Raw genomic sequence first — 119,477 nt, forward strand, 5'->3', positions numbered from 1 at the left:
CTTTCTTCTGACCGTGACCCCACTATCCATCTCCTGTATCTCTTCAGCCTCCTCCTCCTCCTCTCTAAGAGAGATCAGATTATAGGCCCATCGGATAATGGTAAACACTGTGGTTAAATGCTGGGCTGGGCTTGTGAGTTCATGTGTGTGTGTTTGTGTGTGTGTGTGTGTGTGTGTATGTGTGTGTGTGTGTGTGTGTGTGTGTGTGTCAGGGGATGAATGGCAGTAGTTGTTGGTGTACAACAAAAGTATCACCATCCCCGGTTTGCTTTTTTCTAGGAGCCATTCTACTTCAAGCACTATGAGACACACTCACACACAAACTCAGATTATAGGCTGTTTTGTTTTCCTCTTCTGCTGAATTCAATTTGCAACCATACAAGTGGTCTGCGCTATGTGTTTAACTCCATCATCCGTTAGGTCATGGTCTGTTCAGCCGTGACATCCAGACTGTTCTGGCCCTGCAATTGTGCCAGTAATCCTATTGATCCAAAACACACCTAACCCCACCATTACATGTTATCTCCCAGATCGACCACAAACAGCGAGGCAGCCTCTAGCTGTATACATCCATGCAGTGATTCATCTCTCTGAGCAGTGCTTGATGATTATCAAAGATGACATCTCTCATCCAAATCAGGCCCCACACTAAAGCCTCCTCCCTTTGGAGTTTGGGCTGGAGCACGAAAAAAAACAAAACAACTGTAGAAACGTTGCTGTGGTTATGTACAGCTATCTACTGCATAGACACACTGGATTTATGTTTACATGCAAGTATGGTAACATGTAAAAGAGCTGGAATTTGGTGGCTGTTAATCAGAAATACTCAAGTATAAAAGAGGTTTGGAAATAATGTTAATCATAGCCTGTCTGAGGTGTTTTTCCGCAAGATTTTAGTTCTGTCTTTATTCTGATGACTTGATGGTCTGGTGTAATGGCAAAATTCTGTATTATCTTACGCACTGTTCGAAAGTGTGTTCACGGACAATTTTTTGCAGTATTTTTAAGAATATATTAATTTTCCTGCCAGTGATGTTCTGAAATGTGAGGATTTCCTCATTAGTTTGTGCTAGTAACAAGTGTTAAATGTCCCAGAGAACCATACAGCATAAAAAGTGGGATGAATAAAACTGTTTAAGGTAGGTTTGCAGGTCCTTACCTTAACTTCGCATAAGGACTGGAAGAAGGGGAAAGAACTAGCCTGGCTGTCCCCAGTGATCAAAAATCCTTTGGCCAGCACTTCTAAAGACTTTTTATATCTTGTTGGTTTAACCTATATACAAACAGAAATCTAAAAAGTCTAAGAGTCTACAGCCAGCGGCTACAGGTAGTGGCTCTGTGAGGCTGTCGTAACAGATAAAGCAATGCTTTCAGATAAGTGCTAACATCAGCAAGCAAACATGCTTGCAAAGACAACGCTAATATGCTGATGTTTAGTAAGTATAATGTTTCCCACCGGCTTAGTTTCACACGTTAGCAAGCTAATAATTAGCTAATCCGCACTAAACAGAATGTACAGTTGAGTTTGACAGGAACGACATTAGTTTTACAGGCATTTGCTCATAAAAGTATTGGACAAAGGAAAATGTTGAACTGAGGATGGCACTTGATGAAAAGACATGGAATCACCAAACCTATTGCAAACTTGTGGGGGACATGAATGTGTGTGCCAAGTCTCAGGGCAATCCATCTAATAGATGTTGAGACATCTTGCTCCTCACAGGAAAATACCAATTTGCTGGTAGTGCTACAGGAAATTTCAGGGGACTACCTAAGTCATTAGGTTTCACTGTCCATAAAACATGAATGTCTATTCAAAATTTTGTGATGGTCTATCTGGTAGATGACCAAAGTGGTGGACGGACATGTTGACGTTGCCATTCAGCCAGCCACACCGTTAGTGTGGCTAATAAAAAGATGAATGAAATTGTTTAATGTAGGTCAGAGATTTCATAAGGTGAGAAGAGGCTGGTTTCACTACTGATCAGTAAAATCCTTCCATACCAATCTGGGGTACATTTTATGAAAATGAAATGTAATGTTCCCTCTAATTGGACTTCTGCTTATTGCTATGGTTAGACCAATAGATCAGCTTGGACAAAGTATTTTCAGGGAGGAACTGCCAACTTTTCAGAAACAGGCAACTGATCAGCTCAAAGTATTATAATGTAAAGTTTTGTTTCGGATTTTGGGTCGTCTTCTTCTGGTCATTTAGTATACAACCCCTTATTTGAATTACCAGATATCAACAGATATCTACATATTAAGTAACTGTACGTTGCTAAAGATAAAAACAAGTCTCAGTAGAAGTAGCAACTAGCTCTATAAAGACATAAACACTGTTTGGTAGCAGTACATGTGCTGAATGTTGAAAGATGGGCCACATACCATTGTGACAGGCCTGTTTCCATAAAACAGAAAAGGAGTCCTGTGATCACCTGCTGCAGAGGGGTGTGACTCTCATCTGCTACAAGAGCGCTGAGAGATGGACAGATTGGAAGATGGGGGGCCGGATTCCACAAACACACACCTGAGATCAGATCATCACCTGCAAAGATAGACAGACACGCATACACACAAATCAGACCCCCTACCTCATCTACCCATACACACACCCTGTGCAAGGAGACAAATGTACAAACATTTGAGTGAAATTAGTATAAATTACTGTGAGATGTTTGCAAAGCATTATTGGGGTTTGTTTCATTCTGCTGATAATACAGGTTATGACAGGTAAGTGGTGATATCACACAAAAGTGTATGCCTTTTGAATACTTTCCAAAAAAAATACTATCCAAAATTTCTGGTAGTCATTCCAAGCAAATATTCTCAAAACAGGCTTATTTCAGATGTCCATCCAGGAGGCCTCTACATCTGTTACTGCTAGCTGGGAGATACCCAAAACACAAGAAAAAGGAGGTACACAATGTACTTTTCATGCTGGTCAAACACACATATATGAACACCATGAAAAAACACACCAGCTCATGGAGTTAAGAGGCAGGCATCCCCTTGTAGGCATTTCTGTGGGCAGCTGGGGCTCTTTAGTGGTCAAGGCAGACGCAGACACAGTCAGAATGAGAGTTGCATGGAAATCTAAGGCCCTCATTAACACAGATGATTCAGCCCCTTTTCACAGGACTATGTGTGTGTGTGTGTGTGTGTGTGTGTGTGTGTGTGTGTGTGTGTGTGTGGGTGTGGGTGTGGGTGGAGGGGTGAGGGGATTGAGAGCAGGCTTGAGAGCATCTTCCACCAAAGTACTGGTTACAGTTGATAGGTTGTGACCCCCAGTATTTGCAAACAGCTCGTACAGTTCATTTCTTTCCTGTGCAGACGCCAGGAACTAATCGTGTTATACCCTCACTGTCACTGGCGTCATGTTTTCCTCATCTGGATCATTCTCCTATAAATACTTGAATGTAAAGAGCTTTAAACACATGCTGAGATTTATGTGCATCTACTGAAGCTCTTGAGGTCAAAGGTCACTGAGGAAGGCTGCAGGTGACCACAGGTGTGTGTGTGTGTGTGTGTGCGTGTATGTGTAATCACAGAGGTGTGTTTTACTGGTTACAAGAGGTCAAAGGTCACCACAGCAACTGCCACACAACACCAACAGCAGTGGCATTCCGTCAGGACATGCAAGGCAAGCAGTGCTTGACCCGTTAAAGCTAAAATAAGAACATCAATTAGAACGATACCGAAGTGGAGGTGGTATCTCGCCTTACATCTCGGAACAGCGTTCTGTCCCATAAAGGATCCAATATTGCCTGTTGCATTCATCTTGTACTTTACTGCCCTCTTGTGGCCACAGTAGGCTATTGTCTCTGGAGCTAGTTATGATATTGCACGCATTACTATACACATGTGCAGATGCGTATGGAAACTGTACTTGCGCATTAGAAAATTACTTCAACAGTCTTCCTAAGCATTCAGAGGTGGCAGTAGCAAGTTATCGAGCAAATTACACTGTGATTTAACATCTAAAATTGATATAAGGGTCGTAATACTTTTTAGTTATCATATTAATATCTTTTCCTTTCTGTTAATCAGGGTGTAGGGTTCTCAGCGGAATCACAGATTGAGATGGTGGTTTGTGGGCGGCGGCGGTGGGGGTGGTGTTGGATCTTGGCTCTGCTTGCCTATCTGTAAAAGTCACCACACACCACTGGCCAACAGTAAACTACTGGCCATGACAGACTAACAGTGATGCAAAGCACAACAATTACAGAGGAAAGGAGCAGCTGTCTAAACTGTCACTCTGAAACCGAATCCCTTCATTTTTCACTTTAAAATACAGTGAGCAGACCTAATAATAATCATTTCTTTTTAAGGGATTCTAAGGGCATAAATAACAGACTGTTTCATTAATGAATCACAGTTTAAATCGTAAAAACCCGGTAAAATTTACAAAATAAGAGTCAACCCTTAATTTATAAGCGCCATAAAATTTTAGTTCAGATTATAATTTAAATTTTTATGCTTTATTAAGGAGATACCTCTTAATTCATTAATGTGTGTTGGGCCGGTACTGTACAGTGAGTTTCATCAGAGCTTTTTTGCTGAAAACATCAACCAGGCACAGTTGAAAACGGGTTGATGAACGCGAAATAAAACAGTAAAGTTGTGTGTGTGTGTGTGGTGGGGGGGGATCTTCTGGGAGTATGCCACTACACAAACTACGCAGCACCTTTCACACTACACATAGTAATTTAATCTATTACTAATTTTAAAAAAAATAGTGATTAAATGGACCTTGTGATGAGCTTGTTTTGTCAACTTCATCTCAATCTTCGGTATGTTTTCACAGGTACGGATGATTAAGTGTATTATAAGGGACTTTTGTTTCAGTTTGACAAATGCAAGAGATAGAATGAAAATGAGACTATATTTTTGTATCAAGGAAACTGTCGAGGTACTTAATCATTATTATCATCCAAGGATAACTGGGCAGGGATAACTGGCAGATGAATGTACTTTTTTTTTTTCTCATAATTGGCAACGGAACTTCAGGGGAAGAACCGTCTTGCCTTTTCTCTGCAGGTGTGGACTGAAGCTTAAGTTGTTGGACTAACTTTTTTAATTAATGCAGCCTCCGCTGCCTCAGGTAACCCAAAGCTAAGTCCACACACACACCCTTCTTGTCTGCCTGCCTGTCTGTCTGCCTGCCTGACCACCTGAAGCATTGTGGGATAATGGAAAGCCGCCCCCATCCTCCCCCATCTCGTTCTCCTACACCCAGCCCCATTAAAAACTCAAGCTCCTGGAGGAAACACCCACTTCCTCCACATTCCAGAAGGATTTTCCATACAGAGAATAGTAAACAAACCTGTGAACAAAGAGCGAGAGGGGGGAGGGAGGGGCGCATGGACAAGTTAATGTTATTTCCTTCGTGTAGTAAATCAAACTAAAGGCCAAGGGGGGGGGTTCTTTTGTGTGTTGGTGGAGGTGTTTACCATCATCAGCGATGGTGGCAGGAGTAGGATAGGGAACAAAGGCCTGGGCGAAGGTCTGCATCACCCTCCTCATCCTCCCACTTACCTTTCCCAGCTCCTTTTTACACACAGGCCCACAAACACACACTGGCTTTCACTGCATGGGAGGAGAGAGGAGTTGGCAGTGGGAGGAAGGCCTCCTTATCAGATTTCAGCATGGGAACCTCTGTGTTGTTCACTGACTCGTGTCAAAACCTCGGCCTGAACTTGACACAGAGGGAGTGCTTTTGTGTGTATATGTGAAAGGAGGAGAGAACCTGGAGAGACAGGAAGAGAAACAGTCTGTCGTTAACTGACAAGTACAACCAGCCAGTCCGACAGTCAGCCCAAGAAACAGAAAAAATAAATGGAGAGATAGACGTTTGGCTTATTCCCAGTGGGACTGATAGACAGGTAAAGGTCTGATCTGTTAACTGGTGTGTATGTGTTTGTGTAAAAGGGAGGGGAAGGACATTTAGCATTTTACCCAACAGAGCAGGTGAGTTTTTGAATTTTCCAGCACTGAGGGGTCATGCTGGCATACAGCTGTTGACTTTTAAAAGTGTTGATTTGTGTAGTTGTCAGACATTTCCTACTGGCACACTAGCGCGCGCACACACACACAGACACACACACACACCCAAACATACAAAACCTTTGCCCACACAAACCTCTGGGCCTCTAAAAAAAAGTCAGCTTCCTTCTTTAAAGGTCACTCCGCTCAGTGTTGACAGTTTCTGAGGTCATGTGAATTCGACATCCACCCAGCGTCCAGAAACAATAAAGCCCCATTCCAACCTTAGACCTCTGCGCTGTAGAAAATAATCTGCTGCACTCATGTAACACAGGAGGCCCATTAAACTGTGTTCCAGTGTCATGGAGCACCGCGCAGGATGTGTGAATGACTCATCTTCTATCCTGCTATCTAGCAAGGGCCTACTAAATGTGAGTCCTGACCTGCTGCTTGTTCTGACGATGTCCTTTCTGCTCAATCCCTCTGGCAGAGGCCGGCCTGTAGCTGTGGATCCTGCCCCGGCTTGCACACAGGAATGTACTATTGAGAAAGCACTGCACCGCAAACCCTCCCAGCCATTCCAACCCGTAATCAGATCCAGCCTGTCATCCCCCATCCCGTCTCCAATCTCTTTCTCTTTCTCTCTCTCTCTCTCTCTCTCTCTTTTTTCTCTTCAATCGCTCTCCCTCTGAATGACATGCACACACACAGAACACAAACACCCACATTCAGAACAAGCACTCAGACACCCACACAGAATCGCAGACACCAATTTGTATACACGTAAGCTTGTGCAAACTAGGGATGGGCATTTCAGGCAAAAATACTATTTGGTAATCTCTTCAACTGTTCGACCGTTCTTCAAAGTCACAGACACACAGGCGTGCGCATGCCCACAAACACACACACACACACACACACACACACACACACACACACACACACACACACACACACACACACACACCTACACAAAGAGAGAGAGACCCATTCACACTTTTCACAACTCTGGCAAAACTAGCAAGGTTGCATAGTTGTGGCTGACTTATGATATGCTAGCTTTACCTGGCAGAGTTTGCACTGCTCCTCATTTTCATTTATTTTTTTGAAGGTGTTCCACACAGACCTCTTCAACGGCTGAAGAAGTCTTTGGCTTTGTGTGTTTCTCCAGATTGTGCAGTAGCATCTAATCTCACAGTGCCACATACCTTTTACTGGCACCTGATAGTAATGCCTTCTTCTTCTTCTTCTTCTTCTTCTTCTTCTTCTTCTTCATCTTCTTCTTCTTCTTCTTCTTCTTTTGTTGTTTAATGGTTAGCTAGCCAACACCTTTCAGGCACATTACCACTACCTTCTGGCGATAGTAACACATTACTTACTACCAGGCACCAGTAAAAACACGAAAAATATATGTTTTTAGGAAATATACTTGCATTAGCTATTCAATTTTTTTATAATTTAATGACTATTTGAAAATTCAAAAATCATGACCAATTGCTAGTGCAAACATGGTGCTAAAGTCACGAAGACTTTCTGCGGCGACTAGATTTACACTACAGAGAGAGAACTCAAGAATAAACTGATACCAAAATTCCATCATACATTTCTACACATTCATTGGATTTCTGTCACATTTACTTGTAACTGGGAAAGATAAACACCCAAAAGGCCTATTAACACCCGAAAGTGGCACAGCAAAATTATCTGCGCGTTCTCTCTAGCTTTTTGTTTGCAGACATTATTTACATTATGTACATTATTTAATTCACAGAAGAGTTATTGATGACAGGAAAAAAAAGCTTACTAAGCTAGAAAGCAGATTAGCTTGTGAAGTTTTCTGTTTTCTCTGTAATTTGCCATTTACTCCCTCTGACCCACCTATCTTTTCTTTCATTAAATAAAGAGTTACTGAAGTGGGAAGAGAGGTTCTCTGAGCTAGCCAGTTTGCTAAGTGTCAGTAAGCTTGTTGTTCAGCAAGTTTTTTCGCTTCGTCGCTTACAGGACAATAAGTTAATTCAGTTTATTCAAAAGACGGATTCCTTTCATCAACCTAGGTCTATGACTATCTGCAAACCATTCCTATTTTTTAGATTATTTTACACTCCGACAGAGGGGGTTAAATAAAACTGGAGGAGGCGACACGGCTAATAACCTACGATAGCTTCTCTCTGTGACGTCAAAGGTCAGTACTTTAAAGACAGATTATCAAAGTTCCTCATAGTTGAACTCAATTACCTTTATTTTGAGCAAGTCCACTGCTCACAACAAACTGTTACAGTTTTAATTGCTGGAGTGACCGAGCCTTTAGAGTCAGTCACACAGAGATCAGTGGGCCTTACACTACACCACTTTACCATATTTTTAGTTTCTGATTCACATCTCAGTCTGGTTCTGACGTTTCATGAATGTTCATGTTTACTTTCCCTACTTTTCATAGCCCATTGGTTGTTCCCTGTATGGAGAGTTTAGGTAAACACATGTCTGTGCATGTTCTTGCTAGTTGAAGATTTATCTTCTTGATGCCATAAGAACTTCGTAAAAACTCGGAATTCTTGCTCATTGTGTTTCATTAGGGGCAAATATTTAAGTTTACATGTCCACTTATAGTCTTAGTCAGTGTTTCAGTTATTTAATCATCCTAACAATGAGCAATTTCTTCCTCCCTCTACCTCTAACCACCAAATCTCCTCATCTCTTTCCACCTGACTGGCTATGATTGCGGCTGATCCTTCCCTCTTCATCTCAAGACCTCCCTCCCACTCCTCTCTCTTTCTGTCTTTTCACTGAGGCGAGATGAGGAATATTTCTTTAAGCTCCCTTTTCTCTCTTCTTCTCTCAGGAAACTCTGACTGTGGGGCTGTTTTGCTGGCTCTCAATAAACTCTTGGATCCTGCGCCTCTCTGAAAAACCACAGCTTCGATTACACAAAATGAAGCACCACACAACCCTGGGCAACCGAAAGGTGTTTTCAATAATTACTTATTATATGTGTTTGGCGAATCAGAAACATCTGCGGCGAATTTGACTGAAAGAGCCCCAAAACATTCCTAAAATAGGAGTGACGCACGCAGGCTCTGAGACACAAACTGTCTTTGAGACACACGCACACACACTGGAGGGCTACACTGCGCCATTGTCAGTATGGGTCTATTTGCGGGCTGTTTTTTTAGCTGGCCACAGCTGCGGAAATGAATATCAAATGTGGTTCTGCTCCCATAAATCAAAACCGTTTGCCGTGTTCTGACTTTCTTTCCCCCGTTTAAAGTCAATTCGCCGGGGCAGTGTGCATTACACTTACACCCCACAGCTTAACTCTTTCCTCTGAAACAGTCACAGAGAAGTGTTCAGGAGGGGTATGAGGGGGGAAGAGGAGGTGGGGGGAGCCCGGTCACACTAGCATTTAAAACAGCAGCATTTTGTGGCAAAATAAAATCACTCCCATAAAAGTAAATCAACACTAATTTTTTGCGTCAAGTACAACTATGTTGAACTTTGAAATGCACATTTGCGCCATTGACCAATTAGCAATTAGTTGTGTTGACAGTTCTGACCTTTGAGGGAACAGAGAGTCAGACTGTCCACAATGAAAGAACCTATGGTAGCTTATTAGCTGTTTTGCACTATCCCCCTAAGTACACTCCTCTGTTGGAATAATAATATGATACAGTAAGAAGAAATGGTTTTCAGACAGTTATGAGACAGTACTCAATGGTACAAAGTATGTTTTTTTGAACTTAGCGACCAAGCCAGTAAGCTTGTTAACTTACTCTGGGTAAGCTAGCTTGGAGTGTTTCTTTTCCCACTTCAGTAAGCCTTTATTTAATGAAATGGTGTATAATCCTGAGAACAAAATGCTAGAGTAGAGTAAATGACAGTCCAAACAGAAAGAAGCTTGAAAACCTGTTTTGACTATACAGACTAGCATGTCACCGGCTGGTTAGCATTTTAACAGTAGGTTCACCAGCTACAGTAGTTCAACCATACAAGTAGTCACTGCGTCACCAAGGTTTCAGAACCACATATTTGTGAAGACTCGTGGTTGCATTTTACTGTGCCACTTTCATGTGCGATCAGGGCTTTTAGGTAACAGAAGACATTATTGCTTATCTTTATGGATCCAATCATAACACTATGTGTGTTTGTCTGTGTGTGCACATTTGTGTGTGTGCAGGTGAAGGAGGGTGTATCGCTGAAAGCGCCGGAGGTCCTGGACTGGGCTTTACCTCTGCTTTTCTGGGATTAGAGGGGATCCAATGCCGTCCAAATCTTATCCTAACCTACCATCCAGGCCAAACCAACACACACACTCCAGATCAAGCTGTGGGACAATAGACCTGGCTCTCTGTTAGTTTAACAGGTCTGGATGCTTGCTAAAGGGGGATTGGGGAGGCCTGCTCTGATGTCCAAAGGCCCGGGACGGTGAGGGAGAGAGGGGGGAGTGAAGCATTGCCAAAGGGGAATGCGTATGTGACTGTGTGTGCATGTGTATGTTCAAGTAGGGTCGCATAAGGCCATGTATGTGAGTGTGTATGTTTGGGACAGTGGAATGTGAGGGAGGAGAGGGGTGACATGCAGCAAGGGACATCCCATTAATACCAGACCTAATCTCCACCCTAGGTACTGAATATATACACACATGCATACACACACAGGGAGACTGACAGACAGACAGCCAGATAGGAGGAAGAAGATGAAGTCAATGTTTTTATTCCAAACTGAAATGAAAAGGACGAGGAAATCTTTTCATTCCATTTGATATGAACAACACCTACACTTACACTGACACACATCATCAGCATAACTTTTCACTTTCAATGAGTTTAACCTCTCATATTTCAACTTCACAACGCAAGTTCAAATGTTACCATGTTTTTGGTACTAAATTTATAATCCTTAACATTTCAGTCCCGGCTCCTGGTCAGTCTTGGGCAGAAGTGACACTACATGTAGCAATTCCACTAGTTTACCTACATTTCCTATTAATGTCCGGATAATGTAACAGCTTTAAAAGTCATGCAATTTTTCTATTAGCGAGCAATTTCTTACACTGAGTAGCAGGGTAAAGCAACCAAATGCTACCAAAAAGTAATGAGTCAGATAGTAACAATATAATAACAAATAATGAATTATATTTATATAGTAATAAATTAACCGACAGAAAAATTGACTATATTACTTGTTTGTTTTCTTTCAATTTAAAAAAGCTTCAGTTTATTCAGCTAATTTTCGTGTAGATTGTTGTGTGTTCTGTTACTTTTAACAAAAGTGTTGTATGTGTTGTTGTGAAAAGTAGCTTGTAGGTAGCTACAAGTAGCTTCCCCAACATAGCTGGTGACAAAACATGTATTTTCCAGACTGCAGTAAACATGCATATAGAAACTGTTATGTCTGAAATGCAACAGGGCAGAAGCTGGCAGTGGATATATCTTGTCAGGTTGGTCAGTTTGTTTGTTGTTTGTTTTATTTTTTTTATAATTTTTTTTAAAATAAAGTGACAAAGGGAGCTCCTTGTCTACAATTTAAATCAAATCCATGTATCAAAAACTGGGTTTGATATAATGAAACTCTCATGGATATAAACTTCAAATTTGGGTCAAACACCAATTTTGGTTTTCTGCATTATTTCAAATAAAATATCCTCTGAATTTCATTGTACTTTTAAGTCCCCTGCAAATTGTTTGAATTTAATATGTTCAGCAGTCAAATCTAAAATTACCCTATGGTTTCCCTTTTGAATTATTGTCAAACTACGTAGGTTACAGTGTTTTTTTAGAGTAAAATGTCTTTACCACTTCTTTTCATACAAGGCCAAAATAAGAATGATAAAGTGCATCAAAGGCCTGTTCATATGTCTAACATTTGTATCCAGTTACTATGACTTAACAAAGTTTTAAAGAAGGGTTATTTCCCATAAGCTATTTCCCAAAGTCAAACTTTTCAGTGCACATGTGAGTATGAATGGTTAAATAAATTCCAGATTGCACCTTTAAACTCCATTCAGTGAAAATGACTGCTTCACCCGCACTGTGCTGTCAGGCTTAATAAATTTACCCTGAAAGCATGTTCTTTGCATGCAGCCTAATGTGTTTAAGCCCTGAGTCTGGGCAACATGTGCAAGCAAGTGCCTAGTGGCAAGCATGCACACACACACACACACAGAGCTGTAATCACCACCCCCCACCCAGCTTTAGCTTATTAAGATGGGCAGATTTACAGCTGATGTTGAGCCGTAATTGGCGGTTTCACCAGGAGTGATAATGCAGCGGTGTCAGTCCTACACTCTGTAATTACACTGGAAATTATCTGCTAGTGTGTGATTGTGTTTTGGTCTTTTTTCATCCTTACGTATGTGTGGGAATGTGCATGCCAGTCGGCATAACTGTATTTTAGCATATCTCCGTCAGTATGTGTATCTGCTTGTGTGTGCATGAATGTATACAGCAGGAAATGACAGAGCTCTTGTGATGTTAAGTCCCATAGAAATCTTTGCTGTAGTTCCAGCTTCTCTAAGCTGAGAATGGCAACAATAACAACACCCTCAGCACTGGAAGGACTGATGTCAGCCTTTCCCCTCCCTTCACACACACACACACACAAACAACTGACCCCCCCCCCGGATCGCTCACATCAGACACTGGCACAACATGCAAGTCTAAATTAGCCAGTCTTTACAAAACACACACAAACACGCGGCTTCTGTCGCTTCACTCTCCAACCTTTTTCTCGCACCCTCTGCTGAATAGCCACATTCATAGCTGTCTGTGGCGAAACATAAAACACTATTAATAAAACAGCAAGGGCCTGCTGAGTGACACCTGCTCGGCCCTGCCAACGTACACTTAAGCCCGCTCCAGCAACAAGTGTTATCGTAGTCAGCCCTAAAGAAGGTATCATAAAAAATATGTTAGAGTTTAAAAATATAGATCCTGGAAGGCAATTTCTGTGTGGCTGGGGGAGGATGGTTGTACTGTAGCTTGGAGGTAGGGCAAGATGGCAGGGCAACAAGCATAACAGTATCTACAGCCGGTTGTGAGTGCGTGGACTGCAGGTTATAAACACCAAGCATGGAGTGTCGGAGGTGATAGCCAGCCTGTATATAGGGCAGAGAAGAATACTACATACGGAGCCAATGGAATATTACCAGTGGGAGCAGTTTAGTGAGCTGTTGCATGGAGCCAATGGAAAATAAAGCTGTGCCATGCTGGTGGACGGGCCAGGTTGAGAGGAGAGGAGAGGAGAGGAGAGGAGAGGCAGAAGTAGAAAAGAAAGATGAAGATGATGTGCAGGAGAACATAGAGACGAGGAAAAGGGGACCTATGGGGGTCAGAGAAAGGTAAGGATGATGAGGAATGGGAGTATGCATTGTATAATACTAAACAGCAGTTGTTCCAAGAGTACTACATCACCCTTGGGTCCATATGGACTGGCTAGGGCTGCTGCCAGATTTGCTCATTAGCAATTTTTCATTGTGCTTTTTTTGTTTTATTACATTTCTGTCACATATTAAAACTTGGATTTTTAACTTCATATTAACAAAATTGATTTCTTACATTTTCAAATGTGTCAAAGGAAAGCAATAAAATGATTCATAGTAGAACCCTGGTTAAACTGCATCGTTACTACACCACACCAAAGCTCCAGGTAAAGAAAACATGGCACAGCAATGCATGGTGGTCCCATACAGTTATGGTGATGACCTGCTGGAAGCTAACAGATCAGGTAACATCACCTCTGCCTTTTTTCTGCTGCGTGCGCGTCAACATCACGAGTTAGCCAGGAGCTTGCACCATTGCAGACATTTTGAAAATGAGCAACCTACAACTGTCTCCAATGACCGACATGATTTTTGTTCCATATAGCAACTGTAATCTCGGAGGCAAGGGACATACAAAAGAGAGAATCCACATAATCATCCATACACTTTTTTCGACATCTAGTCTACACTAAAGTTCAAAGGTCAGTCCTGTATCACCTGAAAGCCCAAAATGCTTTGAGAAGCAGCTCACCCAATTCTCATACTAAACAAAACTGCAATGCAGTCAGTAGGTACTGACTGTTAATGTGGTGGCAATATACATCCCTCTACAAGGCTGTCAGGATTAGCAATTATTAAAAAATACAATGGAAAGATTTATCACTGAATTTTTAAACAAGTTACTATGTTTTGTTTATATGTTGTATTTTGTGGTTCTGTATTTTTATGTTGTAACTGTTTAGTTAGTAACAGTTAGCAGTTTCCACTTTTACACAACAAAAACAAAAGTTAATAATAGTAAGCCAAATTTAGCTGTTCCTCTATTTAAGTAGTATAGTAGAGCACAAATGGACATGTAGTATCTGTAATAGTCAAAGACAAGTAAATGCAGCAGTCTTATTGTCTCAAGCAGTTGGTAAAAGCAGTTTGCACCAGTTTGCACCAGTTTCAACAAGCATGAATCATAAACTCTGATATTGCAGGGATGGAGGTCAGAGGTCATGTGCTGAGGTGGAGTCAGAAGACTTGAGTTTTCAGCCTCTGACAAAAGAGAATAGCATCAGCACTGACTCTGATTGGAAGATCGATATCACTTTTCAACATTTTTAACAGATTGGCTTTTGATATTTTTCATACACTTCACTACAAAACATTACACTAAACATTACACTAAACTCTGACACTTAGCTCTCATTGAAGTACATGGGATATTGTGAGTCTTCTCAACAGATCACAGATTCTGGGATATCACAGAGCCTGAGCACTATGCAGCACCTGTAAGTCCACTTGCTTCCCTGCCCATAACCACAGGCGAGGACGGGGGGCTGCAGAGTTTTCCCAGGCTCAGCCGAGGTGAATATAAAGGCAGCTCTGTTCGCTCACTGCCTGCATCTCCCGCTCCATCTCTTTGATCTAGGCGGCCATGTCAGCAGCTCCCAGGCCCCAGCCACCATACAGCCCTTCATGTGCCCACGGGGAGCGATAGGCTGGTCGCCGACAAATCCACACAACACCCGGACGGAACTAATGCACACACACACACATCCACCTATACATATACATGTGCTTGGTTGTGCCCTGTCTGCCTGCAGGCTTTTCAGTTTATGATTTAATAAGCTGTATCAACTGCTAACCAAAATGTAAAATTAAACTTTTAGCTTTTAACTACAGTAGTAAACGTTATTTTAACAGTGTCTGCAAGCTTGAGCAAAGATTGTTTTTTGCATTAAAGTCCCACTGCAAGTGAACAAATCATGCGACATCACCTCTAGCTCCCTGTGGGTGTATCAATTAGCTTGCAAGCTGGCTAATAGCTTGTTTATTTACAAAAACTCTATGAATAAGAACTCTACAACCATTTATGTGACAAAGTAGGTCTTGATTGTTGAGGAAGATACAATTCAGTACCATTCTGATACTTAAAGTTAGTGAGGACTGTGTCTTTTCGCTGTTCAAAAAGACCAACAGAGCGATGAGCCTGCTGGTCAATAAAAAATCTAGCGTTAGCTGATTGCTATACATTCTAGATAGATAGCATTTGAGTACTTACCGACAGCTAACATTAGCTAAAGCTAGTAAATAAAAGTCCCTCAGTTACACTTATCGCAGTCTGCAGCTACTGATGTTTTGGCCACTTGTGAACACAACATTGACATGTCAATATCAAGTCCCTTAATCCAGCAGTTTAGGAGCAGTATCATTTTTTAAGAGTCATGTCTTTGGCCATCTGATGCATAAGTCCAAAATTCCCTCTCTTTTAGCTCTCTTTTTGGTCTCTACCAACTCTTTAGCTGTTAAATTCACAACTATGCTCACCAGCTGGTCTCTAACTGTGTCTGTCTGCTGTTTCGTACTGAGCAGGTTTTATGCAGTGGGCATTTAGAGGTTTTTCACTTCAAAAATAACACTATGAGAGCAGCAGGAGTGAATAAAAGCAGTAAAGATACAGCCCGGACTGCTAAAACTCGCTATAAAGCTCTGTAGCCAAGGGGAGCTACAAGCAGCCCATTCACATTGTTTTCACATTCACAAGTGTATCTGATATTCTTTTCACTGTTATCATTAAAAATATTTAAGTACATACCACTAACATCCATCATCCATCTTAATTACCTTAATCAAGGTCTCTGGACATTTAAGGCTGAGCAGCAACTTGTTCTGTAAGTCTATGTAACTACAACAGTAGCTAAAATTACTCAGCATCTAATGGGTGACAAGAGTTTTAACAGTTTAGAAGATAGTATTAGAGAGGTATCTGATATTTGCAGCTTTAAAAGACGTGGCTTTACACATTATAATTCAACTATTACAACAGTGATTTTAAGTATTGTAGCTATATATACAAGTAATGTAGCTATCATTAAATCTGAGCTTTAATAAATTCATCTTTTAGTTACAGTTGAACTTTCAATGTGTCGACTTCAAGCAAAATGCTGCACAGTTAGGCCCCAGTCAAACAGAGATGGAGTTACTCAATCATCACACTTTTCAATCATACGATTTTACAAGTCCCTACAAATTCCCATTTGTTTAGTGTGATCAAAAGCAAAACAAGCTATTTAATATGGCTTATATAAATTCTCATATCATTATTTTGTAGCTAAAAGGTTTACAGTTTTCACAGTATTGTTTATTGCACTCCTTGGATAATGTAGTGAACCCTTAGAAAAATACTAATAGGCCCATTGGAGCCTCTTTCAGATAATCCTACCTCAAATACTGCACACATGCGAAGTGGGAAACTTTTTAAAGGGAAATATGCTGTACACAAACGTACAAAAAAACATAAACACTGGAGAAAAGTGGGATTATACATTCATTCATAAAATTGGGTTAAAATATGCTCACACACACACCAAGCATATTTGCCTAGATAAACACATGCACAGATTCCCTCTCACACACACATACAGTAAATTTACAAAAACACACCAATCAGGTGTCCTTCCCTCCTTTTCCAGCTATGGTGACATTAAGCTGGCTGGGTAAGTAGAGTACACAGTGGCACAGGATCAGACAGTTCGCTTCCTCTATCAAAGGTCATCATTCTGTTATTTATACCATCCATATCTGACTCATACTGTGATTGCTACACAGTGAGCAAAGCAGACACAATGGAAGTCTCATAAATCGGAGGATTGTTGAAACACACCTGGCTTATGCCAAAATGAAGATTATGGTGTTTGTCGTAGCAACAAAGTAGTGAATACACAAGTCATGGTGACCTGAGGCAAGTGTGTGTGTGTGTGCGTGTATGTGCGTGTGTGTTTATTTCATAGTCTTTTGTGGCAGAAGCACATGTTTTAAAGAAATTTACAGATCTGAAACTTGCGTGTGGGTTTATCTACAATACATATGCTAACTGTTCACTGGAAAAGACAGAGCAACAGTCAAGCCAAATACATATTGGTATTAAAACATATAAGAACTCTTCTCTCTTTTCTATGATGAGTTCAAGTCAGTCCATACAAGATTGCTGCTTGGGTCAGACTCTCAGGAAAGACCCTTTTAGGGATTCTGCTCCTCCATCAGGTCACACACTCTTCCTCTTCAGGAGGGCTCTGCACACACATAAATCAAACGTACTTCCAGCCCTCTCCTTTATTTGTGAAATATATCTGGATGGGAAGACACGCTGAAGAGGATATGGTTGTTCACCAGGCCCTGTCATACCAGAGTCCGGGGTCAGGGGAGAGACTGGATAAAAAACAAATCTCTGGCTAGGATGATAATACTACTATACCCATGCTGTTATTTCCTTTGACAAATGAAAGCCTCCGACCTTGCTGGGAAGATATAGGAAGCTGCAGAAGTTTCAAGGAGTTTCAAGTCCGGGTTTCCTGGAAGTTATGTGACACTGCAGTAGTTTGTTGTGAAAGTTTAAGCACAGGTTTCGTGGATATAAAACAAGAGAATAAGTATGTTCACATGCACCTATACACTCACAAAAACAGTGATTCATACAACATGTTGCACATCTGACCCAGGAGAGCGTAAATGGAGAGTGAAGTGCGGCAAATCCTTTAAAACCGCTGTCATTTCCAGGAATATTGTGTGCGTGCGTGTGTGTGTGTGTGTGTGTGTGTGTGTGTGTGTGTGTACGTGTACGTATGTGTGTGTGATTGGAGTTGGCAAAAGAGCCAGGCTGTTGGAGGGATGTTTAATTAGGTTAAGGAGGTGCAGCAGGGAAGACAGCCAATTGGTCTCACACACCCTTGTCCTTGAAACACACACACACACACACACACACACACACACACACACACACACACACACACACACTCGTAGACACTCCACTTCTCAAGTGTTTCTGGCTCCTCGGGCTCAGCGCAGTGTTCAGTACACTGTAACTATACAAATTTCCAGCTGCCACCTGCTGCTGCACTCACTTCTCATTACTCCTGAGTGAGTCAGCACAACTTTCAATAACCAGCAACCTTTCATTTATTTTTAGTGTCTGTAGAAATTGGCAAAGCAAATGCGGAAATGTATAATAAGGAATTACCTTTGACCTTTCCCCCAACCATACGGTAATTTAGCATGCACTGTATGCTTGTCTTTATTTTACCATGCTTCTCCACAGTAGAGGTAAACGCAGACAAACCTGGGAACTTCTTTATCGCATGTCTTAGTTAAAAGCTTTGCCTAGAGGCACAATAGCTCCCCACCTCAAAATACAGCCTTGTCATTCATTTCAGTGAGGCTACTGCGCTGGCACAGCAGGATCCAGACAACTGGAGAGCTGCAATCGTGGTGCAATCAAGTTGCACTGTGCTCTGCAGTGGTACACAGACTGTCTCTCCTCAGTACAACCAGGTAGCATTTCCAAACTCTGTCTGGTTGAACCGAACTGCTCTCTCTTATCTCATCTAGTACAGTTGCTCCTGCTGGCCTAGCGTTACTGCAGATACCTGTGCTGTTCACTGCAGAGCAGTGGGTCGGTCAGAAGCTGGATTCGTTCACTTGTTTACCAAAATACCGTTCATCGTCTGGGTTTAGTTTGAGAGGCTATATCGTCAGATAACATCAGTGCTGTGGTCTGTGGAGCACCAACATTAATCCCGGAACTTACTCACTCCTCCTGACAGCAACACTAAACATAGCTGACTGAAAGCGACGTCAGTGCTACCTCCACTTCCACAGCACGTGATCGTTACATTATCCTACCTTTTCATAAATGTCGACGTGCTGCCTGCGTGTTTTTGTAGTTTGTCTCAGCCGTTTTGTTGCCGCTCATTGTGTAGATCTCAGTGGATTGTAGATGAATTTAGTCCATAAATACGTTTCTTCCAAGAATAGGTGACGTCAGATAACATTACTGACGGACACATAACTTTGCAAGGTGTTTCTCATTAAGGGTAGAGCAACAGGTCAAGCAGCTAAATCATATTTTGAACAGCGGAAGAAACTGTTTTACCAATCAGGAGATATAGTGTGTGCTCCCACAGATGCATGCAGGTTGTTGAATACAACCTTGTATTAAAACTTATCCATTTGTCCATCCTTCACATTATTGTTTAGTTTTTATTCGTTGAAATTCTGTCATGGTTCTCGTTTTCAAAGTATACTTTTTATTTAGTTTTAGTCTCATTTTTTGTCGTGAAAAAAAAAAGATTAAAAAAAAAATCAAGGAATGTTTTTAGTTTTTAGTAACGAAATTAACACTGAAATGCATCTACCTCTACAAGACACATAAATATGCTTTACTCCTCTGAAGTGTAACTACATCATAGCCTCTGCAGGGTCTGTCCCCCATGATAATGGAATTAAGGTGACGCTGTAATTAACTGAAATTAGCCTCCCTCTCACTGAGGTGATTCCAGTACATACAGTCACGCAGAGGGTGTAAAGTGCTGTTTTCTTATTGTATTTTGTTTGTATTTTTTATCTGATGTCTGATCAGTGCAACCATGGAATGTTCTGTAAGTGTGAGGGCAGTGATCCGTATTGGTGACTTACAGCCTGTGAAGACAATTCATGGCTTTGTGGTTACAGACAGTTGTTGGCTAGCTTGTGAAACTGCTAAAATGTAAAAAAAAATGTATATCTCTTCTGGTGTTTTTGTAGCAGTTACCAAGATTCAGCAATATTAGCTGCATTACCACCAGTCTCTGGACTGGATTAGGGCAGACCCTGATTTTCAGTAGGCTCATTAAAACTAAGACTGATGCAGTCAGATTTGTGTTGTGCTCAGCTGTTACTCTGAACTTTGCACTACTACTGTCACAGTACAAGTGTGTAGCACCCAGTGAATTACAGTAACAGTGCTGTCATAAGCGCTCTGTCAAAAAACCTCAGGGTAGTTCAGCAAAAAAGAAACAACTACTTGATTTTAGCTCAACTTTTAAATGCATGTGTCACTACACAATCTGAGTCGACCATAGATGTGAGTCGCATATGTGCGAGCACATGGCACATAAGGTCCGGCATCTTGGACAGCTACTTCCGGATTACATCAGTAAATCATTGCATATTGTAGATTATAAAGATAAGTATAGTGGGTTTCAAGTGGATATGCAGATGCTGGAATCCGGCCAAATTTGAAGAAGATTTTGTTAACCGTACTGGGTTATGTAAAAGCATGGACCACCTTCTCACAGTCTGGAGTTTATGGACTTTTCATTTGATTTCTCAAAACAAAGAGGATTTTAAATGTAATATCGTCCGTAATATGTCCTTTGTCACCTTTACAACCCCACACATAAAACATAATATCACTCTCATGATGACCTTGTAACACAAATTAATTCACTCATCTTCATCTCTTATCAGTCATCTACCAATGGCGCATGTGTGACTCACATCTATAGTTGACTCAGATCGTGTAAAATGTACAGTTCCCTGTAGCATTCCCCTTAAATCAACTGGTAACTTTCCAGACTTTAATAATCCTTCGTCAAAGGAGTATAAAAGTTGTTCAGTGTCTTTGTGTCTGATAGTCATTTAATGGACTTCCTGGATTATATTAAGTCGGCTGCCCTTTGCACTGCTTTGCCGTACAGATACTCTTAGTCTAAATTCACACTTACACAATGAACCCCCCCCCCCACGACCCACACACACACACACACACACACACACACACACACACACACACACACACACACACACACACCCTAAACTATTCTGACCGCTTGCTGCTAAAGATGATGATGATGATGAAGTGTGAGGGACGTTCACAGTTTACCTTGTGAAAGTGGAGGTTAAAAAATGTAAATCGCACATCTGGGAATTCTTCACCAGATGTGCCCCCCAAAATTCACAAACTTCCCATGAAGAACAGTCACATAATTGGCTTGTAGGAACAAAACATTATCTCATGTCTTCCTCAAAACTCATTCAGCCCTCCCTGGCCGTAGGTTATATCCAACACACACACATTTCCCCTTCTGAAAAGGCACACCTCTGACCTCAGAGTTTTTCTGGTGTGCGGCCAGGCAAAATGACATCACTTCCTTTTGGCAGCTTGACAAATGCTTCATCAGTGAAGTTGCCCCAGGCTTGAGAGAGAGAAGAGTGGAAGAAAAAAAAAAAACAATAATGATAATAATTATACCTTCACACGTAATGAGCAGAGCCCACGGGCCACAATACATAATAGCTGTGCCTGGGAGCTGTCAGACAGTTAGATAGTGAGTGAACACTCAATGCTAACTAAAGACAGATGTGAATTATAGCTTGTGACACATAATTGTGTGGTTAGTAACCGGTTGGGGGCAGGTTTGGATCTAAATATCTTAATATACCGTTGCGGAACACCTTTCAAAATGTTGAAACGCTGTATTTTAGTAGTTTGGTGTTATGGGTCAACAATTATTGCAATATCTGTGTTTTTGCTCAGTTTCACAGGGATTTCAATGCATGTATATTGTCCCACGATGCTTTTGGCACAAAGTATTCTTGTGGGAGGCAATTATCCTAAAGTTGGTAGTTTTGACAGGTAAATAATGGCTTCGTCATAATGGTGGTTTTGAATTCATGACAAGTGTATTTACCATTTATCAAATAAAAGTATTGTTAATAATGTGAATATTAATGTGATATTTTAATCAGAAAAGATTGCATTGATGTGCAGACTTTTAAGTATTATGTGCACAAACACAACTCTGTGTGTGTGTGTGTGTGTGTGTGTGTGTGTGTGTGTGTGTGTGTGTGTGTGTGTGTGTGTGTGTGTGTGTGTGTGTGTGTGTGTGCATGAAGATGACTGGATAATGAGAGAGGGAGAGTAATGCTGCATCAAAGATCTGAGCACAGGCCTTGCCAAAACACCTACAGACTCACGCTTACACTGCCTTCGGGTTCTGTTTATTCTCAGGTCGCTCCTTCATCACATACTTTTTGTGTGGTTCTCTGTCGTCATCACACACTCTCCCACTCTTCTTTTCCCATCAAACACTTTCTCCAATTTCTCACTTTTAGTTACACTATCATTCGTACTTGTGCGCGCACACCCTCTCCATTAGAATGAAATGGATCCCCAATCTGTATAGTCAAATCATAACAAACCGAAGCTATTGTACAGCCAAAGACAGGATGACCCACATACTGCTCAGACAGACAAAATGTGTCCCAAGTGGAATGTGTTGGTTGATATGAACCGTACAGTATAACAAGTACTAACCCCTGGTCTAGTAATACTGCACAGCTTGTTCTGACATAATGGAAACAAAACAAAAAAGATTTGCAGTGTATGTACACTGGTAGACTGCTGTTAGTACACCGTGCACTGTCAAATTACATTTTATGAGAGGCACCAATTTCGTCAAGACATTGTTTGGGTTTGAGACAAAACATGATTTGGAAAAATTCTTGTCTCGTGAAGGAAACAGCTTTTTTGGTGAGTCGGCCTGTTAAGTAAAGGGAAAGTAGACACAAAAGCATTCACGTAGCTTGCAGTGCTCCAAGATTTAGCGTACACTAAATTGAGAGTTAAGGCCCCATGCTGGAACTTGGGCATACACTGTGTTGATTCAGTTGATGTCATGCTATTATTTCAGCACTATATTGAGAGGCAGTAGGTGCAATGCTAGCACTTTAGCATATGCTATTTTTAGAGACAGTATGCTCTGTGCTCACACTTTTGGACATTGGCAGATTAGACAATAATAGTTTTGCTACACTGAAAGACAACAGACACGGTGCTAACGTTTTAGCACATGCTATGTTGAGATACAGTAGGCAATGTGATAATACTTTAGCATGTGCTATGTTGTGAGCCCATAAACTCCATGCCAATACTTTTGCCTATACTACACTGACATAAAGAAGGCTCCATGCTAAAGACACTATGCTAACACTTTAGCATAGGCATTGAGAAAACAGTAACCTCTGTGCTAACGTTTTGAAAACACCACATTAAAGGACAATAGGCTCCATGCAAAAACTTGCACGGAGGAGGGAGGAGAAAAGACGACGCTCGCAGACTGAAAAGGTTCCTGCAAATGTTGGTACAAGCAAGTACGGTGCGGTGATGATAGGGACTGTGATGGAAATGTACGGGAAAAAATGACAAAGTGTGTTTGCTGGATCAGGTGGGACTTGGTAATGTCTTCAGTAGTTTTGTTGAAATGTTCCCGTCCCATACTTATTATGAATACTCCTTGCTTGAGTGGATAATCAAGTACGCATTGCAACAACACACACACACCCACACACACACACACACACACACACACCAACTTTTTTCGCAAAATGGTGATCTCATGTTCATTGCATCTGGCCGGATCACAACGGAGCAAGTTGAAGTCTCTCGGCGCACCATGTTTTCTACATTAGCCCTGTTCTTGAGCTTGTGACAGTCAATCATACGCATCCACCTCAGGGGGTTAGTGGCCGTGAGTTTTGAATTAAGGTTTTATCATATCCTATCTACCCAATCTATACATCTATCCATTCGTGCATATACAATGCCAATTACATCTCCACAACTTTCCTCTTACACTACTCTTAGTGTACTTTAATGGGCGGCATGGCAAGATGACAAAATGACTACCTTTTTATCTTATATATGCAGGAGCAACCAGATGGCACACTCCAAATTTCACATTTTCATCAGCACACATTAAAAAAACAAGCTATTCAGACATCCGTATGTGCAGGTCGTGCAGCAGTTCCCAATAGATGATAAAGTCAGCTTGTGTGAAATGTGCCGAGAGATGAGAACACACACACAGAATGCATAGAGTGCAAAAGTGGGAAGAGCAAAACTGGACCAACTGTTTTCATTCAAACACAGGACACAGCCAGTCATATTTAAGCGGTTACATCTGCAGCAGGGGAAAAAAACAACGAGCAGCGCGTCCAAACACTGGGCAACACTGATCCCTAGCGGCAGGAAAGTAATCTGTCTGCGTCAACTCACTGATAATTTATTGAGCATAATTAACACCTTTCACTCACACTGACTCAGGATCCGATCCCTTGCGTTAAAATGAATTGTGCATTCCCCCAGGAGCTCTAAAGCACGTTATAATCTATGTAAGAGGAATCTGACCCTATGCCATACTTTTTGTATTGGAATAAACTGTTCCAGAAAATTATATGCGGCCAGAAAAAATAGGAGGTCTGGAATGACTGCACTCTGTCCATATCAGATTTACAACACACAGATAGAAATATCTGACTTGAATATCTATAAGTTGAAGTATTATTTTTCTTCAAAGATTATTTCTGGTCATGATGTGAGCTTTGATATCCTTTCTTAACTATTTGTGAATGTATGTCACATCAAGCAACGGGAGATCTGATATCCATTACAAATTTGATATCCATTCGAAACAGTTTGAAGTCAGCACATAAACTACTGTAAGTGCATGACTCACTTGTTTTCTCACCAGTTTATTTGACTGGACCTTCGAGGAGATGGAGGGATGCTGCCCCCTGTTGACGGCAGAGCTGAAATTGTACTTAAGAGTTTGTACAGTAAAGAATACTATGAGTATCTTGCGTGTTATGTTACTACAATATGATGGGGGGTTTTTTCAGGTTTGTTTCAATTTATAAATAACGAATGAAGTGTCTTTGTTAAAAATATCTGCTTATATTGAAAATATTTATTTGTATTCAAATGGCTCTCTATATATTTAAAATGTCTATGTACTGACTTTGTGTGTCCATAACAAGAGAATGTTAAGGCTTTTTTCAAGACAATAATCCTAAAAACTTGTAATGTATCCGTAGGAGTACCCTTGTGAATTGTAGAACTGCATTTACTTCCGTTAAGGGCTCATTTTTTCACAATGAGACAACACAATCCGCTGTGAACAGGATTTCTAGTATTTGTAATACAGAATAAAGTAGATTCGCTGAACGTTTACCGCGGCTTGGTATCAAAAGGCTGCTCCAGGTGAGGCTCGAACTCACAACCTCGGCATTGCTCTACAGTGTACTGTCATATAAGTACCGCGCGCTAACCGATTGCGCCACTGGAGCTCACTGTTTTTAGGCCGAGGTAGGTTTTATAACCATGTGACAACGGCAGCATTACCCCCTCCCCCACCCCCACTTCGTGTATACGTTTCTATCTCAGATGAAAGTATGACAAGACAATGGAGGACTCACTGAAAGCAGTGAAATGGAAAGTATTTTGTTAAACGTGTAAGCAGGGCTACCGATCAGAAACGCATATCGTAATACGAGCAGTACCATGATCGACGCACAATTCGTTCGATTTACGGCTTGTCATGTCCTCCCAACGTAGACCGCGCATGCCAGTTCTGCTGGTTTTAAATATACATATATAGAGATATGTTATAATTGTTAAACTAATGTTTTGAAAATAATGACGCATGCAGCGTGCTGTCTGTTTCCAATAGTTTCACTGGCCTATCATCTAGTCTCCTGAACAGCAGGGGGGAGGTCTTACGAGGTTTTACGAGGTACAATATAATCAAATAAGCATCGTATTTTTCCGACAAGTAGCCTAATGCAGCCTCATTGGTTACAGGGATGGGGAGAGTTAAACAAACGACAAAAGAACTATGTCATAAAAGTACGCTGACAATGTTCCTGTTACAATAACTGCTCCTGCCCTCTGAGCCCCTCGCTTACCTTTGTCATGCCTGAGGAAAGATGACGTTAAATTAGTCAGTGAAATATTTGTTGAAGATATATCGGTTAATTGAAACTATATTTGAATGCACTGCTGTTTTATAAGAGACAATATTGATTTTTAATAAATTTGCAGTAACCCACTCAAATTCCTCTATTCTATGCAATTTTGCAATGGTTTATGGGACATTCAGAAGTTATGGAAGGACACCAACTCTATCTATCTATCTATCTATCTATCTATCTATAGATCTATCTATCGTCTATATATTTATTTATTCTGTCTTACTGATTTTATTAACCTTTGGTCCATTTCAGGCATTTACACATTCACTATACTGACTGTGCTACCTGAAGTACCATGTCTGATGTATTGTGTATTGCCAGTGTAGACATGGTGTTGTATAGATGTGTCCTGTCTACAGCTGCAACTGCGTGGGACAGAATTTCCTCCAAGAGGAAAATAAACCATCTATTTACCAACTATTCATGTTTAAACACAATACCTTTCCCTCAGTTTACGTAGAAAAATGTCCCCTTTTCGTCAGTGTGATCTTTCATTTTATACATGTTTATCAGATGAGGCCAACAAATCAGCTGGTTTTGTGGTCATATTTGGCATCTGTAAGCCAGTTGCAAAGTCAGTCTATATGGTATACATTCATACACGGCACACAGTCATGCACACTTGCATGTGTACATGTTCTGCCAACGTTAGAGACTGCTATACATTAGGCCAGAATAATAAGATATTAGTAAGAAGAAGCAATAACCGTCACTTTAAAACTAACAGCAGTATTCATTAGGTATAATTACCCATGCTATTGCAATCTACTGAGTTCATTACTGTTATTCCCAGATTCTACTGCAAGACATTGGTCCCTGTTCCAATTTTGTCTGCACATTGTGTTGGCCAACTGAGGAAAGAGGCTGCCATGTCGAGGTGAGACTGAGGTCAGTAAAATTTTACACACCTTCAAATCTTAAAAATCATGCACAGAAATGCTCATGCTTTTCCTGATCATAATGAAACTGAATACATGGGACAGGGCACATTTGAGGAGACTGATTTTAATAAAATTTTCAACAAACAAATAATGGAAAGAAATCACATAGTCCCCACAGTCTTCAAGCCTATTATGACAGAATTTCTAATTAATTCAATGTCAAGGGCTATATATTTGTATTTTACCCCTTTGATAAATACTTTCTGAAAAACTTTGCTTTTTTTGAAGGTGTGAATTTTTGTTATCCCTTAATTATCATAAACTCCTCAGGGAAGAGCATTAGTAGACATTATTTAGAGAGACTTAGATGCAATGAATACCAGCAAACTACCACACACACTCATGTTTTACTGTTTTTATTTATGTTCAAATCCATATTATACAGTATGAGAATGTTGAAGCAATGCAGAAACTACACTGGTCACTGTTTTTTTTTTTTCTCATGGGCTCCAGTGTTATGGCTCAACGTATATGTATAAATACACATAGGTTAAGAGGTGAAATAGCATTTATGAGAGGTTAGCACTTCAAACCTTACTGAGAAACATTTCCTACAAATGAATCAATGAATCATCTCAAATGTATCGTAAGAAACATCTATTAAGGGAAAACAAAGCTGTTTTTTCTGCACTTTTCTGTACTCTGTAGTTAAATCTCTCTCTTTAGTTTACTAGTATCAGCCAGTTTATAACTAATGCATACTGTATAGGGAACTGGGGGGGTGAGGGTTGTACATAACCATTGCTGAGAGGACATTTTGGGAAACTGAGGACATTTTGGCCGGTCCTCACAACTTCAAAGGGCTGCTTGACGGTTAAAACTTGGTTTCAGGGTTCGGGTTAAAATTAGGTTTAGGTTGGGGTTGGGGTTCGGCAACTGTGAGGGGGTAAGAGGCCAGAATGCATGTGAGTGGGTATGTGTTCATAGCATGCCTTGTAGAATGTAGTTAATGTTCTCAATGCAGTTGTTACATGTGCCAATGCAGGTAATATCGTAGGACAAATCTCCAATAATCGCCAATAACATTTCCTGTGAACTGATATTCGGACCACATTAGGGTTATCTGCTCCAGCCCTCACAACGATGTTTGAGTCAGTTACAGTCCAACTTCACGGACTCTCCACTTTTTACACAGAGGCCAGTCTGAATAAATATGAGGGGGGTGTCCGTCCACCTGTTTTTATGAACATAAAAAAACCCCGAGTGGAAGTGATGGAAATTTGAAAAAAATCTTGAAATATCACAAAGAAATTTTTACGCTTTGCTGAGGTGGAAATGTCAGTGTTCAAAAGAGTAAAAGTGCAACAAAGTGCAATGGAAACAGACTTAGCAAATAAATCATGACATACGTGCAGAATGTGACTTAAACGTTCTTTGACACTTCACTGAAAATAGCAGCAGGCGCAAACATATATATGCAGTATGGATATTATACATAATGTTATGTTTGCCTTTTAGCAGTTATTGGCTGTGCTATTGACTGGTCTAACATTCTTCTTCACAAAACCCAGGTGGCTGATGGAGCTCTTGAGGACATCATGAAACACGGAGCTGGAGAATGGGTAGATGACAGGGTAAAAAGTGCTGTTGAGGTAAATGAGGGCAATGCACATCATAAAGCACTTGGTGATCAGGTTGTAGGAGGTCGGATCCTTGGGGCAGAACTGCTTGACGTAGCCTATATCATCCCCAGGCCTGTTATGAAACCAAACTGATCACCCCTACTGCTGTGATGGCGTTTTGTACTTTATTCTGCCTGTCCATCTGCCATTGGCACAGGGAGCAGGTCATAAGGGCTGACCAGAATAGGAACAAGAACTCAACAGGAAGAACTCTGCAATGAAGGCAACATAGTGTACATTTATCACCAAAGGGACTCCCTCATAGAAGTTGAAGCCGCGACACAGGGAGACGTTGCCGTCCTGTTGAGGAGGTTGGTGGTCAATAGCGGAATCCGAGGGGCACAACAGGCCACGTCAAGTCCACGAGCCAACCCGCCTGAGTTAAAGTCATATGGCGTATGCAGTGATGCGGATGGAAAACTTTAAAGTGGTAATCCAATGCCACACTTGTCATGAATGCAATATTGGCAGTGTGACTGACAGCCATCATGAAGAGGTTGATGAGGCACCAGGCCTGTCCAAATACCCAGTATTCCCCTTGCAGGTGGGTGTCGATGCAGAAGGGCATGCTGATGACAAGCAGGAAGTAAGCTGGAACCAGGTTAAAGAGGACAAGAGTGTGGGGTTTCCAGAACTTCATGCGGAAACAGAAAATCCACGACGCTACTGTGTTTCCTGGCAGCCCCAAAATCATCTTAGTGATCATGACAATTGGCAAGAAAAAAGTTCCAGGTTTTGGGATGGATGGGCAATGCATGAAAGTGTTATAATTATTAATGACCTCAGGGGTTCCAGTCACCATATCCATTTTAGCTGTGCATGCAGTCTGATCTCTCAGATTTTTCAATACTCCCTTTTTTCAGCAATTCTTATGTTCCTTAAATTTCCATAGAGTAGAGTAGAGAAAAGTGTTTCAGACCTCAATAAATCATGGATCAAACAGTTAAAGCAAAATTTGACATTTTGATAAATACCAAGTTTTGCATCACTTATTCTTGAAGCCTTCCTCTTGTTCGACTGCGGCTTGGATTGTACCACATTTGTACATTGCTTTGGAAAAAAGCATCTGCCACATGAATATTTGTAAATGTAAATACACTTATTCGCTTTCTTGCCGAGAGTAAGATGAGAAGACTGATACCACTCCCACGTCTGTCTGGTTAATATCTACAGCCAACAGCTGATTAGCTTAGTCTAACAAAAGCCTTGAGACCAGGGTAAACAGCTAGCTTGGCTCTGTCCAAAGGTCCACCAGCATGATAAAGATTGATTTGTCTAAAACTGTTGCCAGCAGAATTTCATCTTTTTCCAATCTATTTATATCAACACACTTTTTAATTCAACTGTCTTCATATTGCAATGCTAGTGATGACATACACCAGTGACAGTAAAAATCCAAGCTATCAGCCTTTTTAAGGGTCTAAACTGTGCACTACAGAATACAGAAAAAAATTCAAATTTCAGTACTCACCAGTAGTCAACAATGTATTCCTTCATTCCCTTAAAAAGACCTGGAATCCCGCATTTTCAGAAGCCAGAGTTGTCTTATCTGAGCATTCAGCAGATGACGACAGTAGTGTGTGCAATCCTCAGAGTGATCCAGTGATACAAAATCCTTGCGGCATTCCCCGTAGAGACAGCTGGTTCCTCATGAGCACTTGTCATAACATGAGGGCCATAATGATTCCAGGGAAAAGAGGCTATGAGGAAATCACGTCTGATTTTTGAAATCACAGTTGAATAAATATTCATAATAGCACATTTGTTACATTTTCTTCTCCTACTTTTTATGCTGAAGTACATTTATGTGACGTACAGTTTGTCAGGGAATGTTGTACTGATAAATGAGAATTCATATCATTAAAAAAAGTATTAGAAAACTATTTTGTATGTCAATGGTGACGCAAATGCACAGACATACTGTGCACGTACACTTACATGAATATAAATATCAAATAACACAATCCTCTACCTTTTTACCTTCATTTAGACATTTCACTTCATTGATACATTTGTATCTACTGTATAATAATTGATCATACACAGTAATTCAATACTTGTATATGTGTAGGAGTAAATCTGTAGACACACCTAGTAGCTACTGCCAATGGTACACTTTCATTGGAGTCATTTCTGCTACTATCTGCATTTCACCTTGATTTATATCACAGCAGCGAAAGTCAACTCCTCTACCCACAATATATCACATCCTCTCATCCCATCACATCTCACCTTGACTCCCCTCAAGTTATCTCATCACACCAGTCAAACTCAACACCTCGACATTTATCCCACCAAACCTATTCTCATCCAAAGTCATCTCATCTTGTCTCATTACCTCCTCTTGACTACCTCCTCTTCATCCCATCTTCCCCATACTCTGATCCTATTTCACTTCAAAGTGTCATCCAAACCCATGCCATGTCATCACCTTGTCTCATTTTGATTAATCTCACTTCATCTCACTTCCTCTCACCTCCTTGCATCTCATCTCATATTGCATCATTGCACTTTATCTCTCCTCACTTTATCTCATTGTATCTTACCTCATTTCATCTAATTTCTCATCTCACTGCATCTCAGCTCAGCTTTAGTTATCTAGCATTCAGTAATTCATCTGGTTTCAAGTGATCTACTCATCTTCTTCTTAATTTATTTAAATTTCTAATTTTGCCTCATTGCATCCAATCCCACTGCATCTCATCTTATTTTACTGCATCTCATCTTGTCACTTTGCATCTCATATTGTGTCACTGCATCTGATCTCATTTTATTGCATCTCACCTTGCCTAAGTTCGACTCAACTCACCTTAACACATTGCCTCTCATCTTGTCTCATTGCATCCATCTCACCATATCACATTCATCCCCTATAGTATCATGTCTTCTCTTTTGATTAATTAAAATTTCCTATCTTATCTCATTTCACCTCACTGTATCTCGTCTCACCTTATTGCATCGCATCGAATATACCTTCACTGTATCACATCTCAATTTCATCTCATCTCATCTTGCCTCATTGCATCTCATTATATTATGCTTATTCCATTTTATTTCCTCTTATTGCATCACGTCTTATCTACATCTCATCTCATTGCATCTTATCATATTGCATCTCACCCTGCCTCATTTTATCTCATCTCACCTCATTGCCTCGAATCTCATCTCGCCTCATTACATCTCACCTTTAACTATGTCCCGTTCACAAACTCATTCCAATTTCATTTAAAATCATCGACTCATCTTCTCTCTCAATTCATTTAAATTAAATTTGTGCATTCAATACAGCATACCAGACCAACTCAAGATTGAAAGTCACTGACTTGCAGAGAGCAACAGATGAAGACGTTCTTTGTTTTCTCAGAGAGAAAATGCTAATTTCCCTAACCAAACTTTCTTTGGTAACAACTCATGACACAATACAATAGACACATGCACGGAGTCAGCCCAGTTCTCCACCTTTTTCAGCTCAATAACTTTATGGTCACTGACTCCCATACAGCAGCATAGTCCCCCTTCACACCCCTAAAGGTGTGTTTGCTAGAACCGCTGGACTCTGATCTAGAGACGCACCATTCATCTAACTGTTTTATTAGAGTACACACAAAACAAACACACAGAAGCCAGGTCTGACATCTGCTCTCAAAGACACTTTATGGTTACACTGTATGCTGTACATGTTTTAAATTGTACTTGCAGAGCTTTCTGAACATGTCTCTCTAAGTCTTGTTGTCAGTGTTTAGTGAGTATACTTATTATTTCTGTAATTAGATATGAATGACTGATAACGATCATCTTTACATAGTATAATTGTCTTTACTGTAGCTATGACATTCATCTGCTGCAATACACTAAATGAACAGACCATGCTTACAAAGAAGAAGATGGAAAATAGACTTCTCTTTATTTCTACCAATTAATAACACATAATTAAATATAAAATAAATGTGCAAATTATTTGGAAAAAAGTATGAATGTAGCCTGTACCTGGACAAAGTCACATATTTTATCAAGAAAACTTACAATTACTTTGCTACTTGAACATATGAATCAGCAATATGATTTGAATCAGCTGTTTCTTATTGAAAGTTTTGCTGGGAATTGTCTTTCTGGGAAAAACCAATGAGACAGTTAAAGGAAAATCCCAAATATTATTTTATAATACATTTGAGTAGTAGAAATATTTTTTGAAGGTGCTTGAGAAAAAGCATAGAGATTTTCAGAGTTCATCCTGAGAGGGAAATGAACGAGTACACGAAATTTCATGGCAAGCTGTCCAGCAGTAGTCAAGAGACTCAAAACCACAAATGTCAACCTCATTGGGCGCTAGATGAAAAGTCAGGGGCTCATCTAGGTCAGTAGAATTTATTCTGAAGAGACCGATGTCTGTACCACGCCCATTTTCATGATTTTTTTTACAAAATTTCATGTCAGTCCATTAAGTAGCCTAGTTTGGTCTGACTGACCAACAGGCCACCATTGCTATCCTTAGAGCTGTACTGCTAGCGTGGCTACAAGCGACCTGGATATCATGTCAATTTTTAAACAGGTCCTGTTGGAATGTATGAGTCCATCCTTCAATCTATCAATGTGTGTATATTTCTGAGCAGGATCTCTGACACAGCCAGCTACCTTGGTTCTCTGATAAGCCCAGGCTGGCCCACAACATGAAATACAGCATTATAGGGAGCTTCTGTGTGATACAGAAACTGCCATGTCTGCGCACATCAGTACACTTATTTGCACACTTATTGTATGCTTAAAGGATAACATTCAGGCAGCCACTGTGGGATCAATACGGGTACTGGTAGTGCACATAGATGCACGCACACATTTTTTCCTTAGGTCATCCAGCTTCGCTTTCTGGGTCTCTCCCTGAGTTCACCACCTTAGCCTGTGACAGAGACATGACTGTCTCAGTCTGATAACATGAAGCAGCTTAATGTTTAGCCCAAGAGCTACACACACACACACACGCACACACACACACACCCACACACATAGGGAAGCGAAGGGATTACAAAGGCGCAGAGACCCATATGCTGCCCAGGGATGGAAACGAGAAAACTAAATGCAAGGAGAACGCAAGGTACTTATTATCAAGGCGAGAATTATTACTTTTTTTTGCATTTTAAAATGATTTTTAATGACTGCAGAAGGACACAATTTGAGGCCTTATGAGTTTTGTCCCTGCATCCTTATCTCATTTGTAATGAGTGAAATGATGGAGTCGGATTCAAAGCTATTGTGAAACTTTTGTTGATTGTATTGTACTTTGAGGAGAAATGAATGACAATGACAGTCACCTAGTTGATAGACTTTGATAAAATGCACTATTTTCTAGTGCAGAATGAAAACCTGTTGAAGATTTTCTGAGCCATTAATTTGCTAAGCTGGGCTATTAGCCTGTTAATCCACATTAAAGCATGTACACTATGCTGTGTGTCCTGTGGAGAAGGGACAAAACGGGACTCTATACACACTGGATAGACAATACAGGGAAGGATATATATAAAAAAAAAGATGGGCTCTTCCAAAAAGATATAATATTACCTGTCAAAAATTAATAAAATGTTAACATATACGATCTTTTTTTAATTTGAACATCATGGTAAAAAGAAATGCTTAAACAGACGTAAGATTCACAGGGGAAACTGTTTTTGCTCTGAAAAAAGAGATTGGTTTAAGAGATGTAAAAGCAGCCTAAAGAAACACTGAAGATTCATTAGACGGGAGAATTTCATGACTGACAGTGAGAAATGATATTTCTAAATAATAATAATTCTAAAGAAGAAATATGTTAGGAAACGATTAAGGTGAAGGTCTATTGAATAAAGGTGGTACCTTTCTCTAAGGAATCACTTTTGAATCACTTTTGAAACTGTTGCAATTATCCTTGTTTTAATTCCTGGGTTTCTAATGAAACCAGTTTTGATCAGTATGCTTCACAGTTATGGGAGAAAAGAAAAGTGGAAGGAACAGCCCATAATCCTAGTGTAAACACACACAAAATTTGAGGCACTGGAGTGCAAGCTGCTACCGCTCCCAAAATCACTGACACATTTTTGAAAACAGTGACTAACAATGGGCCAAAACTAATTTATATCTATGTCATTACTGTTTTCTGAAGCTGTAAAAAATGTACATCAGCCATGTAAACTATAGCCCTGTAGTATGAATTATGGTCAGAGAAACACACACCTTCTATTTTTTATGAATAACTTTTCAGTTATATGATTGTAAATGTATCTCAAATTTATATGGACTTACTGATTGCGCAGCTGCTGTTGTCACTGAAACAGTTCTGAATTTCTTGTAGTAGTCAGTAATTTTACTTTGACTTAAGGGTGTTTAAACTTCAGAAGTTTACGTGTGTTTTAACTTATAGGAATAGTTCAGCATTTTATGAAACACACTTATTTACTTTCTGGTTGAGAGTTAGAAGAGAAGCTCTCTCATGTCTGTAGACTAAATGTGTAGCTGGAGCCAGCAGCTGGTTAGCTTAGCTTAGCATAAAGACTGGAAACAGGGGGAAACAGCTCTGTCCACATGTAAAAAAAAATCCACAACCAGCTCTTCTAAAGGTCTGGAATGTAACCTATAAAACCACAACATGTCGTTTATTATGATATTAGAGAATGGGGACAGGAGTTCACTGTTTGGCTATTTTTCTTTTTTCCCTATAGATTGGGTTTATGTGTTGTATGTGCAACTTGTCACTCTAATATATAAAGAATCTTTGCAAAAATGAATTAAAAGCCAGTTGCTCTACCATGATGTTTGTTTTTGTGAACATGTCACTTTTGCTATGTTTGGGATGGCTTATGAAAGTCTGTGAATGGGACAAAAATGCACATTAATTTCAGTTTCTTTGTGACAGGGACCGGTGTTGAAAGTGAAGGCCCAGCAGAACCACATGGCAGCAGCTCCAGCCGTCCTCTCCCTGCTCTTGTTCGCCTCTATGTGTATGCACTGCACGGCTGCCTATGTGAGGTGGCCTTCACCGCTGTGTGGGACTGGTGCAGCACCCAAGACAGGAGGCTGGCCGGTCACAGCAGCCTGTGGGCGCTGCCCATGTACGCCACCGCAATCTACCTCATGGAGCGCCTGAGAGCGTGGCTCCTGGCTCAACATCAGCCTCTGCCTGTGCGTCTGACGGCCTACACCCTGTTCATCTACTTATGGGAGTTCAGCTGGGGAGCAGGTCTGAGGCTGCTGAGGGCCTGCCCCTGGGACTACTCGGGTTATACGTACAACCTGGGAGGACTGGTGACCCTGGAGTATGCGCTGCCCTGGGCTGTAGCAGCATTTATAGCAGAGCAGCATGTGATCAGGAACACTCTGAGGATAAGACTGCACGACTGAACTGATATCAGTCTGGAATAAAGTGTTTTTCCAAAAACAGCCACAAAACCTTTACGGACAATGTTGTAGGATACCACACTACTGTGAGTTTTTGACATTTTGAAACGGTTCATTTACTGCATCTCCCTGTCATTTTTTCAGTCCAGTCTGTGAGTGTTTTTTTTTTTTCACACAGCCTAAAGTGAAGTAAGACAAAACTACTATGTTAGGAAAGCTGGTTTGGTAGGCTAATGGCTAACTAACTGTATGACAGCGTCAAAGGAATAGTTTGGCACCTTGGGAAATAAGCTCATTTGCTTTCTTGCCAAGAGTTAGATATGAAGATCGACACCACTCTCATATCTGTCTGATCAGTATGAAGCTACAGCCAGGAGACAGTTAGCGTCATTCACCACAAGGACTAGAAAAAGGAGGAAAGAGCTAGCTTGGAAGAAAAACATGGTGTAAAAACACCATGTTGTGGTTTAATGGGGGTTTGTCTTTGACTTTTTTTAGCTGGTTAGTGTCTGCCGGTTGCTTGGCCAAGTCACGGTGATGACGAGATTCCAGGAAGTGGCCAAGAAATAGTTCCAGTACGTAACTCCCTGTGAAACCACACATTCTCATGATATCATTTCTGTTTGCGTATGAATTAAACAAATGACATACATACTATTCAGGCATATTTTTAAACTTTTTTAACCTGCTTCCATACCTTATGCTAAACTAAGCTAATCGCCTCCTGCGTCCAACTCTGTACTTAACGCACAGACTTGAGGGTGGTATTGACCTTCTAATCTAAATCTCAGCAAGGACGTGAATGAGTATATTTCCAAAAATGTCAGACTATTGCTCTAAAAATGAGATTTTTTGAGTCAGCTCAGATTTGGACGGTCTAGTCACGAATTGATATATTTATCAGAAAGTGTAAAGTGAAAGTGTAAAGACAGCCAAACACAGGTTAATGTCAGATTTGAGTGAAAAAGCAACTCTCCATCCAACACTTATCAAAGTCAGATAACAGTGACAGAAAAACCTCTCCACGGATGCTAATGGGAATCTGCTGTTTGCTCTGTGGTTAGTCCTGTAAGTAGCCTGACAATGTAAGTAGTTGTAATTTGCCCAGACTACATGGCCAACATTTTAAAATATCCATTAGCAAATTTCTGATTCCCTTCTGCTCATATTCTTTCTATCAATTCTTTCAAAAATGTTTGTGTTAAATGCAACAAAGCCCCAAAATAAAATGAACAAAAAAGTATTGAAATGCCCATAGAAATTCCTCTCTGCATCAAAATCCACTTTTATGCTGTCCATCAGTACGCTTTTTATGTTCATTGCAATCCATTCATTCATACTGGCTTCCAGAAAGGGGGACACTGCAGCTATAAATGTTACAGTGGGTGAGTATTTAATACTGAAAAGACAGAGTTTTACTGTTTCACCTTAAAGAGGCTTCCCAGTGATGTGAAAGGTGGGAAGCTGGTGAGTGGCTGCACCCATGACTGAAAGACAGTTTTATCAGTGGAAAAATAAGTCTAAGCGTTTCTCACAGCCACAGCTGCTGCGAAATCATGCCCAGTCAGTACTGGGATTCTCTGGGAAAGGCCCAACCCTGTGGAAATCTACACACCTTGTCGCAGTTTACAAGGCAAGTTGGAGTGGGAGGCATTTTAATCCAGTTGTGGGAAAATAAATGAAATGCATAACCACTGCAGTAGAAGAGAAAAGAAGAAATTCTCATCACACTGTTTTATTTCTATAGACATTTATGTCTTTGTTACCATAAAATTATTTGCAACGATAAAATTAATTTAATGTATGTAACTACAACAAAGTGCAATTTACAGTTTCAGTTTCAACAACCTCCTGTGCCCATTAACACTCAAATGGGTCAGAGTTCACTTTCATTAACACATAACAGAAGCTTATAACATATTTGAGGGCATGATTTAAATGATTGCATGTGATGATACACAGTATACTTCTCATTACTGCACTTACATTGACAGATACAGTAGTACCTGTCATGTCATATACTTGTATTTGTGAAGTGCGTTCTCCTCCCCAGATATACAGTATAATGTATATTCAATGTGTCAATGGGCAGGTCATTATCAGGGTCTCTTCCGCTCAGGGTTTTGAACCACAAACAGGGCAACAGTCCTTTCATCTCTCTGCCACTGGTACCTACAGAGGAAGAAGCCGTTTAAGATTTTTTTATTGGCAAAAAATCTTTTAAAATCTTGAAAGCAGTTTTTCAAGTCATTACTGCCAAATCCCCTCTTTTCAAACTACTTCTGAATACTCAGAAGTGGAAATTGCAACACTTATTAGCTAATACTTTGTACCCTGACTGGAAAGATTTTTCAATAATTGTTAATATTAACTCACTGGCTCTGTTCAGGAATAAGTAAACTGTCTCCTGCAGAAAGAGTGAACTCCTGCTCATTCACAGTTACTCTTGAGGATCCCTCCTGAGAGACGGAGTGAGAAGGCGATGAGAAAAGAAAATGAACAGAAAAAGATGGACAAAATGAGAGTTTGGGTATTATACTGTACAGAGGAGTCAGACACAGATCCATGGCACTAATAGACAGCAGCATCTAAGCAGAACTGACAGACTGCTGGGAGATATGAAGCGACACAGTGGTCGGCATTTTTAGAGAGCATACCATCTGCCAAATCCACACGTCACTTTGTTGTACCGTTGTCTCTGTCAGCCCAGGTCCAAACACCATTGCCTGTCGGGGTCATGAGAAAGAGTACTGTAGAATTTTCACTACCATCATCTACAGCACATCGCATCTACTCCAGTCATCCCACTGACAATTCTGCCTTGTTCTTATAAATTTACAGTGAAATACTCAGCGGCATATTTTCACCTCTAATGCAATACAGTCGTAGGGAAATTCCACCGGCAGGAAAATGCCCAAAATTGCCTGTGTTCTACTTAAGTTTCAGTTTGACTTTACCAAACCCTTTGGTTTAAGGATTCCAGTAAATTGGTGCAAACTGTCAGCAGAAGGTCAGTAAGAGGACTTCCAGTAAAACCATAGCAACCAACTGTGCGTATAAATGTTAAGTGAATAAGCACCATATAGACTCTATACATCTCATTAGGAGCCTCTATCACTTTTTGAAACATTTCCATGCTTCCAGGCAAACTTAAGGTCATGGTTTGGAATTTGACACTAGAACACATGAATTGATGACACTCACGAATTACAGTGTAATTTAAATGTATGAAACAAGTACCAATAAAATACTTACCAGGCCTTACTGGTACTTAAATGTAGGCACAATGGAAGAAAACAAGACTACGAGGAACAAAGGAGTAACAAGTGGCCATTTTTAAAGGACAGGAGCAACACATTTTATTTTTGTAAATACAGGGCACTTACTTATGGGGTACAATACGAGGAAACAAAAGGAAAGGCTGGGAAAATGGTGTTAACGGCAATGACGATCTGTAAGCTATAGAGTATTAAGAAAGGGGTTTAAGGAAAATCTCTTGAAACACAGATGGAGGCATTATTGAAGGACGATTTTATATATATATATATATATATATAAAATATAAAATATATGGATTACATTATGCTTGTGGCACAAATCTTAGGATAATGAGGGGCTTGTAAATCGTTTATGGAGTATAGCAACATACTTAAGGGTGACTTAACAGGTTAAACAATAGCCCACTGCGTAGGTGATTTAGCCTCACAGTTTATGCTCTTCGGACTGACTACAGTGTAAGCGCTGTTCCTTGAAGTAATGGATGAAGTACATTAAAAACGAATACTTTTGCCCTTTGCTCATGGCTGTAATTAGGTAAGGTTGCCCCGACAGAAAATCTGGCGTCCATCTGACAACACTGCAATAGAGATATACTAGCTGTTATAGAGGAGAACCCGGGCCAGCTTCTATGTTTGATCACAGTATAGCTACAATAAATTTAAAAAAAATAAAAAAAAATTGAGCAGCCCTCTTTTATATTGACATAAAAGAGGTTTTACAGGTGTGCCCTTGACAGGCAAGCTCCACAATCTAGGGATTTTTATCATTTCTCCTACTTCATTGTATGTTTTGGAATCAGGATAAGTCAAGAAATAAGTCCTAAACCACTGAAAATTTGCATGTTCATCTAGCACAGCCTTGGAAGGCATCTATTATCATCCAAACTATAACATAGCAAAGTAAAGTAATAATATAACATATAGTTGTGGATGCATCAACCATAGAATATTTTTAATGTTTAATGAGGAACCTTGTACTTGTTATTTTAATACTTTCATTTACACAGAAAGAATTGTCTATGTGGGCAGCAATATAAGGTGTTAACTGCCTTTTTACTCTTTTTTTCCCCCCAAACTTCAGTTTTGTTTCCCAGTATTGTTTGAAATGTTTTGCTACTACTGGCAATATAATACCCGAGTTTTGCTCCTGAATATGTTTCTATACCTTACTTAAAGAATTTTGAACATGTTCCTCTACAAAACCCCTTTTTCATTTTCATTGCTCTTAAATGTTAAACATTGCCAAAACAAAGGTAACCATATAAGAGCTTTGCCTGAATGAAATGGTCTAAAGTAGACGAAATTATGATTTAAATCAGTAACTATCTGATCAAATAACAAGTAGACATGTTTAAAACTCAAAGAAAGCATTTGATGCCAGCTCAGTACTTGAGAGTATTTAATACCCTGTGCTACATACACATTTTGGTGGGTACCAAAAATGTAGTGAAGTTGAAACTGATGACTTTTTTTGAAAGCGCTATTACCTCTGTCTCGAACTGAGCTCCGAACAGGTCGACGGGCCTGCCATTGGCCAGCGACGGCCTCTGTTTGTCCAGCCAGTCTCTGAAGGAGAAGGGTGACATCACGTTCATGGTGTTCATCTGGAACGGAGGCTCTCTGAAGACTTCATCTGGTCATCAAAAGACAACAATGACAACAGTGGAAAATGTACAGGAATTAGATTTGATATCTTGACATCTCAGCCGAGTTACAGAAAATTTCAGGACAACTCACTTGGATCAGGTTTTCCTGTTTCGCACTGCTTCGATGCCATGAACCTGCACTTAAGTAAGTAAAGTTTATTTAGAGTAGCACTTGTCACAAAGCAAAGTCACAAAGTGCTTCACAAAGTAAACAAAGTAAAAAGTCAACGAACAACTACTCTAGTCAAACAAATAACCTGATCTGAAGGATACTGTTTGTAAGTGTATAGATAACAGTGAAGGAGGAAGGATGTTTTACTCTTTGATTATTGGCACCAGTTGGGTTCCGAGGTTCTGACAGTAGAACCATTTCTCAAACAGGATATCAGTGGTGTGGTCCACATAGTACCTGTAAGCACCAACACACACTAATCTTGAAATTGCTTTGAACCAGAAAAACCTGCAAGAAGAGAGGAGAGGAGAGGAGAGGAGAGACAGTAGTTAACCTCAGGCAGTCAGTCTCAGTCAACAGCCGTCTCCTCTCCACCACCAGTCCCACAGTGTTGGCCTGTCTCTGTGGGGAGTGGGGAATTCGAGCTGGCAGCAGGAACATCTACAAAAGGGGGGGAAAATGAATGGAATACAGAATGTACATACAGAGAAAAGGTGAGTGTGGCACTGGAGCATTGTATATTTTGACCAGTTTATTTGGATTAGAAGAAAATCCTAAACCCTTGAAAGGAGCAGTGACAGCAGTGATTTATACTGCTTTAAAGTTGGACTCCATATAAAGTGATAATATATTATGACTGAATTATTATGCAGGATATATAACTATGGCAAAGAAGAAAGAATTGTATATAAAAACCTGCTAGAGCTCACCTCTCCCTCTCTGATGTGGACATCCTTGTGTTTGCCATTTTCAATCACTTTCAGACACATGTCTCCCTTCAGCTGGTAGAACAACTATTTAAAATAGGGAGTGGGAGACAGAAGCAAAATACCCATGGGTTAAAGGAGAATGCAGATTTTACAAAACAATGTGTGTTTACAAGTGTTGGAGAAGACTACGAAGACGAATCTGGAAATGAGAGAGGTCTGGGGGTGTGGAGGTAGAAAGAAGTGAGCTTACCAGACCTCCGCTCCTCAACACCGCTCGAGGCTAGTGGCTCAGGGCTACAATAGTTGCTACTATCATAACACACTCACATATCAGACCGAACTGTCGGCGGTTGAGTTGCACTGTGGGTAAGGCAGGCACCAGGTTTTGACAACAAAGAAGAGTGTGTGGAATAAAATTGGTGGAGTACTCTTTTTAAGTAATTGAGTTTCATCATGTTGATTAAAGAAATATTTAAGATAGTGCAGAAAATTATCACAACTCTAAAAATGTTACTCAAGCATTACTAGTGAGTAACAGCTTATTGCATGTAACATATTCCATGCGCTGTCACCTGATCAGCCTCAATACTTTGACACTGTAAACTTCAAAAACCCTGACAGCAAAGGACACCAACAACAACAGGTCACAAAAAAAAAAACCCAGCGGCAGCAAGCCATAATTAGTGGACCAAGCATTGCAACATTGTGGCGGAGTAAGCCATGGTTAGTGGGGGAATAGTATAGTCTTAGGAGGCAGTCATCATGTGGGGAACTGAATGTAGGGAGTTAACTGTGATCGTAGAACGGTTCAATCAAGAAATGAAGGCAAGAAAACAGCAGGAATTTAGTGTCCTGTAGATTCCCAGTGATGTGCTGAATGGAATGGAATTCAACGGGAAGAGTTATGCTCAAGTGATTTGTATTTTTGTTGTTTCACGTAAAAAACGTTTGCATTAAATAGTCAGTGTAATCTCTCCTGGTTTAATTGAGAGCATATCTGTGTTGGAGTTAAGAGTTTATAGAGAGTCAATCAGCACTATTCTCTTACCTCCTCCCCCTCTTCAATGTGATAATCCTTCCTGGTATTTGGACCTCCAACAAACATGATATTCAACTGCATAAAGTGCCTGAAGAATTAAAGACAATCATGTGCTCACCATATGTCCTAACAGTCAGTGAAGTTAGTTGTTCATTTGTCAGTGCACCAAAACTATACATTTATTGTGATTTGAAGAGATTTTCAATCTGCGTTGTTGTAAAATTGCCAAATTACAGATTGCTCATCACATCATGTTATCCATCAGGTCATTGCAAAGAGGAACTCCCAGTAACACACATATGTAACAATGTGGCTAACATGAAAATGTAAAAAGTATTACTCACATGAGCTTGTTGCATACTGGTGGCAGAAAAGCCTTCTGGTTCTCTGCAATCCAGTTTTCCACATTCACCAATAGAGGACTGCTGCTCATTTTTTAAACTGATTGGGCTTTGTGCTCTTGTGTCAACTGTCTGACCAGTCTGCTAGTCTGGCCGGTTTAAACAATGTGTTTGACAACGAAAGTCCAAAATGCAGAAGTGGGTATAGGCCAAGTGGGGAGGAGCTCTGTTTCACCAGATAGGTGAAAGGTTGCTTGCACTGTCTTAACAACTAACATTGTGTTGTCCTGTTGTCTCTATACATATATATTGGAATCCGTTGCAACTCTGAAGTCAAACTGGCATAATGCAGACACTGTGCATATGACTTGGGTCTTTCCTGGAAAGCCAATGCATAATTTGACTCGAAGACCCCTGTGAGGCAACACACTAACACTAAAGCTTCAACACTGGCCAGTAACATAAACACAGAAAAAGGCTTACAATAGCTGAGAATAGGTATGTATCGGAGGTTTAAATCAAGTTTCATTTGTTAAAAACTTTGCCCCAATTGGTGATCATTCACTGTTCACACTTAGGCCTGTCAAGGTTGATGACCAAAACTATTTATTTATGAGTTTACACTAAATGTAATGATTTATACTGTCCACCAGATAGAGCTGTTTAACATGGTGAGATCAGATCAAAGCTGTGTCCCCAGTTGAGAATCCTGAATCCGCAAATGGATTCTGCAGCTGCTCATCTGGCGAGTTCATCAACGAGCCTAAAGGCCAAGCTTGGCCTTCAAATGAGACAAGGAGTTTAAAACCATACAGACACAAATTTCATGAATGAATTTATTAAGTGACCGGTTGTCTGTCTCAGAAGGTAAGCTCTTTTGGGGTGTTCAGTGAGGAAAGTTTTGTTGGATGCCGTGACAAGAATGACCTCCAGGTCAACACAGACACACATTAAGGAGCTGGTGGAGGGAAAAGAGGGAAGATGCCAAAATTGGTTCTATCACGGTAACCCCTTCCATTTTTCTCTATGCCGAAACTGCCATCTATGGACCTACTTTATCTACCACCTCATCACACTGTATCTTTAGAGGACACATAAAGGCCACTTATCACCGTACCAAACTGAAATTGAATGCTCTCATAGTAGCTCACTTCATTTTTTAGATATAGTCATTTGATTTTATTCTGAGGATGCACAAATTATTAGTGGTTGATGTCTTCTCCTCCAATAAATGGCAAAATTAACTCATTGTTTTGATAATAAAATGTCAGATAATTAAATGTCCCAAAATGTGAAGCCTTTTTTTTACAAGTTGCAAATCCTTTTTGACTGTGAGTGAACACTGCATGTATGATATTGTCACAAGCATTTATTTTAATTGCATTGCTGCCTGTTTAACAAAGAATAAAATCAAGATACATGTCATTGAAAATAGCAATTTGTGTTGACTACAATTTGTTTGCAAAGATTTTAGTGACAGTGGGAAAATAAAGTGGTTAAAACGTTAGCCTTTATTGTCCTCCTCGATTTTCACAGTTAAAAAGAGTATCTGTCAGTTGAGATGTCAGTATCAGTTACAACAAACAGACAATTCAATTCAATTCAATTTTATTTATATAGCACCAAATAATAACAGGGGTTATCTCAGGGCACTTTTCATATAAAGCAGGTCTAGAGCGTACTTTTTATGGTTAGATTCACAGAGACCCAACATTCCCACCTGATGTAACAGGTAGAAACCTTGAACTCCTAATTACCTGTTACGGTTTTTGGCCCTAAAATGACATATTGGTCATTTATTCATCTTGTTGCTTTTTAGTTTTATACCTTTATCTTAAGTTTCTTTCCATCTATCTTGTTTTTCTGTCAAGAGGTGCTCCCCAGTGGACACAACAGGACACAACAACAATAAACACAACACAGCAACTTACAGAAATTGAGGTTTTATTTTTCCTACCGAAATACACTATGCACTGATGAAATGCATTTTTAAACTAATTTGTTTGTCTAAACAAACCCAAAATAAAGTGTGTCACTGTGTCACAACTGAAACTGAACAATTTATTGGACACTTTAACAACTGTAACTATTAAATTAACTTACACGTTAACTTGAATTCGTAAATGACCACCTGTAATGATCGGCTTACAACTTAGTTGGTTCTCTAAAAAGCTTTAAGGAAGATAAAAAGTTCTACAGTTTTAAATATGCAGTATACATTTACAGGCTAACAAAAATAGCCAATATTAGCTTATATAAAAATGGCCGACGTAACCTCTCTCCAAAGTATCATACCTTCGTTTTTATGCGACCTCATTTTCAAACTATGAAGTTAAGAATGCGTTGCTGTATATCGCACCGGTCCGGCAGGTGCAGCTATCTGTGCTATATTATGTTGGGCAAAGCGGGATCGGGCCTCTTCGTGGGTCACGTGATTTGTGCCCTCAGGGAGGAGGTGCCTCCTGACGATGGTTGGTGTGCGTGCAGACGTTGTCCCGACAAACGCCGTTACATTTGTAGTTTTGAATAAAAAAAAAAAAAAAAAAAGTCCTCACAGCAGTTAAACGCGTGTTTAGCTGCCAGCATCCAAAAAAGGCCTTGCATTTTCTAAAGGAATTAGATATGCATATTCTTTCAGGGTTACGAATTTATACGTTATCTTATAAGAAGTGATTCCGGTTCAGTGGGAAGGTTTGAACGACTCTCTGGAAAGTGACCATTGTTGTAATCAGGTCGAGGCTGTTATCATTTCCACTTGCTGACTCTCTTAGTTTTTTACGGGTTTACATCTGCAAAACAGGGCAAGCTTTTTAGAGTGTCATGAAAGAAATGTCAAGGTAAGTCGTGTATGTGGCACATTGTCCACTAATGAACATTTTTGTTCGCGTTTGAGAGAGTCCTAAAGAATAGGCTAAAAGCTAACGTTAGCCAACTGTCACAACAACCAAACAAGGCCTGCAGCCGTCGTTTGTTGGCTAGCTCGCTTGTTTGTTGATGGTAACTATAGTGTAAACGTGCCCAACAAAATAAACCGATTTCAAGTGTTGTTTTTTGTTTGAAAATATCTGAACTCTCCAATAGGTCTGACCGGAAAGCGGGTCATTAGTTGAACCAATTCTTCCGTAGCAGACACCTAACGTTTGCTAACTTGCTAAATTAGCTAATTAGTTAGCACTTCCAGCCTGTTTGTAGCATCTCAGCTAATGTTCTTTAGCCACCAGCTGAGGTTTACATAGTGGTACATTTCAAACACGCTTCTGCAATTTTGGTGAATTCGCTTTTCAGATGTGGATTTGCACATAATTATGGAGTCAGTAATGCTCTTGTTAGTTAAGTTGTGTAAATTAAGCATATTGCTCTTGTAGCATGTAGCAAAGTGTTTACACATGGGTTCGCGGTAATTGGAAAGGAGAGGAAATGATATTACCAGTGACAGCTTATACGTTTGATTGGGGCTTATAAATACCTTAGCCTTAACTTAACGAATCATCATTTCATATCTAGTTCGTTGTTTAAGACTGGGTTTGAAAAATCATGACTTGAAACAATGAACGTAGTAGCGTTAAGTGGCGTGCATTAGCTGTCATTTCATGTACTGTGTCGTGTTCCCTCGCAGCACCATGCCTGGTGGGCAGCAGCCTCAGAAACACTATGGCATCACCTCTGCTATTAGCCTTGCACCTCCACGAGAAATAGACCACCAGTACACAAAGAAGCTCTGTGATGCTATGAAACCTTTTGGGGTATTTGAAGATGAAGAGGAATTGAACCACAGGTGAGGAATAGTTAGTATAATTTTATATTTGACATGACACAACTAGTAGGCATCTTGACTGCACATCTTTCATTGCAGCAGTCACAACTATACTTACAAGGGGTGCACACAAAAAACACCAGCATTTCTCTAGTAGTCTCAACAAAATTAAAATGGCTAAGCATCTCAAAGCAGCATGTAATGTAAATAGCGTTTACTGTAAAGCTGTGGTGTTGTATTGCATTTTAGTTTATATATATATATTCATGTCATTGTAACTAAATGTATATGCCTTGCTCCTTTTTAATTCACATTTAAGACAATCGAATGCGTAATTATGTTTAGTGTATTTTTATGCACTATCATTTTCAGTCTCACTGTATGATGAGTTAGAGGGATGGATTTTGAAAGATGCACTTGCTAAAAGCTGTATCTCCTTTCAGACTTGCAGTTCTTGGGAAGTTGAATAACTTTGTTAAAGAATGGATTGCAGAGATCAGTGAATTAAAGGTATGTTCTTTTGTGGCATTGTATGCATTCTAAGTGATATACGGATGGGTAACAAATTAAAGGAAAAACTTGAAAAATGAGTGGAGAGTTTGAGTATGAAAATAAATTGAATCATATGCTATGGCCTTTGCGGTCTCCACCACCATCATCAAAACACCAAATGAGGGAATATCTTTTATCTTTTTTCCATCCCTCCAGTAGAGTGACAGAGACTTGTTGAATGAATGCTAAGGATCATTGAAGCTGTTCTGGCGGCTCTTGGTTGCCCGGCACCTTTTATGAAGACTGTGTTGGTTTTTACTTTAATTTGTCACCAGTCTGTATGATGCATTGTGGAGTCGTTAATGGGGACTACCAAATCAAAGACTAAAGCAATTGAAAGCATTCTACTGTTGTGCCCTAAAGTAGAAAAAGTCATACTGACATCTTCGTTTATGCTTCTCTCCTCCACAGAATCTTCCGCCATCAGCTATTAGCTGTGTTGGGGGCAAGATATTTACATTTGGTTCATACCGTCTTGGAGTGCACACAAAAGGTAATGTGTAGTTTTTATTTTAATATTTGTTCATTCTATGCAATGACATCAATCTAATCACTATTTTATGCTGGTAAATTGTCTGGCTATATTGGCCTTCAAAAGGAGCAAAGAGAGCTAGAGGTAACAGGACATACTGCCACACAGCACTCGACCCTGTCTAAGCAGGCATGCGTCATTGTTTTTGAAAAGCTCAGTTCACCCTGACCAAACTAAAGCACAAGGCTGGCATTGTCATATTCATCTGCTATTGAGAGTGTTTTTGAAAAGACTAGTTTTAGGGTTTGAAAACTGGGTAAACACTGGCTTACTATAGGCTGAACGTGTTGGTATGAATGTGTTCCTGCCTACCTCGTTTTTAAACAACAAACACAACAAGTGAGGTTAAAATGATTTAAAACACATACATGCATAATAGAGAAATACATTGTTTATGTGTTTTACTATTTGTTGTGATACAAAAAATGTTAGGGGTTTTTTTGTAACACTTTACAGTGTTTTCCATTAATTTTAACAAGATAGGATATTCCAAGCTAATCTGTAGAATTGGCAATGTTGATGATTTTATTCATTATTGGTATCAGCTGTATGACCTCTGATGAGTTTATGATGCTTTGTTTATTGTAGCCAGTTGCACTTCTGGATAACTCGGATGTGTGACTGAGTGCTGAAGTTAGACTGTTGGTCAGCAGGCCTATTGTTGGAGTTTTCCTATTGGCCGTTACTGTTTCAAAAAATGGCTTGTGTTGCCAACTTGGTGCCTTTGTCGATAGATTTACCGCCTTTTCACACCCCTTCGGGGACTTTTCTTCAAAAAAGCACCTAGCTACAAATCTAGCGACGTTTTGGACAAACCTTACCTACTTTCTGTAGAAGAGAGTCACCAGTGTTGCCCCACGAGTGAGGTCAGGCTTTCCTTCCGCAGGCACACCTCTCTATGCGTCTCATTCAACTGACCGCATGGCAGTTGCATAGACCTGAACGAGCTTCTGACTTTCTCTCTGAGTCATAATTTTACATGAAAATATAGCTGAAATCGCAGCACAGCTGTTGTTTTTAACCTTTGTGTATGGTGGATCTAATTTTTGTCAGATCACATCGCGGTTATAAAATCAGGATTTCAGCAGTGCAAAGCAGCAGCTTGGAAATGGCTTGGAACTGACTACTGGTTAACATGTAGTCTGAATGGGCCGCGATTCAGTCACCATTTCATACTTGTTCCATTGTCTGACAACAGAAACAGAAAAACATGTAAATGAGAACAGCTTTATTGGGAATGGGCTGAAATAAATTACTGTATATGTGAGCACAGACAGTAGGAGAGAAGCAGAAAGATAAAGGGTGATCCTCCATATAGTAGGATTTGACCTACTCTCGTTAGGGATGTACTGATCAAGGTGAACCTAATCTGACAATTTCCTAAGTGACACAGATGCCAAGTCCAAAATCAAGCTTCAACCTGAAAATGACAAAACATAGAACTTAATTCTCAGTCCTGTCTGATTGTATGATGGTGTTATAGAGTTTCAGCCATCACAAATGATCTTTGGCTGAGTACAAACACTGGCTGTCGGCAGGCACACAACAAACAAGTTTATTTTGGGCCTGTTAGCAAGTTACTCGCATAATTACCAATAATTAACAGTTTACATGTCCAGTTGCCAGCATCACCTGTCATTTTAACTGGTGAAGTGATGGTCGGTGCCAACTAAAAATGTACATTAATGCTTTATACACTGCTATTCTTAGCAAAAAGGTAGAGAGAGAGAGAGAAGTTTTGCCAGATTTCATGAATCCGTGTATTTTGTCAATTGGTGTGTCAGAACTCAGAAAAGTACAGCCACAGTGAGCTGATTAAATCTTTAAATGCATCTTTTCCTCTCCATTTTAGCCTGCCATCCAGATTAAAACTGTGTTCTTGCCCAAATACAGAGCTTTTCCAAAACAGCTTGGTGTTTCAGTGTGTACAAGGTGTACAGAGCTTTTCCAGAACAATCACCTCAGCCAGCCCAGGGAGGGTCAGAAACTGTATGACAGTAAAGTTAAGACAACCTTAACTGCAACTTTCACTTTAATTCATTTTAAATGCCAATATAGCTGAATACACAGCAGAGCTGAAGTCATTAACCTGGATTTATGTTGATCCTGTCAGATGACATCACAATTGTAAAATAGTTATTTTTTTATCAGTGCAGCGCAGCAGTTGAGAATGACTGATGGTTAGTGCTGGATTTCAACACTGACCTCATGATTCCACTCAATTACGATTCATAAAGGCCAGAATCGATTTATTTTGATACTTGATAATTCAGTCATAGCAGATAAAGATAGCGAAGCGCTTCTCGGAATATATCCTGGGAATTAAAATTTCTCGTACATTCAACAAGTGAGCAACACTGTTGTTTCCTTGAATATGAAATTGTGTGCACATTATAGGCCAAATTGTAAACACATTTCTTGGTTGTAAAACTTTGGATCAAGAATTTTTTCTTTGGCAAATGCAAATTGTTTAAAACATGACATCTTTTTTCTTTAGGCCTATATGTGCAAAACAGTTAAGCAAGAATAATAAAAAAAAAAAAAACATGCACCGCTTACAAGGGCATCATCATTATGCATATTTTAAAAAATAAATGTAATCCCATACAGCTAGACATGGACTGTCTAGCAGATGCTTTAAGTACAGCATATCCACGTTAATGATCACTCTGACAGGGCAAAATCTTGAGGTCTGCTTACTAATTCATCTGCATGGTTTGTGTTGACAAGACATCAGCCTGATAGAAAGCCGTCTGTAGACAGCTGTTGGCAGCAGGGACAGATTGAATAAAGTAGAATCCACACACTGTTCAGTCGATGTCTGCGGCTTCACATCTCTTAGCCAGAGATAATATCTCTTCAGCAAACACAAATTGAGAGCTCAGATCAGTGTGCTTTTTTTGGTCTGTCCATCTCGTAGATATGATCTCTAGATTTGCTGCGAGATAGCCACAGTCAGCTCACCATCCTGAGTCACAACAGTCCTGTAAACTGGATGTGAATAAATATAGTCTATGTGGACCTTTCTCAGTTCACAGGACTATTGTGTCTCAGGGCGGCTCATATAGCCAGTCTTCATCTATGTTCCTTTTTTTTGCAGTAAAGTTAAGAGGTTAACCTTCTGTCGTCTATAACAATTTCTGTAATCACACCTTTTTCAAAAGTTGATATAGTGAATCACACCGCACAGCTGTTGCCATTATCCTGTCTTTACTTTGATTTGTTCGACAATGTCCTGACCATGAGATAATGATTTGGTCAGTTGGGCTGTCTGTCCCACTTCTTCCAGATGTTGGCTGTGATGCAGAAGAAACAGTAAAGAAAGAATCATCATTTGATCGAGTATAATAACCCAGATTGGCCCCCCGAGGGTCTCCAGACATCTGTCATAGTTTTGTTTTAAGCCAAAAGTAGGATTACAATAACCTGATCAGTGAATACTGTACCTTAGTAGTACAGTATTTTAAGTAACAAATTGAAACATAAAAATTTGCAAAAGTAATGAGTCACAGAATTTTTTTTTTTTTTTCGAAGTGGAGTCAGACTTTAGTATTGAGCTAAGCATATGGTGTCAGGACAACAAATGAAAGATTTACGCTCACCTCTGGTCTTACAAACTTTCATAACAAATTCTTAAAAGTTTTTCTCTTCCTGCCCTTTACAGAGGTCACCAGAGTCTAGCAAAACCAGGCCTTGTGTGTGGTTTTGTTTGTTAAAAATATCTAAACCTTTTACATTTTATATGCGGATTATGTTCTAAGCAGGGGCAGGATGAATCAGACGGATCATCATCGAAAAAGCTATTCAGAAGTTTCTGCATTTCGCTTTAACTGCTCTATTTGAGCTCAGTGTCAAAGTCGTTTATCCATGTTATTTTTTTATTTTATTTTTTAGACTCTCCTCAACCTTGAATGCGGCAACTCTGTTCAGTGTACTTATTAGATTGTTACTAAAGTTATCAAACCATTAACCTACTGAGCAACACAGATTACACTGATCAAAGTAACTGTTTATTACAGGAGCTGATATTGATGCCTTATGTGTGGCTCCTCGCCACGTAGAGAGAAGTGATTTTTTCCAGTCTTTCTTTGAGAAATTGAAACAGCATGAAGAGATAAAAGACTTGAGGGTAAGTCTCTAATGCATTTCGCAGTATTTGTCATTAAAGCACAGGGCAACAAACAAACGTATATGTAGGCTTCAGTGTCAAAAGTCCCACAAGTCACTTAGAGGGGAACACCCATGTTCGGACATTTCCCAATGAAGGAAACTCTTGTTTAATCCCTGAGCCTTGAAAAGTTATGGTCAAAGGTTTTTCAGTGTAGAAGATACAAGAGCAACAAACCGCTTACATCACTGCTCCAGGGGGAAATGCCACTCTAGGAGAGCAGAGTTCACTGTACTGGCAATGCAGAACTGTATGTAGCACTGGTATTAACTGCTGGATTATATCAGTATGGTTGAGTCTAACTTTGCTTTTGCTAAATAGGTATAGAATTAAGAAAGCACTTCAGCAGAATACTAATGTAATAACTCTCAGGAGATGAGCAATACTCATGAGCATTGCCTATGGTGTTGCTAGGTCTGCTGGAAAGCATTAATTTCCCAAGGCATGTGTATATATTGACACTAATACACATTATGAAAGGTTTGTGTTTGTTGTGACACTAAATGATCCTGAAATAATAAAATCTAATTAGCTGATATTTGTTGAAATGTTTAGCATCACTTTCAGTAGCATGGCTGAGGGCACTGTACCTGTGAATAAACGATAGTGAGAGTACCCCTGTGTTTCTTGGATACTGTAAGAGGAGGATGATCATTTATCTTGTAGTTGAATTTTGAAGCTCCATATTCCAAAGCCATCCAAAAGTGACACTCATATTCTACGTAATTTGAACCTACACTGTACCCCCAAATCTGATGAAGTTCCACTGCAATTTGTTTTTAGCTGTTATGAAAGGGTCTACAGATGATTCCAGACACTATAGGTGAAGTAGTCATATGCTGGAACCAAATTCTGTGTTCTCCCCCTCGATTTACACACCTTTTTCATTTGGCGTAATTTCATTCCATGATGATGTCAGTCAGCCATGTGACTTTGTCTTGCACCAGATTTGTTTTTGATATTGTCTCTGTCTTTTTTTTTTTTCTTTTTTTTTTTCTTCTCAAGGCTGTTGAGGATGCTTTTGTACCCGTGATAAAATTCAAATTTGATGGAATAGAGGTGAGTTACTCTGAAATCCAAGTGATCTGTGTTGTCTACATCATAAATTCCCCTTTACTGAGGCCTGACCTAGTCCGCTGGATTGTTGGCTAGTGGACCATTTTGTTACATAACTAAACACAGACTACTCATTATTGATGTAACTGTCGTTTTGACTTGGGTTTTTATAGGCACTGTGTTTGTATTACATTGAATAGTTAGGACTGTGATTCTAAAGATTTTGATTCAATTCTTATTTTTCAATAAAATAGTTTTGCAAAGCACAAGGGTTTAGATCTCTAGTTTGGTCAGACTTGAACAAAAATGAACAGGTTTTTCCAGATATATGTACAAACTTCATGAAATGGGTTGGTTGCCCAACCTGTAGTTGAGGCCTATGAAAACCTCTAGCAGAGAGCAGAGGTGCAGATATTAAATAATGTGACAGAGATGAGCATCATATAACTGCTGTTCCAATATCTACCTACATTTGAAACCTGTGTGCATGTTGTAGTTGGCATTTAAAGTCTTGCACCGTCCCTCTATGAAATCTGTAAATAAAGGCATCTAAAGATACTTATTTAAAAGTTCATAGCTGTTGAAAACAGTAATTGCCAATGATTTGTATGGCATTGGGACATTTCATAGTTGATGTGCACTCCCCATCTTCCAACTATGCCATATTGATTTGGACTTTTTTGCTATTCCTGGAAGAAAAGGGATTTTAAGCAGCCCTCGTCTACCTTTCTATGACTTAAAAAAGGAGTATTTTCTTGTGTCTTAAGTAGAAAACCTTTAAGTACTAAAATACTTTTTTTTCTATTATTTTTTCTACTTTAGCTGTTTAACCTCAGTCCCTTATGTATTTGATCCTGAGAACCACCAAGTTCAGAAATTTGTGCCCCCAGCAAAACTGACAGGATTAAGGGGTGTAGAAGATGGATAATGTGTTCTCTTTTTAATATTTACTATCTTTCTTGTCTGTCTCTGTCTGAGCAGATTGACCTGCTTTTTGCCAGACTGGCCTTACAGTCCATTCCAGACAACCTGGACCTGAGGGGAGACTCCATCCTGAGAAACTTGGACATTCGGTGTATCCGTAGCCTAAATGGTACACTTCATGGCTTGTATTGGATTGTGTAGATGCAGTAGAGCATTCAGTATTGACTTGACTTGACCTGACCTGAGGCCTGATGCTGTTGCTTGTGCTCTTTTCCTGAGTGACATTTAATATTATATTGTATTCATCTGAAACACAAATCTTCTCTTTTTGTGAATTTACAAACACACTGTTTGAGTGAGATGCTTGTCTGACAGTGTTTGAGATCCATGATATTTTGTCTTATTACAGGCTGTCGAGTCACTGATGAAATTCTGTACCTGGTGCCAAACAAAGAAAACTTCAGGCTAACATTGAGAGCCATCAAACTGTGGGCGAAACGTAGGTGGATTCAAAAGATTCTGGAATTTTGGATACATTTTTACATCTACTTTTTGTATGTCTGCTTTTCTTTTTTTCTTTTTTTTTTCTCCCCCCCCCCCCCTTACATCCATGTGTCATATTCAGTGTACCATGGGCATACAAACACTTTAGCCCTTTAGTAAAAGTGAAAAATTAATGTGTAGAATTAAAGATATGTTTACTTCCTACAGGTGTCCTCTAAGTTCAGTGTATTTTTGACAAAGCATTATTGGGCTCAAATTTTGGGTAACACCAATATTTTTAAGATGTCACTGACTTGTAATGTGTCTTGTGACTGTAGGTCGTGGGATCTATTCCAATATGCTGGGGTTTCTGGGTGGAGTGTCGTGGGCCATGCTGGTGGCCAGGACCTGCCAGCTCTACCCTAACGCTGTAGCTGCCACACTCGTCCACAAGTTCTTCTTGGTTTTCTCTAAATGGTGAGAATCTGGCTCTTGGCAACTATTACTTCATTTGTGTCCTTTTCCACTTGATGGCAGTATTTCACAGCCTTGCACAATGACAGTTATTGTGTTAAGGTGCTCACATATTTATTTACCACCTTTTTTTTTTTTTTTTTTCATTTCAATTCTGCAGGGAGTGGCCAAATCCTGTGTTACTGAAACAGCCTGAGGACAGTAATCTGAATTTACCTGTGTGGGATCCTAGAGTGAGTATGAAACCAGTGTTGTATTTTCATATCTTTTATAATGTTGTTGTGCCCCCATTTATAATGTGTATTGCTATGCAGACACAGGAAACACTACCTGGACAGAGTTAATCTGCAGAGTTGTGAAAAGTTTGTATGGTATTTTAAAGTTAGCTGAACAGATAGCGTACAGGTACATTTATTGTCTCTTATTTCATCTCTCCTCGCTCCTCTGTCCTCATGTGACCACGACATTGATCGGGTCCCCCATCATGAGTTCCAATGCTCTTAACTCTGCTCGGAGGAGGCTTCCCAGAGCAGCTTGGAGCAAGGAAGACTTCCTACGTGGACGTCTTTTATCAGACAGACACATCCCTGCAGTAAAAATGCATTAGCAATTGAATAGCACGACAGATCTGAGATTTGTGTTGAAATCACATCAGCAGAAAACTGCAGTCAAAAACCTGTATGGACAGATAAATAACAGTACTGTGTGCAGTGCAGTAAATATTTGTTAAGGGCACACTCTTCTTGTGTCTTCATTTGACCAAAAACTTCTATATGTCATTAACTCTTATTTGCCTTGTAATGTGCTTATAGTCAAAGAGTAGGAGAGACTATCCATTTGACTGTTTTTTTTGTTTTTTTCCTAGGCCAGGCTGTCGATTTATTTATTTTTGACTTCAGCTTTGTTTTTACTGTTTTCCATAATAATATCATGAATTTACCTCCCAAACTAATTTGTCTATTGCATTAATTGAAAAAATTCTAGCCATTGAAATTTCTGTGTCATGTTTGTTGTGTCCCTTCAGCAATAAACACATTTTAATTGTCTATTGTTGTTGTTTCCGTTTAGTCAAAGTAGGGCCAACTATTACTGTGCATTGGGCAGAAAGTATGGTTTATGATATAATTTTATAATTTCCCGAATGTTTAGTTTACATAATTATTTCTTTTTACTATGAAAAATTGTCATCATAAAATAGATTATTTAAAAAATTGAAATTAAGTACAAATTTAATTGTGGTTGGACACATCTGTATACAGGTTTGTATACATGTGTTGAAGCTTGTCAGTCAGATGATATTAATATTCACATGTAATATTGCAAATTATGTTGGAGAACATTAAAATGAAATAGCTAAAACTAATAGCACCAACACTGGAGATTGTGGCACTTATTGTTTGGGTAGTACGTCACATTATCTAAATACAAACTATAAGGGATACTAAAGATCAGTTACAGCCTACAAATAGGTGATTCAGTGGTGCAGCCTTCATCAGTTACTGACAAACTTCAGATGACTTTTGAGAGGGAAGCACGTCCTATTGGCAAAATCCCTCCTTCCACATGTCACTTAAGGAAAAAATACAGACGAGGGAAACATTAGGAAAATAAAGTGAATTGGGATGTGCTGTGTGTGTGTGTGTGTGTGTGTGTGTGTGTGCGCGCGCGCGCACTTGGTGTCATGGTGCCTCTTAGTTTGTGGGTGTGAAGTTTCGCTGCTAATTCAGTTAGTGGGTGGAGATGGTCAGATGTATTGGTGAAGGCTCATTCCTGCTGTGAAACCAATCTTGGTCCCCTGTGCCGTGTTTTTAGGTGAACCCATCTGACAGATACCACTTGATGCCCATCATCACACCTGCCTATCCCCAGCAGAACTCCACGTACAACGTCTCCACGTCAACACGCACCATCATGAGCGAGGAGTTCAAATACGGTAATACAGAGTGCATGAGTGAGACATCACTGTAAAACACTGCAAAGCAAAGCAAAAGTCATACATAACAAGCATATTTTTCTGCTTTCTGTTAACCTCTGGTTGCCAAGCTCTTAAAAACATTGTCCAGCTTTGTCAAAGGCAGTGGTTATGGGACATTTTTGTTCCTTTTAGTAATGCATGCGTCACTTTGAATGTTGAATTGTCAAACCTTGCATATCTTTGTTTCTCTCTGTCTGTCATGAACAGGCCTCAGCATCACAGATGAGATTCTTCAGGGAAAAGCAGAATGGTCCAAACTCTTTGAGCCACCCAACTTTTTCCAGAAGTACAAGTAGGTATTGAATTTGTCAGATAAAGGATTGATGGGTGGAACATTTTATTGACCAAAGCAAGACAAACATAAGATGCAGAGATGCATGTTTCTCTTGTATTTACTTATTTAGTAAATCACTAAGTATCATGTAAGGGTATGTGGAAACGAGCTGTTGGTGTGACATTAACAGCTTTGGCAGGCCACAGGCTGTATTTGCGCAGTTGAAATTAAAACTGGATGATGCCAGTTTGTTTTTTTTCCCGACCAACTTATTGTTTTCATTTTTTGAAGATTGGGCAGATTTGACTCATCCTAACTGTGGTCAGTAGAGTTGGGTCAACTCATTTTGTTTATGAAAGTTCCTCCCACACAGTTCAATTACCACAACTGATTTTTCCTCCAGGCTCTGCTGGTGCTCATGCTCCTGCTCCACTGTTGGAGTTACGTTAGTCACCTGAGCTCTGGTGTGATGGGATATGATTAATGTTCCACCAGGTAGCACAACAAAGCCAAGAGTTTTCATTGAAAAATGCTTCAGAATCACCCCATTTAATGATTAATATTGCATGTACACTAGAATCGAGATTGATGAATCATACAGCCCAGCACAGTCTCACAATAAATACTGATTGTATTGAGGGAGGTTTTCACTCAAGGGAATGGCCTTGAGGCTGTTTGTCACTGTACATACACCTGGGTAGGATACAGCAAACGTTGCCTTAGTGCTGCCAGTCTGTTTAGTTTAGTCATGTTACATCTTGGCTGATTTGGCTGATCTGTTTGTTTTGGTGCAGGCATTACATAGTTTTGACTGCCAGTGCATCCACAGAAGAAAACCACTTAGAATGGTGAGTGTCAAAGGACTGGATTTCTAGTATGTCTATAGGGTGAAACCACCTTCATTCTTCATTGTGTTTAAATTGCATTGGTACATTTCCACTGAGCCCGCATGCTGATGTTTTCCCTCAGGATCGGTCTGGTGGAGTCAAAGATCCGCGTTCTGGTCGGAAACCTGGAGAGGAATGAGTACATCACTCTGGCTCACGTCAACCCCCAGTCCTTCCCCGGGTCCAAAGAGAACCGCAATGAGTGAGTCTAATTTTTTATCCATGCATACAAACTGCTCCCTGAGAAAGTTCAGGAATAATAAACACAATTGTTAATCAAAATTTTTCTAAGGTCATTCAGACGATTGTGGTTTTTGTTTGGTCGTCATTTGAGCAAGTTACCGGTTGACGTGTGTGTGTACTGCTGGCGCAAGTCAGCAAGTCATGAAATCCATTGTTGGCAAAGGTCTTAATGATTAGGCAGACACATGGAATTGGTTGACTGCAGCTTTGAGAGTACTGTAAGTGTACTGTATGCATTTCTTCTTCACTTGCCTGAATATCACCAGCATGTTGAATAGCTTTGGTCTGCAGTCAGCATAAATCAAACATGAGTTGATTATTTTCATTTTGAATCTTGTTTGTTTTTTGCAACAGGAACGACTTTGTGTCCATGTGGTTCATTGGGATTATCTTTAAGAAAGTGGAGAATGCAGAGAGTGTAAACATTGACCTGACGTACGACATCCAGTCCTTCACAGACACTGGTAAGTCCTGTCATATCACTTAGCATTTTCTGTGGGTGGTTGTGGAAAAACTTAGTCAAACACTGCAAGGGTATAAAATTGCTAAAAGGTAGCCTAAGTAGTGGGATAAACATGCATTTAAAATAAATGCAGTAAATGCATCCTGTTCTGGGATAATTTCTGCCTTTTGGTTTCTTGACACTCACAAAATGAGTCATACTTATTCCACGCTCTTTTTCTAATAACATGCATTAGATCAAGTTAAAGGAGCCCAAGAAGGAGAAATGGCCAGCACACACTCAGGCTACGCTATAAAGAAAGCCTAACATACAAATATTCAGGCCGGAAGTCATTGAACCTTAACACGACATGTTGTTCTCTGCAGTGTACAGACAAGCCAACAACATCAACATGCTAAAGGACGGGATGAAGATTGAAGCAACACATGTAAAGAAGAAACAGCTCCATCAGTATCTTCCTCCCGAACTGGTGCAGAAGAAGAAGAGGGTAAGATATCTTCCTCTGCATGTTGGGTGGAATCATTTATCGTTTTTTTGTTTTGTTTGTTTGTTTGTTTTTGATGCAGTGGTTATTAATAGTTTGCCTCTTTGTCAATTGTTTCTGTTTATTTTCCCCCTTTCTTCTTTCTGCAGAGCATAGCAGAGTTGAACCGCAGCTCTAATGGCGGGAGCTCTAAGCGGATCTCTCTGGACAGCAGTCATCTGGACAGCTCCAGAGACACAGACTCGGGGACTCCCTTTAGCTCCCCAACCAGCAAACCCTCCAAGCCTGCATCTGACACAGATGACGGGTATGATATACTTGTGATTCATGCTTTTCTCTAATGCTGTTATTCTGCATTCAAGCATCCATGTTTTAACTGTTGTACTTTCATTTTTTTTTCCATTTTTTTATGTTTCTACCTCACACCTACTACTTTTTCATTTGATTTTTGTATCCCCAGGTGTTCTGTTCTATATACTGCTTTTCTTTGCCATATCTTATGAGTCTTTACAATGACAAGGCTCAAATCTACGATACGATGCTGAGTAAATGTGTTCATTCTTCTCTGTATTTCTCAGTGCCAGCCCTCCCAAGCAGCTTTTTGTGGAAGGCTCTCCAGCACCCAGTGCAGCACCCGCTGCTAAAGACCAGGGCATGTCTATCCCTGTCATTGGCTCAAGTGAGTTTTCCAGTGACTAATACACAGATATTATTTTAAGTATGGCAAAGATATAGATATATAGATATATAGATAGAGATCTAGAGATAGATATAGATAGATAGAGATATAGATATATATAAATAAATCCAACCAAAATCTTCAAATCTATAGAACAATATTGATCAACAAAGGGTATGTTGATATTGGAAAGCATGTCCTTAAATGGATATCAAAGATTTGGATAACACATCCTGATCTAATTTTTTCACACGTCTCTTTCTCATTCTGAAGAGCCTCCTGTGAAAGCAAAGCCTCCTTCCCCACCAGCCAGCAGCTCCATCACCACAGCGCTGAGCGGCAGTGTGAAGCCCAATGCCACCAGTAGCCCCAGAGAGGAGCCAAACGGCCTGGAAGACTCCATCAATGGAGCTCCTGCCAAGAGACCACACTCGCCCACACAAGAGGACCTGGCCAAGAGGCACAAAGAAGCAGAGGTAAGGAGGGTCTTCTCAGTTCTGTGCAGGAGTTACTGTGTTGATGTGTTTTTAGTAAACAGATTTAAACTTAAGGGCATATTTAATGAAATTTACTGTAATTTACTATCATGCAGAGTAGAATTTGTGATATGGAACTGTTTTCGCTGCAGGTGGTGTCCAATGATGACTCTACATTTAAAGAGCCATATCCACCATCCTCTGACTCCTATAACCATGGAGAAGGACCCAATAGTGTAGGTGTTATCTACTCTGTCTGCTTTTATGACTTATTAACTTTTTATGTTGAGCCAGACAGAAAAAACAGACCTACATTTTCACATTTTGTATCTTCACCATTAGAACCCTCTTTCTGGATCAAAGGCTAAGCCCATTCCAACCATCGATACCTCAAGAACACAGGTAATGTGTTCTTTGTAAATCATTCGCTCAACGTTAGGTAATTACTTACTCTATGTGGTGGAATTTAAATCAAGAGTATGTGTGGTGATTAATGTCCTTTTTCTTACCTCAGAGACTTCCCAGCATGGAGCTGCCAGACGCCTCCTCGCCTCTCCCAGCCAGCAACAGTTGTCGTGTAGTGAAAAATTCCATTAAACTGGCCCTCAACCGTCACAAGTGAGCTTCAGCTTTTATTCCAGCGGCATCAGGGCAACTGAAACTGTTGGTATTACCTAATTGTCTTTCTAAGGTGTTTACTTTGTTTAATTCAAGTGTATGTTTCCGATGTCATGCAGCATCACACCTCCCAAGCCCCCAGTGTTTGAGGGCACCCTCACCACTGACGCTCCTGCTGCCGGCGAAGAGAAGGGCATGTCCATTCCTGTCATTGGCTCAAGTGAGTATCTGCTTTTTGACCATCAGCTCTTGTAATTGGAGTCATCAAGGTGCTCATTGCTATTTTTTTATTTTTTATTTATTTATTTATTTATTTTTTCCCAATCCTAATTTTGTCAGGGAATTCTTGTGACGTCAAGCAATATTCGTTGACGACCTTTTTCCAAGACAAAAACAAGACTGAAAAACTGTAACAATAAGTATTGGTTGACAACCTTCTTTTCAAAATGGAAATGACACTAAAACTAAATAAAATGTAACCACTGATAACGAAAGCTATGGTGAAATATAGTAGTTTTCATCAACAAATAATAACTGATTGTGTGAAAGATGGATAAATGGACAAGTAAACTATAATACAAAAAAATGAAGCTTCTCAATAATGTCATGTCTCTGCCAGTAAAGTCAGCTGACAGATTCATGGACTAAATGTATCCACAATCCAGCTAAACTGGAACAAACCACGACAAATGCTGGTCACAGCAGGCCAACGTTTATTTTACATGTGTATGCATGAATTTACCTTACAATATCAACAGCCATACAGTATGTGAGTGTGAAGTTCATATTACTTTAAGTGTGAGTGTGAGTGCAAGGTGAATGTCACCTGTCAGCTATCTAACATAAAGCTTCATCTAGATGTGCTCTTAAAGGAACAGTTTTGTATGAATGTTATCTAACATTAAGTCAACTCAGATTATGAATAGTATTTTAGTGAGCAAGTGATTCAGTCAAGCTGGAATTACACTTCTCCTAAGATACACAAAAACATCTCTACAAACCTACGCCGACAAGGGTGTCATGGGTAAGTGTGGGTGACAGAAGCTTGCATAGGAGCCAAATGCCTCCAAAAACTGAACTACGTATTGTGCAGACCTGCTAGCAAGCGAGTTCCCTGGTTGATTCAACTCTTGGTGGTGGGTTTATTAATCAGTCTGCTATAAACAAGTAAACGGCACCTTTTTTCCTCTAACCTTGTGATGGACAAGATCGACAACTGTAATCATGGTGACTGTACACAAAAAAAGGCTAGAGAATTAGAAATGTGTGACAAAAATGAGACTAAAACTTCATAAAAACAACGTTTTTACAAAAAAAACAAATGACCAAAATGTGACTACAGTAGAACTTAGATGCATTTTCATCAAAATTAGGTGCCGGAATGAAGAATGTTTTTTTTCCCCTCTGTTTCTATCTGTAGAACATGTGGCATCCAAACACATGGCGCCCCCCATCGGCAGCTCCATCCCCACATTAGTGAGCAGAGGAGCCGACCCACTGAACGGAGCAGCCTCCAAGAGACCCCACTCCCCCTCTCTGGAGGAGCAGGCCAAGAGGCTGAAAGAAACAGAGAAGGCCAGAATCCACATAGCTTGAACACACAACTAAGACTGGATTCATACACACACATAGGTGGGGCTTTACAGTTAAGTCAAACACCGAGAAGATGACTTCACACAGGGACAGGGAGTGTGTTCAGGTCGGTCAGTCTCAACAGTGAAGCAGCGGGACGGACACCTCACCTCAGATCTTCAGAGATTACAGATTTGCCAGTGGATAGGTGATTTGGTCAATGTTGTCTGTGCCCTCTGTCACACTCACAACCAGAGGGCATTTAACACAACTTTATGGAGATATCTGACATGAGAACTAAAGAAACGGTTTTTTACTCGTCTTCTCCCTCAGTGTTTAAAAATGTACACTGCACAGACGGAAAATGAGCTGTTCTTTTCATTTTCCCTTTTTTTTTTTCCAGTTAACATGTTTTAATACAGCCCAAAACATTTATCAACGCTTGCTACACACACTTCTGGTGTATGCTGATTTTCTTTTCTTTTTTTTCTTTTCTTTTCTTTTCTCCAAAACAGAAACCTGTACAGTAAATGTTGATGTACATAACTTTTTTGTCTTAAAAAAAGCAAAAGATCACTGTTAAGTCTTTTGACAATTCTACTGTAGTTTTATCTAAAAAGGAAAAAAAAAAGTTTAAAAAATTGTAATTTCTTGTTTTGTTTTGTTTTTTTTCTCTCTACTGCTTGTGCAAAACGTGTCTCCAGCCTTGGATATTTTTTGTAAACATTGTATAGGTTTGGATACAGTTGCAGGGAGGATTTATTGAGGGTTTGCTTGGATATGACGGAAGTCACAACCATGACTCTTTGGGCCACCATGACTACCCAAAGAAGACTCCAGGTTACTATTGGACTTGCAGTGTGTAGGTGATCATAGATGGCCAGTGACATCAGGGCTTCTCAGGTGCCAGTAAGAGCAAGAAAATCATCCTTACAACAGCAGGAAGTGTCATGCATTTTCTGGAAGTGATGAAATGGGTCTGACGCTTTTCAGTCATTGTTTAGCTCTCGAAAGGATTAGTACAGAGCATTGGAAGAACCGTATCAAAATGCCACACTAATCCGTCTGTTCAGTGGGTTCAGTGTCTCTATGTCACACCTATTGTTCGTCTTGGATTGAGAGAAAAGGTTGAGTTTTCTGCTTACTTTTCATGGTTTATGCCTGATGTCAGATAAGTAGTTGACACAAAAAAGTGTGTTGGACAGGTCACAAGAAAACTGTCACAATTAAGTGTTTAAATATCAGTTTTGTGTACGTACCTGTGACTGGCAGATGGTCTGACACGTAAAATGATCCTCTAGTCCGTCAGGAAGGCTAAACAACCGATTTGTTCAGGATACTGCTTGACCCACCCCCCACCACCACCACTTCAAACGTGGTTTGTCTGCTCGTGAAGCTTGATCCTGATGAAGCGAAGTCCTGGTTGTTTTCGTGTTCCATGTCCATGAAAGAGTTTGTGGTGCTTTGTGAAAAATGGTTCGAAGCTTTTTGACGAGTTGTGCTGGTTTGTGTGTGTATGCATGCGTATGTGGTTGACTGTGTGAGCGTGCATGCATAGATGGTTTATGTGTTGGAGAGAGACGGAATTCCCTTCGTTTTGGGTGTTAACCCTCTGCGCCTCCTGTGGAGGTTCTTAAAAGGCATCTCCTGGGGCCACGAGTGGGGGGTCAGGAGACAACTTTTTCCCACCTTTGGCCCCAACCCTCCATCTTTATGGTCTGAAGCTGGGTTTCTTTGTGTTGGACTTCAGCACAGAGGTTATATGTATACAACAAAGTGTAAAGTGATGCTAAAGAAGCGCCCTCTTCATTGGAGCAGGTAGAGAGTTGGGACACAGGCTCTTTTTCCAGCATCAGTTTCCCCAACTAAATGTACAGAGAACAGTTTTTTCAAAAGGCATATTCTTCATTATTGGGGGTTTTCTTATCACTTTATTTATATTTGCATATTTGTACCATGTGATCTTTTTTTTAATAGCATTCATAGCAGGTAGGTCTTTTTTGAATGAAATCTGCACCACTCTGTTTCAGACAACTCATGTTTTGCTGTTCAGAAACATTTAACAAGACAGGTCATTTAGATGTTTGTTTCTAAAATGTATTGAAAGGGTATTTTTGTATGTGTTTATCACCTCCTTTAAATGAATCCGTACACCAATTAAACCCCTAAAAACTACTCTGGTGTCTGTGTTTTTTGTTACATATATTTTTACATTGCTAAGATTGTTGTCATCAGTTGCATCACAGTTAAGGCTGTGCTGGCAGTAATGGGAGAGGTTTTTAACCCGCATGCCTAGTTTTCCTGGAAAAGTAGCTGAAGACCTCAACAGCTAGTAACTGTGGATATTCCACTATAGACTGATTCCATTGAGTAGATTTCACCTCTAGAAAAAGGCTCCAGTTTGGAACTATTGCATACCTTAAAATAATGCAGTCTACTCAATGGATCTTTATGGTGAAAGGTTTTGTCGAATGCTGTTTCAGAGGTCAAGAATGAAATTTAAATCTCCACCTTTAATCTAACATGGACAAGAAATTCTTCAAGTGACTGAAAAAATCTAAATTCAAATATCTACAAATCCATGGCTAATGGACAAACTCATCTGATCTAAGAAAAGCAAAGATTGTGATCCAATTGATAACTCCAGAGCAGCTACTAAACAGGCCTTGTGGCAAGACTGTTTCATCAGTAACTGTTTCCAAGGTCAAAAATGATTTTTAAACTCAAAATGAGGAATGAACTTTGTATGATTAATCCTTGAGCTCATGGTTTTAATTAAGACTGAATAAGACTCGAGTTATTTTAACATGAAAATATCTGTAACATGGGCATTAGTAATCTAGCCTTTGTTAGTGTTTTTGCATTCATAGAGATCTTAGCATAAGTTAGTTAGGTCATAGCTAACCCCAGTTTATACCTCCGTTCATGTATTACCATTACATTCAGGTCACAGAGCTAAGCATCTGTTTTATAAAAATACCCAGTCTTTGAAAATCCCAGAAGGTCATATACCATCATTTCAAGCTGCTCTGAAAGTGTTAAGGTATAAGGAGTAGAATGTATAAATAGCAAATAAATCATTTCATTTACATATTAACAGGAAAAAAGCACATTAATCAGCCCATCTGTAAATGTGCCACTGTTTGCCAGCTGTTTCTTTTTCTTTTTTTTTTTTCAACTGAATTCCTTTGGCAAGACATTCTAAAACTGAGAGGATTTTTTCACGGCAGTCATTTTGAGTTATCATAGGAAGAGCACAGTTCCTAATAACATTTAACGATGTCTCAGTAAGTGTCCCCGTAAGCCATGACAGTGTCACGGTGAGCTAGCACATGCAAAACCAGGACCCTGAAACTGAGGTAGTTACAGTGGCATGAAAAAGTTTGAGCACCTCTGGTCAAAGTTTCTGTTAAGGTGAATAGTTAAGTGAGTTAAAGCTGAACTGATTTCCAATGGGCAAAAAGTTAGATGAAGCATTTCTTTTATATTTAAGCAAAATTACTTTTCCATAGACGGTGTGATGTTTGCTCCCAGAATTTGCTGTTATTTAATTAAATCCATTCTTCCCTCTACCAGTGAAACATTCCCTGTGCCACTGGCTGCAAAGCATGATTGGTCCACCCCCTACTTAACAGTTGGAGAGGTGTTCTTTGATTGAGGCAGAGCCACCGGCCTAATTTGTGTTGGAACCCATAGCGAGAAGTCACGGTTTAAATCTAGGGCAAAATCTTGTTCTGTCAGTGTCATATATTGCATTATCAACAGCATCACACAAGAAAGTTCTCATCTTATACATAACATACTGAGTTAGACCATAATTTAGCAGACTAGATTCCCATTATTCTAAAGTGTTTCTTTTCCCACTCCAAATGTTCAGAGATTCTGGAACTACATTGTTCAGTCTTTCGTTTCAACTAGTTATCTCCAAACAATCGAGCTTAGGTTGTGTGTCTTTGTAGGAATCATCTGCCGGTTTCTCCTCAGGAGAATGAAATGTCAAATTTCTTCTGTCAACTCCACACCAAAGTTATCCACCCAGGAGCTGTTGTTACTGTCATCCTGGGAGTTTGTAGAGCAACTAGGTATGTCCATATTCTATTTTCTTCATTATCCTCATCAAAAATTATAATTTTGGTATCTTCATAGTGCTTGTAGATATTTGAATATTGCCATTTGAATAAGGTATTGATGCACTAGAAATAATCTATCGTTCTCTCACAATCACTCCACTGGGCTAAAAAACCAGTGGTAAACCATGTTTCCCATTCTTCAGACATGAAGGGGTAGAGTTTGTCTTCATCGGGAGTACCCCTCCTTGCATCATGAATAACAGTGTCCAGACACTGTCTGAAAAATATTTAGGGTTCAGGATCGTACACCTGTAAGTCTGTTTCTTCAAGGTACACTGATCCATCCCATTGTGCTATGTGCATGCCTTTCGAGTTACTTAACTCTTTAAAAATTTGTTTCTGAAATGAGCCCAGTCTTTTGCAAAAAAAAATAAAAAATCAGACGGGAGGTGTTGCTCCTTGAAGAAACATTTAATCGGTTTCTGTTGTGTAAAGGTAGACTGCCCCTGTCAAACAAGTAGCCCAAAATGCTGAAGTCTTCCACATCCCACTCATACTGCTGAGACCATGCTTATTGATCCAGAAAATGGGCTACATGTGTAGGAGATGCTCAGTTGCCTTTGCCATACGGTAATGAGCATCAACAAGATTTGGAGTTAAGACACCAGAAAAGATACCTGTATCTTCAATGAGGATGGTTACATTACAAGAGTGGAGAGGTAAGTCGCTGCGCTAAAATCTCAGTCAGAATATGCAGCAGTCGGCGTCCCTCGGTTGCTGTTTAGTACATGATCAGACATGCAGTAGCGCTAAATAGTCCTACAGCGACAAAGGCAATCCCAAAAAACACAACAATTAAACCACTTCCTTGACCATATAAGGGATATCCAACAATCTAAACAACAAATGGTCACACACGCATGTGCACGAATCATAGGGTGTCTTTTATATAATACTAGCAGCAGCTAAGTATTGTAAACAGTGGAGCTTGCTGGACAAACTATGTAATGATGACAGTGATTCTAAAATATTACAAGCACTGTTTCTGCATGATGACCTGAAAAATTGTATGCATTTAATAACAGCATACATATGTCAATATAATATGTGATGAGCCAGACTCTAAACACGATTAAAGTAGAAATGTCAAGCATGTGCAATGGTGAATTTCATGACTTATCAAACTCACGTCTGACATCTGACTGTTCTGAGCTCAAATCTAAACAGTTTATCAGTCTAGATTCGCAAAAAACTACACACTCCTTCTCATCTGGTGAAATCTACCTTATTACAGCAAGAAACAACTTTCACAAACACTTAAGTTCATTTGATTTACTGGCTTTCAAACACCTTCAGTTGCTTACCTATTTCCCCCTCGTGTAAACTGCTACGTATGACTAATCATTAGTTAGAGAAACTATCCTCTACATATCCTCTAAATACAAGATAATTTCATTTTATTTTGTTTAAATTAAGTGGACTACCTTCAGTGTATGCAATTAAACACTACAAATCAACTTCTGTGAAAACCATATTCTTTATCCTGTTAGTCACTAAGGGAGAATAGTGCAAGACACTCTATTCTGTATCCTTACTATACAAATGTGTAATTATTATTCATGATAGGAATTTAAAAACAAATTCATTTGAAAGTCTTATGATAAGCAGCCACTGCGACTACTTACAACCTAGTGATATTGTACCAGTCTGCCAGAGCAGTACTACATTGTGCTGCAATTTTTGCATAGTGGCCACAGTCAAAGTTTCATGACCCCTTAGGATCCAGCAAGACGTTTTGCCATACATATCTTTCATAAAATAAACTGCAGTACACGTAAGAATAAAATTTCCTGAGCATCCAGGTATTATATTGTACAGCTTGGTGTTATTACCTGCTGCACATTTCTGCCTGTTGCGCCTCCTACGACACCATGGGGTCAGCTGCAGGGTCATCACCCGAGTACCACCGCTCATTGATGTTTCACTCCTTCAAACTTTGGACATCTCCTGGTGGCAGAGCAGTGGCAAGGACATCTCCCTGCCACCCCCTGCAGCTTCCCTTTCTTACTGGACCCCAATTCTTGTCCTCTCTACTCAGCCATAACCAAAAGCTGCATTTCTCTGCTTCCTCAGCGAGGGCTTTTGTTACTCCTCAGAGGTTCGCCTCACATAAACTTACATCCCGAAGCAGCCGTGGTGTTGATGTGCTGTTAAAGCCCTGACACCCTACTTCCACGGGGTAGATGATGGTTGTCCAGCCTGCTTGCCTGCACTCAGCTGCCATTTCTGTGTATTCTGCCCTCTTACACTCTTGGGCAGCCTGCATGCTCTCCTCCCAATGAATGGTGAGGTCAAAGAGTAGAGCAATCTTGGCGACAACAGATCACAGCACTATGTCTGGCCGGAGTGGTGTAGAGGTGATCTCAGGAGAGACATGCAGCTGCTTGCTGATATCAGCCGTCATGCTCCAGTCTGTTCCTGGGAAAAGGAGTCTTAAAAGGCTTTGCCTTGTGTATTCCGTGCTCTCTCCAGGCCTGATGAATCGGATCAGGTGTGTCTCAGCTGTGGGCTGGCTGTTGTTTGTGGCTTTCCTGCAGGTTTCCAAAAGTTCAGCCAGCTTCCTTAGGACCTGGTCGTGTCACCATCTGTAACGCCTCTGTGTCAGCGTCATATTGCACACTGACAGTATATGTTGTAGTCTGGAGGATATGTTGCAGAGGAGGCAGCTCTCCTCCTTGCCAATTCACTGGTGGAGGATTCTGCGGCATGGCAGTGTCATAGGTTGCCTAAGTAGGAAGCTGAGTCTGCCTTGTGGGATCTCCCACAGGTCCAGCTTCCCTGTTGACCCTTTGACATTGCCTTGATTTTGTATTGCTCCTGCTCTGTCCTTGTCACCCCTTCCAGGAACATGGCTTTTCACTCTTTTTTCGTGGCCTTAGACAAGAGGCATGGAGTTTCTCCCCAGCCAAGCCCCACTTTTCCGACTTGCATTCTACTGACGATCTCCTGGTGTGTAGTCTGCTAATGGCCTTGTAGACCTCCGTGTTTGCCTGCTTATTTCTGCCTGTTCAGACAGGGACGTGTGCATTCTTCACTAGCCAGTCTGCAAACTCTGTTAGCTCCAGGACTAATCTAGACTTCACTCACTTATACCCCAGGGTGATGGACTGAATTGGCAGCTGGGGTGTGTTTCCCCCAAAGAGTCCTGTGTCAGAGAAACACCACAGTAGCCCCAGCCATTTGCGGATATATGAGTTGGCCAATCTGTCCATTTCACTGGCTGCTACCTGTGTTGTCGCATATGATGCCTTTTTGGAGTGAGAGACTTTGTGACTTGGAGGGCTTGATCTTAATTTGTGCTCATGTTACAAGTTCATCCAGTCTCTTTAGAAGCCTTGTTGTGAATGGCACCACCTGCAGGATAACTGTGAAATTGTCAATGTAGCTTCTAAGTGGCAGAAGCCTCTGTCATGCTCCAATGAGGATGATTTCAAAGGCTGCCCAGCCCATTGCTGCCATCCTGTTGTGAAGTCCTACAGGGCAAAATACATCTGCAGGTCTTTGAAGTAGCTGGATACCAGGGTGCTGATGTATTCTGGGGCTTGGAAAAACTCCATCGCGAAGTAAATTAATTGGTGTGGGATAGATCCAAAGGCGTTGGCAATGTCTAGCCATACCGCGTGCAGGTCACCGTTTTCCAGCTTGGCTCTCTGGGTCTGCTCCCATATCGTCAACAAATATTCAACGTATCCTGGGAAGCCAGGCACTCCTGCTTTCTGGCAGCTGGCATGTATGTAGGTGTTTTCCGTGAGGTAATTTGTCATCTCTTGACCATGACTGAGAAGAAGATCAATGTTTAGCAGTGAGATTCTCCTGAACTGACTGATATCGTGGAAGTTCAGTTTTTTGGGAATGAAGACCGCCAAAACTCTTTACCACTCTGATGGTATAAGCTGGTTCCTCCATGCTGCATTCATAAGCTTCCACAGGCTTTTCAGCACCTGAGGGCAGTTCTTGTAGGACTTATAGGGTATCCCATTTTGCCCTGGAGCTGATGCGGACCAAGCCTTTTTTGCAACTGCTACGATTTCTCTCAGCCAACGAGGGGAGGTGTTGAACTGTGTAGATGGAGGAGGTGGACGTGGGACATACCCTGTTGGTCCTATTGGGGTCTTCCTGGGTCAATATACTGGTTCCTGACGTTCTGATTAATCTCCTCCCTGGTGGCTCTCAGTTTCCCCTTTTATTTCCTCCAGTAGCTGTATTTGCCGTATGTATAGCATATCTGAGGGGGTTTCTGAAGAAACTGGATTCTTCTTTCTCCATTTTTTTCCTGCACCTGCAAATACACTCAGCCCTTCACACGAAGGCCAGCACGCATTTCATCTCATCCCACTGCATTTTCATTCCTGCTCTCTGATGATCCGCCACTTCCTCCAGAGCTGACTCCATCTCTGCACCAGTGAACTGATTTCTCTCGCTCTCCTTCTGTTTTCCCTTGAGGAAGTGCGTTGTTTGTTGGTAAGTATGCCAAACCTGGCTTTACACTCCTCATATAGGATGTCCACAAAGTGGTTGAGCTTTTTGCCCACTTGGCCTCGTAGGGAGTGCTCAAGCAATGTGCTGAAATCCATGTCTGGCTTTTACCAAATGGCTACTTTATTTGCTTTGGGCCACTTGATTTTACATTTCCTTGCCGGTTCCCTCCTTTCCATTTGATGACTTGGCTTTGTGGCTGGAGGGGTATAAGGTCTACTTTCTTCACTCTTTGAATCCTGGGAGTTTCTTCCCAGGCATTCTTCCAGTGCCAACTGCTAACCTTCAGCAATTTTGGGTTCATTGGTTCTGTGGATCTCTCCCCAGCTTGGTGTCCCACTTGTCTGACCTGCTGCTGCAGTGCAAGGTCGCTGTTGGCCTTGCTCACCACATTTTGCTCTCCCTGGTGAATCCGCAGCCCCCTGAATGTGGTCACCTTCCCCCATCCACACCTATTCTTTCTGAAGGTCCTTCTCCCGTTGTCCTTTCCAGTTGTTTCCGTGTAGTCAGACCGGTTATGCCATCTTTCATCTTTTTCCTCAACCAGACATTCAAAAATTACTTGGAATAGTCAAAACTTAAAGCCAACAGTCTAGATCATCTACGTATTTAAAAGCCATCAGTCTTGCCGGTGTATTATTTTTGTGCCATTCGTGTGTGCAGGCAGTCATTGGCTTAGCCAGAGTTAGACCCTAGTGCACATGCATAATGGGTTCCACGGTGGAAGGTACATGCAGAAATGGGAAGTACTTTTTCAGGACATCCAATATTTGAAAGATGAGATGCTGTCATTGGAATGAATGGGCTGCAATGTTGGGATTCAGATTCATTAATTTATCCATGCATTTAAACAGTGTGTGATTACTGTACAAATAGATGGCAAATGTGATGAAGACACTGTACAGAAGTTTTAGCAAAAGCTGTTTGGCAGTTTAATAATTGTCATGGGAGCAACCATGTTGATTATTACCTCAGATCAAAGGTTTAAGTCTTCCATACAATGCAATTAATATTTTGGTCAGGTCCTGTGTAGAGAGCTGGCTTGATGCACTTCATCGCATCCCTTCAGCTCCTCCCTGACTTGGTCCTGCAGTGTCAGCAGAGCATTCTTCAAATCCTTCATCTCATCCTTCAGCTCGTGCACACACTGGTTCAGGCCCTCAAGGCACCCCAGCATCCCAGCACTTTAGCCTAACTCCTGGGCAGACCTGGACCATCCACAAAAATGATGCAAGTCCTCTGGTTGAGGAAGAACCCTAGTCACAAGCCTCTTGATTTGAAGGCCCAGCAACACACCACACCCAAACAGATGGCAACCAAAGCTCCCAGAAGCAGCACCTTCTCCATCCTGTAGGTCTGCAAAGAATGCATAGAAATAAAACATTTTAGATCACTGATTTTACAAAATATTGCTGAAATTGTAATTGCAATTTCAAACCTTCTGCTAATTTCGACTCAATTACTCCCATCATTGGTTATTTTGTTGATTATTTTTTCTATTGATCAATTCATCGTTTACTCTATGAAATGTCAGGAAACAGTGAGAAATGCCCAAGACCCCATGATAACATCTTGTTAGAGTACTTTGATGTGTAATGGTAAATGGTGATAATACATATGTGAATAAGATAATATCATTTTTAATTTTTTATAAACATGGTACATATTCATATTCATTTTTCACTTTGGTTTTATGGGTAATCCATTTAAGTCATAAACAATTTCCAGATACAGGTGCAGAATATTTCTAGAAGATTTCTTTGATTCTCATAAAGTAATCTGGCCATATATTTTTTTTCTTTTTTGTTGTTATCAACAGAACAGAGGGAAACTTTAAACTCTCTTATACTCTGCAATGTATTATATTGCGAACCTCAAGGATAAACTGCCCCGAAAAGAAAATATGTATCATAAATTTAAGCATTAATAATGACTGATTACCATTCCCCAAGTTTTTTATTACACACTTACCATTTCCTCTACTGTCACTGTCTGAACACAAGCACCTGAGTCCCTGGATTAATTTACGAAGACACCATAAAAATAGAACAAAAGGAGAAACAAAAACCATACTTAATTGACAATGTTCTGCAGAATCATGTAAATCAATAGCAGGTATGCTCAAAGGAAATAAATTATGAACTTAAAGTGTTGTGGTTAAGAACTGTCATGTACATTACTTGTCTAATTAGATATTTTTTTAAATTATAGAAAATCAAGCATACCATCTGTGTCCATCATCCCTCCAGTCACCATTTATATGGTGGCTGTGGCTCAGGTGGTAGAGCAGGTCCTCCACTAAGCAGAAGTTGTTCAATCCGCTCCTCCTCCAGTCCGCATGTCTTAGTGTCCTTCGGCAAGATACTCAACCCCAAATTGCCTCCCATATATCATCTGTGTGTGTGTGCAGAAAACACTGCTTGTATAGAATAGCGCTGTATGAATGTGTGTGTGAATGGGTGACTCTGGCAGTAGTGTAAAGTGGTTTGAGTGGTCAATAAGATTAGAAAAGCGCTATATAAGTGCAGTCCATTTACCATGTTTTAAATCATTTTTATGCATAGGCTCAAAGCAAAGTCTCAAAAGTAATTGGTCAAACTAACATAATTAAATATAAAGTATATAAATATAAAGATTATTTTTAATACTTGGATGAAAATCCTTTGCAGTCAGTGACTGCCTGAAGTCTGGAATCCGTTGACATAGATGTTGTGAAGGGCCTTTTCTTCACCAAGGAAAGAATTCTGCTATCTCCACTCTAGTTGTCTTCCGTTGTTTTCCAGGCCTTTTGGTGTTGCTGACCGCATTCCTTCTTCTAAAGAATGTACCAAATTGTAAATGTGGCCACTCCTTAAGTTTCTGCCATCTATCTGATAGGTTTGTTGTGTTTTTTCAGCCTTATGATGGCCTCCTTCATTTGCATCAACATCTATTTGGACCGCATATTGAGAGTTCCAATGAACAGCTACCAAATGCAAATTCAACACCTGGAATCAACTACAAACCTTTTATCTGCCTAATATGTCATGAAATAACAAAGGACCTGGCCATGAAACTGATTGTAAGTTAATTGTCCAATTACTTTTGAGCCTTTGAAAACGAGGGACTATGCATAAAAATGGCTGTAATTCCTAAATGGTTAATGCGATATTTTTGTTAAATCCCTTGAATTAAAGCTGAAAGTCTACACTTCACATCTTGATGGCTTCATTTCAAAATCATTGCGGTGGTGTACAGAGGCAAAATAATGAAAATTTTGTTGCTGTCCAAATACTTATGGACCTACCTGTATATACGTACATATATACATTAGAATATTTTGTAGATTTTAAGAAAATACTGTTATCATATGTGTTATTGTTTAACGCTTTAAAACAGTAGTATCATTACTGTTATCAACACTGGAGATGATGCTCCATAGCTAGTGTAATATCATTAGCATTTAAGTTAGCATTTGATAGCGATGGTACAACGACTTCTAAAAGGTGCATATTATCAGTGTCAGTCAATTTATTGTATTTGTGATACATGTTTGTACAATGTCAATAACCTCTTACAGTTAACATGTTAAAATACCACCTGCTAAGCCAGGTTGCTTAGAGTACTGGCTAGCCTACATACAAACCTTTTAAGTAACCATGGTAAAATTTGCAAGCGTCAGGCAACTTTCCATGCTAAAACAGCTAACAAGTAACTATTTATTATTTCCCGCAAAAAAGCTAATAGATGACTAACCTAGCTTGATTGACAAATTCGTAAGCACCACGTCTTCTTTAGTTGGAGTTCTTCTGTACTGTAGTTTCCTTTTTGTTGGTGGGAGTCACGTGAGCTGACTGGGCTCCACTAACATTGGCTCACTGAAATAAATGGGTAAGGTTAGACAGCAGGACAGAGCTGCTAAACCTACTAGTAGTTTTAGTAGGCTCTACTAGCCCATATATTTGGGACAGATGTGTGATGATAACAGTCAAATTGGGTGGACTGAATGTCATGGCCATAAACCAAAGTGTTGGACAAAGAGACAGTTTGACCTGAGGATAGCTTTATGGAAAAAATGAAACATTTACGTTTGATCCTAAAGGGGACATGAATATCTCTAGTACCAAATTTCATGGCAAAGCTTTCAGTTGTTGTTGAGACATTTCACTTAAGGCCACAAATGTCAATCTCATGGTGGTTCTAGCATAAAAGTCAGGGATTGCAGATGTGGGTAGTCTCCATCCTGCTATTGGATGAAGATATTCATCTGTACAAAATTTCATGGCAATCCATCTAATGGCTGTTTATTTCAGCCTGGACCAAAGTGGTGGACTGACCAACAATGATAATTTGGCTAAAAAGTGTTTCATCAAGAAAATGGTCCCCTAGCTGTGAAGTGTATTTTTGTTAAATGCTATTCCAATACAAGCTCCAAACAATAAATACCTTCTCAGTAATAATCTTTGAGCCACAATTGCTTTGTGCAATTTCCTCACTTTGTTTAAATTACATCAGCCAGACAGATTGTGGAAACGCTGGATACTGTGAGCAACCCTCACTATTTGCACGAGGGGAGCTCAAAGTTAATTGGATTAAAATGCCGCGGCCAAGTGCAAACCAACTCAGTCCTGGATCGATTTCCTCACAGAAGATTTTTGGTCCCCAGTGATGGATTTTCTCTAAGCCTTTACATCGAACAGTTTGTTTTGTATGGAAGGCAGGCAGCACAACTGCAGAGAGATAGCATCTCTGTTCCTTTGATATTGTGGAGCTCTCCGCACATTGAGCGCCAACCAGCGCCAGAGTGGCCGCACACAATTCATCTACGCTTGTTTGCTTTGTAGAGAATATTCAGGGCACTTCAAAGTGATGTGCTTGGTACTTGTCTTATCAATGTTAATTTTGACACTGTAAGATGACCTTTGTACATGCTGATCCTTCAAATAAAAAGGTGTTTATGTCACTCCGTGGTGTTTGACAGAGTACCGGCAGGATTAAAGCAACCTTGCGGTCAAAGGCTTTGATTAGCTCTCTCTTCTCCTCTCCAAACCCTCAGCGTCATACTGACTTAAAGAACCCAAAGCTGAAATCGCTCCTGGTTTCCCCTCCACCTGCCCATTTATCCAAGTCAGAGATGGCCAGGAAACAGCCTAAGAGGAGAAGGTCTGAGGAACAAAAGTTGAAAAAGAAGGGGTATGATCGGGCAAGGGGGAAGACCCCTGTGAACATTGGTGAGGCTTTCCAACGGTGGAGACTCTACAGTCAGGGCTAGGAAAGAAATTCAGCCCACCCCCCCACAACCAGCACACACCCTGAATGACCGACACACAGTGGGGGCCAGTAAAGAGACTGACGGAGCTGTTTAAAACCCCCAAAAAACTTTATGTATTTTTTAATGGTCCACCGGCCCTCTGGGATTTGTCCCAGTAGACCGGATGGACAGTCCAAGTAAGGTGGAGAGACCTCCGAGAATTGAAAGGCATGATGACTGATGCGGAGGTTGCTCTGTTTTTGTTTGACACGTGTGTTAAACATTAGTTTTGCTATGTTTTACAGAGCCAATAAGTCAGTATTGTTTTGTCCCATTTGATAATGTTTGTGATAGCTAACCCCACCGGGTTAGTAAGCCAGCAGGTACCTGTGTACTTGCCCATGGACATACAGCTTACTTTTCTAGTTCGCTAAGATATGGTGTTGGTGTGATGTTAGCAATAGCAGCAGGAAGGTGGTGAGTATCGCTGTCTGCAGCTGGTGTGCTGGCTCTGGGAAACTGTCTCGTTTTCTCTGAACGTTAGCTTTGCAGCAGAAACTGTAGCCACAGTTTGCTGTCTCATTGTTTGCTCTATATCATGTTATTTGTCCATAAACGTGAAGGTATTTATAGCCACAAAGACCTAAAAACAGAAGTTTGCTAGCATGGTGGAATTATTTGGATTGACACATAATTTGAAATGCTATGCCACGTAACGTTACCTTCCTTGTTAGCTTAGCTACAAACCTACGGGTCCTCTCTTCTGTCATTGTAGTTTTGTAACAACAATCTAAACAACTTACTGTTTGTTTACTGGTAGTTTTTACTCTTGTGTTTTGGGTGCTGTGTTTCTGTGCATGTTGTTTGTTTGATGATGTTTTATATTATAAGGTTTGTTTTGTTTTAGACTATTCACTTCCACGCCTTGTAAGATGCTCTGGACACCGCCATTGTGTTGTTGCCCTGGCAATGCATGTTCATGAATTTGGGTGGTGGCGCTTTTGAAGGAGCACTGAAGGGAGGGCTGTATTTGTTTTGCTGTTGAGTTCAAATATCAGTGAAGTCTTTCTCCAGAATCACTTACTTACTTCCTTTAAGATCGAGATTATAATCAAAGGTGAGTAGGAATAAGGAAAATAAGAGTGTAAGAGGTATATTTTGTCAGGAATATTATGTTTTCATTTTAAAATAATAATCAAGAACCCCAAATGTTTAAAAAAAAAGGGTTTGTTTAGCTACTTTGGCTGTTTCTTGTTGACTGAGATAAATATATCATAATCTGTGATTTTTAACTTTAAAAAAATAATAATCATGAAGTTGTATCAAACAGTAAGGATATCAGCAACATCATTCACAAGCTGTGGACAGAGATGGAGATGTCTCACCTGGTCTGAGCCATACTCTGTCTTCAAGGAGGGCGTGGGGACAGTTGGGGAAGACCTCATTGTGGTGGTGGTGAATGTTCTGCACACATTTGGTGATGGAATCCCATTTTGATTCAGCTTCTTCACCACTCTCTGACAAGGACGCGCTCCAGTACAGGTGGTTGACTGCGCTTTTTCTCCTCTATTTCGTCTCCTCACAGCCACACTCCTTCCCAAGTGCTTCCAACTTCTTGGACAGGCGTTTAAAGAGGGAAAATAAAAACCTGTAAATAAATACTTTACAAATGCCAAGACTGATACCAAGTTATTAAAGGTGTGACTTTAGAATTTAGTTTCCTACACTAATTCACTGTAAACGCTTGGATCAATAAAGAACCTTTCGCCACATGCCAAGGATCATAGAAGTGCTGGATGTCTTTCCTCTGATCACGCATGTGCTTCCCAATAGATGAGTGACAGTCTGTTACAATGGCACCTATTGTCAGCCCGACCAACTCCAGAAACTCCAGGCTGCTGGGAAAACCCTCCTTCTCCATCCTAGCACTACTGCCGTCCTCATTACTCTATAAACAAAAAGAATAGGTATTTGAAATTAAGTATGTTTGTTAACACAGAGGTTAAATTTTGACAACTAAATGCTAAAGAAATGACTTCAGCTATTGTGAAAATGACTAAAAATAAAAAATTATATATATATTCATATTCTTTTCTATTCTCCCTCGCCTATTCAAGGATGTGGATGTGAGCTGCGGCACGTCAAACTCACTCCCACACTGATCTGATTTGCAAGGAGAAGTGGTATTTGTCAGCACTTTGTTAGCACTTCCTAATTCAGACGAAAATAGGGAACTTGTACATTTCATCAAAAAAAACAAAACAAAAAACAACAACAATCAGTTCAGATGATAGAAACATAATGCAGTTAAAAATTGTTCTCCGTGTTAGTAGATGACTTTGCTGTTTTGCCACACATATCTTCTGTTACAAGAAAGCAGTTAAAACATCTGGTTGGTACCTATCAAACACTGACTTTATTTGATGATATCTTTACTCCTTCTATATGTTTTTGGTGGCTTGATTTGGACACTGGCACTTCACACTAACATCCCACATCTCTGGTAGCTGGCTAAAAACATGTAGACAAATGATTCCATCTGTCATAACCAATGAACTTACATTAGCTAATTAACCTATTAGTGAAAATTGTATTACTTACTTTTACCTTTGGTTTTGCAACCAGAGCGGCTGCTATAGTTTCCCTCTCAAAAAACAAAGACTGAAACTCAGCAGCAGTGGATGCGAACAGTTGGTGGGGAAAATTACACTCTTAACTCTTGTTTTCATTATGAATTAATTGAACAGTCAACACACACAGTGAAGTGTAAAAAAAGAAGGGACTAGCCTCGTGAAAAAAGAAAAAACTTGAACATAGCAGTTGTGGCGGTTGCTCGCCATCCCCCGCAGCTGGCTTGTCAATAGCACAGTATTCCAACATTGCTGTTATTGCGACAACACTACTCATCAGTAAACAAATGTACAGTGTAGAACATGACCGGAGACCTTTCATGAATCAGTGTCACGGACTCTTTAATTCAGCATACATGTAATACACATGGCAGCAAAAGTTCAGACAATAATATCAACTATATCAGTCAATCTCTTGTCCCTATCACCTTCTGTTTCCAAAATACTCTAGTGGGCGGCAGCGAGGTGTGTGAGCCAAATTTTACATTTCATACTTTACTGAAATGCAGTGATGCATTTAAATGTCTGTATGCAGAATGTAGTGGAGCACTTTAACGTCCTGAGACATATTCACAAGTATATATGGTTTTATCTTTTCTAATGAGCCGAGGCATATTAGGTTGTGATATACTGACTTGCTGGAGATAAGAGCTGTCATCCGAGCAGCTCTCTCCTGCTGTCTAACCTTCCAGCTTCGGTGTTGCTGCTGCTGCATTTGAAGACCATTTCCTGAAGTGACAAAGTCATTTGTAGTATCCACTGCTGGAATGTCCAGACACAGTGGCTTTGTTGATCAGTCTAACAGTAAAAGGTCAGGGACGAGCTGATGTTTCTTTGCACTAACATTTTATTTTAAAGCCGACCATTCTGTTAGCTTTCTGTCTTCATATATCTTAAATAACAAATTTGTATCATAAAAGGCTGGGTTTTTATTTTAGCTTTACAGTTAAAGTTATTTTAAAGGCAGTGAAACTTTTGTAATGTGTCAAATATGTAAAATGAATGCAACTGACAATGTGAGCAAAACAGGGGGAAAATGGAAAAGTTGACTAAATGTGTCAAAAAGAAACCAGAAGTGTGGGAGAGCCGCAGTTTGCTGAGACATAATGAAAGAGCATTCAAAGAGCAGCTACAGTGCATGTTGCTCATCCCTTTGCTATTATTATGGTGAGTGATGTTAGGTAGGACATGAGCCACTCCCTCCCACCCTGGGCAGAAACCTCTTTGGCAGACAAGTCTACCAGCTGCCTCTGACTCCATGCCAAGTCCTTTACGGAAATGAAATCTGTATGTATTTATTGAAGTGCTCCTAAGAAGGCAGAAAACCATGTGCTTTTAATGTCCCTCTGTGGGTATTTAAACTAGTGCTACTGTAGCTTTAACTTATTTACCTAAGCTGTATTGGAAGTGTTATGGAAATGTTGTGAGACGAGAACTAGTCAGATTCCATTATGACTTTTACAAATAGTCACTGGCGGATTTATTCAATCCATACATGAGACCAACTCCTAAATTCCCATCATATTTACGAAATGTGGTGAATATCAGAAAGCTGCTTTAGTTGGGTTGTTTTAAGCTGAACTGAGAACTGTCCGACTCTTTTTTTTTTTTTCATCTGGTTGTCCCCAGATAAAACAGGAAGACTATAATTTCTGATGTTTTTTGTTTTTCTTCTTGGCAGTAGGAACATGAGGCATCTACAAGAAAATATTTGTTTGTTCTTACATAGCAATGACAAAAGTTCAGGCAAGTGTCTGGAGTTTTAATGTCCCTAAACCATGCCCTGTGGAGTTTGTCTTCTAAACAAAGTTATGTTTACATTCAGTGTTTCTCACCTAAAGGCATTTTGTGTATCCTTGATGGCCTTACAAAAATGATGGGTGCATTTTTGCCCTCATAACACATGATGGCAATCATTACAATTGATAATAAAATAATTAGTTTAAATTACTTGCTAGCAGCTACTTCTTCTTTACCTTTGTTGTTGTATAGCTGTTAACTGTCACCCACTATTCCACTGACATTTATCAATGGAATGACATGAAACCAACCTGCCAGCCGTGTACTCAAGCATGTGCATTCACCTCCACATGCACATATATAATATTAATAAAACAGCTATCCACTGGTAAAAACATGGCTCCATAGTTGCTAGTAGTGGTCAGAAACTCCACAGGGTACCTTTTAAAAAGGTGCATACCGCTTATTTTGCATTTTTATGCCAAATAACCACTATCTGCTTAAACCTTTACAATTAGTGGCACTCATTCCACAAAGCACGCAGCCATATTTAACTTTTTGTAATATTTTTTCAGAATTCTTTAAATTTTCAAAATGAAATGTTCAAGTGTTACACCACCTTAAAATGCCAGTGCTTTGCCAAACGGAGATATACAACCCTTCTGTGCTGGATTGGTTAGCAGGACTGATGTCCCGCCAACAAGTTGTTCTGATTAGACAGACCCTGCTCCCTGAAGCAAACCGTGTTTCAAACCAAAATATTCTAGCTAGGAGGGATGCTCAACTTTGTCAGCTTTACAGTGTGCCTGCCAGAGAGCGTTGAAATCAGGATGGCTTGCCACCCATGTAGGTTCAGTCCCTGCATTACTGCCTCACACTGACTCCAAGAGCAGGCTCTTGTTGTGCATAGTCAGCCCCGGCAAGGAGGTTATGTTTTCCCCCGTGTCTGTTTGTTGGTTTGTTTATTTGTCAGTAAAATTATGCAAAAAGTACAGCACCAATTTCTACGAAACTTTGGTGGACGGATGGGGCATCGGCCAGGGAAGAACCCATTAAAATTTGGTGTGGATCTGATTAAAAGGGCGGATCCAGGAATTTTTTATCACTTTATTATGTAGTATTTTAAGGAAAAAGAGGTTATCTTGTTACTGGTAATATGTATTATTCATATGTGGTAATTGTTACATTGCTAACGTTTTTATTGCAATTTTGTTCTTACATAAACTTTGCAATATATTGTTATATATATTTATGAATAAATTTGTATCGATATTTTTTAGAATTGTTCCAATGTATTGAATTCAACCTACATTTTTATTTGGCTACGAAAGAGTGGTCAACAAGTAGATTCAGCTGTTTGGGTAAATCAAGATAACTACAACAACAAAAAGGATATGTCCAAGCATTGTCATATTTTAGGGTCATTATTATCCCTAAATTTACAGTCACGACAATGCCACAGAACTGCAACCTATGTGTAAGGTTTATTGAACAGATGTAGGGATATATTCTTGCAGTCCATCAAATTCTAGTTCATATGCATACAACAATACAAAATGTCAGAAATGTATTCCAGGACAATCAAATTAATGCAGTGAGGAATAACTATCATTGTTATGATGGTTATGTCAAACCTGGGGGAACTATGTACTCTGCCTTTCAATTTTGGTGGTATCTTAGGTGCTTTATAACTTTCCACACATACAGCACACATATGCAGTCACACATCCATCAAAACATTTCACACATACCTCTCTGTCACATTCAACAGGCAGCAAAGGGCTTCATTACAGATAGATCAGGGTAGGCTACTAAAAAGACCTCTTGAGCCTGATTCCTGCCTTCCTGGGAGTGAAATGGGTCCACACCAAAGGTCGCCTCCCTGCTGAGAGAGGATCCCAACTCTTGCTCATACCTGTCTGCCACAACAGAAGCAATAGGCAGCAGGTCCTCTGATATTTTAGCTGGGGCATCCTCCTGCAGCTCTGTCAGTAAGTATTTACGGAGCCCCCCGGGGTCATCTGAAAAAAAAAAAAAAAAAAAGCCATGTGTAAATCTGTAATCTCGGGTATACAAATCGGATTACAATTACTGTTTTGCATTAAAACTATACACAGTTTACTCACTCAAAAATATGTTATTCTAAAACTTTTTTAGGCAAGACACAAGTTTACATTAGTCGTTTGACACACATGAAATTAAATCAAAGATCAAAGTAATGTTTTATGAAAATCTATCTAAATATCATACACCTTAATCCATGTAGGGCGATGGATTAAGGTGTATGGGGGTAAAGTCATACATGGAATACCTGCTAGCACTCTTCTGGAGTGACAACATTTTTTATTTCTTTCTTTTTTATTGAGAACTACAGACTCAAGAATACTATAAAAAAAAAAAAAAGGGCCACCACTGCTTTAAGTGAGTTACTTTAGGCTATGTGTGTATTTGCGGTCTTGTAGTTGAATTAATTTTCCTGCCCAAAAGCATATCTAACTATTAGCTAGCTACAGCAGATAGCCATTGCTAGTTAATCGATTTAGTTGACAGGCAAACTAGGTAGCTAACTGTTGTATGCTAACCTGACTTGTTTATTATTACCGTCAGTTAGTAACATAAGTGATTTACTAAGTAAGTTAGTTAACCTAGTCATTAAAAACAGCTGTATCGGCTGCACAGACTTTGACATGTTTTCTTTATTTATTAAGCTCTAGTGTGATCTTTATGTTCACAAATGTGTAAGTTATCAGCACTGTGTGTGAGGATTATACAGACCAAAGAAATGTTTGATTAATTTAATAAATGTCCTGTGCCCCTATTTGATAGGTGTGGGTCCTACAATTAAGCCGAGTCATAAACTCACCCATGCCAAAGGTCATCATCAACCACATGGACTACTGAGGCTACCTACTGTAGGCTACTAACTTGGAGAGAGCCAGGTTGACACTGGCAATAGGTTAGCTGACTTACAGTACAATGTGTAATTTGGGCAGTAGGATGTTAGTTATTTTGATCTAGCCTATTTGATTTGAAATGAAACACTGACTGGGCTGGGAGCAGTTTGTTTTCACATTCATAATGGGTGAACAGTGAAGCAACTGCAGCCTCCTTTTTACAAATTCTGCCAGTTTTAGGACAGGGCAGGAAGCAATCTTAGTCATACAGCCAATGCAGCCAGGGAGTTTTTTGTGGCCCAGCGGTGGGATGGTCTTGACTGGCAAAGTCAGTCACCTGACTTCAGTCCAATTGACCAACCAAAGGCAAGAGGTCAGCTTGCAGTTGAGGCCTGCCAGAGCCTCACCAGGGGAGATACCACGTACCTCCTGGCGTCATTGGATCATACACTTCAGACAGTTCGTGAATGAAAAGATTTGACCCCATATATTAGACTACATAACTGAAGTTTTATTTTGACATATCAAATTATCTTTGGTCGACAAAAATTGGAGAACCGTAGCTACAAGTAAAAAGTAAACCTACTATTCCTGCACTGTTCATCAGAACAATGGATGTAAACACTGTCAAATTAAAGAGGAAAGATTAATCTCATAGTGCGGGTTTAATTTCAAAGCCAGTGTGCTGACGCACAGGGCAGTCACAATAAAACAAACAAAAAAAGTGTAACTGTCAAAATATTTTTCTTCTTCGGTATTAAATACTTACTTTTTTAAACCTTTGCTGATGAAAAGTTGGCATTACATGTGCGGGTCTATTTGGAATAGATAATATGTTAAGAGTTTTTCACTGAGTTTTACCAAGTCTTCTTGCTTGCGCCACCACACACAGGCCCCCTGCGCCTTGTTCATCTGTTCCAGGGTGGCCAGATGTAACAGCACTCAGGCCGTAGAAGGTATGTGTGCTAAAGGTTTAGTGAAACAGATTCCCATTGGAGTTACCATCCTACCTGGACATTTGTTTTAAACCTTACAAAAACTTTTCTTTCACTACAGACTGCTATCTGAGTCCCTAACTGTACCTGCCAAGAGACAGTCGGCCCCTGAATCTGGCTTTCACAGAGAAACATAGTTTGCTCCTAAGTGGAAAGGACTAAGACATAAACAATGCTGGGACTTTACATTCCAAGTCATTACTGAAAAATTTACATTAAATAATTGTAGAATTTGTATTAATCAGTGACAGCAGCAATCCACAGTCTAATACCAAATGTCTTATCAAAGTTTGACATGATGTGTCAATACAAACAATTGTATACAGGAAGTAAAAAAGTAGACTGTGTGGTTGCCTACAAACAGCTCTCACCAGTTCCCTCATATATGGTCAGGCCATTGCTTACAAAGTCAATGCAAAAACACAAGTGGATACAAATAAACACCAATTTGCTCGAGGCAGCACAAACTAAGGAGTAAACCAGCCACACCAGTTGAAAAAGTTCCAGTTTGAGTGAAAAATGTGCTTTCCTGAAGCTTTGATTCTCCATTTCAGAAACATACAGAGACAAAAGGAAAATGGAGGAAAATATCAGAAACAATTGGGAGTTCCTGCTGAGTTCGGAGATCAGTTAGAGTTCTGACTGTTACACAAAACACACACAGTCAGCGTATATGTTACTAGGTAGCTACACCTAACATCTTTACAGTTTCTATATTAGCTATTCGGGCGTGTGTCAGAGTGAGACCAAGTCATCTGTCCCGAACTTGTACTATCCTTTCTTTGTGTTTGGTAGGGTCCTTGCCTCTGCCAGAGGCTCTGAAGTGTACTTACAACAGTTTCCATGGAAGCTTTGTGATCAAGGTTTGTGTGATTTTCAGAGAATCATGTGATTGAACAAACAAGACCTCGGTTTCTGTTGTATAACATGATCATTTCATTTGAGATTTGATTTGATGATATAAGGACAAAGAAACCTGAACCTTTCCTGTTGTAGTTGGCTGGTTTCTGGTTGTGTTGAGTTTGACAGTTTGCAGAGTTTAAAAGACCCCCTCCAATGAAAATCAAGTTTTTAACCTTGTTAACATGTCCATGAGTCCATGTCTTTTCATCACAGCTGTTCCATCAGAGAAGAAGCCTTCCTATTCCAAGCTGGACGTTTCTTTATTTGTGTCTGTTGAATTCCCTTTAACATTAAGCCACCTTCTTATATCCATCATTCATCACCATACTTGACCTTTAACCTCGCGGGTCATTCTTAATGCCGCAGTTATGTGCAAGATTTGATGGCTGACTGTCTTCGTCTAAATTAGGCTGATTATGCATCAAAACAGGTTTTATCTGTATAACTTCAAATGTAAACACAAATGCCAAACACACGAACTGTATCATTTTAGCAGAAAAGTCATTTTGTCAGATGGAGGGTGCAACATGGCATAGGTGGGTGGGTGGGTACGGGCGGTGGGGCCTAGCCTTCTCCAAGGCAGAGAAGGTAAAACGAAAGAAGAGAAATCGTTTAAGCACTGGAATAACTGATCATATTAAAAACAATTACAATCAGGACTAGTTCCAGGGTCCTGTCATGGCTTACTGAACACTAGATGGAACAAAAATATTGCTTACAAAATTTGTTTAACCTGTGCTTTTCCTGCTATGACAAGTAAAAACATCTGCCGTGAAAAAGGTCTATTGGCTGCAAAGTCCCAATGCTTGAGGAAAGCACTGAATCAATATGAAGCAATTGTGTCACACTGTATAACAACAGAAAGATCGGGTCCCATCTGACAGAGTATGTCACTCAACTCCTTGTACAGGCACTGGTCATCTCTTGATCTTTGTATGGAGTTGGTCCAAATCATACAGTCAATGGCACTAATATAAAACTAATAAAAAAGTCATAACACTGATTGACAGGAAGAATAAAAAGCTCGGTGCAGTTTGATGGGCTCACCTACCAGGCCTGTGCAGGAGATCGCCAGCTTCTCATATTGGCCTTTGACCCCCCACCACCACCACGATTCCATGAAGCCAGATTAACAGCATTCGGTGAACATGCTCTTTGAAGCTTTTCATGCCTACAAATTCAATTCACAATTATAACACATACCAATATCTATCTAAGTCTTATTTTAGATGAGGTGAGTGAAAACCGAAAATAAAGTGGCTCCAATCTGTTCTTTTCTGCCTGACAAGAGACTGAAAGCAAGTCATTAGGTGATAGAAACACGGAGGTCGAGATCTATATTGTGACCCAAAACCCATACTGAGAGATTAAGGTTCAAGGAGATTAAGCAAAACTAAAATGATACCCATCTAATCATTTTAAATTACAAAGTGGCGCTGCAACATAAGACCATTGCAAAGTTGCATGCATACTTCATGAATATTTGAAACAAGCCATTGTAGGCTACCTTGTCCTCATTTTTTGTCCCAATCAGGGCTTCCTATACTTTTCCTTTAGACGTGGACAGAGAACACGTTAGAGGTGTTAACAGCGAATCTTTAAACTGAACTGACTACACTGAATTATGAGCTCCAGCTGGAGTGGCCAGACTCAGACAGCTAGTAGAGAGAAGCAGCCAGTGTGGAGGTTGGGAAACAGGCTGTGTGCAATTTACAAAAAACTCCTTACACAATTTTAAGCTGTTCAAATATCTTCCTGCTGGAGCCACTAATTTGCTGAGTTGTTTTAAAGCAGTGCTTAATGCATCAAATGTGTATGTCTTATTTGTGTTTCAAGAGGTCAGGATAGCCCACCTGTCCACTGTTGTTCTGTAGCTCGTACATGTACATCGCTGCAGTCCCAGTGTTGTGTCAGAATCTTCCACTCCCTGCGGCAGAGTTGCTTGGTGGCCAGGCTCCACAGGACAGAGCGGAGGTGCTGTTTCTCAACCCCAGTGCACAACAAATCCAAATGGCTTTGGTTGCTTTGGAAAGGCGTAAACCTTGGTGTACAGCAGTGACGGTAACAGAGGAATCCTACCGCAGGACAAACTGACATAGGGATGCCAACAAACTGCATCAAGTCACACGTACATCCTAATCTATAGCTAACAGTGCAGTATGTGTGGGTAAGAAATCTCATTTCACAGCCAATTTATAAATAATTCAGAAAAACTGGTTTGGCACTGGGTTCCACAAAACTGCGGGAGAGGATCTGCTGCAGTCTGCACTAAATCTTCTTTAGAGGCTCAGGTTCTTTTCTATTCAATCCTGACTGAAAAGCGTGCTGCACATCACTCCATTTTTAATTTTGAAGAAGGTTCCTTGGAATTTTTGTGGTGAAAAATACAAATTACAACTTTCTCCTGTAACAGTTTTTGTTCAACACGATTTGGGATTAGCAGTCACCGCTGGTTACTGACCCGTCAATCACACATCAAAGACAACAGTGCCTCAGAAGAGTGTTCCCGATCAGTGTAAGATGTAAAAAACTTCAGCTCCTACAAGAGAAAGTATTTGGTATTTTGTGTTATTCTTGATGACTGCAGGTCCATGCCCAGTGATGATAAACTCAGCTTCCCACATTTATAAAAACCGCCCGCTTTGATGATCACGTCAACCAGGACGACATGGTTTCCCCTGGCTGCCACCTCCAGACATGTTTTACCTTGCTGTTTGGTGCTGCACCTGGCTATTTTCATTATCAATCAATCAATTCTTTTTTTTATTTTTTATTTCCAATCATTTCATTGTTTTTAGTATAAAATGTCAAAAATAATTAGTAAAAGTTTATAAATTCAAAGGCACATAAACAGTGGTGGAATGTTAATAAGTGCCTGTACACAAGTACTGTATTTATGTACAATTTAGTATTTGCATTTTCTGCTACATTATACTTCTACACCAATACTTTTCAGAGGGAAATATTATACGACTGCTGTAGTTACAAGTTCCTTTGGAGATAACAAAAAACTTGACCGTATGAGATATGATGCACCGGCACACCATAAACTACCCGTAAGTGTATTAAGTAGTTAAAACTAGCACGATTTAACAAGCTAAAAAATTAAAATACAGTTTACATGTTAACAGTAATAATAATAATAACAATGATAATAACAGTGTAATAATATTACAACACTTTTATGATGATTGTGGTATATAAAGTACATTTTTCTGATAATACTTCTGAGCTGTACTTAAGTAAGATCTTTTAATGTGTAAACATGTTTGCTCCAGCACGTGGCACTGTTAACATGGGCACATGGGGGGGGGGTGACATATAGTATCTGTCCCATCAAGGTCGTTTTCACACAGAAGCTGAGGCAGAAGTTGCTAAGAGCAGTTAACCCTTTTCAAGATGAAGAAATAACATGTCAACCGAAAAGCTGTTATTCCTATGTAAAGTTACAACAAGCTGTACAGCAGCTTCAGTCTCATCCACATTTGACACAATTTTTGTGGCCATTTTTTTTTCCTATTTTTCATGAATGTAGCAAGGTTGTTATGAAAGAAGATGTACCCAGTCTTAATCCTGCCTATTGTTTCTCCAACTGGGGAAAACAGCCATCAGTGAAGACAACAAAGAACCTATTTGAACCTATTTGAACTGCTGAACAAATCAGAGATGTGGGGGTGATTCAGAGGTGCATATCAAGAGCTATAACAAATCTAAGTTTATCTTTAAAGCCACTCTGTGACGAAATTGTTGTGATTATAGCATCCGCTGAGTTATTCTGATAGGTTAAGGCTTTGTTTGCAGAAAAATGAGACAATCCCTTTTGCTACTATATTTTGTTCTATCTAACTACAAACCACTTGAATATGTGACAGACTGTGTTTTCAACTTTGAAATCTGTAAATCAGAGCTCTCAAGGCAGAAACTCAGCTCGCTGCGTGTCAGTGAGTAGAGCTGATTCGTCGATCAACAGAACATTAATAGGCAACTACTTAGATACTCTGGTAATCGTTCAAGTCATTATATAAATGCCAGATATTAAGAAACTTCCGCATTCACAGTTGCGAGGATTTGCAGTCTAGTCATCCTTCCATCCACAGTCATTTCCATGTGATGGATTTCTGAATATTGGTTAATATCATTGCTTGAGAGAGTTTATGATTATATCTTTTGTGTGCTTTAATGTTAATTTCATTTATTTGTCAAGACTCTGGCTGGCACCCCACTTGTGACTATCAAACCACTACAGCCCGTGACTAAACCACATGCTGTATAACCACCAGATGGAGCTACATCTCCTAAAATCAAAATTCTCCAAAAGCTGTTCTACAGAATACATAGGGGCGACACAAAAGATGCACGTTCTTGCTTTGGTGACATTTTTGAATTATGTTCCATAGAGCAGCCATGTTTTATGTCATATGAGGTTCGATTTCAATCAGTAAATCAAATTAGGATTTACATACACTGACAAAAAAAAACTAGGAGCACATCCTGCTGAGGCCATTCGGTGGCGAAACGACAGCTCAATGCTTTACATCCCAAACACCAACAGAGATTTCACCCCACAGTGTCATCCACCCCTGTTCGCCAACCAATCATCGTGGGGTAACTCGTGTGACATCATTTAACACAGAACGTGTCGTCAGGGGGATTTCAGGGTGATTTCAGGGGATGCCTAAATTGCCTACCTCTTGTCAGAGGGTTAGAGCTCGACAGTCCACACATCCAGGCTGTTCCAGGATGGCGAGGGAGGAGACAGAATGTGAGCGGCGTTGAAGGGGTGAGAAGAGGTGCTGGTTGCAATGAATGACATGCTATTAATAACTCAGTCAACGAGTGGTAACTAAAGAAACCTCAACCCAGACTCCTGTAACATGAAATCAGTAGATTCACAAAGAACTCTCGTGGAGTTTTGAATTATTTTTATTGAGTATCTTTTTAATTTGGTAAGACTTCACAGTACCTTTACTCCATATATTCTTATTCTACTACAGTGACCTGCTAGCTGTAGCTGCTGTTATTTTAGAAAGTGAGGTTTTATTCAAGAAAAGCCTCCAAACAGTTCAGGGGGGATGATCCCTTACAGAGAATGGTTTAAATGTGAAACACCTACAGGAAGTGTTAAGCTGAATTAACGACAGCTAAACACAAGAAAACAGTAAAGTTTTGAATTATTTTTATTGAGTATCTTTTTAATTTGGTAAGACTTCCCCGTAGCTTTACGTTATTCTAGAAAGTGAGGTTTTATTCAATAAAAGCCTCCAAACAGTTCAGGGGGGATGATCCCTTACAGAGAATGGTTTAAATGTGAAACACCTACAGGAAGTGTTAAGCTTAATTAACGACAGCTTAACACCAGAAAACAGTAAAAGCAGAGTAGATGTTGCATGAATCAGGACAAGTTGGGAGAAGCTTTCCTCATCAAACTATTATATCTACCAAGGCAACATAAAACATGAAAAAATGTATTCCAAACTCCCTATTTTTGTATGCCACTGCTTGTGCCACCATCATCTGGGGAAAACTTTGTTGATTCAGGGGTTATTCAATTTTTTGGGGATTTGCTTTTAATGTCTTCTGGGAGATCTGTTTCATCATTTTCAGCTCTTAAAATTGTGGCATGTCAAACAGTGGCGGGCCTCAGAACAGCTACTATTCAAGATAGCTTAAGTTAATCGCTGAGACCTCATCAAACAAATTTTGTATTGTTTGTTGTGTCGTGGAAAGAACAGCCGAAATTCTTCTCCGGGCTGAGGATAAATCATGCAGGATGCTTTTTCATTGCCTGGAAAAAACACCAGCAATATACATGGATGGTGTACAAGGACCTTTACCGGTCCGCAAACCGAGATTATCAAGCTGACTTTCTGTGGCAGCTTTTTCTCTAGTTCACTGAAGCTGTCAAAGCCATGATCAGTATCTTCACTGGCACTGGGATAACTATCATTAGCTCTTGCTGTGGTCCTTGAAAATAGTGCTGAAGTCCTTGCCACAGTCCTGAAAAAAACAGCTGCAAATCTTGCTTGGGCTTGGGAAAAAACAAGTGCCATTCTTCTTTGGGTTCTTTTAAAAGCAGCTACAGCAAACCTGTAGAGTACAGGAGAAGCTGTGATGAGCAAAACTAGAAGCAGACCTGTCTTTGGATGTAGGTCATTGACTTTGGAAATAAGAGCCTTGGTATGGTTTTTTGTCCTGGTTCTGGAAAAACTAGCTGCAATTCTTGCTCCGAATACGCCAAAAAAAAATGCCATTCTTGTTGTGGGACGTCTGAAAAATGCTCCCATTATTCCTCGAGCTTGGATAAAAACAGGTGCAGTTTCTGAAGTGGTCGTGAAAAAAAGATTCGTATTTCCTTCTTCAACCATGTTGAAAAAAGATGCGACTCTTTCTCGAATCATGGACGAATAAGCTGCAAGTCTTCTTCGAGCAAAAAACCGGAAAATTGCTGCTCTGCCCATGGACACGAAGGCTGTGTGTAAACTGCTGCCTGTTGCGTTGCCTGGATTTCCTCCTAACAATCTGCCAGCTCTCTGTGGTCTCTCTGGGTCAGGCGACGTGATATTTTCCCTGGCTCTCTCACTCCTGGGGAAAGAATGGCAGAGAGGTAGGGATGAGTGGAGGACACGAGGAGCAGGCGTAAGCCTCTCACTGCCACAGTCACTCCTGTGAATCACGGCAGGGCTGCAAGCAGAGGTGCTAGCCGGCTCTTGTTCCCCTTGCTGAGTTTCATTACTCAAAGAGTCCAAGCCTGTGGAGCGCCTGCCAGCATCCTGATACAGCGACCTGAGACCACTGTAGCTTCTGGCCCCTGTCTGGGCTGGTGCTGGTGATTCGTGAAGCACGGGCTCTGCGGGGTCAATACCGGACGATTTGGGACAATTCAGTTTCAGACCAGACCTGATGAGGCCACCAACAGCTGCGGTGACCCAGGGAACCGCAACTAAACCCACCGTAATGATTGGCATGTTTTGTTGTGTAGAGGAAGTTGAAGTTTCTCTCTATAATACTGTAATGTCTCGACCTTAGCCTGCGAAGTGCCTTGAGCGTATGTCTTGATTTGGCACAATGTCGTGATTTGGCACAATGTCGTGATTTGGCACAATACAAATTTTAAAAAGTGTGATGGCAGTATTTCTTCTGTTATCCCGATAAAGTTGTTAAGTTTTACAAGACTTCAGCACAGGTTAGTGAGAACTTGTGAATACTTTCAGTAACTCGGACCAGAGTCGATGCTGAAATGCGGCGCAACGGACTAGTGACGTATGAAAGCATCAAAGGAACATCAAAGGAATACCGCGTCACAGCGCTTTAATAGGTGAGTGACGACACGTGAGCGTGACGTCAGGAGTGTTCGAAGCTTTTTTTTTTTTTTTAAATGCAATCTGCGGGCAGTTCGGCCCTCATCGTCATACTTTGCCTCGACTCGTCGTTTAAATCAAAGGGACTTCGTTTCCAGTCACGTGGGTTCGTGTGTGTGACGAAGTACCTGTACGTCGGGTTATAAAGAGACAAAAATGTATCCAGAGTCCACAATCCACCATGCATATGTTATTATATAGGCTATAGAAGCCTATAAGTATATGTACAATATCTGTATAGTATATTACTGTATACGGTATGTAGGTTATAGTATTGGTTATATCAGCACCATGGACAGAGCCCACCAGGAACTTTAACTTAATAAGCCTTTACCACAGCAGACATTTTGACATGTGACAGTAGGAAAAGCACAGTGTAAATAATATAACAAATGATTAATGATGGCTGAGTTCCATTGAAATGCTTCACTGGCCTTAGAAGGCTCACTCTCACACTGTCATGTCTTACTGGTACACTTGAACTGAACGGAGCCATCGTTGATGTTATCAGTAACACCTGTCCTTTTCCTACTATCGTATTTCAAAATGTCTTCTGTGAAAAAGGCCTGTTTCACATTTCACATGTAATTCTGTGTAGGCTATCAATGTTGGCTATTTTTAAAAATGCTAACATGCTGTAGCACCGTTTGCTATGCCTGGATAGACTCTCTCTTTTCAAGCCATTAAGATACTATCTACTATCCTACCTGAGTAGGAGCTGCTTGTCATATATAGAGAGTTCTATATATGAGACGTCTGTTTAAAATGAAACAACATAATCATGTAATGCTGTTGTTTACAACCTAAAACATTGATACCTATTGAAAAACAACATGAACCTTTCTCCTCCATGGACAAAGTGTGTTGTAATTCGACGATAATTTATTATTGAAAATAAAATTTACAGTGAAACAGTATTCATCCCTTTTGGGCATTTCACTGTCTTATTTCTTCATTACACTCAATCGATGTGGATGCACATAGTGTATTAGTTGCACTCATGTCTGCCCCTACACCCTGAGAGCAAACTACCAGAGGGATCAAGTAAAGAAACGTTTTATTACACTTTATTTTAAACCATAGCATCAGTAATACCAAAAACATGAAATTCATGTACTCTGCGCTTTTCAATTAAATTTGCAGGACCTGTTTTTGTCAGACATGACACCAACAACACGAACCCGAAAGACAAACCTGACCGGTTCCTTGAGAAGAATCCCCTTCGTCTTGTGCCAACACTGGCGACACCTGCTGGTGAGGTGATGTCTGTATACCCGTGTTGGACATCAATAAAGAATTTTTTAAAAGCACAGTTAAAATAAAAAAACAAAAAAAAACGTTAAAGCTAGCCAGGCTTGCTTTCCCTCTGTTTCGTGTCTTTATGCTAAGCTATAGCTAACTGGCCAGTGGCTCCAGCTACATTTTCAGTGCACAAATATGAGAATAGTGTCAATCTTTTCATCTAACTCTCTGTAAGAAAGCTAAAGCTAGGCTAGTTGCCTCCTTGCTCCTGGTACCAATTTTTCCAACTAACTCTCAGAAAAAAACAAAAACAAATAGTTTATTTCCTGAAATGTCAAACTATTCCTCAAAATGACCCTCTTGGTTTTTCGAAGATCACCAGGTATAAATCCGTTATAGAAACAGATGGTTAGCTTTGTGACTTGAACATCATTTTAATACACAACAGACACAAACTAGATTTTCCGTCACTTTTTTCTTCTTTGTGGAACACTAACTTAAAAGTGCTTTGTACAGTTTTACAAATTTACCATAACTGTCAAAGTTGACTGGCTTAAGGTATCCAGGTATGCATGATGCTGCCTCCATTCCTCACAGAGACGCATGTGGTGACATGCAGCAGGTTTACAGTAGCTGACAGTTGACTATTGATCCACTAGGCTGTTTTTTACTTTTTTCATTCGCTTTTATTCTCTCTCGCGGCTTCGTTTCCAAACTCCGGGCTGCTTTTTTGTGCATTTCCTCTGCTCCGCGTTGCCACGATGTCCCCACCACCGCGTTTTTAATCTTGAACTCCCAGCCCTTTGTGCCCCCTTTTGAGCAGTTTTTTAGTGCGCTCTGCTGTGCAGCTTCTCATTGGTCACTTCGGATGAAGGGGGCGGTGACGGAGGGGAATTCCCGCTAGTATAACAAATAGCATTTTTCTGTGTGTTGTCACTCATTCAGCTCGGGGTTCTCTGAGAGACAATAACCTGTGAAACGGCAGAGAGTGAGTGTGTGCGTATGTGTGTGTTTGCATCATGAATGGTGAGTAGCAACACCTTTATTTACTGTATAATAATCATGGTATTGTGTAGACTGAGATGTTAAGACAGTATTTATTAAATGCTGACAATCATGCCTGCGATGTTCAAAAACATACGGACTCGAGCGTATGTTTTTTTTTGTTTTTATGAAGCTTCTATGTGGAATAAAGAAATTAAGCGCTCGTGCTGCTGCTCCTAAGTTAAATACTCTTTGGCACTATTTGTTTAGTGTCTGTTTAACTAAACAATGAAACTTCCTCATTGTTGCAATGATTGACAGCGTCACTGGAGTCAGTGGCAGTAATCACAGGATAGCTTTAACAGCTCTGAACGGAACACTACAGACCAGTTTGAGGGAAATGTTATTACTTTGTCACATTATCACTGCTATTCAATACGATTCTGTAACAAATGTGCATATATATAACATATATACGTGCCTAATTTGTTCCTCTATGTCATATTTTCCTCCTCAGTTCTTATGCCCTCAATGCTTGGGGACGATCCACACCAAAGTAAGGTCATTTTAATACCTCATGTGACAAAATTAGCGACCTGTCTCCACTAGTCTAAACTTATACGTGCCAAAAAAAAAAATCGCTAAATGTAATGCAGTGTCATTTCACTTCCTCAATTTTGATTTTGTTTTGCTTTTTTCAGACCTGTGGTGTGAGTGTATGTGAGAACCAGAGATTTTTGTAGTCATCTTTCTAGTTTGTAGTGTATGAGTCTGTATATTGTGTTATAAATGTCTCTCTCTCTCTCTCTCTCTCTCTCTCTCTGTGTGTGTGTGTGTGTGTGTGTGTGTGTGTGTGTGTGTGTGTGTGTGTGTGTGTGTGTGTGTGTGTGTGTGTGTGTGTGTGAACTATATGATCTTTCAGTTCTGTGTTTGCCAATGTAGCTGCAAAATGAGGAAGGCAGGACATGGCCGAGTCACTTTTTTGGCAAACGCACATTTCTTAATTATGTCAGAAATGTAACTTGACTTGTTTCACACTGGTCTACATAACATCTGTGTGTGACCGCTGCACTTTGGTCGGAGTGCTTGTTGCTCGGCTGTCATGTCCACAAAAACATATTTTTATGTTGTTAAATCATTGGAAACAGTGTACGCCAAGAACAGAAACACTTCCCGGATCAGTTTTAGTTCCTCTATCACACAGGCATCATGTGGGGCAGAGCACAGACAAACTCATTTCATGCATGGATTTAGATGCAGAATGGCTGAGGCTTGCATTCATAGTTAACACGGATTTGATGATTTACAGTCCGCAACTATCTCAGTGAGAAAAATAACTGCACACTAAATATAGACTTTGAGATGTTATATGTAAAGAGGACTTCTAAAAACATGCACTTTTCAACCAAATTCTGCATAATTTCCACCATGATATGTAGACTAACTGCATATCACTGAATCAGTGCTTATTGGATTATTGAACAGGACAGACCGTTTTAAATTTAGCAGTTAAAATGAAATGCAGAACCAAAACAGGAAGACAAGAATCAACTCATCAGTTCTACACAAATACACAGGTACAGTTTATTACACAGGGATTAAGGAAACAAGAAAAAGGGGGAAATTAAAAAAAAGGGTGAAAAAAGAGAAATAATCAGTAGTTATTTCCTGAAAATATCAACTCAAACAGGGCATTTTTCACTACTATCTAACAACTTGTAGACAAAACGATTTATACAACTCTTTCAGAGCAGACATTTAGACTTCAAAGTAGGAAACACACAGGTCTTACAAATAACAGCAGTAATAAAGCCATGACACTGTGACAGTGAGCCAGCATGAACAATACCAGGTCCATGAACCTGAGGCAGCTAAATTCAGCCATCATTCTTACTATTTTTTACACCTGGCCTCTCCAAAGTCAAATGTCTTCTTTGAAAAAGATCATTTTTGCCCAGTTTTAACCTGCACCTCTAGATGTCTTTTGACCTGCTAATCAGATCAATGCTTCCTGGGTTATTAAATGTCAGAAACATGGCCCCTGACTGGCCTGACTCCTGACTATTTGACCCTGTAAATTTTGCAATTCCAGCAGGGAGCCAAAATCGAGCAAAAAGGAACAAATCTGTTTAGCAGCCATGGTTACATAATGCATTTATGATTTGGAGATCTGAATCAAATTTTAAAACACTTGTCCCCTGAATCTTATTTGATGAAAGTAGGTTTGCCAGTGAGTTTACTTTTCCCAACACAATGCTACTCATGTAGCGGTCAAAACAGGAAAACAGAAAAAGCAGAGAATAATGTCTTGTCTGTGTACAGATTCAACTTGGCTGTGCCTTATCATCAACTCGCCACTTTCTCGGCCATTCGTCACTTCCTCTCCTCACGCCTTCATTGACTGTTTTCATCATCTGTACTCTGTAGTGGCTGAGCCGGCGATCCAGATCTTTGAGCAGCCTAAGCAGAGGGGAATGCGCTTCAGGTACAAGTGTGAGGGTCGCTCAGCTGGCAGCATCCCCGGAGAGAAGAGCTCCGACAACAACAGGACCTACCCCAGTCTGCAGGTCAGTCAGCTCAACTTTTCTCAAGGAGAGATTTACATATGTATTTGTACATAAAGGCACCTACGGAGTACGTAGACTGTATTGGTATAATAGAAAAATATAAACACTCTGTGAAGCACATCATTTTTTCCTCCTGTCTTCCTATCCCCTCCGCATGTGTCTTTCTATACAAATTTGCATGCATGAGTGTCTCTGCATGTGTATATATGTGTATGTATACATTAAAGCAACCTTCTCCTCTTCGTCAACAGATCTTGAATTACTCTGGTAAGGGTAAGGTCCGTGTTTACTTGGTGACAAAGAACGAGCCCTACCGACCGCATCCACATGATCTGGTGGGGAAGGACTGCAAAGACGGATTCTACGAGGCTGAGTTTGGTCCAGACCGCAGAGTGATCGCGTGAGTTCTCCCCCCAGTGTCACCTCTGTCCAACAGCACTCTTTTGTACTATTTGTTAACTTCACTTTTGCGGTCATAATCAAAATAACTATCTCCTCAGTCTCACTCTTAATCCCCGTACTGTCATCAAAATACGTAAACACACTCTTTCTGTCTCACATACACACCGCAATCTGTTCAATTTGCTCTCTATTAACAGTATTTTGTGTTTCACTTGACTATTTCGGAAGACCCCGAGCATAAATAGGTGACCTCTCCGATAGGGAGGAAGAAACTCAAAATGCAAATCACACAAATACACACACACACACGCACACACACACACACACACACACACACACACACACACACACACACACACACACACACACACACACACACACACACATGCACACAGAGAAAGCATATTTGTTAAACCATGTCTGTGATGATGATGGCAATATGGGATTTCCCCAAGTGACATCACCCAAGTTTGCTGTGTGTTAGACAGAAAAAAACAGAGTGTATGTGTGTGTACTCGAGCATGTGTGCAAGAGTGTGAATGAGTCACTATCTTTTGGGGTGTATAATTTGTTAAGCCCTCATGGATTTCTGTAGTAAAATCAAATTAATGTAGAATTCCAGCCCTTCTATGCAGATAAAGTAAACTCCTCCCGCAGATCTGGATCGATTATTATCAGAAAATCGTTGGTAAAAAATGTGCTTTACTGGCCAAACCAGAAGGCTGAGATTAATTGCATCATTGTTTTGACCTTAACACACAGCTACATACACAGCAGCATCCTCTTTCAGAACATACTTCATTCAGGTGTGGCCCCACGTGTTTTGTATACTTGAATCGGGTTGTTGCAGTATTGTCAGCTTCTCATGTTAATGTTGCATTATTATTGACACAGTTTCCAGAACCTGGGTATCCAGTGTGTGAGGAGGAGGGAAGTGAAAGATGCGATCGTACAGAGGATTACCAGAGGGATCAACCCCTTCAGTGGTGAGTCTTACAATTCCAGCTCCATCTTTCCAAGTTCTGTCTGTCTCTGTTTTCATCTCGGTAATAGGGAGTACGATCCAACTCACTGTAGTTTAGCACTGACAGCCGTGGCTTCTACCTACTCGTCTAACATATTAGCTTTAGAGCCTGACCGATGCGGGATTTTTTACCACGAGTACTGATAATAGATTTCTGAGAGTAAAACCAAATCCAAAAATGTTATATAGGCTCGTAAAAACACATTAAGAAAAACACTTTAGAACACAAACAAGAACTGTGAAGCTTTGTTGTGATGCAGGACCCATTACAGTTGTAAAACATTTATACTTAAATTTGAAAATAATAATAAATTTATTTACTACTGTCATGTTGAAAATGTACTGTTAAAGGACAAGACTAGAACAATTTCCTTTATTTTTCTCATTGTCAATAAATCCCATTAAAAGATCAAAATCATTATTGAATGGATCATAGTAGCAAGTATTGTGTGTGTATCCAAAGCTTAATTTATTTAATTCCTCGGTGCCATAGAGCTCCATTGTTGTCCAAAAACTTAAAAAATAGGGAGCCACCCCATTGCACTGGGTGACATATGCTCCTTCATTACCATGAACACTGTGTATTAAATGAAATGTGTATTAAATCGTGGCTGAAAATAGTCCCTAACAAATGCACTGTTTAGCGCAGTATTACTCATGTTTGTGAAAGCTGCACTTGCCAGCTGTTTTAGGAAATTAGTGAGTTCTAAAAATCATTCACCTGCGTTATTGTGATCTGTGTCTTTATGAATCCTCTTTCATTTTTAAATGAAAACATATTTCTCAACTATAACTATGACTAAAAGTGCAAATACAACCAAAATGTTTTTAACATGAACCGAGAAAGATGTTGTACTCAAATTTGTTTCTACAGTTCTGCCATAATACTGTGCATGCTAATACCAATATATATCTGATAAGCCATTATCAGCTTACTATCAGCTCACTAATATATCATTCCGACTCTAATTAGCAGTGGACTGACTAATGGTTGTAATTGTATTTAGGTGAAATACATGACAAGTCTGAATTCTGCTGTTGTTGGTATAGTTGCTGTTATCATTGCGGCTGGTTACTGTCACTGTTGTTGCTGCTGTTACTTTTCCTGCTGTTTTTACTGTTAAACATGTTCAAAACAATTCAACAGAACTGTTTGCAAATGGTGGTTGACCCACTTCTAAGGCAGTTGAGAAGATTTTCCTAACATCAAGGCAGAAATCCGCTCTCTTACCACTCTGCTATCTACAGTAATGCCATTTCCTCTGTGTGCTTTCATTCTGCGGTCCTCCAGTACAGACAGACAGCAGTTCTCGTGTACAAACAGGCGTTGAGCTACTTCCCCATTCTTGGTCACAGTTGCTCAATTCAGCACAGTGCAGGATGCCACGTGAGAGCTGGGAATGCAGGATTCATTAAAAGGGGGAGGGTGGACCGAGGGGGTTCCCCAGCTCTCCGAGATGAAGATAAAAGTAGGGTATGGTGCTTTACAGGTCTGTAAAACCGTGGAGGGAATAGGTTTATGAGCAGTTTTTATCTAGACGTATCAGGTTCACTTTCCGTCTTTCAAAGATACAATCATGTGTTTGTTGATGATCTTAGATGCTATGGTTGGTACTTATATAAAATACTATCCAATGTTTCTGAGATTGCAGAGAGCAAATTTGCATGATGGCAGGTCCAAGTGGCAATGAGTGGTGATTGAAACTGCTTTAAGACAACTGGCCTCAGTGGACTCTGTAAACCACATATATATAGTCCACATTTTTGTAATTGTTATTCATTAATTCCTGTGTTTTCAAAAGCAATTATTCCTAATAGTTCACTGTCCCGTGGGCAAATCCTATAAGGCCCAAACACTGTATACAGAGTCTCATAGAACGATAAGGCAACTGACATAAAAGAAAATCACAAAACTGTGATACAGCTGACATTTTTAGTCTTTTGCTCTGTCTTCTGAGCTTCACCATATATAACCACATCTCTGTTCTCTCAACTGTATGATAGTGTTAGAGTTACGTAACTAATTTAGGTTTAGAGGTTCTTAGAAGACCTAAAAGAGCGGTAGTCATATCAGACCTTGCAAATGTCAAAGCCAGCTGCTTGGTTTCGTGGATGAAAAGAGAAAAAAAAAAAGTTTGCATTTCTACACCTACATGTTCACAAAATTCAAATTTAGATGTATCTAAAATAGCACTGGATACATTCATATTTCCCTTTCACATCTTCTCTATCTTATTCCTTAAGAGAGCAGTTTTAGACTTACAGACTTTGGGTGGTCCATTGTCAGGAAAAGAGATGGACCTTTATAGATGAATAAAACGTGAATAAAATGAATTCCTAGTTTTACGGTTGTTTTTCTTTGAAAAAGAAGTGTTCTCTGCAGCTTTATCTGAAAGGGAGTAAAGGGAGGTCTAAGGTGACTAGATAACCACAGCTTTGACATCTAACACGGATGAGATCATGTGAGAAATCTCGTCGGTATTTTGTCCACAAGGAGCCATTCTGACAATGAAGCGTCATCATTATCAAGACGTTCACTTCCATCCAGCAACCGTACAATTGTTGAGAGGGTGGATTTAAAGATGGATCCCAGATGACAGGTTATATGAGGGCTGTATTTTCGACATTGTAGTGTTAGAATAAGATTCTAAGATTCTATTCTTGATATTACAAGTAACCACTAGTACAAAGTACAAGATTCAGCGTTTTGGCACTGTGATATCATACAGTTATGTGACACTCACTTGATCATATCTAGTGAAGGTAGTGTTATTGATCAGGTAGACATGACCACACCACAGAAGTAGATCAAAGATATTTATTGCTAGAGAATGTGTAATGGGCAGCTGGATGTCTTTTTCACATGGCTCAAATCTTCCCCTCTCTTCAGCTCACTTCTGCTGTGAAACTCAGCTGCTTCCTGTCTTTCGGGAGATAAGCCAGCCCCATGCTCACCCTCCGTCACTCACCCCAATGCACTCGCACAACTATCTTTACACACTTACACACATACGAACCTTTCTGACCTCACCTTATGCATGTGAAGTGTTGTTGGAGCTGTGTCGGTGGAGTTGTCTGTAGAATGTGAGAGACCCCTGTGAGATTACAGAGTGGCTGAGATCACTGATTAAAAAGCTCCCACCACCTTTGCTAGTGATGAAACAGAACTGAATACTGCGTTTGACGTAGAAAAATGTTTCTCTATTACTATTCCCTCACATTTCACGGTGTTGTGGTGGTGCACCTGGTAAATGTATGCGTACTTCACATGGGGGATGGTGCTTTCTTTTCCACAAATCTACTCAAAGACACAGTCATTGATCATTTAAAGTAATAGGTATGTCTATGCAGTGCATTAGGTTAAATCACTATTGTTTTATATATTACTGAGTAGTAGACAGAGGAAAAACTAAGTGCTCCAATAGGGGTCAATAAGAGTTTGTTCATGTTAGCGAAAATAATTTCAAAGCTCGTGGTTGTATATCACATCTCTTAAACCTGTGAAAAAAACTTATAAGCTTTAAATCTATATTCAGATGTTCGCAAGAAGTCTCACCATTGATATTATTTGTGTGCAAATTCTAGTTGGTCATTAAATTTTTTATAGAATTAAGAATTTTGAATTTCACATATTTTTTCGAGGCTCTCAAATGGGAAATTGTTTCTGAACTTCATTTCACAAGCTGAAAATCTTGCTTATCTGTATTTGAGCCCATAGTTTTTGCTTGCTCCATCACTCAGTGATATAAAAACAATAGTGGTTAAACCCTCACAGCCACACCTATGACTTTAAATCACTATGGAATGTGTCTTAGAGCAGATTTCTCTGTTTTTTGTTTTTTACCAGATTTCTCTCAGCTTTTTCAGTAGTTTACAAAGTAATTTTAAACCACAGTCTTTGGAATTATTTCCGAATATCATTCCAAAAGCTCAAAATCTTCCTAACCTTTATTTGAGTCTATACCAAACATATTATTTCTATTTAGAAGTCGTGGGTCACTTTAAAGTCAGTCCAGGGTGTTGGTTGGTCAGTGCAGTTGAATAACATTATTATGAAGCACTATTCCAATGTTTTTGTTTTTTTTTACACCACTATTAGTTTTAGCAACTCATCTTTCCTCTGTTTCTCTTTGCTTTACTTCAGAGGATTACTATGCTGGAAGTGGTTATTCCATCGGCATTTTACTCTTTCAGTCATTTGCCATTGCCAGAATACTTGCTGGGTATGTTTGTATCCAAACCATCCACTATAATGTTTGTGCCTCAAAGCGATTTCCCTAAGAGTTGTAGAGCTATACACAGATTTCAGAGAGACAACGGACTGCCACAGTAGTTTTATAATACACTGTAGGTATATATGATGTAATTATAATATGGCTCTGTAGTCATTGCCTCAGCCTCAGAAGACACACAAACTGAACGTTGAAGATCATGAGATCTGGTGAAATTGTGAGTCATGCAGTGGAGACACTGTTTGTGGTGAGGCTTGGCACCTGCCTCCCCTTCTTTCTCAGTCTCACAGTCTGCACCCACATTCATACTAACCACTTACCCCGCAACCGCCCACCCCCGACCCCCCTCGGTCACTGACCTCGTCCCCTTGACGCTGAAGTTTCATGCAGCCAGGATGCCCGGTGACTCTGGGCCCAGGTTCTTTCCACCACACACATCCACTCACCACCAGTTTTACCTACAACCTACTTTCTGCACCTGTCCAGCATCTGCCTCGATCAATAACACACTCCACAAACACTCACACACATACCACGCATGAAAACCAATTTAGTATGTTCCATCAGTATTTGCTCTGACAGTTTGGCTTTCGTACAAGGGCAAGTCTTCATTTCTCCCTCCCTCAGTTTCTCCACTGTGTATCTATCTGTTCCACCTACAGAAGACGAACCTGATGACCAAACAGAAATCTGAAGTCACTAAAACCTCTCTGCTCAATGAGTATACATACCCAATACATGGTATATAGTATGTGCTATATAGTATATGGGAATGTCCCAGAGAAGAGTGTCGATGAAAATCCTAACAGGAAGCAACTTTTATGTCTTGCCATAATAACTTTTATATATTAATGACATTGTTTGGCAGCACTCCAGACAAAATGCCATATTATTTATGTTGAATAATTGACAGTGACTCATAAGAACTAAGTGATGGCCGGGTGATTGATTGATCTTTATTACAATCTCTAAGATTAAATCAATAATAATAAAAACTAAAAACAGTGTGGGCATGGCAGGCGGAGAGTCAAGAGGGCAAACAGGAGAGTGCGAGATGATCCTGAGGCACAGAGAAACAGTGCTTAGCGCAGAGCAAAATACGGGAGGAGATAAACTCAGAATACACACTTCTAAGCAGCCGTGAGCGCTTGATGCCAAACTGGCTGAAGCAACAATCTGCCGAAGAGTGGATGAAGAACCGGAGTAGATATACTGCTGGGCAGATGAGTTGATGGTTGATGGTTGCAGGTCAGGGAGCCAGGGAGCCAATCAGGGAGCCAGGAGAGAATGAGGAACGCCACGCCCACAGCACAGACACACATACACACAGGGAGACAGACGGGGCAGGACAGGAGACAGGAGGGAGACAGGGAAAACTGGAGTCACGACTGTGACCAGGACACAAGCTACACAGTGCTCATATGGCTTTAAAGGCATCATAAATAACACTTTAAACACATTTTAAGCACCATGAAAGTCATTTTACAATAATGATGACCAAATGGGGTATTTTATTACAATGCATCCAATATAATGGTTTTAAACCTGCTAAATATAAACCGCCCCCTGTCTGTAGCTTAATATTTAACTGGCAGATATGAGAGAGGTATCGATCTTCTCATCTGACTCTCCGCAACTAAGCCCAAAATTTCAAACTATTTCTTTAAGGCTTTATCCAATAAAAACTGCAGCTGATACAAAGCAGGTCAGACAGTCGTAGTGCTATATACCATCTAATATAGAACATTGTTATAAAAGTCAGAGCCAGACTGACACATTTTGGCCGAATCTGATATTTAATATCAGAGCTTGTGAACAAGCTTCATGTCAACTAACATGAAAACCTTTCCTTTTGTGTATTGTATCATTTCTCACTAAAATTGCTCAAGGAGAAGTGGGGAAAAGCTAAAATGACTGTAGAGACATGTTAGTTGTTTGCTCTTTGTCTTTGCTTGTTAATTCCTCAACTGTGGACTCCAGTCAGACTCTAGGCACAAACTTGATGACTTCTGACTAAGCAAAATCCAAACAGATTTGTAACTGCACTTATGACCGGTGACTTTACTTGTACTTGAGCCTTGAGAAGAATAATTGCTGGTGCCAGCAGTGTATGTAGAGACAGAGCAGGAAAAATACTAAGATAGCTGTATGCACTAAACATGTCCAGTACACATTCAGAAAGGATGAGGAGTTTCCCTACATTTCGTGTGCAACTGCACTGCAGTTTTTTGTTTTTTATTGTATATTGACTGGTTCCTCTCAGGAATATCAATGTGATATTAACCAAAATCTGGTACCTGACTGTTTTGAAAATAGCATTTAGAAGTGGCACAAAATTTGCTGAGAAACACATTACAAAGGACTCAAAAACAAAGTTTAAGACTTGAGATTTGACTCGGCAGTCACTCATGTCCCACCACTTTCACACACGTCAGGAGCCACCATGGTCACTCGTGCAGGATTCTCATCTGTGTCGTGAAGACGCTCACACACAGAGGCATACACTCACACTTCTTTCCAACCCGAGGTGACGTCACTGAGCGTCACCGTAGTGACAAATCGTAGGCGGGGATGGCCTCAAAGTGAGCATGATAGATAGAAATTGAGAGATGGAGGAAGAGAAAGTAGGCAGATGTGAAAAACTGTTGTGTGTGTGTGTGTGTGTGTGTGTGTGTGTGTGTGTGTGTGTGGGCGTCTCTCAGTAAAAGCTCTTCCTGCAAGGTGTGTGTTTGTGTGTTGCCTCTGAGGGCGGGATGTGTGACGCTCACATGTACATGTATATGTGTGTGTGTGTGCGCAAATGTGTGCGGATGAGAATGTAGGCTGGGGACGCCTGAAAAAGCTTATCTGTGACGTGTTTGTGTTAATCCAAAGTTGAGGTTTTGGGGACAGCCTACAGATGTGACAGAAACATGAGAGCATTATAGCAAATTTACTTACGGTATCTATCTAACTATGCTTTAATATTTTGACGTGCATACTGTATATTATGCATCATTCAATACTATATTTTTGACACGTTGGTTTATTATATCATTTTGGGATTATATCATTTATCATGCAGTTTCACCATGTCCATATTATTGTTATAATACCTCATAATTAGGGATGTAGTGGAGTAAACATCCATAAACCAGGTTTAACCACCAGTTTGAAACAGGGTCAGCTCACCCAAATTACAAATCGAATTCTTTTCCACTTACCTCTGGTCCTTTCTGGACCTGCAAATATTTTGTTATACTGACATTTTGAAATATCCACCTTTGAAACTTGCTCTGTCAGAATTGAATTTGTTTATGGTGGTCAAAGCAATGAAAAACCGCATTGGAGAAATGCATTGGAAAGTGCATTTTCATAAACAATGTCCTGGTTACTGTGCAATTAACAGCTTTCGTGGGGACTTTTTTTGACAGTAGAAACTAGTTCCACTGACAGTTCTAGTTCACCTAGAACTCTTCTCAAATGTCTTTTCCCAATGCTTTGAGCACCACAAATAAAATTCCATTAACTTTACTATTATGTAAGTTGTGTGGCTGCGGATATCTCTAACCCTGTCTATCTACCCCTAACCTCTGAATATACAGGTGGAATGTACATTGTTTTCAATAACTGTACTTAAGTACAAAGTTGAGGTACTTTCACTTCAATGTATAAGTCTGTTCCACCATAATCAAACTCTGTGATGTGAGCAATCCTTTCCTTATATTGCTGCTTGCATGTCTTATGTCCGTAATAATGCGTTCAGTAAGCATCAGTGCGTTTTTTTCTCATTTACTGTAAAAGTGATATTGACACTCATGTCTATGCGTGCATATGTGTGTGTGACCCCAGTGCCACGCGAGCAGCTGCTGCAGACAGAGGAGTACGACTTGAACGTGGTTCGCCTGTGCATCCAGGTTTTCCTGCAGGATGACAACGGTCACTACACGCGTTCACTCCAGCCCATTGTCACCAACCCCATCTATGACAACAGTGAGTGGCTGAGCTCTTCCTGCATAAACTGTGTTTATGCTGATGTCATGTTACAATTACAAGTCCTGAGAACATAAAGAAATAGCTAAATCATATATGTAAATGTGTGTGTGTGTGTGTGTGTGTGTGTGTGTATATATATATATATATATATATATATATAAAAAATACAATACCGGCTGCCTGAGATTAGGTGTGTCAACATTAGGGTTCAGCTGTTAGTGGATTCCAAGAGCTGATGATGTTATAACATTATATAAAGATGCAAATATTTTGTGCTTGTATTAATGTCATTTCATGCACTTACCTAGAATTAAAAGTAATAAGAATAATACAATGCAATAATTGAGGAGTTATACAAGCTGTGTTTGCAAATACAGTTCTGCAGCTGCAGTGTTTGTGTATGCAAGTGTTTGTTGTAAGACCTGTGTACGTGTGTCCCATAGATGTTCTCTCAACACTGTTCCAAGTGTTGCACATAGTGAACTAATTCAGTGTTCCTCACACACATTGAGAAAGGGGAAGTTCTTTATACACATTAACCCTCAAACAACACTGTTACCATGGAGCACTTCCTCTTCTGACAACAGGCATGTGACATGTGACTCAACTTGGTGAAGCTTCAACTGTAAATTGACTGTGTTTTGTTTGTTTTTTCACAACAATACATCAGTAGATCAGTAGATGGAGTAAAGGCAGATTCTAACATCATCATACTTATACAAAAATAAATGTTTTCTTATGTGTAGTGTGCACTGTTAGTTGTTAGATTTGTCGCATCTGTTGGGTAACATGTTTATGACTTGTTTCTGCATCATCAGGGGCCCCAAACACAGCAGAGCTGAGGATCTGTCGGGTCAACAGGAACAGTGGCAGCGTTAAAGGAGGGGATGAGATCTTCTTACTGTGTGACAAAGTACAGAAAGGTACATACTATCAATGTTTTGTATACCATTGCAATGAATCGATCACCATTTTATTATTTTACACATTTTACAGTATACTATATGTTTTTTATATAGCTTGCATCTATTTTCTCTTTATTCATCTTCATGCAATAAATTAATCCTATTAATCCATTTCGTTTTTCATAGCCATAGTGCCCATCTCTTTGCATACTCATTCAGTTTTCCATTCCTATCCTCCCATCATCCCCCTTACCGCCAGATGACATTGAGGTGCGATTCTTCTCTTCTGACGGTTGGGAGGCCAAAGGCTCCTTCTCCCAGGCTGATGTTCATCGCCAAGTAGCCATTGTCTTCAAGACTCCGCCCTACTACAACACCTCATTAACAGAGTCGGTCACTGTGCACATGCAGTTGCGGCGACCTTCCGATCAGGAAGTCAGTGAGCCGATGGATTTCAGATATCTGCCCGACGACAAAGGTGAGCAATGAATGTCTTCTTTCTGTGACTGATAAAGTCACACTACCACCATTTTTTTTGTGTCCGATGGTAGTGTCCAGGAAATGGGGCCCAGTTATTTTCAGATGATATATGTGAACATTTTGTGTTTACTATAGATCCTTATGGCTACAATGAGAAAAAGCGCAGAAGAGAGCACTTGATGAAGATATCAGGATTGTCAGGTAAGAGATATGGTACTGTATGAACAGTACAACCCATCTGATACAATTCCACATGTATGACCATGTCCTTTGTATGTTGATATACATGTTTGTATTGTAACAAAGATTTCTGGCCTTCCTTTAGGTGTTCCTTTTGCTGGTCTAGCTATGAACAGGCCAAAGGCAGTGCCACAGAGTACCATGAGTCATATGCGGAAAGGTAACTGGTTTCCCTCAAATAGCCACCTTAAGACAAATACTTCCAACACTTCAATCCAGATCAGGACAGCACTGCCCTGCTATCACATTAATAGTCACTATATGTTTTCCAGACCTCAGCAACATGTACCTGAGGCCACAGCCCACACCCACGATGCAGCAGCAACCTGCTTTATTCAACCAGCCCTACCAATCAGGGCCTCAGAATGTGATAATGACATCACAGGCTTCTAATTTACAAATCAGCCAATCATGGGCAAATCCCAACCCAGTACTCTCAATGGATACAGTCACCATAAACCCGTCTGGTGCCATGAGTAATTTGCCACGTCCTAATAGCAGCAGACAACAGCAGCCAAACCGTGGATCTGGTTACTCCCACAGAGTGGAACACAACAGCTGTGAGAATAACACCCTCCCCCAGCTCTCCATGAGGGACTTGCAGTGCTTGGATACAGTCCCCCAGGCCCCTGTAATGAGCCATTCAGAGACCCAGCCACTCTTCCACCTGCAGCACCAAAGGAACGAGCTCACATCGGAGACCCGGGCCCAGAACCATCTAGGAAACCAGAACCAGGGTCTACAGACTGTGTGGCCTAATTTCAATACCCTCAATCCTGTCCAGAACATCTTTAATGGGTCAGTACCTGGAGGTGGAGGGGGGTCACAGGGCCTGGGCTCTTTCCCCTTCCTAGAGGGAATGGAAGGGGAAGATTTTCTGAAGGGCCTCGTGGGAGGAGTTTCTCAGACTGGCTTCCAGCTGAAGCAGGAACCCCAGATCACAGTGGGACAAGAGCAATCCCCAAGGGAAAGCCAAGGAAATACTTACACCAACTTGCTTCCTCGTCCCATGAGTAATGGCACAAACATGGATCCAATGATGCAAGACGGTAGTGGCAACACCCAAGCTCTTAAGAATCTGCAGAATCCTTACTCAAACAATGGCATGGCCCCAGAAGGCCACTTTTCAACTTTGGCTGACTGGATCAAAGCAACTCAGCAAAGCGACTGAAAGAAGTGACATTTTTGGTATCAAGAAATAAACAGCTCCAAGAAGCAGTTCCAAGGAGTACATCAGTCTTTTTAGCCTTGAAAAACCAGAATTTTTGCTTCTCCCATTCCTGCTTGGTAAGACTCACTGGACATTTGCTTTGGCTATTATGTTCGTGGGCATGAGACCAAAATTATTTGCAGGCAGTTGGATCCATAACCAGACAAAGGCATTGTTTCTAAGTGTTAAAACTGAATACTGTCTAGTTCCCTCTTTAGCAAAGGCATCACCGAGGATGCTTCCTATATCTGTTTGGCCAACCATGGCAATTGGTAGGTTGTCATTTGTCTTTGCTTCCAATAATTAATCTGTAAAGACAGCTTTCTGCTGAAATGTATCAACCAAATTTGGTGTCTTGGCAAATTTTCAGACAAGAAATAGGTCATGCAGTTCCAGAACCTTGCCTCGTTTTATATCAAGGACACTTTGTTTAATGATTGGTGTAGAGCGTGATTCTGTACAGGTTCCACCACAAGCATGTTTTAAGAAGTGCCGAGTTGCATCATTGCTCTAATCACTCCCCCTAATTCACTGAATGGTTCGGCTTCCAGCTACTGTTGTTCTCCAGACTAGCCAATAAAACTGAGCTCACATGAATTCAGCTGGTTTCTGCAAGGTTAAGACCTGTATGTGGATGAACCCTGCCTTAGGTTGTAAGGATAATAATGATCTCATCAACACACACACACACACACACACTGATGGTTTCTTAGCCAAGGTTAGATTTCTGAAGAGGTGAATGTTCTACTTTCTTTCTTTGTCTTTCTCAGGTGAAGTTGGATTCACTGTCAATGTACTGTATAGTAAAGAATGTTTTGTTGGGTGTTTGATATTGAAAAAAAACAAGGGTAAATGGATGTAATGGATTTTGAAAGTACAGCAAAAAAGTGGCTTACTATCATGGGTTTATTTGTCATTGCTTTTTAAAAGATTCACACATATTATACGTGTCAGTTAAGGTGTGTCACTGTTCTGTTGATTTTTTAAAAGAGTATCTGCTGTTAAATGCACTCTGTACATACATGTTAGCCATAGTTGAGAGTGAAAGCAATAACTATGCTGAAACACTCAAGAACTGGCAAGGTACTGAAATTTCCATTGAGGAAGTGGGAGGAAGCACATTCAGTGGTGTCCTTCCTTTGTAATGACTGTGTCATACCAGTGATCACATGTGTTATCCAGAGTTCTCAGAGCATTTTTACCAGATGTTTTATAAATACAGATGTTTTTGTGTTTTATTGTTTTTAATTCATTCAACTGATACTCTTAGGGACAGTTACAAAAAGCGCCTTAGTCAAGACAAATTTGATGGGACACATGGTTGATGATGGACACTTTGCAGCAGCCTGCAAGGCAACTTTGTCGCCACTAGCCTAGCTCAGCCTAACATGTTTTCTTACTTGTATACCTTCCAGAAGCTTTATGGTATTATTTTCATGACTACTTTGTAAGTTTTGCTATTTTTTTTTTTTTTTTTTTCTACAGGATAATTTCTTAATAAAGAATGTCTTTTTCCACATCTTTTGTCATTTATTACTATGTTTACATTGTAATTATACAAACACTCTATAGATGACCAGCACATGCAAAAAACATATTTATTTAATAATAATGCACAACAAGGTGTCGAAACACAAGAAAATAATGGATGATAGGGCCAAGTGCAAGATTTTCTATTCTGGGACACCTCAGAGTGTATTATCCCAGATATGACATGACCACATGACAAAAAACATTCATTTATCATTTGTCCGTATAATGAAGTTTTATCTATACAATAATATTGTGTTAAATTATGGTATTTAGATGTTGTGGTGAACAGTTCTCATGTCTAAATGAATACTAACTGAACTTTTACAAAAAATCTGTCACATCTTAAACACTTTAGAACTCCTTATTTTTTGGAAAATAATAGAGATTGGTCAGAGCAAAAAACTACAAAAAATTTGACTCACTGTGATTATTAATTATTTATTATAACACATCAATATTGAAATAATTCTCTGGTTGTTATGGCAATTTAATATTTTTCCTTATCACCACCCTCAATCTGGTTTTGCCTGTAGTAATGGGCGTGAAGGATCAGCGATGCTGCCACTGTTACCCGCTGTTTTAATAGAACCTGGTAGGGGTGGTTAAAACGACACCTGCCAACCACTAAGAAACAAGTATTATCTATGGTCATGGTATAAATATTTAGCCTCTGTAAGGGTACACTTCCCAACTTTGTTAAAGCCTCCACAGTGTAGCAAAATCTGTTTTGAAATGCAGGTGTTTCTCAAGTTCATTTACAGGAACTCATCAGCGTCATTGGACTTCAATTAAGCCACGACTAAAGTCAGCTGTATCTTGTATGATGAAAGCAAGTCCATTTTGGGGGATGGACAGGTAAATGGGGAGAGCACCATGTATAAACTAGCTGAAGCTGAATTCCAGGTCTTAAAAATTACAGTCACCTCATAGACAAGAGTTGATAAGAGTGTGTAGTGCTGGATACAGTTCTGGCCATCAGGTGTAATACAATCATTTCTCTGGTGGAGATGTTGAGGTGTTGATAGCCTGACACTGAGCATGTATTCCTGTCACTGTCTAAAGCATGTCTCAACAGCAGTGACAGTAGACTGAGCCACATGACTTTGCACTTTCAGTTTGAGCTACACTGAACATGTCCTCGCTTTACTCTTCGATCAGGATTTTGGTCAAGGCCAAAACATTTTCCTCCCTTTCCAACTCCTTGTTTGGTCTGTCTCCAGTCGGACAAAACATCAGCAAAAATCCTAACTAAGCTAGACTGTACTAGAAATGAAAGTCTCAACAGTGCGAGCAGTGAAACCTGGCTTTAGTGGTCTGATCGAAACCTTTTGATTTCACGTCCAGGCACAAATGTAAAAGTTTTTGGTGCCTGAAATCATTATATATAATTACTTTTTAATTGCTTGAGTCTTGTACATTTATTGGCCAGATCAAGCAGGTTAAACATCAGTGAAATAAAGTATCAGACCATCTACTAAAACTCAAAAAAGTCTGTTTTAAATAAAAATAGTTGGACATATTTGAATAATGCTTTGTTGCTTTGTTCCCAAGGGTGAGATGAGAAGACTGATACCTCTTTCACATCTGTGAGGTAAATATATCGTAATGCTACAGATGAAGTTGCTGCTCCCAGCCAAGAAACAGTGTGTCCCATAACCCCACGTAAAACTGCAAGGTGATGTCATGCACATTCTTTACATTCTTCTGAACTGTTATTGTCTTTAAAAGATATTTCCCCTCCTGGAAAACCAGCACAGATCAGCATGATTTCCGTGCTGGAAATGCTGGTAGTCAGCTATGCTGGTCATTGCTGGTTTTTCCAGCAGGGTCAACAATTTGGAAATGCGCTTTTCTAGCCGGGAGTTAGACTAGGTGAGTTGTACTACTTTCACACTCTCATATTTGTCAGTCAAATCTGAAGCGACAGCCGGGAAAATATTAGCTTAGCTTAGCATAAAGACTGGAAGCAGAGGGAAACAGCTAGCATGGCACCCACACAACCATATTAGCATACTGTGGTGCAGATAGGTGTGAAATGCAAACAAACTTCAAATGAGATTTTTTATGTTCCATTCTATTTTTCTCTCGATGCTTCCACTTTTTGTACAAGCCTCCACCTTCCCCTCTGTCATATTGACCGTACAGACATGAGAGTGGTATCAGTCTTCTCATCTTAGCAAGAAAGCAAATAAGCGACTGTATTTCTCAAAATGTCAAACTATTTGTTCATAATCAAGTCTTTTTAGTAAGTCCCAAGCACGCATTATACCCCTACTCCTGGTCAAGGCAGTCACTGGAAATTTTGTGGAAGTAGTTCAATTTGTAACATTTTAGCAAAAATATCTGTGTTTACGATGGCTTGAACATACAGCACACTGGACTCGTATAACACTGTGTTTCTGAGAAACACGCTTATTTTAACGCTCTAAAATATCAGGTTTCTGTATAGAATATGGTCAAATTTAGAAGTCACAAATTGCACCATAAAGGAAAAGTGACTATAATTACAGTCAGTACTGTTGATCACCATCTTTCTAGAGATTCCCCTTTTAGTTCCTCTTATTAAATGGGGCGCCATAACACAACTTACTTGAAATCGACTCACCTTCTTATTTGCATCAAATTTTACTACTTACTATATCACATTTGCTGGATATAATCTATCTCATGCCTTTTTTCAATGACTTACATGAGTACCAAATAAAATCTAGCAAAGCCATTATGTCATCTGCTGTTGTTTGTGTACAACACTGGTCATTAAAATGAATTTTTGGTACGTAGTTTTACATGAAATGACGTACAAATCGGACATGTGAAACTGATAATTACCTCAAGGTTTCAATAATCTGCTGGTAAGAATGTGGGAAGCGTTCACTGAATATTTATCTAAAACCCTCAGTGTCACCCACAGGAGCTCACGGACATCCAGTGTCTTGCTCAGTGACACTTAAACAGGGCAAATGCTCACTGACACGGGCGAAGCACCATATCTGAAGCAGCAACTAATGTTTCTCTATTGACTGTCATAGTGCATTTGTTTGTACAAGTGTAGGTTTTTATCGGTTTTCATGTTTTTCATTGGGTTTTTTATGGTTTTTTATTATTTTTGTTTCCAATCAAGTTTAAATTTTCCTCTTGTATTGCTCTGTTGTTAGGCTTTTTTCCCCCCAACATGACATCAGGGACTAACAGTCATGCAATAGTCTTTTACATTTGCTGGTTTGAAATAGATTCGCTGAATTTAAGAACTTCCGCACTTTGTGAACTTTGGCACTTGAATGCATCAGTTGTCGTATAGATGCTGCTCTGTATGTCTGGTAATTAAGGCTCTGTGTGGCAGTAACTCTGAGCCCAGGACAAATTTACCCAATGGACAATTAAGTATATCTTCATCTTGATCTTGATGATTTACAGATTGCAAGACAGACTTTCTAAACTTAGCAAAATATTTTATTTGCTGTAAGTATTGCTGACATGAGATATTTAGATGAACTGCATTTCACAAAGCAAATTAGGCTGCGTTTCTCTGTTTTTACTCCATGGCCCTTGATATCCAAATATTAGAAAACTAAAGTTCACAGCCTTTGCATATTTTTTTAGCTTTGACTCACCTAGACAATACTGTAGATGTGAGAAGTATGTTTGAAGAAACCTCAAAACATATTTTTGTAATGACAGTGTTGATAACGTGATGATGATCTGGATTGGCTGTGCAGTTTCATACTACTTACATCAGTGTTGCTCACATTTTCATCACAATTAACGATGCATGTTGATTAGGTAGCAAATCAACATTTTGATTCTAATCTTGTTTCTAGAAAGTCTACATTCGCTATCGCCAAGTACTTTACAATCACTGTGTCCTGAGGCGTCATTACCGAGGAACCCAGGATGTGCTACACTGGCGGTGTTGGTTTTCACTTGTATTGGGAGACTGAGTTGAAATGCTGCATGTAGCTTCCTTCCTGTCTTGTTGTAAGGAACCACAGTGAACCCTGATTTAACCTAAGCATACAGGATACTGTCAACAATCTGCTCACAGGTTTTTGGTTTTGGTTCACTGGTCCCAACTCGTTTTCAGACTGAATTTGTTATTGAACTTTCAATTTTAATCTACAGTATTCATTTTAGTAGTCATTTTGATTCAGTTAGGCTCACAAACTGTAGCTTAAATGACCTTAGCCCCAACTGGTAGATATAAACATTTCTAAATAATATTAAAACACAATCGCCTACATAATCGCTCACAGCTGCATTAATCTTTTCTTTTTTTTTTAACTGCTTTTGGTCAGAACTCCACAACAAGCTAAAAGTCACACAATGGACATGGCTCATGTGTTAGCAAACTATCACTGCATCCAGGAGACAAGCGGCAACCTTAGCATTTGTTTAAAGTACTTTTTTTGGCCCCCTGAAAAACGTAAGTCATATTTACTCTCCTTTGAGCTCTGTTTTGGTCTGCTAGATGCTAGCTGCTGGATGCGCCACTATGTTCACCAGCTAGTCGCTAATTTTGCCTTTGCCGGCCGTTTTAAAGTGGGGAAGATACCGCACAGTGGGTTTATCGGAGCTTGTTCGCTAGCCTAGTAAACCGGATTGATGAGAGCGGTGAGTCTGAATCAAAACTTCAAAGTTGCAGCTATGAAGCCAAAACGATGAGCTGCAAAAATGCTAAAACACTCCGAAGAGCTGATGGAAACTGCGCAGTCAGGGGATAATTCTCTGTGGGTTTGTGACCCCTTTCACATGAAACAAATCGTCCTGACATAAGTGTTCATTTGAAACTAGTGATAAGTGCAGCTTTGTTTAATTTATAAAACTTTTAGAAGAATTCTGGAAAAAAAAAACAGTAACCACAGGTCAGTGTAATGTATTTCTGCTCTTTTTTCCAGTTTCATTGTAGATGAAATCATGGTAATGCACCTAATGTGTTTGTTCCTTTAATGGGTTACTACATTGACCTTTTGACAGAACAGTGATATTTTGACATCGGATTTGGGCTGGTGTCATTTATTTCAAGTGCTTGGGCACAAGATGTGAGGCCGTATGATTACCACACATTCATTAAATGACAAGTCAGCTTGTTCAACTTATCGCACTAGAGGACTAAAAATGACAATACCAACCTTGTTTGATAACAATGAAGAAATCCCTTTAAAAGCAAGGGAGAGCAGTCAAAGACAGGGTTTTACCTCCGTAATACAAGGTTGCTCAATGAGGACCCTGCTGATGTAGACCCTGTAGATTCTGAAAAGGTATCTGGCACAGATACATTGGCCTCTCATGGTCAGATGGCCTACCAGCCAATTGGTCTTATATGGTTTTTCAAACCACACTTTTGGCCCAGGGCTTACATTCCTTTTCAGACTTCAGTCTAGGGCTAACTAAACCCTGTCTGGTTATTTTCAGGTTTATTTCTAAGACAGCATTCTGAAGACGTTGTACCCTGGGCTCCAACATTTAGGTGTGAATCCTTGAACCAGCGCTCACTGGTCCACAGTTAATAAAAACATGTGTTTAAAGAGGTTAAACAGGCACTGGGCTGTGTAATGAAATGAGGTATTGCAACATCAAATCCAGTTTACTGGTAAATAATATGAGGACCAAATGTCCTCACGTAGAGAGAACGGTGAAGTAATTCTTTGACAGCCAGGACATTTCGATTCTGCCCCAGTGTTAGGGCCTGGCAGAAAGTTCTCACAATATAAGCACTACATGAGTGTGTTGGTGCAAATGCATGTACAATGTGTTGCGTCTGTGTTTGCTGCCTTGTTTGCTTTTCTGTGCACACGTAATAAAAGTTTGTCCTAGACACTTGGTGCACTGTGTCTCTTTCAGTATTTCCTAACCATGTCCTGGAAAAGGCAAGAAAAGGCTAGACCTGTGTAGCCACCTATTTCCAGTAATGCCCCTCCTCTGTTGCTCTGTCTCCTCCCCCTCCTCGCTGCTCCCTCCTCCCCCTCTCCCCCCTTCCTTTAAAGCTCGCAAGCCCTCTCTCACTGCAAATGGTTGCTTACAACACTGGCATCCGGTCACGCTCCACCTGAATGAACACACTTCTTTCTTGCCAAATTAGACTGGAGTTACTACAGGACGGGCTCGTCTCCAGTGTATTCACACAGCAGTGCACCCACAGAGGTGTATGCATGTAATACTGATAATAGAAAGTTAGATTTTATACAAATGTCTTGTTCAAATAAGGAATATCTGACCCTGAAATTTGCCCTCTGCCCTATGGATGTTATTACTATTATAATTATTATTTTAAATGTAGTTTCAGGAACAGAATGTTCAAACTTTATCATATGTCAGTCTGCATATAGTATTTCACCTTTCTAAGAACAAGCAAGCTCTAAGAGGTCCATTCATTTTTTAAATTATTTTTAACTATCTGTCTACTTCTGAATCAACTCGTAGAATGATGCCCAAACAATGTCATAGCCACATACAGTCATCTCTACCATATAAGACTCAGTGACTATAAGATCACTGAGTCAACACTTCTCTATGAAATATGGAGAACGGTTATTACTTCCATTCTCTGAGTGCAGTTTCCTTGATCCTACAATTTGCAAACTTCCTGCAGCACATTTTAATTATAGGCATTGTGCTTTATGTGTAGCTAGAAAGGCTCCTCATGCAAGACCTAACTCATGTTTCAGAGGAGGGAAAACCCCACATAGCTCTCACTGTGGATGTTTGACCCGAACAGTGTATGCATGTGTGTTACAAGGTGCTCAATACACTGTAGATATATATATGTAGCTCCATTGTTTTTAGAAATATTATTCTATAGGTGAATAAGTAATGTAAGTTAAGTGAGTCACCATACTCCTTGTTTATGTATGCCAATGTGGATAGAAAAAAGTGGAATAACTGCTCCTGTAATTTCAATATACCAACATACCGGTCACTAAAAAGCCGCAACGCGGTAACAACATATTTGTTCAAGATTTTGTGGATTTTTTGACTTCTGCTTTGACGTGTAATATTATTATGCCATAGAAATATATAATTTTGGGGTGAAAGAAACTGCATGTAAAATCTGGCTGTTAAACACTTGGAGCTAAGTAGCCTTGATGCTTCAGTTTCTGAATTTACTGCAGTCTGCCGTTTTACACTTATATCTCAGAAAACAGAACTTGATAAAGTTGCCTCTGAGTCCATTACAGCAGGAGCTACGATGTTGTCTAGTTTGAGACTCCAGATGTTTACTGTATTTCCTTTTCTGACAAGCATCCCCACAACCATACTGTGGTGTAGATAGGTGCTAAATGAAAACAAACTTCAACTGAGTTCTGTATGTTCCTTTCTATGTTTTTCTCAACGCTTCCACTTTTGGATAAGCCTCCACCTTCTGCACACGCAGCACAAACCAAGGGGGAACCAGTGTCTGTGAAAAGTACCCACATCACTTTCAGGCCAACCCAGCGTGCTGCCCAGCAAAAATACACCAAGCAACCAGTAACAAACACTGTACTGTACTCAGGAACAGAAAAAGATTTGACAGATATAAGGTATCGGGGGA

At 40.0% G+C, this 119,477-nt stretch overlaps 5 protein-coding genes and 1 non-coding gene across 12 annotated transcripts; 3 read left to right on the plus strand and 3 right to left on the minus strand.

The window, feature by feature from the left end:
* Positions 1-25,296: 25,296 nt before the first annotated feature.
* Positions 25,297-25,390, minus strand: trnai-uau. Its single transcript has 2 exons — positions 25,353-25,390; positions 25,297-25,332 (listed from the first exon to the last, which is right to left on the minus strand). It is a non-coding gene; the product is annotated as a tRNA-Ile (tRNA).
* A 3,042-nt stretch (positions 25,391-28,432) lies between these two features.
* Positions 28,433-29,761, minus strand: hcar1-3 (hydroxycarboxylic acid receptor 1-3). The gene is given in 5 exon segments (XM_040139742.1): positions 28,433-28,719; positions 28,721-28,838; positions 28,841-28,942; positions 28,945-28,974; positions 28,977-29,761. Coding segments are annotated over 5 exon segments (969 nt in total). The 5' UTR covers positions 29,446-29,761; the 3' UTR covers positions 28,433-28,469.
* Positions 29,762-33,689: 3,928 nt separating this feature from the next.
* Positions 33,690-36,002, plus strand: LOC120796910 (transmembrane protein 229B-like). Its single transcript, XM_040140086.1, has 2 exons — positions 33,690-33,741; positions 35,518-36,002. The coding sequence occupies exons 1-2, from the start codon at positions 33,690-33,692 to the stop codon at positions 36,000-36,002; spliced, it is 537 nt and encodes a 178-aa protein (XP_039996020.1).
* Positions 36,003-37,398: 1,396 nt separating this feature from the next.
* haao (3-hydroxyanthranilate 3,4-dioxygenase) lies at positions 37,399-43,335 on the minus strand. The gene is made up of 10 exons (XM_040138355.1): positions 43,189-43,335; positions 42,854-42,932; positions 41,806-41,889; positions 41,430-41,536; positions 41,243-41,332; positions 41,015-41,058; positions 40,765-40,910; positions 38,657-38,725; positions 38,376-38,458; positions 37,399-38,171 (listed from the first exon to the last, which is right to left on the minus strand). The coding sequence occupies exons 1-10, from the start codon at positions 43,275-43,277 to the stop codon at positions 38,099-38,101; spliced, it is 864 nt and encodes a 287-aa protein (XP_039994289.1). The 5' UTR covers positions 43,278-43,335; the 3' UTR covers positions 37,399-38,098.
* Positions 43,336-45,613: 2,278 nt separating this feature from the next.
* papolg (poly(A) polymerase gamma) lies at positions 45,614-64,974 on the plus strand. 6 transcript variants are annotated; one of them, XM_040139179.1, is made up of 24 exons: positions 45,614-45,656; positions 46,802-46,960; positions 47,383-47,449; positions 47,903-47,984; positions 52,043-52,152; positions 53,197-53,250; positions 54,229-54,340; positions 54,581-54,670; positions 54,993-55,131; positions 55,289-55,361; positions 56,941-57,061; positions 57,311-57,395; positions 58,172-58,225; positions 58,347-58,466; positions 58,862-58,971; positions 59,336-59,457; positions 59,604-59,761; positions 60,033-60,133; positions 60,407-60,609; positions 60,762-60,845; positions 60,952-61,011; positions 61,124-61,227; positions 61,347-61,447; positions 62,648-64,974. In XM_040139179.1, the coding sequence occupies exons 2-24, from the start codon at positions 46,806-46,808 to the stop codon at positions 62,821-62,823; spliced, it is 2,481 nt and encodes an 826-aa protein (XP_039995113.1). In that variant the 5' UTR covers positions 45,614-45,656; positions 46,802-46,805; the 3' UTR covers positions 62,824-64,974. The 6 variants fall into 6 exon arrangements, with proteins under 6 accessions (XP_039995113.1, XP_039995112.1, XP_039995117.1 ...); XM_040139178.1 differs by lacking the exon at positions 45,614-45,656 and adding an exon at positions 45,717-46,022; XM_040139180.1 differs by lacking the exon at positions 45,614-45,656 and adding an exon at positions 46,297-46,453.
* Positions 64,975-95,333: 30,359 nt separating this feature from the next.
* On the plus strand, positions 95,334-111,896 carry rel (v-rel avian reticuloendotheliosis viral oncogene homolog). 2 transcript variants are annotated; one of them, XM_040138981.1, is made up of 11 exons: positions 95,334-95,423; positions 95,899-95,937; positions 97,809-97,948; positions 98,200-98,348; positions 99,245-99,336; positions 107,438-107,578; positions 108,400-108,504; positions 108,746-108,964; positions 109,102-109,167; positions 109,292-109,366; positions 109,479-111,896. In XM_040138981.1, exons 1-11 carry the CDS (start codon positions 95,417-95,419, stop codon positions 110,375-110,377), a joined length of 1,932 nt encoding a protein of 643 aa, XP_039994915.1. In that variant the 5' UTR covers positions 95,334-95,416; the 3' UTR covers positions 110,378-111,896. The 2 variants fall into 2 exon arrangements, with proteins under 2 accessions (XP_039994915.1, XP_039994913.1); XM_040138979.1 differs by lacking the exons at positions 95,334-95,423; positions 95,899-95,937 and having other exon boundaries at positions 96,251-97,948.
* Positions 111,897-119,477: the final 7,581 nt, after the last annotated feature.

Source organism: Xiphias gladius, chromosome 11 (genome assembly GCF_016859285.1).
Source record: "Xiphias gladius isolate SHS-SW01 ecotype Sanya breed wild chromosome 11, ASM1685928v1, whole genome shotgun sequence".
In the NCBI taxonomy this organism is placed as follows: domain Eukaryota; kingdom Metazoa; phylum Chordata; class Actinopteri; order Istiophoriformes; family Xiphiidae; genus Xiphias; species Xiphias gladius.

Excerpts from the sequence above, each read along its gene's own strand:
- papolg (XM_040139178.1), top strand. Across the intron at positions 52,153-53,196 it reads AAGAGATAAAAGACTTGAGG|GCTGTTGAGGATGCTTTTGT; the intron begins GTAAGTCTCTAA and ends TTTCTTCTCAAG. Across the intron at positions 57,062-57,310 it reads GAGCGAGGAGTTCAAATACG|GCCTCAGCATCACAGATGAG; the intron begins GTAATACAGAGT and ends TGTCATGAACAG.
- LOC120796910 (XM_040140086.1), top strand. The coding sequence starts at position 33,690 with ATGGAAACGAGAAAACTAAATGCAAGGAGAACGCAAGGTACTTATTAT. Across the intron at positions 33,742-35,517 it reads GCAAGGTACTTATTATCAAG|GGACCGGTGTTGAAAGTGAA; the intron begins GCGAGAATTATT and ends TCTTTGTGACAG.
- rel (XM_040138979.1), top strand. The coding sequence starts at position 97,685 with ATGTCTTGTCTGTGTACAGATTCAACTTGGCTGTGCCTTATCATCAAC. Across the intron at positions 108,965-109,101 it reads ATATCTGCCCGACGACAAAG|ATCCTTATGGCTACAATGAG; the intron begins GTGAGCAATGAA and ends TGTTTACTATAG. Across the intron at positions 109,367-109,478 it reads CATGAGTCATATGCGGAAAG|ACCTCAGCAACATGTACCTG; the intron begins GTAACTGGTTTC and ends TATGTTTTCCAG.
- haao (XM_040138355.1), bottom strand. The coding sequence starts at position 43,277 with ATGAGCAGCAGTCCTCTATTGGTGAATGTGGAAAACTGGATTGCAGAG. Across the intron at positions 41,890-42,853 it reads ACATTGAAGAGGGGGAGGAG|TTGTTCTACCAGCTGAAGGG; the intron begins GTAAGAGAATAG and ends TATTTTAAATAG. Across the intron at positions 38,459-38,656 it reads ACGTGTGGATTTGGCAGATG|GAGGGATCCTCAAGAGTAAC; the intron begins GTATGCTCTCTA and ends TCCGTCTCTCAG.